Below are 144,179 nucleotides of genomic sequence, written 5' to 3'. Positions count from 1 at the left end.
ATTCATTATATGGCACGGATCAATGGAGGAGGCATTGAGCTTTGCGGATAAACTAAATAACAATGATTGGGGGTTAAAATTCACGGCCACAGCATCATCCACTTCTCTCCAATTCTTGGATCTATGGGGGCAGTTCGACCACCTGGGGAGAGTATTCACATCCACGTTTTTTAAACCAGTGGATGTGAATAGCTACCTCAAATTCAACAGTGGACACCTTCCTGGATGGATCAAAAATGTGCCTTATGGGCAGTATTGGAGAGTCAGGAAAAACTGTACTCTGGATTCTGACTTTAAGGTGGAATCCAAGATTCTCAAAAAGAGATTCTTGGAAAAAGGCTATCCAAAAAAACTTTTAAAAGATGCATATAAAAGAACGTGCACCCTATCACAGGACTCGTGCTTGGACAGAAGGGAGAATCCGGATAGGGCAAAGTGGAAAAGGCAAAGTGGAGTTTAATTACTACATTTTGCCAATCCAGGTCGGTAGTACGGGAGTTATTACAGAAACATTGGTTTATTTTAAAAGGTGACCCCATTCTCTCCAAAAGTATTCCAGAGAAACCGAATATTATCTTCAGGAAGAATAGAAGTGTAAAAACCTTGCTTGCTCCCAGCAACACGAATAGAAAGAAAAAAATAAGGGATGTGACGACTAATACCAACACAGGAGGCTGTTTCGCATGCAATACACCTAAATGTATGTGTTGCGGCGTTATAACCAATAATGCAAAAACCTTTAAATCTAATACCTCTAATAAGGTTTTTCAGATCTAACAGAGATTAACATGCCAATCCACCTATGTAGTGTACCTGCTGGAGTGCCCTTGTGGCTTGCAATACATCGGCCGGACAATTCAGACGGCCCATGCCCGATTAAATAAACCCAGATCTAATATAAGGGCAGGATATCAATTACATAGTATCTCTAGACACTATGCAAACCATCACCACAAAGACCCGAGTAAGATGAAAATAACCATTATTGACCACATTGTGGATAATGGACAAGAACGATTGAGTACACTTATAAAGAAAGAAAGTTTTTGGATATACAAAATGGGTACTTTGTACCCTGAGGGTTTGAACCTTATGATTGAAAACACATCAAACCATTAAATCTGAGAAGGTTTAATGTTGTCCCTCTCATATCTTTCCCGGGTTGTTATCAGCCGTTTAATGATGGCTTGCGGGGTTACCTGTGACGCGCACCTGGGCCTGTGTCGCGCAGCGTTGCGCACGCGGGAGCTTACCCGGAGCCGGATCTGTTGAGGGTTGTAGTCTCGTGGCGGTGATCCGGTCCGTGCCCAGGGAGTCAGACTAAGTGGCGCTTTATCAGCGGTAGATGTTGGACGACTACGCCACCCGTTGAGTACAGCTAAGGAGCTGCTGCTGCAGGGCAGACCGCTGAGGCCGGTGGTAGGATTGTGCAGCGTGATAGTATAACCCCCAACGGGAGGGGTATGGCCTCAGGGCAGCCGACGTGGATGATGGAGGTAGCAGGAACCACTCGGAGACGGTACGGTGTAGTTCAGGGTCTTTACTGGTGACAAAGATAGACCCTCCCGGAGTACTGGCTAGTGATTGGGGCCTGGTCAGTCCTTGAGCAGATGGGATCTCCCCTGGCCAGGCGGAGTTGTAGGCCTCCCAAACTAACGATACTCTTCTGGCTACCTTGCTAGAGGCGGGTATAAGTAGCCCACGTCCCTGAGTGTACCGTGTGGTGCTCACCCGTATGGCCGGTGACTCGGGGCCTTCTAGTAGCTTTCGCTCCACGATGGCGGTGCTGGTCCCACGCATGTGACCGTGCCTTCGGGTTTCTGGGCCAGAGGACCTGCAATCCCCTGCCGGTCGGTTTCTGCTGCTGGATAGGAGTTAGTCCCCACAGCCTCGGACTCCGGGTCCGGTGATAACTTCTTAGTCAGGGCGAGCTCTGCAGCTGCCAGCCCCTGACTCCTTGTAGCACTGCTCCCACAGAGCTCCTGTTGTTTCTTCCTATGCTGCTTCTCTTCTCTACTTCTTCTCTACTCACTAACCCTGCCTCAGCCCTAGGTTTATATAGGGGAAGTTCTTCCCCTCCCAGGACTGGGCAGGAGGTGTGGCATGCATAGGATCCCTGACCAAGAGACCTCCCACCTGCTCTCAGACGTAATATCTCTATCACTGTGGCAACCAGACCCCTGGGGTGTCACATTCCCCCCTAGTGAAATTTAGTACTCCGGGACTAAACATATTTTTAGAAAAACATAACAAGGTATAAACAATAATAATACAATAAGAAAAACACATAAAGATGGTTACGGCGTGTCCGCAACCGGGTGCAGTTTTGAAGAAAACAAAGGTGTCCATTTCACCAAAACAGGGAGACGTAACCAGGTAGGGGTCTGTCCTGCCCCGAGTCCTTATCAGTCTTTTAGTCCATCCTGGGTTACGCTCCAACTAATTGTACAAGGATTCCCGGTAAATCCACCAAGGACTCCTAAAAATAACTAGAAACACATAATTATTTACAAGCAACAAGAAAAACAGGTAACCACAAATAAAACAATTTATACATTTCAAATCCTCCAACGTGCGGGTAACTGGCCTCTAGTGGCCCTAGTGGACCTACGGAGCTGACTGTCTAGCCCTGAACTACAGGGTGTAGGAGCTGTCAAAGGTAAACTGGGCAGCTGTCTACCGGCTCTTTGGCTCACTAGGGGTACGGCAGGCTCACTATAAGCAGAGGGTTGATCCTCCTGTTCTGCTTGTGTGGAGTCTTCTGCCTCCTGGACCGGCTGTTCTTCCAGCTCTACCTGTTGCTCCGTAGGTGCTTGGGATGCTGGTTGGAGGAAGGTGAGTACGGGTACCACAACTGCGCCATTGATTTGAGTCCAAGACCGAGGGAAGTCTCCGAGCACAGTACTAACCATGTCTTCCCTTTCCTCTACGGGTCGAGGGTCTTCTTGTTCCTCTTCAGGGTTCCGTAGCTGTTCGGGACACTTCTTCAGGTGATCCCGGGATACAATGGTTGTGGTTTCCCCTCCGTCTTTACTGATGGTACAGACCTTTGGGTTGTCGTGGCTTGAGGGCAGTACGATGTACGGGTCCTTCTCCCACTGGTCGTCCAACTTGTGGAGCCGCCTTTTCCTCTTCAAGACCTGCTCTCCGGGTACCAGGGGAACAGCGGGAGCATACTGGTTGTAAGTTTTCTCTTGTCTTTCCCTAGCTTGACAGAGACTTCGCTCCACGCTCTCCTGTACTTTCCGGTACTGCTGCTGCCTCTCTGTGTCCCAGTCTGCTTCTGGTGAAGTGTCCTCGGGTGTCAGGACTCCCATCTCCAGGTCAACAGGTAGCTTACCAGGCCTTGCCCTCATCAGGTAAGCCGGGGTACAGTTGGTGGAACCTACCGGGATGTGGTTGTATAGGTCCACCAGATCGGGCAGCTTCTCAGGCCACAGACTGCGTTCTTCCAGGGGCAACGTTTTCAGAAGATCCATTACCACCTGGTTCATTTTCTCACAAAGTCCATTAGTTTGCGGATGATAGGGTGTCGTCCTTATCTTCCGGCAGCCATACAGATTGCAGAATTCCTGGAAGGCCTCCGCTTCAAAGGCAGGTCCCTGGTCCGTCAGCACTTGGTCCGGGTACCCGTGTGGACGGCAGAAGTGCTGCTGGAAGGCTCTAGCTGCTGTTCGAGCTGTTAAGTCCTTGACGGGGACGACAACCAAGAACCGGGAGTAGTGATCCACGATGGTTAGTGCGTAAACGTAGCCACTTCTGCTTGGGGTCAGTTTTACATGATCCAAGGCTACCAGTTCCAACGGCTGCCGGGTGACGATGGACTGCAGGGGAGTCTTCTGGCTGGCACGGTCCTTCCTTCTTAGGTTGCACGGGCCACAGTCTCTGCACCACCTCTCGATGGTTCCCCTCATGCCTACCCAGTGGAACCGCCCGCGCAGCAGGAACTCCAGCTTCTTCCATCCGAAGTGTCCAGCCCCGTCGTGGTATGCCTCCATCACCATGGCTGTGTCTCTCCGTGGCACCACTACTTGCCAGATTAGTTCATGGGTCCGGGAGTTAACCATTCTGCGGCACAACTTCCCCTTGTAAAGGAACAGTCGACTCTTCTCAGCCCACAGTTGCTTGGCTTCCTCCGGAGCGTCTGGGTCAAGGCGAGCCTCTGGCCGAGTCAGCATCTCCTTCACCAGTCGGACGGCAGGGTCACTGTCTTGCGTTTCCTCCCAGTTGTAGTGAGGCAAGGGGTTAAACGTAGCGGCTTGCTTACTCCTTACCCGATGGGAATACTGGATAGTCCCATGACGGTGGAACGCGGGGAGTTCAACTTCTTCCAGTCCCTCTGGATCTTCTCCTACGTCCGGTAGGTTTGGCATCCTGGACAGGGCGTCCGCGTTGGTATTGGAGCGTCCTGCCCGGTATTTGATTGTGAACTCGTAGTTGGACAGACGGGCCATCCATCTCTGCTCTAGGGCACCGAGTCTTGCCGTGTCCAGGTGTGTCAACGGGTTGTTATCCGTGTACACGGTGAACCGGGAAGAAGCGAGGTAGTGCTTAAAGCGTTCGGTGACTGCCCACACCACTGCCAGGAACTCTAGCTTAAATGAGCTGTAATTCTCAGGGTTTCTCTCAGTGGGTCGCAGTTTTCGGCTGGCGTAAGCGATTACTCGTTCTTTCCCCTGCTGGATCTGGGACAGCACGGCTCCTAGCCCGATGTTACTTGCGTCGGTGTAGAGGATAAAGGGCTGGCTGTAATCAGGGTACGCCAGGATTTCATCCCCCGTGAGGGCCATCTTCAGCTGGCGGAAGGACTCTTCTTCTAACTTCTCCCATCTGAAGGGTGGCTTCTGGTTCCTGGCCTTCCGGGACTGGCCTATCAGGAGACAACAAAGAAAATGACGGCACTTCCACTACAAAAACTAGGTGTGAACAGGTGCTTACTAAGAGCAGCTACCTCCATATATAATGAACAAATAAAGTAGCACACTGTAACACTGAGTATATAGATATGAAATATGAAATATGAATAGCTTAACTGCTGTAGAAAATAGAAATAAATGAAAAAAATTTTTTTGAAAAATTTTTTTGCGCATGTAAATATGAAGTATGGAAAATGAATAGCATTACTGCTGTAAATAAATGAGAAATCTTAGCGCATAAATTGGCCAATTCATGTGTACCTGACAGCCGCGGTAAGGCGTTTCTCGATGTCAGGACCTATAATGTGAATACCTCTCTAAGAGACCTCCGTCTGCTTATGTGTGGGAAAGACAGATCCTGATGCATTTAAAACCACCTGCGGCATGAGGGTGGGGGTGGAGTGCTCAGTCAACGCTAAATCTAGTAACAAAGAAAATGACGGCACTTCCACTACAAAAACTAGGTGTGAACAGGTGCTTACTAAGAGCAGCTACCTCCATATATAATGAACAAATAAAGTAGCACACTGTAACACTGAGTATATAGATATGAAATATGAAATATGAATAGCTTAACTGCTGTAGAAAATAGAAATAAATGAAAAAAATTTTTTTGAAAAATTTTTTTGCGCATGTAAATATGAAGTATGGAAAATGAATAGCATTACTGCTGTAAATAAATGAGAAATCTTAGCGCATAAATTGGCCAATTCATGTGTACCTGACAGCCGCGGTAAGGCGTTTCTCGATGTCAGGACCTATAATGTGAATACCTCTCTAAGAGACCTCCGTCTGCTTATGTGTGGGAAAGACAGATCCTGATGCATTTAAAACCACCTGCGGCATGAGGGTGGGGGTGGAGTGCTCAGTCAACGCTAAATCTAGTAACAAAGAAAATGACGGCACTTCCACTACAAAAACTAGGTGTGAACAGGTGCTTACTAAGAGCAGCTACCTCCATATATAATGAACAAATAAAGTAGCACACTGTAACACTGAGTATATAGATATGAAATATGAAATATGAATAGCTTAACTGCTGTAGAAAATAGAAATAAATGAAAAAAATTTTTTTGAAAAATTTTTTTGCGCATGTAAATATGAAGTATGGAAAATGAATAGCATTACTGCTGTAAATAAATGAGAAATCTTAGCGCATAAATTGGCCAATTCATGTGTACCTGACAGCCGCGGTAAGGCGTTTCTCGATGTCAGGACCTATAATGTGAATACCTCTCTAAGAGACCTCCGTCTGCTTATGTGTGGGAAAGACAGATCCTGATGCATTTAAAACCACCTGCGGCATGAGGGTGGGGGTGGAGTGCTCAGTCAACGCTAAATCTAGTAACAAAGAAAATGACGGCACTTCCACTACAAAAACTAGGTGTGAACAGGTGCTTACTAAGAGCAGCTACCTCCATATATAATGAACAAATAAAGTAGCACACTGTAACACTGAGTATATAGATATGAAATATGAAATATGAATAGCTTAACTGCTGTAGAAAATAGAAATAAATGAAAAAAATTTTTTTGAAAAATTTTTTTGCGCATGTAAATATGAAGTATGGAAAATGAATAGCATTACTGCTGTAAATAAATGAGAAATCTTAGCGCATAAATTGGCCAATTCATGTGTACCTGACAGCCGCGGTAAGGCGTTTCTCGATGTCAGGACCTATAATGTGAATACCTCTCTAAGAGACCTCCGTCTGCTTATGTGTGGGAAAGACAGATCCTGATGCATTTAAAACCACCTGCGGCATGAGGGTGGGGGTGGAGTGCTCAGTCAACGCTAAATCTAGTAACAAAGAAAATGACGGCACTTCCACTACAAAAACTAGGTGTGAACAGGTGCTTACTAAGAGCAGCTACCTCCATATATAATGAACAAATAAAGTAGCACACTGTAACACTGAGTATATAGATATGAAATATGAAATATGAATAGCTTAACTGCTGTAGAAAATAGAAATAAATGAAAAAAATTTTTTTGAAAAATTTTTTTGCGCATGTAAATATGAAGTATGGAAAATGAATAGCATTACTGCTGTAAATAAATGAGAAATCTTAGCGCATAAATTGGCCAATTCATGTGTACCTGACAGCCGCGGTAAGGCGTTTCTCGATGTCAGGACCTATAATGTGAATACCTCTCTAAGAGACCTCCGTCTGCTTATGTGTGGGAAAGACAGATCCTGATGCATTTAAAACCACCTGCGGCATGAGGGTGGGGGTGGAGTGCTCAGTCAACGCTAAATCTAGTAACAAAGAAAATGACGGCACTTCCACTACAAAAACTAGGTGTGAACAGGTGCTTACTAAGAGCAGCTACCTCCATATATAATGAACAAATAAAGTAGCACACTGTAACACTGAGTATATAGATATGAAATATGAAATATGAATAGCTTAACTGCTGTAGAAAATAGAAATAAATGAAAAAAATTTTTTTGAAAAATTTTTTTGCGCATGTAAATATGAAGTATGGAAAATGAATAGCATTACTGCTGTAAATAAATGAGAAATCTTAGCGCACTGTCTTTCCCACACATAAGCAGACGGAGGTCTCTTAGAGAGGTATTCACATTATAGGTCCTGACATCGAGAAACGCCTTACCGCGGCTGTCAGGTACACATGAATTGGCCAATTTATGCGCTAAGATTTCTCATTTATTTACAGCAGTAATGCTATTCATTTTCCATACTTCATATTTACATGCGCAAAAAAATTTTTCAAAAAAATTTTTTTCATTTATTTCTATTTTCTACAGCAGTTAAGCTATTCATATTTCATATTTCATATCTATATACTCAGTGTTACAGTGTGCTACTTTATTTGTTCATTATATATGGAGGTAGCTGCTCTTAGTAAGCACCTGTTCACACCTAGTTTTTGTAGTGGAAGTGCCGTCATTTTCTTTGTTACTAGATTTAGCGTTGACTGAGCACTCCACCCCCACCCTCATGCCGCAGGTGGTTTTAAATGCATCAGGATCTGTCTTTCCCACACATAAGCAGACGGAGGTCTCTTAGAGAGGTATTCACATTATAGGTCCTGACATCGAGAAACGCCTTACCGCGGCTGTCAGGTACACATGAATTGGCCAATTTATGCGCTAAGATTTCTCATTTATTTACAGCAGTAATGCTATTCATTTTCCATACTTCATATTTACATGCGCAAAAAAATTTTTCAAAAAAATTTTTTTCATTTATTTCTATTTTCTACAGCAGTTAAGCTATTCATATTTCATATTTCATATCTATATACTCAGTGTTACAGTGTGCTACTTTATTTGTTCATTATATATGGAGGTAGCTGCTCTTAGTAAGCACCTGTTCACACCTAGTTTTTGTAGTGGAAGTGCCGTCATTTTCTTTGTTACTAGATTTAGCGTTGACTGAGCACTCCACCCCCACCCTCATGCCGCAGGTGGTTTTAAATGCATCAGGATCTGTCTTTCCCACACATAAGCAGACGGAGGTCTCTTAGAGAGGTATTCACATTATAGGTCCTGACATCGAGAAACGCCTTACCGCGGCTGTCAGGTACACATGAATTGGCCAATTTATGCGCTAAGATTTCTCATTTATTTACAGCAGTAATGCTATTCATTTTCCATACTTCATATTTACATGCGCAAAAAAATTTTTCAAAAAAATTTTTTTCATTTATTTCTATTTTCTACAGCAGTTAAGCTATTCATATTTCATATTTCATATCTATATACTCAGTGTTACAGTGTGCTACTTTATTTGTTCATTATATATGGAGGTAGCTGCTCTTAGTAAGCACCTGTTCACACCTAGTTTTTGTAGTGGAAGTGCCGTCATTTTCTTTGTTACTAGATTTAGCGTTGACTGAGCACTCCACCCCCACCCTCATGCCGCAGGTGGTTTTAAATGCATCAGGATCTGTCTTTCCCACACATAAGCAGACGGAGGTCTCTTAGAGAGGTATTCACATTATAGGTCCTGACATCGAGAAACGCCTTACCGCGGCTGTCAGGTACACATGAATTGGCCAATTTATGCGCTAAGATTTCTCATTTATTTACAGCAGTAATGCTATTCATTTTCCATACTTCATATTTACATGCGCAAAAAAATTTTTCAAAAAAATTTTTTTCATTTATTTCTATTTTCTACAGCAGTTAAGCTATTCATATTTCATATTTCATATCTATATACTCAGTGTTACAGTGTGCTACTTTATTTGTTCATTATATATGGAGGTAGCTGCTCTTAGTAAGCACCTGTTCACACCTAGTTTTTGTAGTGGAAGTGCCGTCATTTTCTTTGTTACTAGATTTAGCGTTGACTGAGCACTCCACCCCCACCCTCATGCCGCAGGTGGTTTTAAATGCATCAGGATCTGTCTTTCCCACACATAAGCAGACGGAGGTCTCTTAGAGAGGTATTCACATTATAGGTCCTGACATCGAGAAACGCCTTACCGCGGCTGTCAGGTACACATGAATTGGCCAATTTATGCGCTAAGATTTCTCATTTATTTACAGCAGTAATGCTATTCATTTTCCATACTTCATATTTACATGCGCAAAAAAATTTTTCAAAAAAATTTTTTTCATTTATTTCTATTTTCTACAGCAGTTAAGCTATTCATATTTCATATTTCATATCTATATACTCAGTGTTACAGTGTGCTACTTTATTTGTTCATTATATATGGAGGTAGCTGCTCTTAGTAAGCACCTGTTCACACCTAGTTTTTGTAGTGGAAGTGCCGTCATTTTCTTTGTTACTAGATTTAGCGTTGACTGAGCACTCCACCCCCACCCTCATGCCGCAGGTGGTTTTAAATGCATCAGGATCTGTCTTTCCCACACATAAGCAGACGGAGGTCTCTTAGAGAGGTATTCACATTATAGGTCCTGACATCGAGAAACGCCTTACCGCGGCTGTCAGGTACACATGAATTGGCCAATTTATGCGCTAAGATTTCTCATTTATTTACAGCAGTAATGCTATTCATTTTCCATACTTCATATTTACATGCGCAAAAAAATTTTTCAAAAAAATTTTTTTCATTTATTTCTATTTTCTACAGCAGTTAAGCTATTCATATTTCATATTTCATATCTATATACTCAGTGTTACAGTGTGCTACTTTATTTGTTCATTATATATGGAGGTAGCTGCTCTTAGTAAGCACCTGTTCACACCTAGTTTTTGTAGTGGAAGTGCCGTCATTTTCTTTGTTACTAGATTTAGCGTTGACTGAGCACTCCACCCCCACCCTCATGCCGCAGGTGGTTTTAAATGCATCAGGATCTGTCTTTCCCACACATAAGCAGACGGAGGTCTCTTAGAGAGGTATTCACATTATAGGTCCTGACATCGAGAAACGCCTTACCGCGGCTGTCAGGTACACATGAATTGGCCAATTTATGCGCTAAGATTTCTCATTTATTTACAGCAGTAATGCTATTCATTTTCCATACTTCATATTTACATGCGCAAAAAAATTTTTCAAAAAAATTTTTTTCATTTATTTCTATTTTCTACAGCAGTTAAGCTATTCATATTTCATATTTCATATCTATATACTCAGTGTTACAGTGTGCTACTTTATTTGTTCATTATATATGGAGGTAGCTGCTCTTAGTAAGCACCTGTTCACACCTAGTTTTTGTAGTGGAAGTGCCGTCATTTTCTTTGTTACTAGATTTAGCGTTGACTGAGCACTCCACCCCCACCCTCATGCCGCAGGTGGTTTTAAATGCATCAGGATCTGTCTTTCCCACACATAAGCAGACGGAGGTCTCTTAGAGAGGTATTCACATTATAGGTCCTGACATCGAGAAACGCCTTACCGCGGCTGTCAGGTACACATGAATTGGCCAATTTATGCGCTAAGATTTCTCATTTATTTACAGCAGTAATGCTATTCATTTTCCATACTTCATATTTACATGCGCAAAAAAATTTTTCAAAAAAATTTTTTTCATTTATTTCTATTTTCTACAGCAGTTAAGCTATTCATATTTCATATTTCATATCTATATACTCAGTGTTACAGTGTGCTACTTTATTTGTTCATTGGCCTATCAGGAGGTCCTGCATAGGAGCAGCCTTTTTGGTGAAACCGGGGATGAATCTGCGGTAATAGCCTACCAACCCGAGGAACTGCCGCACTTCCTTTACACTGGAGGGACTTGGCCATTCCTTAATTGCGGTGATCTTATCAGGGTTGGGAGCCACTCCATCAGCGCTCACCACGTGTCCCAGGTACTGCACCTTAGGTTTCAGGAGGTGACACTTGGAGGGTTTCACCTTTAGGCCGTAGCTTGCCAGAGCTTCGAACACTTCCGCCAGGTGTTTCAGGTGGTCCTCATACGTCTTGGAATATACGATGACATCGTCCAAGTACAACAAGACCGTCTCGAAGTTTCTGTGGCCCAGACAGCACTCCATTAATCGTTGGAAGGTTCCTGGTGCGTTGCAGAGTCCGAACGGCATGCAGGTAAACTCGCTAAGTCCCATCGGGGTGGTGAATGCGGTCTTCTCCCGGTCCGCCTCTGCTACAGGAACCTGCCAGTACCCACTAGTGAGATCCAAGGTAGAGAAGAAGTTAGCAGATCTTAAAGCAGCCAAAGACTCCTCTATCCTTGGTAAGGGGTACGCATCCTTGTGTGTGATACGGTTGATTTTCCGGTAATCTACACACATCCTCATGGTGTTGTCTTTCTTTTTGACTAAGACTAGTGGAGCTGCCCAGGGGCTACAGCTATCCCTGATCACCCCAGCCTCCTTCATGTCTCTAAGCATCCCCTTGGCGTGTTGGTAGTGTGCAGGGGGTACGGGTCGATACCTCTCTTTTATGGGAGGATGGTCTCCCATGGGGATGTGGTGTTCTACCCCCTTGACTCGCCCGAAGTCTAACGGGTGTTTACTAAACACTCTCTCGTACTCTTGAACCACCCGATAGACTCCCTGTTTCTGGTGTGAGGGAGTGGAGTCAGTACCCAAATGTAGTTGCTGACACCAGTCCTCCATTGTTTTCTTAGAGCCGTTACCTTCCTCCGGGGAAGATGGAGGCAAGGGTTCTACGGACTGTATGGAATCTTGATTGATGGTATACAATTTGGCTAGCGTGGCATACCGGGGCAGGTACACTTCCCTCTTCCCGATATTTATTATGCGAACGGGCACCCTCCCATGGCGTACATTGACCACCCCCCGTGCTGTCAAAATGGTGGGCCTACTGTCTGAGTAAACTGGTTCTACCATTGCCTGGTAATCTCTACCTCTCAGACCAATAGCTGCCCGGCACCAAATCATCATTTCACTTTTCGGGGGCATGGCAATAGGGAAAGGGTCACACATTCGCACGCTACCAATCTCACCACCGGAGAGTTCTAGCTGTTGCCGTCGCATCAGTGCCCGGATCTCTTTCTGGAGCACTCGCTGCTGGCCGGAGCTGGCGTTCTTGGCAACCTGCTGTAAAAGGAAAATCACCTCTGCAAGACAATTTTCAATTACATTAGTTCCTAGAGTTATCTTTGGGTGACTCTCGTGTTTGTCAATGTCTACAATGATCAGTCCCTGTGCTGCCAATTCGACTCTACCGATTTTAATGGTCAGCTCTTTAAATCCAATCTGTGGCACGGGCTGACCATTGCTGGCGATGATACTCAAGTCGTCGTCAGGGTAGCGGGTGATATCCGAGTCATTCCAGTACTGCTTGAAGAGCACGTACGGGATGGTGGTGACCTGTGACCCGGTGTCCAGTAGGGCACTCATAGGAATGCCATCCAGTACCACGGGTAAGACTGGACGTCCTCCCACATATTTGTCGCGCCAGTTCGATGGGCCTGGTGATCTTTTTCCTGGGGGTTGGCCCTCTACCCCAGGTTGTGCCAGTTTAAAGGACAGTACCTTGCCATATGTCCGGGTTGATTGCAGCGGCGGCAGATGGGTCGTCCGTCCTCGTTGTATCGGTCGCTGGGTCTTCCTCTGGCCGGTGGGGTCCTCCTTGGTCGACGCCACGGGATGTCCTCCGGTCCGGATGCCAGCTGGATCTTCCCTGGAGTGGAAACCTGTAAAGACTGCACAGTTCAGGTTAGCGCAGCAACGCTTTTAGCTAGCTCTTGGACCTGATGGTGCAGGTCTGGAGCCGGGTCATTGTTCAAAGCCTGCGCATCAGCTCCCACAGGCCCTGCCGACAAGGGCGCCGCCTCCTGTTGGTAAGTGGTAGTGGGGCGTCTGTGGGTCACAACGCCACCTGGTGCCGGTTCTCGAAGCACCCGGATGGCTCTGTCCTTGAACTGTGCAAATCCCAGATGAGGGTCCTGTAAGGCCATTGCCCGCAACTGGGTTTTGTGGGCATTGCAATATAAACCCTCTATAAATTGTTCAGTCAACAGCCTGTCCTCGTCTCCCACGCCGTCAGGGTCGGTCTGCTTAATGGCTCTCAGGGCCTCTTGTAGGTTCAGGGCATAGTCCCTTATACTCTCATGTGCCCGCTGTTTGCACCCGTAGAATCTAAGCTTGATCTCGGCTGAGGTGCGGGTATCAAAGGTGTCCCTCAGCCGGGTTAGTATCCCTGCGACAGTCCTCCCCCCAGGTGGCCAGGACTTTACCTCCCTTTGGGCTGCCCCGGTTAATTGGGCCACCAGGATGCTCACTTTTTGCTCCTCTGTGAGGGGGTACACCTGGAAGAGGCTATCCAGCTTTTCTCTAAAGTCATGCAGGGTATGTGACTCCCCTGAGTACTGGGGTAGCCAGGCTGCCCCCGGGATATAGGGCATGGTGAAAGGCATGACCGCAACAGCGGTGGCGCTGGCGGGGGTTGAAGCGGTGAAGCTCTCCTCCGTATCCGACATCCTTCTCCCCCCTAGTGGACCGTGGCCTACCTTGCGATGATCCTCTTCCGTAGGCCGCGGCTCCGCAGTGGATCGTCAGGGTTGAGGACCTTCCGTCGCGCTCCTGTGACGTCGGCGTCTGCTGGGCTCCTTCCAGGACCTTACGCAACGTCCGGACGTGAGGCGGGGCTTCAGTTCTCGCGCGCTTTCGGAGTCCACACCCCTCTTCTTCCCGCGCGGCGTCCTCAAGATGGCGTCCAATGGCGGGAAAACTCCACGTGTGGCGGGAAGAAGGCTGAAGATGGCGCCGGATGGCGGGAAAACTCCACCGATGGCGGGAAGGAAGCGGAAGATGGCGCCGGATGGCGGGAATCTTCACCACAGGTAAGTTTGAACAGTCTTTTTCAGGCACGCAGTACCCGGTGGTTGCGGGCACGAGATCCTGCCGACTACGCCAAAAGTTGACGCGCCCCTGGGCCTGTGTCGCGCAGCGTTGCGCACGCGGTAGCTTACCCGGAGCCGGATCTGTTGAGGGTTGTAGTCTCGTGGCGGTGATCCAGTCCGTGCCCAGGGAGTCAGACTAAGTGGCGCTTTATCAGCGGTAGATGTTGGACGACTACGCCACCCGTTGAGTACAGCTAAGGAGCTGCTGCTGCAGGGCAGACCGCTGAGGCCGGTGGTAGGATTGTGCAGCGTGATAGTATAACCCCCAACGGGAGGGGTATGGCCTCAGGGCAGCCGACGTGGATGATGGAGGTAGCAGGAACCACTCGGAGACGGTGACAAAGATAGACCCTCCCGGAGTACTGGCTAGTGATTGGGGCCTGGTCAGTCCTTGAGCAGATGGGATCTCCCCTGGCCAGGCGGAGTTGTAGGCCTCCCAAACTAACGATACTCTTCTGGCTACCTTGCTAGAGGCGGGTATAAGTAGCCCACGTCCCTGAGTGTACCGTGTGGTGCTCACCCGTATGGCCGGTGACTCGGGGCCTTCTAGTAGCTTTCGCTCCACGACGGCGGTGCTGGTCCCACGCGTGTGACCGTGCCTTCGGGTTTCTGGGCCAGAGGACCTGCAATCCCCTGCCGGTCGGTTTCTGCTGCTGGATAGGAGTTAGTCCCCACAGCCTCGGACTCCGGGTCCGGTGATAACTTCTTAGTCAGGGCGAGCTCTGCAGCTGCCAGCCCCTGACTCCTTGTAGCACTGCTCCCACAGAGCTCCTGTTGTTTCTTCCTATGCTGCTTCTCTTCTCTACTTCTTCTCTACTCACTAACCCTGCCTCAGCCCTAGGTTTATATAGGGGAAGTTCTTCCCCTCCCAGGACTGGGCAGGAGGTGTGGCATGCATAGGATCCCTGACCAAGAGACCTCCCACCTGCTCTCAGACGTAATATCTCTATCACTGTGGCAACCAGACCCCTGGGGTGTCACACCTGCACAGGATTAAAGGTATGGTATGAGGCAGCATAGCAGGAGGTTTGCTTGCCCTTTCGGGTTGGTATTTAGTTCATTTTTCTTATTGTCGTCAGTTACTTAGTTTACTGGAAGCATAGGTTCCGATCATGTTAATGGATAGCATTGGGTTTTATGAGCTTTATAATAGTAGTGGGCAATTGTACAAGGTTATTTTCGGCCATTTTATATGAAAGTGTACTGTCTCTTTAAGAAACTCAACTTTTGAATTGGGGGCTGGAAACTGCAGTATAGCACTGTCAAGACACCCTAAGAAGGTCCCAGGGTGATTTTAATAATTTTTAATAGTTGGTAATAAAAAAAAAATAAAAAAAATGTTATTTATTTTTTTAAACACAAATAGGAAGTTTTTACCAAAAATTGTGATTTTATGAATCCATGTAGGGATTTTTTAGTGCACAATGCTGTTTCAAGGGGAAATAAGAGGTTAATTGGTCAAGAATGCATTATATGGAGTTTTTCAATGAAAGGGTTAATTGATTACAACACGTGGTCTAAATTATGTAAAATACCACCCCTTTATAAAGCTGTCATTGTAACATTCTCCTTTACCCCATCTGATAAAGACGGCTTAGACCGTTGAAACGCGTTGTGGCAGTGGTATTGGAGGAAGAATAAAAGTCAGTTGCCATCTATTAAATTGTCCAGTATTCCTTTGGCGCTCCCTGAGACTGCTGCACCATTGTTTACATGCTACAAAACATGACCTTGACTGTAAGTGAAACCGTGTGTTCAACATTTTATTATACGAAGGCAACCAAGTCTTTTTTTTAGGGCAAAAAAAAAGTTGTTATGGGAGACCGTTCAGAAAGTTCTTGCAACTCTAAAAAGGACTTTCACAGACACTTACAGTTACATGTAAAAGTTTGGGCACCCCTGGTCAAAATTAATGTTATTGTGAACAGTTAAGCAAATTGAAGATGAAATGATCTCTAAAAGCCCTACAGTTAAATATTATACATTTCCTTTGTATTTTACACAAAAAATATATATGTTTTTTCATCTTTTACATTTTAAAATTTACAAAAAGGAAAATGGGCCAATTCAAAAGTTTGGTCACCCTTGAAGATTTGTGTGCTCAGATAACTTCAATCAAGGTTTCAGACCTTAATTAGCCTTTTAGGGTCATGGCTTGTTCACTATCATCATTAGGAAAGGCCAGGTGATGCAAATTTCCCAGCTTTATAAAAACCCAGCATCCACTAACCTTGTGCCAAAAACAGCAGCCAAGGGTTCTTCTAAGCAGCTCCCTAGCACTCTGAAAATGAAAATGGCGGAGGCCCACAAAGCAGGAGAAGGCTATAAGAAGATAGCAAAGCGTTTTCTAGTTGCCCTTTCCTCAGTTCGAAATGTAATTAAGAAATGGCAGTTAACAGGAACAGTGGAGCTCAAGATAAGTTCTGGAAGACCAAGCAAAATTTCAGTGAGAGCTGCTCGTAGGATTGCTAGAGAGGAAAATCAGAACCCCCGCTTGACTGCAAAAGAACTTCAGAAAGATTTTGTAGACTCTGGAGTTGTGTGTACATTGTTCTACTGTTCAGAGACACCTGCACAAATACAGTCTTCATGGAAGAGTCATTAGAAGAAAACCTCTCCTGCGTCCTCAGCATAAAATTTGGAGTCGGAAGTGTGCAAAAGAACATCTAAACAAGCCTGATGCATTTTGGAAACAAGTCCTGTGAGACCAATGAGGTTCAAATATAACTCTTTGGCCTCAATGATCAAAGGTATTTGTGGAGAAAAAAGGGCACAGAATTTCAGGAAAAGAACATCTCTCAAACATTAAACATGGGGGTGGGTCAATCAAGTTTTGGGGTTGTGTTGCAGCCAATGGCAAGGGGAACATTTCACGGGTAGAGGGAAGAATGGATTCAATGAAATTTCAACAAATTCTTGAGGCAAAATATTCCCGTTTCTAAGAAAGCTGAAGTTGAAAAGAGGATGGCTTCTACAAATGAATAATGATCCTAAACACACAGAAAAATCCACAATAGACTACCTCCAAAAGGCGCAAGCTGAAGATTTTACAATGGCCTTCACACTCCCCTGATCTGAACATCATTGAAAATCTGTGGCTAGACCCCAAAATAGCAGTGCATGCAAGAAAACCCAGGAATCTCACAGAACTGGAAGAATTTTCCAAGGAAGAATGGATGTGAATGTAAAACATGAAAAAAATAAAAAAATAAAAAATATATATACTGTATATATTATTTTTTTTGCCTAAAATACAAAGGAAATGTGTAATCTTTAAAGGGAATCTGTCACCCCCTGGCACTTATCTGACCTCTAATATGGGCATACAAGTGATAGAAATGTGCCACTATTCTTCACAGTGTTCCATCCCCGCCTTACACCAGCACGTGTCTCATAACAACACCCATGCCCTGACTAACACAGTTACTGTGAATATCCACCTAACGACCAAAATGTGGACAAGTGCTTGTGGATAGGGAAGCTATTTTTCTTTTAAGACTGCATCCTTATACACACAAGGATGGACAAAGCAGGGGAGATATAACCAAAGGACCTTAAACAGGCTAAGAGATGCCTAAATCTGACCCTGATTTGTCCCAGCCAGACCGCGGAGGTTGGCACCCTAAAATTACGCAATGGCGTCCCCTCAACCAGAAGTTTTGGAGGGCCATCAGGCAGCCCTCCTTCATACATTTGTAAAGGCCTTCATGCACCCTCTAATAGAATTTGGGAGAATCCTATCATTTTCTGGCAGACAAGGGGTTCACAGTGTCGCAATCACTATACAGTGCTGGTCACCATTATTGGTACCCCTTCATTTTTTTCATAGACTGTACAATATCTTCAAGAATAAATGGAAATGTACCAAAGTTATATCCTCAGGATTTTTTAATTAGTGCTCGAAAGTAATTCAACAATTAAACATTCCATGTTGAAATTTCAAAGAAGAAACAGAATAAACAGCATGTGCAGAAATAAATGCACCCCTAATTAATACTTGGTTGCACACCCTTTGGCATTGATGACAGCCTCCAAATGTTTCTTGTAGCCATCTATAAGCTTCTTTTACTTCTCAGCTGTAATTTTCTCTCACTCTTCCTTTGCAGTTTGTTCAAGCTCATGAATATTTGCAGGGTTCTTTTTCCCAATGGCAGATTTCAGCTCACCCCAAAGATTTTCAATGGGATTGAGGTCAGGACTCATTGCAGGCCATTTTAAAACAGTCCATTTTTTCTTTTTCAACCATTCCTGTGTACTTTTGAATGTGTGCTTTGGGCCATTGTCTTGCTGGAGGACCCATGATCTTTGACTCAAACCAAGTTTTCTTACACTGGGTAGGAAATTTCGCTCTAAAATCTGTTGATAATTCTTTGATTTCATGATTCCTGTGATACGGCCAAGGCCTCCAGTACCAAATACAGCAAAGCTACCCCACAGCATTATGGATCCACCACCATGCTTAACTGTTGGTAAGGTGTTCTTTTCCTTATAAGCTTCATTTTGCCATCTGTAAACAAACTGTTGCTATGCATCGCCAAAAAGCTCTATTTTTGCTTCATCTTTCCACAGAACATTTTCCCAGGATTGTGGTTTGTCAAGGTACTCTTTGGCAAAGATCAGTCGTTCCTTTTTATGGCTTTTCTTTAGTAATGGTTTCTTCCTTGGCCTTCGTCCATTAAGCTCTGCTTGGTTTAGTCTGCGGCATAGGGTACTTGTTAAAACTATGACCCCAGACTATTCCAGGTTGGCCTTCAGGTCTTTGGATGTTTGACGTGGTGTTTTTTCCACCATTCATACCAACCTTCGAAGATATTTATTGTCAATTTTCCTCTTTCCCCCACGTCCAGGGAGGTTCTTGACGGTTCCATGCTTGGCAAACTTCTTTATAACATTGAGCACTGTTTTAACTGGGATATCAACTTCTTTGTAGATGGCCTTATGTCCTTTGGAAGTCTTGTGTTTGCTAATAATAGAAGTTCTGATGTCCTCAGACAGCTCCTTTGTCTTCACCATTGTAACAAAGGAACAGGGCCCGCCATGTGACTTTTTACAACACTGAAGTCATCATTCATTGGCTAATTCATGTCACATGGGCACTGACAATTAATCAAAGGTGAATATCTTTTGTGATTTACCACAGGTGAGTCAAAATGTGTCACCCTAAATTAATGTAAAGGGTGCCAATACCAGTGTCACAGCAAGCTTTAGGTTTTTCTAATTTTCCCTCGCATTGTTTTAATTATTATTTATCATTTTCTCTTTTGTATTTAACACGAGTTCTCTAAACAAAAAAAACTGTTTCACTTGATTCTTTTTTCTCAGGAGATATTCCACATTATGTACTTAAACTGCATGGGTGCCAATAAAGATGAGCAGGACTGTAAATGATCTCCCTCACAGGCATTTTGCAAAATTTTTATAAAATTTTGGCCAGCAATAACACTGAAATGTCAGGAGGAGGAGAGGGAGGAGGAGGAGATGGAGAGTCCTCCTCCTTGTGGGGACAGTGACGTCTTGACTGTTGGGACTCTGGCAGACCTGGCTAACTTTGTGTTCCACTGTGGTTCCTGTGATCCACATGTCATATGTAGTCTGGACAACACTCATTACTGGTTATTCACCCTTCTCGACCCACGCTTCAAAGAGAACTCATAAATACACTCATAAATTTTGGACGGCCAGCAGTTTGCCCTCAATTATGAAATTTGGAGGGCCGAAACATCAGACTGCACTCGCATGTCAGCTCATATACGGCAAGTCAGGCCACGAAGGAGATGGAGAAATCACTTTCTCCGGCTCCCCCGCAGCTGCGCTGCGATCCTCTCATGCGAGAGGATCGCAGCACAGTAGCATGACACTCAGCTCACGCTCGCAGCAGAGCAGGAGCCGAGGGTCATTAGCATATCGCATCCAATGCTCTCGCATCAGATGCCATATGCTGGTGTGACGCTGGCCTTAAGAAGGAGGTTTGCCGATACACCGATCAGAGGAGGGACTCTGATTCAATTTCGGTACTATTTTAAAAATATTCTGACTCCAAAACTGGCAAAGGCTATGCAGTCACTGCGAGGCATAGCAAAAATTACAAGGAGGCATTGCAACAGCCAGCAAGACACGTAGAGGAGGGACGTTGATCCATTTCTGGTACAGTTTTACAAAGATTTTGAGTCCAAAAATAGTAAAGCTTTAGCAGTCAGTGCGCGGCCTAGCTAAACTTACAAGGAGGCATTGAAAAATAGCCAACAAGACATGTAGAGGTGGTACCCTGAATACATTTTTGGACGTCCAAGGTCACCTCCGCCTGTTTGATGCGGGCTCCGGCGATGAACCCACATCTTTTCTGGCACATAACAGTTGACCTGATCAGCTGTCATGTGCCACTGCGAGCCGCAAGTAGAATAGCAATCCACCCATGCAGGGCCGGCTTCAGGTTTTCGTGGGCCCCGGGTGAAAGAGTCTCAGTGGGCCCCTTTAACACATACCACGATTCATGATGCACAGATACAGCAGAGAAATATATATATAGTACAATGCCAAAGATTTCACTTCTATAATAGCACAAAAAACGGTGAATCTTTGCAGCACACAGTGTGTGCCCTGGGAGGATTCAAAAGTTTTCCTTTTAGACCGGACAGTATAGTCATCCATACAGTATTATGGGCACTACATAGTCCTTCATACAGTATTATGGGCACTACATAATCCTCCATACAGTATTATGGGCACCACATAGTCCTCCATACAGTATTATGGGCACCACATTAGTTCTCCATACAGTATAATGAGCCCTGTATATTGCTCCATGCAGAATAATGAGCACGATATAATGCTCCATACAGAATAATGGACCCCATATAGTGCTCCATACAGTGTAATGAGCCCCATATATTTCTCCATACAGAATAATCAACCCCATATATTGATCCATACAGAATAATGATCCCCATATATTGCTTCTTACAGAATAATGAACCCTATATAATGCTCCATATAGTATAATGAGCCTCATATAATGTTCCATACAGAATAATGGACCCCATATATTGCTCCATACAGAATGGGCCCCATATAATGCTCGGTATAGAATGGGCCCATATATTGCTCCATGCCGTATGGGCCCCATATAATGCTCTATACATAATAGGCCCCATATATTGCTCCATACATAATGGGCCCCATATATAATGGGCCCCATATGATGCTCCATACATAATGGGCCACATATAATACTAAATACATAATGGGCCCCATATATTGCTCCTACATAATGGCCCCATATAATACTCCATATATAATGGGCCCCATATATTGCTCCATACATAATGGCCCCATATAATACTCCATACATAATGGGCCCCATATATTGCTCCATACATAATGGGCCCAATAAAAAATCAAATACCTCTCCTCTCTGGCCCCATGTCCTGTCTCTTCAGACCTGCTGGCATCAAATAGTTACCGCTGAACCTCCTTCATCAGATCACAACCAAGAGGCAGCAGACCTAGGAAATCACAATTTTGACAATTTGAAAGTATAAACTGTTAAACACATCTTCTAGACAACCTTGAACACATGGTCCCAGGAGAATACTGGTCTTCACCCTGTAACCCCTTTACAGGAGTTTTAATGTAACCAGGGCGGCAGCCGTGGGTGAGCTACTGCTCCAAAGCGCCCTGGCATCCCACAAACAAACAGTGTCTCAGTCCATATGTACTGTGCTCTGAAGTTTGCTCCGCACTCACTTGTAGCCCGGATTCCTCTGCTGCATCCATGTCCTTAGTTCCAGGATCAGCCGCACACACATCAGGGGACATCCGGTTCATTTTAACAAGTTCAACTTTCCTGGACAGTTCATGTACCTCAGTCTTTAACACACAGTATTGAGCAGAGCACCCTCCTGTTCTTGTTCTCCCAATCCCGTAACGTTATGGATTCTCCTCCCCTCTGCACTGCATCTAGCTTACTTTCTGCCTTTGAACCAGTCATGAAAGAAGAATTGACCAGGCTCCTTGCATCTTCTCACCACACTCCCTGCACCAGTGACCCTATTCCCTCACATCTCCTCCAGTCCTTTTCCCCAGCTGTCACCACTCATCTAACTAAAATATTTAATCTTTCCCTCTCATCTGGTATTTTTCCCTCCTAATTTAAACACGCCAGCATACATCCATTACTTAAAAAAACATCCCTCGACCAGTACTGCGCTGCTAACTACAGACCTGTCTCCAATCTTCTCTTCATCTCTAAGCTCCTGGAATGATTGGTCCACTCCCGTCTAATCTGCTATCTCTCATATAGCTCTCTTCTTGGCCCTCTACAATCTGGTTTCTGCTTTTTACACTGTTTACACTCTACTGAAACTGCTCTTACTAAAGTCTCTAATGATCTACTAACAGCTAAATCTAATGGTCACTACTCCCTGCTGATTCTCCTGGATCTTTCTGCAGCATTCAACACTGTGGATCACCAGCTCCTCAAGGACACTGTTCTCTCCTGGTTCTCCTCCTACCTCTCTGCCCACTCCTTCACTGTATCTTTTGCTGGCTCCTCTTCCTATCCTCTTCCCTTTACTGTTGGGGTTCCTCAAGGCTCAGTCCTGGGCCCCCTCCTTTTCTCCTTATACATTGCCCCTATTGGACAAATAATCAGTAGATTCGGTTTTCAGTACCATCTCTATGCTGATGACATGCAATTATACACATCATCTCTTGACATCACCCCGCGTTACTACAAAAAAAGTGATTGTCTTTCAGCTGTCTCTAACATTATGTCCTCTATCTAAAACTGAATCTATCAAAAACTGAACTCCTTGTGTTTCCTCCCTCCACTAACCTATATATGCTCAATATTGCCATTTCCATGTGTGGTTTCACCATTGGGGCAGCATGGTGGCTCAGTGGTTAGCACTGCAGCCTTGCAGTGCTGGGGTCCTGGGTTCAAATCCTACCAAGGACAACAGCTGCAAGGAGTTTGTATGTTCTAACCTTGTTTGTGTGGGTTTTCTTCCCCATTCCAAAGACATACTGATAGGGAATGTAGATTGTGAGCCCCAATGGGGACAGTGCTGATAATGTCTGTAAATTGTCTGAATTGTAAAGTGCTGTGGAATATGTTGGCGCTATATAAATAAAAAGATTGTTATTATTATTCTCCAGCAACATGCCCGCTGTCTTGGTGTCATATTTGATTCAGATCTTTCCTTCACTCCCTACATCCGATCACTTGCTCGCTCATGTCACCTACACATCAAAAACATCTCTAGAATTCAACCTTTTCTTTCCTTTGACTCGGCAAAAACTCTTACTGTCGCTCTTATTCATTCTCGTCTGTACTACTGCAACTCTCTACTAGTCGGTCTTCCCCTTACCAAGCTCTCTCCTGTCCAATCCTTCCTGAATGCAGCAGCCAGGATTATACTCCTTTCCAACAGCTACACTGATGCCTCTACCCTGTGCCAGTTGTTGTACTGGTTGCCCATCCGATACAGAGTTCAATATAAACTTATCAGTCTCACCTACAAAGATCTCCACAGCTCAGCACCCTACATCTCCACCCTCGTCTCAGTCTACCACCCTACTCGGACCCTTCGTTAAGCTAATGCCTTAAAACTATAATCCGAACCTCCCATTCCCGTCTCCATGACTTCTTGTGCTGCGCCAATTCCTTGAAATGCACTACCCAGCACAATTTGATTAATTCTCAATACCCAGAGTTTTAAGCGTGGCCTAAAAATGCATTTCTTTAGACTGACCTATCACCCCACCTCACTTATCTAACTATAGCTGTTTTGCCCATTCAAAATTTTCTTCAAAATCATGACCCTCATAGCATCAGTTCACACACCCTCCATGCAGTTAATAGCCCTCTGTGTCCGTACTTGTACACATACTGGCTGGTGACTGATTCATGCAGCATTATTGTATGTGAATACCCTATTTATTATATTGACGGCTGGACCATACAATACAAGCACTTTTTATCATTTACCTTTCATGTGTCCCCTATTTTCTCATAGATTGTAAGCTTGCGAGACGGGCCCTCATTCCTTTTGGGATCTGAGTTATGTGTTATTCTGTAATGTCTTTATTGTCCCCTTTAAAATTGTAAAGTGCTGCGGAATATGTTGGCGCTATAGAAATAAAAAAAGTATTATTATTAGCTGTCAGCTGGACACTATAGTTGTCAACTTGCTGCATTAGTCACAATCAGTGTTGGCACTGACCATGGCCATTTAACCCATTAGATGCTGCTGTCAATAGTGACAACAGCATCTAAATGGTTAACAGAGTGCGGGGCTCCCTCTTTAACCCCATCGTCACCCTGAGATTATGATTGTGTGGTCCTGATATCTGCCATGTCAGTTCACAGCAGCTGCATTTTTTTTTTATACAGTGAATCCAATTTCATGCCAACAATTATGTACCAATTGTTAAAATATTGATGGACACGCTGGCAATTAAAAAGTCATGGCTCAAAACCAGAACAAAGCCAAAAAATAAAGAGCCAAAAGGACAATTGAATAAAGTTTATTAATGAGTATAAAATAACAAAAAGTAACAAAAAAGTACAAAAGGGAAAATAGAGAGAAAACACTAAAGCGTCGGGAACAATCAGGAGGAGATGGAGTACATATATGTGGCAATATTAAACCATGGACTCATATGCATATCCAGGATAAGACTATGTCAATGCGTAGTATCAATTGAATTAAGCACAACAGTCCAAACAATATCAAAGTTGTAAAGAGCCATGGTGAAAGGATCCTATAAATGTATTTATTTATTTACCTGTGGCCATATCCTCCTGCTGAGCCAACGCCAGGTCCCTACACGTGTTTTGGCTGCAAGGCCTTCGAAAGCCTTGCAGCTGAAACACATGTAGGGACCCGGCGTTGGCTCAGCAGGAGGAGATGACCACAGGTAAATACATTTATATGATCCTCGGTATTATAATGGGGACCGACACCTCTTCCACTACAGCCAACCCAGCAGATGGAGACACAATCAGGAGTGCTCACATTTTAAAAAATTAGGGCCTAAAACCGCCAAAGTGGCATCAATTTCACCAGAGTAGAAGTAGTTTAATGGAGACCAAAACCTCTTCAACTACAGCCAACACAATAGATGGAGACCCAATCAGGATTCTCCATATTTCAAAAAAATTGTGGTAGACACCAGCAAAGTGGCATCAACTTCACTACAGTAGAAATAGTGTAATTAGGACTGATGCCTCTTCCACTACAGCCAACCTAGGAAATGGAGACTCAATCAGGAGTGTTCACATTTTAAAAAATTAGGGCCTAAAACCACCAAAGTGGCATAAATTTCACTAGAGTATAAGTAGGATAATGAGAACTGACACCTCTTTCACTACAGCCAACCCAGCAGATGGATACCCAGTCAGGAGTGTTCACATTTAAAAAAAATTAGGGCATAAAACCTGCAGCGGCAGCAGCAAGAGCAGGCATAGAAGCCATATCACAGACTGCAATTCCGTGAAATTAATGCAGCACACTAAAAACTACAACATCGCCTAGTCTGTACAGTCTGCGATTGGGGTGCAAAAGTCCTTGGAGATCCAGGACTTGTTCATCTTGATGAAAGTTAGGCGGTCTACACTTTCATGGGACAGCCAACTGCGCTTATCCATCAGGACACCACCAGCAGGGCTAAAGACACATTCTGAGAAAACCTCCAAGGCGTGAAAGGTGAGCTCAGGCCATTCATCCATTTTTGAAGACCAAAATGTAAAAGGGTCCAAATCCTCCCTGATGGTATTCATATTGAGCTCTAGATACTCCTGCACCATCCTCTCCAGTCGTTCACCACGTGTCAGACTTGTACTCTGTTGTGCTGGTGCACGAAAAAAAAATGTGTGAAAGGACTCACAGAAATTGCTTCAGCCACTTACTCTGCTGCTGCTAATGTTTTAGCGTTGACGAACTGACGTGCTGGAGGTTGAAAGACTACAGCTGCGATGCACACTGTGTGCCTCACTGCTATTTTGGGGAAAACCTCTCTTAAGGTTGCTTAAAAACTTTTTTTGATACTCCAGCATTAGCGGGTCCCTTTCCAGGGTGGGAAGCATCTGGCAAAATTTACTCTTATAACATGAATCTAACAGGGTGGCAACCCAGTAGTCATCATTATTTCAAATCCTAACTATACGGGGATCATGTTGCAGATAGTTCAGGAAGAAGGCACTCATATGTCGGGCTCTTCCATGAGGTCCAAAGCCAGGCTGTATTGATGGCTGCGTAACACTGAGACTTGTTTCCTCCATCCCCTCCTGCCAACCACGTTCAACAGAGATGGGATGATTATCCTCTTCATCTTCTGACTGTTGCTCGCCCATCACCTCTTCCTCCTCCATTTGTTCCTTGGCTCTTACAACTTCATTAACAGTTTGTCTGGTATCACCAACCCCCCTCGATTGCAGTAATCCACCGTCACTTGGCATCCGCCTGTGTGACGATAGTCTGGAACTTTGAGGCATTCTTATCCCTTCCGCATCCTCCTCTTCTTCTGGGACAACCATCTCCTGCCGCAGGCTATTCAAAGTCTGCTCCAGCATGTAGATGACCGGAATAGTGATGCTGATGATGGCATCGTCAGCGCTAAGCATTTTAGTAACCATTTCAAAACTGTGCAGAAGGGTGCAGAGGTCCTTAATCTGTTCCCACTCTATAAACGTGATATGCCCCAAGTCCGTACTGTGTTGGCCCAGGCTATATGACATGACATACTGCGTCAGGGCTCGTTGCTGCTGCCACAGGCACTGCAACATGTGCAGAGTGGAATTCCACCGTGTCGGCACATCGCATAGCAACCTGTTAACTGGCATGGACAAAGACCTCTGTATCGATGCAAGTCGATGACATGAGGGGTGCAAATGGCGGAAGAGAGCACACAGCTTCCGTGCTTTCTGAAGCAGCTCATCCAGGCCGGGATAGTGGCGGACAAATCGCACGATGGTGACCGCACGATACATTGAGCGTGCATGCGCCAGGAGCCACAGGTGACAGCACGTGCGCACTGAAGCTGGTAATCACACAGCCTCAGTGCGCACGCACGAGACCAGCGGCCCGACGTGTGCAAATGCGCATGCGCCCCTCAAACATCGCGCTTGCTGGGAGCAGTATTCAAATGTCATGGGCGGTGCCAGCACTAACTGAACGCGGCGACCGCCCATGACTGAATGTGAGAATCACACCCCTATGACTGAATACGAGCAGGTAAGATAAAGTATATAAAACGATATAACAAAATTATACTACCACTGATTTTCATAAAAACAGCTTGTTAGTGATGCACATTGCATCCACTAACAAGCCAATGGGGGCAGTTTACATAGTTACTAGGAAGTGACAGGTTCCCTTTAAGCAGCCAATGGCAGAAGCACTTGTGTCTGGACAGTGTGGATGCTTCCTGCGCTATGATTGGCTAGCCGCGCTTTCCTTAAGTAAAGATACAGGAAAAAAAAAAAATTACAAGTACGCCGCTGCTCTGACCTCTTCTGAGCTCTCCCCAGCCCCTTCACTCATCTAACACATCCCCCTGCTCATCATATACAAGCACTATGCTAGCCAAACTTTAAAAAAATGCTGTAGCTGCCCCGCAATCACATTCCCGCACTTATTCGCCGAACATTGCAGATTTTTCCTGAATTTAAGTAAAAATGCTCGACTTTTCGATAACGAATCTGAATGTGCCACATTCGTGCCGAACTTAATTTTTGAGATTGGATTTCGAACATATTAGCTCATAACTAGTCAGAATAACTTTATGATCCTTTATGAAAGTTGAATTTAATCTTGGCACACCTAACATGATTGACAGTTTCTCAGTGTCCTTTCTCCCTTCTGCTGCAGAGGGGGCATTTATCAAGCTTTTTGTGTCAATTTTCTGCAATCCAAAAGACACAAATTATGGTACAAATCATTTTTTGTGCAAAACTGTGGGACTTTTTGAAATTTTATGACATTTTCAACACTTAAAAAATGGGTGTGGTTAGATATGCAAATGAGGAAGTAGCCTGATTTATAAATTGTGAATTATTAAAACGTTACAAACTCACTCCAGTACATTTCTAGACAAAAGTGTAATATTAATTAATATTATTATATTAATATACAGTGTCTTGAAAAAGTATTCACACCCCTTGAACTTTTCCACATTTTTTTCACATTACACCCACAAACTTATATGTATTTTATCTGGATTTTATGTGATATATCAACACAAAGTAGCAAGTGTTTGTGACCTGTTAAGCAAATGATATATGGCTTTCTAATTACTTTAAAATATAAATCTGAAAATTGTGACATGCATTTGCATTCAGCCCCCCTGAGTCAATACTTTGTAGGACCACCTTTCACTGCAATTACTGCTGCAAGTCTTTTGGGATATGTCTCTACCAGCTCTGCACATCTCGAGGCTGAAATTTTTGCCCATTTTTCTTTGCAAACCTGCTCTAACTTACTGAGATTGGGTAGAGAACAGCAATTTTCATGGGGTTTAGGTCTGGACTGTGACTGGACCATTCACATACATGAATATGCTTTGATCTAAACATCCATTGTAGCTCTGGCAGTATGTTTGGGGTCATTGTCCTACTTTAAGGTGAACCAACATCCCAGTCTCAAGGTCTTTTGCAGCTTCTAGAAGGTTTTCTCCAGGATTGTCCTGTATTTAGTTCCATCCATCTTCCTTCCACCATGTTTGACGGTGGTGACATTGTTTTCAGAGTGATGTGCAGTATTCATTTTCTGCCAAATGTAGTGTTTTGCATTTAACCCAAAAAGTTCTACTTTGGCTTTATCTGAACCAGTTTACCTTCTTCCACATGCTAGCTGTGTTCCCTACATGACTTTTTGCAAACTGCAAATGGGACTTCTTATGGCTTACTTTCATAAATGGCTTTCTTATTGCCAGTCTTCCATAAAGGCCAGATACAGTTGTGCTCAAAAGTTTACATACTCCGGCAGAATTTTTCCTTTCTTGGCCTTGTTTCAGAGAATATGAATGATAACAAAAAAACTGTCATTGATGTTAGAGGGGGCAATACACGGTATTAAAAACTGGGGTATGTGAACTTTTGATCAGGGTCATTTGGATGTTTTTGGTTGTCATTAAGATTTAAAAAGAGAAAACACAGTAGTTTGACAGTAAATGGCTTCACCCAACCAATAACCATGAGTGGAGAAAAAGTTTTTTTGTTATCATTCATATTCTCTGAAACAAGGCCAAGAAAGGAAAAATTCTGCCGGGGCATGTAAAATTTTGAGCACAACTGTATGTGGAGCATACGACTGATAGATGTCCTGTGGACACAGCATCGGACTAGACTGGCGGAACACTGAACGATCCCCCCGTGGGCCCCCGTGCTGGATATAGAGACCTGCCAGTAACCACAGTCTTTAGAATGACCACGGGCCTATTAGAGGCCGCGCACTTTGCACGGTGCATAGTAGTGACGTTAAAATGGCCTATCAAAGGCCGCGTGCGTCAGTGTGCGGCCTCTGATAAATCGGTGACCAGTAAACGTCATTGCTATGCGTCGGGTGCTGACGTCAGTGTGCGGCACATAGCAGTGACGTTAAATGGCCGCTTGGATGCCTTTTAATATCACTGCTATGTGCCATCAGCACATGGCTTCTGATGGGTCAGCGGCTATTTTAACGACCACGCCGGATATGAAGCCGCAAGAGGACGCCAGGGGAGATCAGGAAGGTGAGAAGAATCTTTTGTTCCCCCCACTCTCTGTGATTGGGCAGGGTAGTGGACATAGGGGCTGACATAGGGGCTCAGGATGGGTCAGCATAGGAGCCCAGCACGAGGTGACATAGGGCCCAGGATGGAGCAACAAAGGGGCCCAGGATGGTGGAACATAGGGGCCTAGAATGGGGACATTATTAAATAAAGGGGCCCAGGATAGAGACATTATTAAATAAAGGGGCCCAGGATGGGGATATTATCAAATAAAGGGGCCCAGGATCTGGGACATTATTAAATAAAGGGGTGTCAGGATGTGATCTGGTCATGGTGTGGCAGTATTTGTCCCTTATATGTGGTATTATTCAGTCACCATTTGGTGGTAATATATGGTCGAGTCATAGAGTGGCGGTATTTTTCCCTTGGAAGTGGTATTATTCGATCACAATGTGGTGGCAATATGTGAAAGTGGGGGGTGTGTCTTATAGTCCGAATGTATATGGACTATATATGGTGGCTGTGCGTGGTGTGGGGGAGTGGCAGTGGCAGTGGAGCGGGCACAGGAGGCAGGAGCCGCCTGCTGCAGCCTACACTGTGCCCGCTACTAAAGAATATGAATATTTACTGCTCCCCACGCCCATGGGCGTGTGGAGCACTGAATATTCATTTTCCTTAATAGCGAACACACTGTACCCATGGGAGTGGGTTGTAGTGAATATTCATGGACTTTAATAGCGGGCACGCTGACTGCCGGCTGCTGCAGCGGTGAGCGCTATTGGAGAGAATCAATGGTCACTGCTCCCCACGCACACAGTCCGGGTGTGGGGAGCAGTGACTCTTCCAGCACAGCATCTCACAGTGTGAGGGCGCATGGCGTCATCGCCATGTGCGGCTCACACTGAGATCAGTGCTGGCTGCAGAGGTGGACACAGCACTGGAACACAGGGAAGAAAGGTGAGTAATATTTTTTTGTGTGCAGCATGGGAAGGGGGGTGCCAAGCATACCAGGAAGAAGGATGAGGGGAACTTACATACCAGGAAGAAGGGTGAGGGGGACCATACATACCAGGAAGAAAGATGAGGGGGACCATACATACCAGGAAGAAGGATGAGGGGGACGATACATACCAGGAAGAAGGATGAGGGGGACCATACATACTAGTAAGAAAGATGAGGGGGACCATACATACCAGGAAGAGGGATGATGGGTACAATACATACCAGGAAGAAGTATGAAGGGGACCATATATACCACGAAGAAGGATGAGGGGGACCTTACATACCAGGAAGAAGGGTGAGGAGGACAATACATACCAGGAAGAAGGATGAGGGGGACCATACATACTAGTAAGAAAGATGAGGGGGACCATACATACCAGGAAGAGGGATGATGGGTACAATACATACCAGGAAGAAGTATGAGGGGGACCATATATACCACGAAGAAGGATGAGGGGGACCTTGCATACCAGGAAGAAGGGTGAGGGGGACCATACATACCAGGAAGAAAGATGAGGGAGACCATACATACCAGGAAGAAGGATGAGGAGGACGATACATACCAGGAAGAAGGATGAGGGGGACCATACATACTAGTAAGAAAGATGAGGGGGACCATACATACCAGGAAGAGGGATGATGGGTACAATACATACCAGGAAGAGGGATAAGGGGTGCCATACATACCAGGAAGAGGGATGAGAGATGAAGGGTGCCATGCATACCAGGATGAGGGATGCCATGCATACTTGGATGACGGATGCCATGCATACCAGGATGAGGGGTGCCATGCATACCAGAAAGAGGGATGAGGGGTGCCATGCATACCAGGAAGAGGGACGAATGGTGCCATGTATACCAGGATGAGGGGTGCCATGCAACCTGGATGAGGGGGCCATGCATACTTGGATGAGGGAGGCCATGCACACCAGGATGAGGGGTGCCATGCATACCAGGATGGGGATGGGGGCCACATATAACAGGAAGGAAGGGCCATATGTACTAGGATGGAGGATATTAAGAGAATTGGGGGACATTACCCCTATACCAGTGTTAGCAATAGACCCCCTCCCCCATAACAGGGTATCATGACCACATTTTTTGCTTACATTTTTTTTCTATTTTCCTGCTCTAAAACCTAGGTGTGTCTTATGGCCTGGTGTGTCTTACAGCCCGAAAAATACAGTAATCACCTATTCTAAGGCCATGTTCACAAGTTCAGTATTTGGTCAGGATATTACATCAGTTTTTGTAAGCCAAAATCAGGAGTGGATGAAAAATCCAGAAGTGGTGAACATGTTTCTATTATACTTTCCTCTGATTGTTCCACTCCTGATTTTGGCTTTCAAATACTGAGGTAAAATACTGACAAAATACTGAACGTGTGACCGTGGCCAAAGGAGAAGTGATAAGTTATTGATTGGTGGGGGTCTGACTGCTGGGACCTGTACTGATCTTACAGAATATGCAACTTTTATCCCCATTAGTATGGAGCGGCATGTACAACTTGACCACTAATCCATTCATTCCCTAAGTGTCTGCACGTTGCACTTGGCTTTTTCTGGAAGCCCCAAAGAGGATGAATGGAGGTGCGGTCAGACATCCCACCTGCCACTGCATTTTAAAATGGGGATAAAACTTCCCAATTCTTCCAATTGCTGTGGTTTCCAAAGGTCAAATTTCATCGATCAATATGTTATCACCTACCTAACCTGTGGATTGATGTTAACTTGTTTCATGAAAGAACCCCTTTAATGTAAAGTACCGTAATGGTAAATCCCAGTTATAGTATGTGCACAGTAGATGTGCAGGAGCCTTCTATGTTTTACAGTTGATTCTCCACTAAAATGGGATAATGGCTAACAAATATTTCCATATAGCTGTAGAGTGGGCCCCTAGAGTCAATTCCTCCTGTGAACCCCAGACACCCTGTTTGGACAGATTCTCCCACCTGAGCTGTGGATCTCTCCAGCTCCTCCAGAGTGACCGTGGGCCTCTTGGCTGCTTCTCTAATTAATGCTCTCCTTGATTGAGATGTCATTTTAGGTGGACATCCATGTCTTGGTAGGTTTGCAGTTGTGCCATACTCCTTCCATTTTTGGATGATGGATTTAACAGGGCTCCGAGAGATATTCAAAGCTTGGGCTACTTTTTTATAACTTAACCCTGCTTTACTTTTCTCTACAACTTTGCTAATTTATGAAACCATTCCCCTTACAATTTTATGCAACTGTATTTCAAGTTTCTTATTAGTCATTTTAATGTTTCTCCACTAGGTGGCACAAAAGTACTGATGCATTCAACTTTTTTTGTAATCCTAGAGATACTAGGTAGGTTAGACTTTCTATTATCATATACAGTGGCATGTAAAAGCTTGTTTACCCCTGGTCAAAATTACTGGTATTGTGAACAGTTAAGCAAGTTGAAGATGAAGTGATCTCTAAAAGACCTACAGCTAAAGATGACACATTTTCTTTGTATTTTATGCAATATATATATATATATATATATATATATATATATATATATATATATATATATTCAGCTTTTACATTTTAAAAATTACAGAAAGGAAAATAGGCTGATGCAAAAGTTTGGAAGTTTGGGCACCCTTGGAGATTTGTGTGCTCAGACAACTTTGACCAAGGTTTCAGACCTTAATTAGCCTGTTATGGTTATGGCTTCTTCACTATCATTGTTAGGAGAGGCCAGGTGATGCAAATTTCTCAGCTTTATAAAATCCCAGCCTCCTCCAACTTTTCCATGCCACTGTATCTGTTATAGTTCATGTATCATTTTATGTATTGCCTGGGTCACAATCATTGTTCTTCATACATTCCTCAACATTTTAATTGCAAAACCAAGAATAAAACGTTGTGGAATTATGAAAATCGCAGGATTGATAGACATGTTAATGATATGTAAATGATGAAAAAATTGAAACTAATTTTTCATTGATTAAATCAGTATTAAATAGGAGCACGACACACAAAAATACACGCGCTTACACATCTTATAATATTCATAGGACACATATAGAGTAACCTGGTTGGGAACATGTTGTCAGAACATGGATAAAGTAAGAAGTAAACTCTCAATCAGTTAATATTCTATACGAGTCACAAAGACTGGAGTACCAACTTCACAATATAATAACAAGGTATCAAATTTTATTACTGAAACAAAGATAACAAATATGACAAAAAATACAAAAATTGTAAAAGAAGGTGAGCAAACGAAGATCTGAAAAAGTACCCAAGGATTAACAGGTATAAATCAAAAATGGCATGGTTGTATTGAGGTATAGAACATATCAAATACTGGTGGCCTAAGCAAATTGAAGTGGAGACAAAAAGTAAGAAAAAGTATTCATTAAATAGTAACCAACTTACTAATTGCCCAGCATTCAGTATACGGCCGCATAGTGACGTTTATGTAAGCAATGTACAATGCTGACAACCATTTATGATGTAAGGTGCTTACCTATAATAAATTGCCTGTGCAAGATCCAAGGGAGAGCCCCAATGCGCGTTTCGCTTTCACTTTCTCAAGGGGTGTGGCAATGTGTGTATCATGCCTGGTATATATTGGGAAATGTGCATGGCATCCGGTGTATCAGCACATGGGAAGTGCACTGGAAGTATCTGTCACATGTTTGGTGTCTCTGGGAGGACGCACGTCAGGGGGGAAACTCCCGATGATGTCACAGACATGCGCACTACCAATTGGGAGGCCATAAGAGACAGAACAGTGCCGGGACAGCAGAGTGCTTGCCAGCAGCCATTTTTATGTGGTCCAACAAGCAATGGCATATTGGATGGGGATATTATATATATATTACACAGTAGTATCATATACATGAAATGATTATTATGTAACAATGTATAATGTAATAACATCAGTATAAAACTGGAAAAAATATTATAAACTGTCAAGAAAAAGAAGTGAAGTGAAATTAAAAAAGGAGAAGGGGGATAGGAGAAGCAAATATATGAAAAAAGTGAAAATATATAATTGAGCAATGACAGTAATATCAGACTAAACAATGCAAAAATTACATAATTTATAAATAGCATAGATACATAAGAAGTGATATAGTGAAACATTATCACCCATACAGGTAGGTGCAAATAAATATTCCATGTACCAAAATAAAAAAAATGTGGAGAATGTTGTTGATCACGTTGCTTTCTGGATTCCAGGGGCCAAAAAGAGAGACATCATATCACATTATAGAAATGGAGCAAAGCTCAACTTAGTCCATTAGGAGTCATGGTACCAAGACTGACAATCCAACGGCACTTTAATTCTGCCAAAGCTTGTATCATGTCTCCTCCCCTCATGCCACCACGAACGCAGTCAATACCTCAAACTTGTAAACTTTTGGGGTTAGAATCAAGAAAAATCCGAAAATGTTTGGGTAACATTTTTAAAACTGAAAGGTTGTTAACTTTCTGTGCATTTATTATATCATGTATATGTTCACTTACTTGGATATGCAATTGACGTGAAATAAGTCCTATATAAATCTTGGAGCATGAGCATGTAGCGTATTATATGAAGTTGGTACTGCATGAAATATAGTTTGTGATAGTAAATTGTGTCTTTCCATCTGCTGTTACAAAATTTGTGCTTCTAATGATATTCCCACATACTAAACAGTCACCGCACGGATAACAGCCCCATTTGGGTTTATTGTTTACCGGATTTAAAGGATTGACTACCTTTGCCACATAGTGGCTCCTTACCAAAATATATATTAGATTAATTCCCTTCCTAGCAGTGACTAAAGGGGTTTCAGGGAGATTAGTGGCCAGAATAGTGTCCATTTTTTAAATCGACCAGTGTTTTTGGATGATTTTTTGAATCCTAGTCCACTGGCAATTATGCGTGGATATGAACCTGATGTTCTGATTCCCACATTCTTGTTTATTTTGCTGAAATAGCTGATGTTGCCTGGAGGTATTCTTTGCACGCACATATCCCTTTTTAATGCTTCAATGGCTAAAGCTCCTTGATGTAAATCACTCCTTTATGTCAGTTGCCTGAAGTTCAAACCTATCATTGGTAGAACAGATCTGCAGAGTGGAATTAGAGAATGTTCGAGTTGGAAGGGACCTCCAGGGTCATCATGTCCAACCCTCTGGTCAATGCAGGATTCACTAAACCATCTCAGACAGATATCTGTCCAGCCTCTGTTTTCAGACTTCCTGTTATGATCTGCAACAAGTACTAAGGAAAGACGGGGAAAGCTATCCCTACATTAAGACTAAGCTGAATCCCTACGATGTAGCGGGCTGCCTGTTCCTTGCAAACAGACCCGCCTTAGTCCTCGGCTAGTCTGAACGAAGACCTAATGCAAAACGGGAAGGGGTCCCTAAAAGAACTAAGGACTGGAACAAAAATGGGACACCTCCTAAACAGAGGAAGTTGTCGCAGAACACGAAAAGATAAACTGACAAAAAGGTACTAGAGGTCCCAGAAGGACCAAGCGAACTGACAGAGAAAGGCACTGAAGCACCTGGCTAGAGAAACAGTCAAACAACACTGAAGTCCAGCACAGCCAAAAGGGCGGAGCTGGAATAAAAAGGCAGATGGTCACGTGACCGCAAAACACAAGATGGAAAAAACAAACAGGAGGGTTCTAACACTTCCATTGAAGGGGAACTCACCACCTTTCGGGCAGCCTGTTCCACTCAATCACCCTCACTGCCATTTTTTTTCTAATATCTAATCTGTATCTTCTCCATTTCAGTTTCATTCCATTGCTTCTCGTGTTTCCATGTGCAAATGAGAATAAGGATGATCCCTCTATACTGTGACTGCCCTTCAGATATTTGTAGACAGCTATTAAGTCTCCTAGTAGCCTTTTTTTTGCAAGCTAAACATTCCCAGATCCTTTAACCGTTCCTCATAGGACATGGTTTGCAGTCCACTCACCATCTTGGTATCTCTTCTCTAGGATGTCCAGTAAAAGGATTTCTCATGGTGTTCTCAATATGCGTTTTCCTTTAACACGTCCTCATTCAGACTCGTCACCAGAGGCATAAGAGGAGCTAGACTCCGACCGAGCTCTGGATAAAGAGCACGAGGAATGCCCTCTTGTTCTCCATCTATAAACATGATTGTTTTGAAGATCGAGACCACCCCTTTGAAATGTTTTTCTTATGTCCACTTGTATATCATGCTCCCATTTTGAAAAGTTCTGCTCAGGCTCCGTGTTAGTTTTACTATATCTTTCTCTAGGTCAGTTAGTGTTTGATCATTATTTTTAATTAGAAGCTCCATAAAACCCCTAGAGCATTTATTGGCCAATTTTTCCCACCATGTTTGAAACCAATCATCTTCTATAGCAAAGGATGGGAATACTTAAACCAGTACACCTCTCGGTATTAGGCCTTTCACAATGTATTTCTCCAGCAAGGCTTTATTCCATCAGATTCTTGTTCTCCTGTGGCATAATTCTTTCACTCTATGGATTTGCTCCTGATTGTCTCTGTAATTCAGTTTTTTTGCGGTTTTCTACTAATGTTGTTACATCATACATTGTTTATGGGACTAATAATAATAAGCATCTCATGTATATGATAATACTGTGTGATATATATGAAATATCCCCATCCAATATGGCATCCCTTGTTGGACCACATAAAAATGGCCGCTGGCATACGATCTGTGTCCCGGGCCTGTTCGGTCTCTTACGGCCTCCTTTTTGGTAGTGCGCATGTCTGTGATATCATCGGGAGTTTTCCAGAGACGTCAAACATGTGACAGATACTTCCGGCGCAGGCTGCATGTCACACACACTTGCTGCTATTTACATTTCCCTATATACACCAGGCAAAATAAAAACCCACATTTAGCCACACCCCTTGAAAACGCAAAGAGGTCATTGGGGCTCTCCCCTGGATCTTGCACAGGCACTTTATTTTGGGTAAACACCTTACATCATGAATGGTAAGTTAGTTACTATTTAATGCATACTTTTTGTCACCACTTCAATTTTCTCCGGCAACCAGTATTTGATATGCTCTATACCTCAATACAACAATGCCATTTTTAACTTATGTCTGCTAATCCTTGTTACTATATTGTGAAGCTGGTACTCCAGTCTGTGTGACTTGTATAGGGTATTACTTACACCTCTTGGCCGGTATCAATGAAGTTATTAATGGTTGTCTAAGGAATGTTCTGCTACGACGAATGCACTTGGGCAAATCATCGAGACTCCCTTTACAATTGCTGACCAATGAAGTCCCCAATGTGCTTGATGGGAGACAAGTCCAGAGACACTGCAGGCCATGGTAACATGTTTAAGCCACACAGGCTTGTCATAGTAGCACAAGCAACATGTGTCTGATGTTGTTGTGTTGAAAAACGGCTCCTGGCTCCTATGGCACATTTGAGAAATGGTCGTACCACAGGTTCCACCATTGAATCAATGTAAAACCAAGTCGGAATGAAGACCAAAGGGGTCCGGCTACCGTACATTATGCCACCCTACACCATAATCCCGGGAGTAGGACGAGTGACATTCCCTTGTAAGTGCTTCTCCATGGCGTTGCCCATGTGCTCTAAAGATAGAGACCGAAGACTGTAATGGAGGTTTATCATCTACAGCGATGAGCCCCACTTTTGTCTTGAATGCAATCGTAGATTAGTCTGGAGACCATGTGGGCACTTCATGAGGGAACGTTACATTGGTCCTATTCTCGGGATTACAGTGTGCAGTGGCATAATGCTAAACATGGCCTGAAGCGCCTCCAGAATTGTCACCCATTTGGGACATCAATGGTTGGCAATTGCAAAACGAGCCGCCAGGAGCAGATCTTGATGATTTTGCATGCCTAAAAGCATTCAGAATGGCAGAACATTCCTCAGACAGCCATTACTAACCTCAATGACAACATGTCATGTCATGTAAGTGCATGTATTTCTGCGCATGGTGCTCATAATATATACTGAATAAGTTGAGATGTTTTGAAATTTTTTTTTACAGTTTTTCATCATTTGTATATCATTAACATGTCTATAAATCTTTTGATTTCCACAATTCCATGACCTTTCCTTCTTGGTATTTCAATTGTTGAGGATCTCACTGCAGAGGGACCTAAATTACGTACACGAAGTAGCTGTTTACAGGTAGAATGAGTTGAGAGTAGTATATATAGTCAGCAAGTCGAGTAAAGATGAGAGAGATGAGGACATTGACCAGATCAATGAACAGTGACATAGTCGGGAGGATAGCTAAGGTCAAATTTAGGGGGATATAGCTGAGACAAAAGGCAACAGATATTTCATACAGTTCAGAGTCAATTCCAACAAGGCATCCAAGGGATTTATCAGCAGGGAAGTGGTTAAAAAAGCAAGGTCAGATTTCAGCATGTCAATCTGAATTACCTGTACAATGGGAAATACTACAATGCATTAACTGGCATCAGATAGGCGTCACAGGGGATTTAAATAAGCCGACTATGAGGACCTAATTAGAATAAATACATAAAACCACTAACGGCTGGGTGGCAATCACGATACCCAGCAGAAGCAGTATCGTACAGAGGTCAAGAAAGCTTTGTTGGGTGGCCAGTGACAATGTCATTGAGTGGCGCGGACAGAGGCTGAGGCTGCAATTAGAGTAGCTGCGCCTGGCAGTGAAGGCAGATGGTGCTGGAGTGAGGTGAAGTGATATTAAATTATAGCATTCAATGCAGTCTGCTGCCCCAAATGCCAACAATCTATGTCTATCGCTTCTACAAAAGAAAGTATTTTACCTCTTTATAAAGCACTAGTAAGAATGCATTCTGAGTAGGCAGGCTAGTTTGGGCAAAAAATATATCAAAGAGCTGGAGTACTAAAACGTTACTGCAGAGTAGAGCATCTGCACGACAGCATGCAGCTGTGGAAGCAGGAAACCCTCCACATTGAAGGCAGAGACAGTTTGTTACCGTCTCTGCCTTTCTGATCGCTATATACACAGCATTAAACAAGTGCTATGTATAAAGTAATAGGGCGCGCTGACCATTCTTCCTCCTCCGTACCCCTCTGATCATGTGATAGCTACGTGTAGGGAGGGAACAATAGCTGCTGGGTCCTAGGAGAACCAGATCAGCTCTGCTATGCATCCAGGAGGCTGAATGTCCCCTTTAACAGGGACTAATGTCAACCCCAGTTACAGGGGAAATCAGATTTAAAAAAAAAAAAAAAAAAAGACGTATGTAAATGTTGAAATCCCCCCAAAAGATCTTTTATGACCTTATCGGAGGCACAATATGTGAAATAAATGATAGCTAAATAAATGTATGCAACGGTACATCGACACCACGGCTTCAGTATTAATGTACTGTCATAGACATTGTTCCATAATTCTCTGTGGTTTCTTTGGTCTACCATCAAACTACATCATCATGCAGTTAAGCATTGTTTAAACAAATGACTCTACCTCAACGAATAATCGGTGAAATTTCATCTTAAGATTCAATTATATCTTTAAAATTGTACAAAATGTTTTTGAATGTTAATTATTCGAATGTTAATTATTCGGATTGCCACATGGGGTCAGGAACGAATTTGGAACACATATTCAATATGCCACATCAAAGACAGTCCACTGCTCCGGCGGTAAGTCACCGATTCAGGCACCCTATATAGTCTCCCAGTATTTCATTGGAAAGTCATATTCAGTTTTTTTGTCATGACTCATTGACAACGAGATACACCTTATGGGTGTGATGTTAAAATGTACCTGTCATTATAGGTGACTTTTTAGTATATGTTGTCCTGTATGTGCGTAGATGAGGAATAACACTATTTCTGAACATTATATGACTTGTATTTGCATTTTCACCAGTTTTCCCCTATGCAGGCTCTATTTCTAAAGTTCTGTTTTCTCTTAGCTAGTGGGTGAAGAATAGCTGCTTTGATGTCTTCCATACGCAGTCCACAGTCCAGATAGATAAGGGGGTCCAGCTCTCCCATCTCTATAGCACTCCCTCTGAAGCAGCATGAAAGACATTATACAGGAGGACTGAGCAGAGTAGCTGTGAATCCAACACTGGGATGAGATAAAACACTTACTAGAAAGCAGCTGACCTGCCACTCACTCACTTTATTCCTCCCACCCTTCTCAACTGACTTTAATAAGCAGCTGTAATCTATTCCCTCAGTGAACTTGCAGTTCATCTCTATTTTATCAGTTTCGAAAGGTGAAAGATAAGTTTAGGTGGTGGAGGGAAGGAAAAAAATGGCTCATAGGAAGAGACTGTAGCACCAGGGCTGTGGAGTTGGTAAGCCAAAGCTCCGACTCCTCAATTTCTATGACACCGACTCCACGACTCCCTCATACATGGCTCATGTTTAAGTGATAAATTTACTGTAGCACAGATTCATCTCCGCTAAAAGTCCAGACCCTTAGATCAGGAATAGGACAGACATTTATAGGACATTTTATAACTTTCCCAAATTCTTATGAAAAAATATTCCCCACAAACTGCATTGAACTACTGCACCCAATTTATTATATATTTTAGGAGTCAGAGAGTTGGTCCATTTTATCCCAACTCCACCAAAATGGGCTCCGACTCCACAGCCCTGTGTAGCACGTCTCTGGTAAGATATTACAACGTTTAGTACATATTTCTCTGCAGTGTTGATTTATGAAAAACTTGTTGAATCTATAGTGATAGTAGGACATGTTTATGTGGGTTTTGTTTCTTTATATTTAAATTACCTTTTGTGAAAAATAAAAAACACAACTTTATTTAAAAGTTACAAGATCAAGTTTTTAAGACAATTTTTCAGTATGGCACATTTCTGTATTTACAGTTATCAGGCTTTATGTCCTTGGCATTTTACAGAACACAGTTCTGTAGAAAGTCATTCATGTGTACACCAATCATTTCACCGCAGTCCGCGTTTGGTCTTTTTTTTCCAACATTTCTTCAATACTTCAGCTGAACGAGAAGGAAAGGAATTTCCATAACTAAGTGAATTTAGATTGGATTAAGACCCTGTACTGTGTACTCCACTTTCATCATGGTCGGGGAAACACTTGTTAGGACTTTCTCACCTCGGATGAAACTTTGGGAGTATTGTTGAGTAAGGGCTGTATGCTTCCATCGTCATATAGATCATTTGCTGTGAATATAAGACAAATAAACATGATCTGCCAAACTTGGTGTCATTAAAAGATGTAAGTTAAATTATTAACATGTGCACAGACAGGGGAGTGTCAAAAACATAATGACACAGAACAATCCATTTATTTATGCTTTGAAACGCAAGTCATATAAAGAAAAAAAAAAGGCAAAAAAAACCTCCCATAATTTCTCAGTTGACCAGGTTCTTCCTATAATGTCTTTTTTCCTATCCATTGAACATTGTATGTACTTTGCAAACATGAACTGGATCCTAGTAGATCGTTAACTAGAAGCAACACCTTGTGCCCAGCTTCTTACCTAAAAGCCCCGTCACACTTATCGTTGTCGGGATCGTTGCAGCGTCGCTATGTGGGCGCTGGTGAGCTGTCAAACAGGCAGGCTCACCAACGATCAGGGGAGCAGCGACATCGTGGAAAGAATCTTTCCACGATGTCCTGCTCCTGGTTACGAGCCTGCTGAAACCGGAGCAGGCTGGTAACCATGATAAACATCGGGTTACTAGGGGCACACGCGCACCTAGTAACCCGTTGTTTATCATGGTTACCACTCTGCTACGGTGAGCGGGAGGTTACCGCTCACTTTAGCAGGCTCGTAACCATGATAAACAGCGGGTTACTAGGTGCGCGTGTGCCCCTAGTAACCCGATGTTTATCATGGTTACCAGCCTGATCGCTGCTCCCGCTGGTCATACACAACGATGTGTGCTGACCAGCGGGAGAGCAGCGACCAAAAAATGGTCCAGGACACTTTGCAGCGATCAGCGACCTCACAGCAGGGGCCTGATTGTTGCAAAGTGTCACACATAGCGACATCGCTGGTGAGGTCGCTGTTGCGTCACTAAAACCGTGACACAGCAGCGATCTCGCTATGTGAGACGGGGGCTTAAAGCAACGTTAACAAGTATGTTAGACAAAATCTTGTTCAGATGTTTGTACTTTGAACTTTTAATGATAGAACACTTCTAAGGACTGAAGCTGTCACAATGTAGACAAAACCCTATGTGAATACTTACTACAGAAGAAGGGATACTGATTAGGTCATTTAAAGAGCAACTTAGGGGGAGTAATATGACCTTATTTTCCCTCCCATTTATTTTGCTGCAAACTCCTTTAGAAGCTCCTTTCAACTGCTGCTCAGCCAGAGCCATACATTGCATTCAAACAATCTGAGTTTGGGACTTTCTGACCTTTAACCCTGGCTTGTGGAGCAGAGTGGCTCAGGGAAGAGAAGTCCTGTTCACAGATTATTTGAATGTAATGTACGGGATCTTACTGAGCAAAGGATAACAGGAGCATGAGCTGGGCTTGTGAAACGTGCAGTATAGTGTTTAGAAGAGGAGGTGGCAAAATAAGGTTATGAATATTATTACAGAAATGCATAACTTTGCAAAGGCTGATCAATAATAAATTAAAAAAAAAAAAGTTTAGTTAATCTTCAATTTTAAGAAACACATTTATCTGCTGATACATGTAGTGGGTACATCTTACAGTATGTGAAGTAACATGGGTCTCTTGTACAAAGGTCACCAAATGCTCTTTTAGTGTCTACATGGACACATATTAAATCCACATATCACTGCTATGTAAGGGTAAAATGCCACGGCTTCTTAGGTTTACTTAGTCATTAGAGGTGAAAAGATCACATAAATATCCCTCAAGCAGATTGCAGGAGCTTTGACTAGTGTTGAGCGATACCTTCAGATATCGGGAAATATCGGATCGGATTGGATCGGACCGATACCCAAAAAATATCGGATATCGCCGATTCAGATAACGGAAACCAATGCAAGTCAATAGGACACAAATATCGAAATGAAAATAAACCCTTTCTTTCCTTGTAGGTTAATTCTACATGAAGGAAAACAACTAAGAATAATGTAGAATGTATTACATGAAAAGCCGGCAATTCAGCAGCGGCATACACCGGTACCCGACAATTTACAACAGAAAGAATAGAGCTTCACACATAGATTAGATACATAGAAACATGTCAGTCACATATATATGAAGTACAGTGATAGTGTTGATTACTGTACTTGTCATTTAGTGTTAAAATAAAGGATTTATTAAAAAAAAAAAATTGGCGTGCGGTTCCCCGTAATTTTAGTCTCTAGCGGAGGTTAAGCAGACGGCTGGGGCAGATGTTTGAAGCCAGGGAAGGGGGTAATACCCACGGAGCTTCCCAGGCTACTAATATCAACCCCCAGCTGAATACCTAGCCTTTACTAGCTATTAAAATGGGGGACCCCCAAAAAAATGACGTGGGGTCCCCCCTATTTTAATAGCTAGCAAAGGCCAGGCAGACAGCTGGGGGCTGATATTAATAGCCCAGGAAGTGTGCCATGAATATTGGCCCCCTCCCAGGCTAGAAACACCAGCCGGCAGCTGCCCCAGAAATGGCGCATCCATAGGATGCGCCAATTCTGGCACTTAGCCTCGCTCTTCCCACTGCCCTGTAGCGGTGGCAGTGGGGTAATAGGGTTGGGGTTGATGTCAGCTTATAATGCCAGCTGACATCAAGCCCAGATTAGTAATGGAGAGGCGTCTATAAGGCACCCCCATTACTAACCCCATAGTGAAAGTTAAAAGAAAACACAAACACCCAGAATAAAGTCCTTTAATTGAAATAAACACACAATTCTTTATTGTTCTAAATTAAACCATACTTACCATCACGCCCATTCCAGCTGAAGCCAATGTCTTCAGCAATAAAAGTAAAATAATAAACCAACCTCATCCTTACCTTTCCATGGTTCCCAGGACAGCTCCAGCTCTCCTACATTCACATGACAGGCTGGATCGCAGCCGAAAGCTGCCATCCAGCTTGCCATGCCGCAGACACCGAGAAGCGCAGGCATGCTTGCGCTCCTCAGTGTCTGGCTTGGATGGCATCAAGATGAGCCGAGTACATGCCCAATGAACACAGCTCACCTCATGCACGTCACTGACAGCGTGGGAGAATTCTCCTGCGCTTGCCGTGAGCGCAGGACAATTCTCTCATGCTCACGGCAAGCGCAAGCGCAGGAGAATTCTCCCACGCTGTCAGTGACGTGCATGAATTGAGCCGAGTTCATTGGACATGATCTCGGCTCATCTGGATGCCGTCACAGCCAGACACTGAGGAGCGCAAGCATGCCTGCGCTTCTCAGTATCTGCGGCATGGCAAGCTGGATGGAGGCTTTCGGCTGCGATCCAGCCTGTCATGTGAATGTAGCAGAGCTGGAGCCATCCTGGGAACCATGGAAAGGTAAGGATGAGGTTGCTTTATTATTTTACTTTTATTGCAGAAGACATTGGCTTCAGCTGGAATGGGCGTGATGGTAAGTATGGTTTAATTTAGAACATTAAAGAATTGTGTGTTTATTTCAATTAAAGGACTTTATTCTGGGTGTTGTGGTTTTTTTAAATACTTTACTAGAAATTCATAGCGGTCATGTCTAATATTGGCGTGACCCCATGAATTTCGGGCTTAGGGCCAGCTGATAATACCAAGCTGGCCCTAACCCCTTTATTACCCAGTGAGCCACCGCTCCAGGGCCCTGTATGAGTTGGGTACAGCGCCAGAAGATGGCGCTTCTGTAGCATCGGTGTCTCTGCCCCTTGCTAGGCAGAGACGCCGTCCCTCTAACCTTCCCGCTCCTGGCGCGGCGTCCTCTAGCGCTTCTGTCCCCGCTGCTTCCGGCACGCGCTCCTTCCCCGGCTGTGTGCTTAGGGAGCGCGCGCTCCCCCTCTCTTAAAGGGACCGTGCGCGAAGTCCTAAGGAGTCCCCGGCCAATTGCCGGAGGACCTCCCATATATGAGGCACCTCATCCAAAATGGAGGTGCCCGAGCAAAGTTGTTTGCACTGTGTCTGATCTGTGCTTCAGCCCTCAGGTCCCACTGCTAGCCTGACTTCTCGTCCTGCCTGCCCGCTACCTGCCAGTCTGCTCACCTGGAGAGCTCACCTGTTACCTGCCGGTTACCTGTCTTGGCTATCTGTCCGCTCACCTGGGAGCATCCGCCTGCCTTGTCTGTCAGACCGCTCACCTGGGAGCGCCCACCAGTTACCTGCCAGTTACCTGCCTCGTCTGTCTGCCCGCTCACCTGGGAGCGCCCACCAGTTACCTGCCTCGTCTGTCTGCCTGCTCACCTGGGAGCACCTGCCTGTTTCCTGCCAGCCTGCCTGGAGACCCTGCCGTCACTTGCTGTGACCACCTTCCTGGTAAACCAAAAGCCTGCTACTTGCCCTGCTTTCTCGAACTGTGACCACCTGTCTGCTACCAGAGACTTCCGCCTGCTTTTTTTTAAAATTATTTCCAAACACTGTCACTGTACTTCTTATATATGTGACTGACATGTTTCTATCTATCTAACCTATGTGTGATGCTCTATTCATTCTGTTCTAAATTGTCGGGTACCGATGCTGAATTGCCGGCCGGCTTTTTTAAAGAGAGTGTCTTCTGAGCAGTTTGTCAGCTTTTGGACACCTTTGAAGGTGTTTTCTATGTGTTTTTATTTGCCTGCCATTGGTTTTAACGGTGGTCGACGGTGTTCGACAGTGTTCTAAGGTGTTCGACGAACAGTTACACGAACATCCTGGTGTTCGACGAACCGAACCCGAACACTACGGGGGTGGCTCAACACTAGTCATGTCCAATGAACTCGGCTCACCTCATGCACGTCACTGACAGCCTGGGAAAATTCTCTCATGCTGGGATGGCATTCTGATGACAGGCTGGATCGCAGCTGAGCGCTGCCATCCAGCTTGTCATCCTTCAGAGACACTGCAGAGTGCAGGCATTATGGGAACTTCCGATTCCGGTATTCAATATTCTAAAAGTATCGGAACTCAGTATCGGAACTCCAATACTGAAATATCGGGTATCGACTGATATTCGCGGTATCGGAATCCTCAACACTAGCTTTGACAAATATATCCATTGGGACCAGTGTGAGGTTACTAAAGGTTTACTTAAGCCATAATGCACTGCTGCAAGGCCTGCTACCTACCGTCATGGAATAAGAAAGCACACCCTTCAGTTCTATGATATTTTTAAGTAAAGCCTAAACAACTGTGTGCTCCACATCCATTTCATCAGTCTCTCACTTTGTTTTGGAAAAATCCTGTAGGCTTGAGATCTGGATTTTGATGTGGTCATTCCAAAACTTGGATTTTCTTTTTTCAGCCATTCAGATATGAATCTGGTGCTATGTCTGGGATCATTATTCTGCTATATGACCCAATTTCAGCCCTGTATAAATTGCTGGAGAAATGCTCTTGTATTTTTCTCAAGAATATGCCAATTTAAAGTGGAGTTCATCATTTTTTCATTGCTTGCATAGGTCCTTTAGCAGCAAAACAAAATTTAAATAAGTCATCCACCTTCATCCTTCACTGTTGGCAAGAGGTGTCTATGGTGAGAAGCGGTGTGCAAAAATTTAACGTCTCCTTGGTCCAAAGGATATTGTTCCAGAACTTTTGTGCTTAGCTCAGGTGTAAATTTGCAAAGGTGTCACAGATGACACCGGGGAGATCATGCAGATCCCACCCCTTGCTATCAGTTTGTCAGAACAATAAAGCTATTGACTGACAAGTGATGGACACGGCCGCAGCTGTTCCACTACTGGGCCAGTTATTAGGGAGATTATGGTATATACATACACTTCCACTTCCAGCTCATGGAATATATATATCCCGATACAGTCACTGTTAACTCCAAAATAACAAAAGGGAACCACTTGCTGCCACCACCAATCGTTCATACAGGCCGATTGGACACCCGTTAATATTTAATCCAGAAAGGTAGGCAGTGTTTATAAAAAAAAAAAATAATACAAAATAGGAACAAAACAATATGGTGTATATACAATTACATGAAATAAAAGGGAAAGAAAATGATTAAACTTGTGTAACGGAAATGGCTCAGTGTTTAGCGGAGGGAAGTACTCCTTAGGAAAACAGACAGAACTATAGCAAGCTGTAACTTCCGGGACTGGCATAACTAAAGCCCAAACAAAGCTTTTATTAGATCAAGGTTCTGCCCACATACCTCCCCTTGGTGAGCTCATATGGGGACTGGTTGCAAAATGTGCTAGGTCTTTTAGAAGTTTATGAGATCCCCAACTTTCAGGAGATCTTCGCCCCCTGGAGGTCCCAGGTGGTAAATATTGTCATAATGTTTCCGACAGCGATTTTACCTTTCTATAGAGATGAAACATGGCATGGATAGCATCATCTATTGGACGATATTAAGTTGGAGCAGTTAAAATAGCCCTACAGTGATGTGAGTGAATGCATTATGTTTGTCCCTTTGCTACAAACACCAAAAATATATCTCCCATAAATATCAGATCGATGCAAACCTCTTTATTCATCACTGCCCACTGGCTCCAAAAAGTCTGCGATCAGTGCTTTGAACAGACATATCTCGTGCTTTGGAAGTATAATTCTCTGACCAAGTAAACAAATTAGCTTCTTGGTGGTTGGTTCTCAGAGCAGATCTCCTGTTGTAATTACCTTGTCACTTGAGGAGGTCTCCTCTTCAATGGAGGTTGAAGCGTTAGCTCTCTCAGTTCCCCAGTTATAATTAATCCCATATGTTCAATGTGAGGGTGATATGTCCCTTGTCTGGAGATGTCTTTATTGATTTTAATTTGTCTCTTTGTGTGTGCAAGTCTTAATGAATGTAGCCCTAGAATACGATGTGCCAAATTCGTTATAGAAATGTGCGCCTCTTTAATGAATCTGGTGCATCTTTTAACAGTCATGCATCACTAGGGCAAACGTGGTATAAATTAAGATGAATTTGAGAAGTGTGTGTGGCCAAGTGCATCCAACAAAACATTTGCCGGAGCTGGACAGAGGGGGCATGAAAACGTCAAAAATTACCAAAAACTTGAAACATTTCAAGCAGTTTTACTCCGGGATTCTGGTAAAAACTGCTTGAGGACTCAACCCCAGGGCACTTACAAAAACCTGTGAGTTTCAGAATGTAAACCTTAGGTTTTTATCATATTCCTGAGCATTATGTGGTCTCCATGTGGCCTGTACAACAAAGATTTGACAAAGACAACCTATTTTTAAGCCCAGTGATTAGCTGCTATCACCAGGGACATCCTTGTCTGACACGTGTCAACTGGGCTTTCAAATATATAACCGGTCATTTAATTAATTGAGGGGACTTGGCCAATGCATAAAAGGGAGGTGACAAGGGTAATTCCCTCTGTGATGTCTATATGCCCTTATATAATCCTGACAGGAAAACACCTTTATTTGTCTTCTAATCAAAGAGAACTATTCTGTAAAAAATCAGAAACAAGTATATCGGGTGCCCAGACCCACCCAAAGAAAAGGAAAATGACTGAACATCTCAAGTAGCTAATGAGGAGTGTGGGGTTCGGGTACATTCTTCACAGCAAACATTACCTGCCGTCATGCCCTGCGGATGCTGAAAGTCTTTCAAACTTGCGGCCAATAAGATCTGAAGGATATCAGGCTACAAGGTAGAAAAGGAAAATCTAAGAACTATAATCAAAGTTATAAGAAACAATTAATAAATGATACACCTCTTCAGTGCACTACAAATACCTGCAGTCCTGAAAATAGCAGAGATCTCCCCTGAGACTGGAACTCCTGTTGGAGTTCACGTAGACCCATCACAACAGTATAATCCAGTACATTTACATGGGTAAAATCCAGGACTACTGACTGCGGCAAGGAATCTGAGCAAAGGGAGAAAGATGTAAATGTATAAATGCATCTATCTAACAAAATGTGAACATCAATGTCAGGCTCTGATATCATAACACGTTCATAATGGAGCAAGATCATCTGTGACAGATCACTTTTATACTAATCCTTATGGATCACAATGACTTACAATAGCAGGCATTCCAGCACAAAAATAATAAGATCAAAAGGGGTATGTTTTCTCCTTGTGGAGAGTGACATACCAATGTGAGGAGGCTTATAAGCCATGCAATGCTCCTCTGGGAAATTAAATATGAAAATTGCCTCTTGAGAGAGGAAGAGGACTAGAACTCTAGTGCCACCTATTGGCACTAATCCTAAAAGTCAATAGTGATCCTTTAATGAGCCTTTCCATACGAGTTGGGATAAAAGCCAAACCAAAATCTCAATTTGCAGACAAGGTGTTTCGGGGTATATTACCCCTTCGATCCCACTAATAAGCCTCTCATTGCAGCCAATTCAGATCTCATACTTTGCACTGATGAGGTGCAATACCTTAAAACAGCGTGTAAATTGAGATTCTGGTTAGGCTTTTATCCCAACTCATATGGCAATGCTTGTTAAAGGGTCGATATTGACTTTTAGGATTGCTAGCTTATAATAGGCGGCACAAGAGTTCTAGTCCTCTTCCTCAATGAAGAGACTATTTGCATAGAATAAAAATAACGAAATGGGAAGCGGATCCCATCCGAAACAAAATAAGAGTTGTCCACACTTTGTACATTATGTGCTCTGTGTAATACACACTGACAATTATAGGGGTGTGTGTGAGTTAAACAATGAATGGCCAATGAAGCCACGGACTGAATGACAAATGAAGCCATGGTACTTGACTTTCCGACGACCTGATCTGATAGCTAATGTGATTATTAGACAATCTTACCCCCGAAACGAAAAAAAAAATGCTATAAAATGCAGACCACTAGGTTTCTCTCTTTATGTCTTACTTGCTGTCCACTGCCTGCTGTCAAAGCAATCTGTCTTTAGCAGCAGAGATACAGAGACAGATTATAAGGGGGGGGGGTCCTTTATTTTTTTTCTCTGCTCCTACTCTTCAATCAAATCATATACAGGCATAACTTACAGGTGGCTTTAAGTTCAGGACAGGTAAGACAAATGGCATTAGCAATGTACGCTGGAAAAGAGGAAAAGGAAGTTCCAGCACCTATATGGCTGCAGAATGCTAATGGAGACAAACTGCCCACTAAAAAGGAGTGCATAGAAAGTTCTATTAAGTGCTCAAAAAGCAGTTTTAGCTAGTTGATGATAATAGCAGTAAGACCGTGCTTTTCTGTGCGGTTTTGTGTGAAAGGACCGGTATATACTTTAAAGGAATGTTCTCATCTGGGACATTTGTTAGATCAATAGAATATACCATAAACTTCCAATAGATGCGAGTCCCACTTCTTGAAAATAGGGCCCCCAGCACAAGGAGGTGCCTTTACTAGTGTTAAGCCACCCCCGTAGTGTTCGAGTTCGGTTCGTCGAACACCCGTGTGTTCGCCGAACTGTTCGTCGAACACCGTTAAAACCAATGGCAGGCAAACAAAAACACATAGAAACACATAGAAAACACCTTCAAAAGGTGTCCAAAAGCTGACAAACTGCTCAGAAGACATAACTAACACATGGAAAAGTGACAAGTACATATAGTCATGCGAAAAGAAAAGAGGTGGAGGAGTAAAAGGAGGGGGAGACACAGATATAGGCATGTCATGCCCTTCTAAAATCCAAAAAGTGAGAAGCCGACACGGCCAGTTCGCTCCTGCCCGTGCCACCTCCGTGTCGCCGGGTTTGTGCCAGAGCCGCGGTGAACCCTGATGGCCTGCCCCCCTCTCCCAATACTGGTGCCTGTCCGCTGGTGGGTCGAGCGAGCCCCCCTGTGGTGGAGGCAGCTCTAAGCTTTTTAATTTAAATTGTCTCTCTAATTTGAATGAATACACTTTAAATCCATTTACAAGGATCTATTGGAGGGCAAGTCTCATGCCAGCAGCCGCGTAATTCCAGCTCCAGTAGCGTCCATTAAAGCTGCTGCAGTTAAAAAGCTTTTATAAGGATCGAGCTCGGCTGTCCACCGCAAGGCATCCTACTGCCAGTCCCAGCCCCTATGCCTTGGGGTGCCTCCTGATGCTCTTCACTACGTATCCCATGGTCCCGAAGCATTTCCTTTGAAAAAATTAAGTGTCTAAACTACAGGTGGTGTAGCTTGCTTAACAGCCGGGATAATCCGCTGACTAGCAGACACTGCTACTAGGCACAAAGTATTTCCTGGGCTAGATGCAGTTAAAAATTTGTAATTCGATACTCTCGTTGGATGCTGAGAAAGCATTCCATAGAGTCTCCTGGCACGCCATATATGATTCTCTTAAAAAGCTTGGGGTAGGGGTCTAGGGGACCCTTTTATAGCCAAAATCACGGCCCTGTATCACAATACGTCACCTAGGCTGAAGATAAATGGAACTGTAGCACCCTGAGGGCTCGGTTGCTACAGACGTATTGCACCTCACCCAGAGGTGTGATATCTCACTCTCAGATAAGGATGGAGTGTGGATCAGGACCCGACACCTGCATGCATTACACCACATTGCCGTGGGGCAGGGCGACCAATATGCCCCTGAGATGGGCACGACAGTCCCTGTCCCTGGCTGGAGTGGGGGGAGGGAACACTGAGGAAGGGGAACCCTGTAGTGCAGGAGCAGGGAGGAAGCAGTTCCTGGGTGCATTGAGAAGGGAGTATAAAAGGTGGGCACCATCTTAGTTCAGTGCAGAGAAGTCTGAGCAGAAGTGGCAGGGAGCAGGGGCTCTGCATGAGCTCTGCTCCGGAGGCGGGCCTAGTAACAGAGGCCCAGGCCTGGAAGAGGGAGAAGGAAGGAAGAGGAACGGAGAAGGCTCCAGGAACGAGGAATGAAGGGATCCCAGGGGTGCGGACGGGCGAGTCGCCACCGCACGCCCGAATCCACCTGCGTGGAGGGGTCAGGCCAAAGGGGGAGACCGGTCCCCGAACTAGCGGAGGCAGGAAACGACCCTCAGCTAGAAACCGGAAGCTCTGACATTTTATGTGGCGCAGCCCCTCGCTACACCCGCTAGGAAGGCACCACATAGGGTCAGGGAAACTGGCGCCAAGTTTACCAAGAGGAGGCCCGAGGCAGCCGGACAGAAGTGTTGGTAAGAAAGGCCAGACAAAGGACACACAAAGGGGGTCCTGTGAAGTGCTCCAAAGTTATCTGGGAGTTGTCTGAGCCCCTCACCTGGTGAGCACAGTACGACGTGGGCAGCCGTTACCTGCAGACGTGGTCTGGATAATAAGAACTGTGAGTAAAGGCCCTGAACTGCATCACTGACTCCGTGTCGTTACTGCTGCTGCCCTGCACCATCACCCCCATCCTCCGCATACACTGCCCTGAGGCTATACTCCTCCCGTGGGGAGTTATGCTACGCTCTGCTGCACCCACAACACCAGCCTCAGCGGTCTGCCCTGTAGCGGCGGTTCACTCTGACCGCAATCCACGGGTGGCGTAGTCGTACATTTAAACATCAAAACCACATAAATAGTTCCGCCACTGGTTTGACCGCCCTGAGCCACGGAACCGGGTCGCCGCCACGAAGACTACAACCACCAGCATCCACCAAGAAGGGTCCGGCTCCGGGTGTCCCAAGGCCCAGGGGGTGCGTCAGAACATTTTCATCACCTTTCACAATCACCAATGGGACAAGGCAGGGATGTCCTCTGTCCCCTCTCTTATACATCCTAGTGACGGAGCACCTGCTCTCATCAATTCGCCATAACCCCAATATTAGGTGGATTGAGGTGGGAGGCACCGAGTACAAGTGCTCTCTATTTGCTGATGATGTCCTAGTATATATCACTCAATCACATATATCCATCCATGCTGTTATGGCTGAAATAGATCACTTTGTTACATGGTCAAATTTTAAAATCAATGCAGCGAAGTCTGAGGCCCTCGATGTCTCCCTCCCCAAATCCATATAGGATTCCATCCAGTCCAACTTTCCCTTTGCCTGGCCCTCACAGGGTATCAAATACTTAGGAATTCCTATTCATAGAGACCTCTCCCATCTATGTTATCTTAATTTTGGGCCCTTTATTGAACAACTCCATACAGACCACGGTTGGCAAGTTAGAACTGTAAGATTCACTACGTGAACCGCTGGTGTTTTGTGGAAAAGCACATGTACACTGCGTTCCAAATTATTATGCAAAAAGTGTTTAGGAGTGATAAGGGAAGAATTTGTTTGTTTGTCAGTTAAACTCATTGATGGTGATGTGTGTCAGGGCTCTTTATATCACTGTAAGCAATTGCAGACACCTGTGCTAATTAGTTTGGCAGGTGTGTCCAATGAAAGGCAAGACTACTTAAGAAGGCTCTCTCACATTATTAAGCAGCCTACATTTTCTGCCAAAATGGGAAAGAAAAAGGATGTGTCGGCTGCTGAGAAGCAACAAATTGTGGAGTGTTTAGGTCAAGGCATGACTACAATCAACATTGTGCGATGATCAGGATGAAGTGTCTTGGCAATCAAGAAGTATGTAGCTGATTCACAGTACACACGTGTGCGTGCTGATAAGGGCAAATTGAGGACTCTTTCCTACAGGCAATTACGTCAGGTTGAAAGAGCAGCGGCAAAAAAGCCTTGTCATAGCAGCAGACAAGTTTTTGAAGCTGCTTGTGCCTCCAACGTCCCCCGAACAACAAGATGCAGGGTCCTTCAGAGGTTTGCAGCTGTGCATACGCCATCCTGTCGACCTCCTCTATCCACTTCACACAAGCAGAAACGGCTCCAGTGGGCCAAACATTACATGAAGACTGATTTCAAAACAGTTTTGTTCACGGATGAGTGCCGTGCAGCGCTCGATGGTCCAGATGGATGGAGTGGAGGATGGCTGGTTGATGGACACCCCACGCAAACACGGCTACAGCGCCAACAAGGAGGAGGTGGAGTAATGTTTTGGGCTGGAATCATGGGGAGAGAGATTGTCGGCCCCTTTAGGATCCCTGAAGGCGCTAAAGATGAACTCCATAATGTATGTGGATTTTCTCAAACAGCACTTCCTGCCATGGTTCAAGAAGAACCGTGTATTTCACAGCAAGATCATTTTTCTGCATGATAATGCACCATCTCATGCTGCACATAAAACATCTGCATCTCTGGCTGATATGGGCATAAAAGGGGACAAACTTATGGTGTGACCCCCATGCTCCCCTGACCTCTACCCCATTCAGAACCTTTGGAGCATCATTAAAAGGAGTGTCTATGATGGCGGGAGGCAGTTCACATCTAAGCAACAGCTCTGGGAGGGTATTCTGTCCTCATGCAAAACAATTGAAGCAGAAACCATCCAAAACCTGACAAATTCAATGGACGAGAGAGTTCAGAAGCTCCTTTCGAACAAGGGGTCCTATGTGAAAATGTAACATCACCTAGAATAAAGTTTTGAGTTGAAAACTGTTTGATTTCAGTTTCTAACAACCTGCTAATGCTTATAATTTCAAAAATGACCATTTTTTTGGTCTTTATTAAAATGAAAAGGTTGATCGAAAAGTTTGGGGGATCTAAGAGTGTGGCAACCCAGTAGTCATGATTACTTCGAATTCTGACAATATGAGGGTCATGCTGCAGGTAGTGCAGCAAGAAGGCACTTATGTGTCTTGCGCATCTCGGAGCCCCAAAATTATTTTCCGGGCTAGATGCAGCTAAAAATTATTTTTAATTTTAAATCTGGTGAAGCTTTAGTATAGATGGCCTAATAGGATCAGTGCTGCACACTGCTACAAAGCCCAAATTATTTTCCAGTCAAGATACAGATAAACATGATTAGTAATTTGAAAGCTTAAAACGGTTGGTAGGGTGATTTTAACCAATCATCAAGCTTTTACTCTCCCCAGGATGACACAGGGGTAGAAAAGTCGTTTCGGATCCAGGATTTGTTCATCTTTATGAACGTGAGTCTGTCTACATTATCAGTGGAGAGCCGCGTGCGCTTATCTGTCAGCACACCACCAGCAGCGCTGAACACACGTTCAGACAGAACGCTGGCTGCGGGGCATGACAAGATCTCCAAGGCGTAAGTGGCTAGCTCCGTCCTTTTATCCAGATTGGAAGCCCAAAAAGAGCAAGGGTCCAGTGACACAGTCGTGGCTTCAATGTTTACTTGGAGATACTCCTGTACCATCGTCTCTAGGCGTTGACTGTGTCAGACTTCTTGTCTCCTCTGGCCTTGCAAAGGATGGGCTAAAAAAGTGGTGAAATGATTCCGCAAAATTGATGTTACCAGCAGATACTGTGGTTCTGTTACGGTTTGAGTGCTGAACACTTGACGGTCCCACGGCAAGTTGGAACTGTGAGATTCACTACGTGCACCACTGGTATTTTGTGGAAAAGCACATGTAAGATTCTGCAACAGTCTCTGCTGATACTCCTGCATGCGTGCATCCCTTTCTATGGCAGGAATAATTTCTGCAAATTTACTTTTGTACCGGGGATCTAACAGTGTGGCAACCCAGTAGTCAGGATTATTTCTAATTCTCACAATTCGAGGGTCATGTTGCAGGTAGTGCAGCAAGAAGGCACTCATGTGTGTTGCGCATCCAGGAGCACCAAGTCCCTGTTGTGTTGGTGGCGAGGTAACAATCATGCTTCCTTCCTCTGTCCTCTCCCCCCAACCTCGCACAACAGAAATGTGATCAAGGTCTCCCTCATCTGATGAGTCTTCCATCAGTTCGTCCTCCACTTCTTCCTGGGCTCCTGCACCTTCCTCACTAGTTTGGCTGCTACCATGCGCCCTGGTAAAACCGTCTCCCCCACCCTCACATGCCTGCCGCCTTGGTGCTGCCGACCGTCTGGACCTTGCAGATGTTAGCCCTTCCGCATACAACTCCTCCTCCTCTACTTCCTCCACCTCCTCTTGTGCCACCACCTGACTCCGAATTCTGTTTAACATGTGCTCCAGCATGTAAATCACCGGAATAGTCATGCTGATAATGGCATCGTCAGCACTAAACATCTTCGTCGCCATTTCAAAACTGTGTAGAAGGGTGCATAGGTCCCTGATCTGAGACCACTCCTCCAGCGTGATTTGCCCCACCTCTGAATCTCGTTGGCCCAGGCTATACGTCAGAACGTATTGCACCAGGGCTTGTCGGTGCTGCCACAGTCGCTGAAACATGTGCAGAGTTGAATTCCACCGGGTAGGCACATCGCATTTTAGCCGGTGAAGTGGCAGGCCCAACGACTTCTGTAGAGATGTAAGTCGCTGAGCTGCGGGATGCGAACGGCGGAAGTGAGCACACAGCGACCGTGCCCTCTGCAGAAGGCCATCTAGTCTGGGATAGTGGGCTAAAAATTGCTGGACAACCAGGTTCAACACGTGAGCCATACAAGGCATGTGTGTGACATTGCCCCGGCGAAGGGCCGCACCCAGGTTTGCAGCATTGTCGCACACGGCCTTCCCTGGTTTCAGGTCCAGTGGAGACAACCATTCATGAAATTGGTTCTCCAGAGCTGACCACAACTCCTCAGCTGTGTGACTCACATTTCCCAGACATTTCAATGTAAAAACCGCCTGATGACGTTGAGCCCTACTGCCAGCATAGTAAGGAGGTGTGCAGGATCCCTTCTGCGCAGTTAGAAAGCTTGTGGCATGACCAGACAGGCTTTGGGTGCAGGTGGAAGACCGAGAGGAGGTTGAGGAGGCAGAAGCAGTGGAGGAAAAATGACATAAAGAGGATTGACGCACAACTCGTGGGGACGGCAAGACTTGGACAGCAGCCCCTTGTCCTGCTGTCACCATAGTTACCCAGTGCCCAGTCAGCGACATGTAACGCCCCTGTCCATGCCTACTCGTCCAAGTGTCTGTGGTGAAATGCACCCTGTCAACACAGAGTTTCTCAAAGAAGCGGTGATGTTGTGTGCGACATGCTGGTGGAGCGCAGGCACACCTTTCTTTGAGAAGTAGTGCCGACTGGGCATCTGGTACTGGGGCACTGCGACGGACATAAGGTCTCGAAAATCCTCTGTGTCCACCAGGTGGAAAGGCAGCATTTCTGTAGCCAAGAGCTTGCAGATGGTGAAATTCAACCTCTTAGCTTTCTCATGGCTAGGAGGAAATGGTCTTTTACTTGTCCACATCTGAGGGACCGAGGGCTGGCTATTGTGCTTAGACGGGGTTGATAAGGGTGTCCCCGGCAAACTGCCGGTCTGTGAGGAAGATGCAGGCGGACATGTTAGGTTGCCTTGATCCAAAGGTGGTGCTATCGATGTCGGACAGCGCTCAACACCAGCTGGTGTTACCACCTCCAAAGAAAATGATGACCTGCCAATCACGCTGGCTGTTGCGGGTAAAGAGGTGGCAGGTCTGCGCCCCAAAACAGGTGTGACTGCTGTCCCCCCAGTCACAGAGGATGAAGAGGCCGCGGATGCACAAGATATGGCAGACGGTGGTTGGCCCGGCCGGCTAGGCCGCATTGTAGCACACTGAGCTTCCCACTGCAACTTATGCTTCATGTCCATGTGCCGGTTCATGCATGAAGTACTCAAACTATGTATTTTTTGGCCTCTACTTAGCTTTTGCTGACAAATGTTACAGATAACACGAGTTGGGTCATCTTTATCGATCTGAAAAAATGCCCAGGCTATGCAAGGCTTAGCACCCATGCGACCTGAAGAGCCACCACGACTTGTGGTGAGAGGCAGAGTTGTGTTTGAGGATGCAGTTGTTGACGTGCTTCCAGTACTACGTCTCTGTCCAGGAAGGCGCAACCTGACCTCGTCGTCACTAGCATCTTCCTCCACCTCCTCTGCTGACCTCATCTCTTGGCTGACTGTGGGTTGACAGTAAGTGGGATCTCCAACCTCATCATCATCACCCTGTGCGTTATCACACCCGTCGTCCTCAGAGCCAACCTGTTCCTGCCCTGACAAAAAACTAAAGTTGTCGCTCCAATCAGGTATTTGAGTCTTATCATCGTCTTCCTCATTGTCTCCACCAACAGGAGTTACAGTTTGGGAATGAGGGTCTACATTATGGTCAGAACCTTCTGCGTCTGGTCCTGGATCCGACTCAAAGATTCTGGGCATCAGTGCAGATCATTTCCTCGTCTGGATTCACAGAAGCGCTGGAGTCGACCTCTGATTCCCAGGCTATAGTATGAGTAAACAGCTCTGCAGACTCAACCATCTGTTCTACCTCATACTCAGACAGGCAGCTGGAGATTTGGGAGCTGTGAGGAAGCAAGTGCGATTGGGGTGATACCTTTGAGGACTGGAGTATTTGTGATGTTGAAGTTGATGTGGAGGAGAGCCCACTTAAAGGAGCACTTGATATCCGTTGAAGCACCTGCTGTTTTTGAGCCTCATCTGGAATTTGTAGCGATTGGCGTGGCCGTAAGAAAGGGATCTTATCACATTGTCCGCTAAAAGAAGTAGACATTTTAGTTTGGCTGGAAGATGATCTTTCTTCTGCAGATGTTACTGTTGCTTTAACACCTACCCCACGGACACAACCTTTTTTCCCCTTCCCAACACGCCCATTCCCCTTTCCACCAGCAGCAGGCCTTTTTCCACTCATTTTGGTGGTTAACTAATTCACAACTCTGGAGTTGTTTGCACAAAAAAACAATGGATGGTAACCAAGCAGAGCTGAGTGGCCAAACTGTGGTATTAGGCCAAAACTATTGGCTGGGTTAGATGCAGAAAAAAATTATATTCAATTTGCAACCTGATGGAGGTCAGTATAGATGGACTAATACAACAAGTCCCACACACAGCTAGAAGCCCAATATTTTTTCAGAGGTAGATGCAGAAAAAAATTATATTCAGTTTGCAACCTGATGGAGGTCAGTATAGATGGATTAATAGAACAAGACCCACACACAGCTAGAAGCCCAATATTTTTTCAGAGGTAGATGCAGAAAAAATTATATTCAGTTTGCAACCTGATGGAGGTCTGTATAGATGGACTAATACAACAAGTCCCACACACAGCTAGAAGCCCAAATATTTTTTCAGAGGTACTGTAGATGCAGATAAAAATTATTTTTAATTTGCAACCTGATGGAGGTCAGTATAGATGGATTAATAGAACAAGACCCACACACAGCTAGAAGCCCAATATTTTTTCAGAGGTAGATGCAGAAAAAATTATATTCAATTTGCAACCTGATGGAGGTCAGTATAGATGGACTAATACAACAAGTCCCACACACAGCTAGAAGCCCAATATTTTTTCAGAGGTAGATGCAGAAAAAAATTATATTCAGTTTGCAACCTGATGGAGGTCAGTATAGATGGATTAATAGAACAAGACCCACACACAGCTAGAAGCCCAATATTTTTTCAGAGGTAGATGCAGAAAAAATTATATTCAGTTTGCAACCTGATGGAGGTCTGCATAGATGGACTAATACAACAAGTCCCACACACAGCTAGAAGCCCAAATATTTTTTCAGAGGTACTGTAGATGCATACAAAAAATTATTTTGAATTTGCAACCTGATGGAGGTCAGTATAGATGGACTAACAGAGAAAGTCCCACACACTGCTAGAAGGCCAAATATTTTTTCAGAGCTAGATGCAGAAAAAAATTATATTCAGTTTGCAACCTGATGGAAGTCAGTATAGATGGACTAATACAACAAGTCCCACACACAGCTAGAAGCCCAAATATTTTTTCAGAGGTAGATGCAGAAAAAAATTATATTCAGTTTGCAACCTGATGGAGGTCAGTATAGATGGACTAATAGAATGATGCTATGCCCAAAAGATTTTACTTCACTAGGTGCAGTAAAAAAATTGGTATTCTATACACAGGTGGTATATCTTGCAACACAGATAGGCTACTCCACTGACTAACACACTCTGCAATAGGCCAAAAAGGATTAGCTTTGCTAGATTCAGCCAAATGCTGTGAAAAAAACTTGCACAGCACTGGCACAGACCTGCCTGGCAAAAACTGATAGGAACTCATGTAACCTAGTCCTGAAAAGGACTCCAATTACAATTAGTCTTTACTCCCACAATCTATCTATTTAAGAGCATAGACCTGCCTGATAAAAGTCGTAGGAAATGCTGTAACCTAGTCCTTAAAAGGACTGCAATCACAACTATTCCCTACTCCCAAGCTATCTGTAGATTTGTGCGAAAATTGGCTTGAAATTAACAAGGTATAGCGCACACAGCAACAGCGGTGCCGTCTAACACGCAGCTGCAGCAGTGAGAAAATGGTGTCGACGGGGAAAATGGCTTGGTCTTATAGGGCAAGGACATGTGACATACACTGCCAATGACACATGCCCTTGCTTGTGTGAAAAAAAGCACTTCGCTCCGTGTGTGCTCTGCTGATAGGCTGACAGATTGCACCTCCCCACTGCAAATGCGGGAAAGATAAAAAAAAAAATGGAGATCTTCATTGTTCCTGCAGAGATCCATCCCCTGCCCCTCCCCCCACCCCGCTGTACACTCAAACTGCGTATTAACATTAATTTTCATCATTACTGAGAAAAAATCCAGTTATGATTTTGGTGCACGAACAGTTATCGAACATAACCTCGAACAGCCGAATTTTTCTCAAATTGTTCGTGTTCGCCGAACGGCTCGAACACCGCCCAAAACAGCTCGAATTTGAGATTGGCGAACAGTTCGAGTAGAACAACGCTCATCTCTAGCCTTTACATATGTGGCTCTCTTCAATCAATTCTATGGTAGCTCCGAAAACTGCAGAGCATGGCAATCTTCAGAGCGTCTATAGAAATTAAGAGAAAGTCATACATGGCCATTGTTGACAGTGACTACCAGGGACCTACTCGTAAAGGAGTTATCAACTAATATGATATTGATTTTTTGAGCTACAGCAGCACCTTGATGTAAAGAGTGAATAGAGTACTCTGTTAAGTAGCTGCTCCTGAGTACTGCAGATCAGTTTCTATTCATTAATATGCCAGAAACATCCCAGATAGGAACTTCCAATCCAGTATTAATTTTGCAGTGATGTCATGTAGTAATGATCATCCATAGCATTTGGCTGTGCAATAAATTAACTGAAACCTATGCCCAAAATTGGTCAAATATTTCCATAGAGTTGCCCCAATATGAAGAAAGCTACATGAACTAACTTCATTTACCTGTACATGCTTTATCGTGAATAGTGTCCCTCAAATATTCCACAGCTGGAAAACTAAGACCACTCATGATCATCAGGGTTAAGCCATTTGGATCAATTACCTAGGAAAGGAAAAAGAGTGAGAAACAATTCAAAAGGGATATTCCAGTTTCAGCAAACTATTCCAATAGACTTTGTATTCACGCTTGGGTTCTTCTAGAGCTCTACTTGAAGTCATAGAATAGAAACCTTCATTACTTCTAAGGAATAGACAATTGTGCTGGTTATGTGGTGGGCGTGCGGGGACAGGACCGATTCCAAAACAGCTGTCACAGCTGGGTCTTCTCAGAAAGTTATGTACAAAGTAAAAAATGAATGTTCCAGTTAAATGAATGCAAGCAGTGATTTTGAAACTGAAACCCCTTAAAAAAAAAAAAGTATTTCTCAAATTAGAAGACGCACTCCCCCCTCCAAATTAGGGAGGAAAAAGGGGGTGCGTCTTATAATGCAAAAGGTACAGTATTTTACCTGGGGGGCGGCGTCGGTAGAGCGGGTTCATCGATACAGGAGGTTGGTAGCTGCTGTGGCAGGAGTGGGGCGATGCTACAGGCCCAGTCCTTTCTAAAGAATTCGGCGGTGAGCGGAGGTTCCCTCTCCTGTACATAGCCCTGCGGTGGGCTTCGGGAAAATGGCCGCCGGAGCATGCGCAGATTGAGATCTTGGGAGACGAGATCTCGATCTGCGCACGCTCCGGCGGCCATTTAACCTAAGCCCATCGCTATGGGCTATGTATGGGAGAGGGAACCTCCGCTCACCGCCGAATTCTTTAGAAAGGACGGGGCCCGCAGCATCGCACCACTCCTGCCACGCAGTCACCGCCAATCTCTTGAAGCAGTGACCCTGGCTCCTGTGACCCGCCGCTCCACTGCCGCCACCCCCCAGGTAAAACGGATTATAAGGCGCATCATTTTATTTAAGAAAAAAAAAAAAAACATTTTCTCCTATTTTCCATCCAAAAATTTGTGGTGCATCTTATAATCCGCAAAATAAGGTATATCCCTTGTAATGCTATGTTTTACCTGAATCTTAGGCCTTGCAATGGAAAAGCATAGAATGATCAGTGAAACAAGGATACCAAGAAGGATCCCATACTGGATTTCCCAGAATGAAAGAAAGAAGGTGACCAGGAAAGGAAACAAGTCAATTTCTGAAAAGAAAGTAGAGAAGCAGCATGTTAAAATCCACCTCTGTACAACATCCGGGCAACAACACAGCGCCCAGTCACTCCTAAGGGCCCTACTGTCACTATAAGCCTCTAATTTCACACATGAGTACAAACATAAAATATGGGGTCTTACTCAATTCAGTCTACTGGATCCAGTTGGATGAACACGTAAGTGGGCTGCGCTGCTGAAGTAAATCAATTCTTCAGAGATGATGATAAAAAGGCTTTTTATTATGGCCCCTCCTCATCCCGGTATGTATGGCACCCTTCATCCCTCTTCCTGGTTATGCATGGCCCCCCTCATCCTGGTATATATGGAATCCCTCATTCTGGTATGTATGGCACCCCTCATCCCGCTTCCTGGTATGCATGGCACCCCTCATCCCTCTTCCTGGTATGCATGGCACCCCTCATCCCTCTTCCTGGTATGCATGGCACCCCTCATCCCTCTTCCTGGTATGCATGGCACCCTCTGATCTCAATCACGCTGCACACAAAAAAAAAATAAACAATACTCACCTCCTCTCTCCTCCAGCAATACGTCCCGCTCTGCTGCCGACACTCACTGTGTGAGCCGCGCATGGGATCCCTGCAATGCGCCCTCACACAGTGAGCTGTGCCAGAATAGTCACTGCACCCCACGCCGGGATTGTGTGCGTGGGGAGCAGTGACCATTCACTCTTAAATAGCAAGAACACTGTACTCGCAACGTGGCTCCTGCTGCGGCCGGCGGTCAGTGTACCTGCTATTAAAGACCATGAATATTCACTACAATCCATGGGAGTGGGTTGTAGTGACTATTAATGGTCTTTAATAGAAGGCACACAGACTGCAGAGCAGCAGCAGGAGCCGCGCTGCGGGTACAGGGTCAGCGCTATTAAGGAAAATGAATATTCATTGCACTCCATGCCAATGGGCATGGGGAGCAGTGAATATTCATTTTCTTTAGCAGCGGGCACAGCGTAGTCTGCAGTAGGCGGCTGCTGCCTCATGTGCCCCGCTCATCCCCCGCTGCCGCTCCCCTCACACTCTTCACCACTCACAGCCATAGGTATATAGTACGAACATATATTGTTCTAACTATAAAACACCCCCCCCACTTTCCTCCAAAATGTTTGAGGAAAAAAGTGCATCTTAGGCTGTGTGCCCACTATGCGTTTAAGCGTTTCCGCAGAGGCAATTCCACTTAAAAAACGCATGGTAGAAGGCCTGCCATGTTCCCCAATGATAAGCCGCATGTGCTGTGCACATGCTGCGGAAATTTCCGCTGCGGATTATCATTGCGGATTTTTTAAATTAGTTTACGTTGCAGATATTGCCTGTGAGCGGTGCCATCACGTGACCCCCGCTGATATCACGACAAGCCGGGGTCTCTGTCTTCTGCGTTCCACGGTGGATGCCAGGCTGTGGGCAGGGTTACTTACCCACCCCCCCCACCACCCGCATCACACCCGGTAATACAAAGTACTGGACAACTTCTTTAATATTTTGTTGAACAACCTTTTGAGGCAATCACACGATTCCTGTAGCTGTCAATGAGACTTCTACACCTCTCGACAGGTATTTTGGCCCACTCCTCATGAGCACACTGCTCCAGTTGTCTCGTGTTTGAAGGTTGCCTTTTCCAGAATGTTTCAGCTCTTTCCAAAGATGCTCAATAGGATTTAGGTCAGGGATCATACAAGGGCACTTCAGAATAGTCCAATGTTTTCCTCTTAGCCATTCTTTGGTGTTTTTAACGGTGTGTTTTGGGTCATTATCCTGTTGCAAGACCCATGACCTGGAGCTGAGACCAAGCTTTCAGACAATGGGCAACACATTTCTCTCTAGAATTCTTTGATAGTCTTGAGATTTCATTGTACCCTGCACAGATTCAAGACACCCTATGACAGATGCAGCAAAGCAGCTCCAGGACATAAGAGCCTCCTCCATGTTTCACAGCAGGAACAGTGTTCTTTTCTTGATATGCTTCATTTTTCCATCTGTGAACATAGAGCTGATGTGGCTTGCCAAAAACTTCAATTTTTTTTTGTCTCATTTGTCCATAGGACATTCTCCCAGAAGCTTTGTGGCTTGTCAACATGTAATTTGGCAAATTCCAGTCTGGCTTTTTTATGATTTTTTCTCAACAATGGTGTTCTCCTTGGTCGTCTCCCATGAAGTCCACTTTGGATCACACAACGACGGATGGTGCGATCTGACACTGATGTTCCTTGAGCTTAAATTTCACCTTTAATCTATTTAGAAGTTATCCTGGGCTCTGGTTACCATTCGTATTATCCGTCTCTTTGATTTGTCATCAATTTTCCTCCTGCGGCCATGTCCAGGGAGATTGTCTCATGGATCTTAAATTTCTGAATAATATGTGCAACTGTAGTCACAAGAACATCAAGCTGCTTGGAGATGGTCTTATAACCTTTACCTTTAACAAGCTTGTCTAAGATTTTCTTTCTAATCTCCGGAGACAACTCTTTCCTTTGCTTCCTCTGGTCCATGTTGAGTGTGGTACACACCATGTCACCAAACAGCACAGTGAGTATCTGTAGCCCTATATACAGGCCCCTTGACTGATTACAAGATTGTAGACACCTGTGATGCTAATTAGTGGACACAACTTGATTTAACATGTCCCTTTTGTCACATTATTTTCAGGGGTACCATCATTTCTGTCCAGGTCTATTTCAGGAGTTAATTTTTTTAAAAATTCTGTGGAAGCAGGGTTTAAAAGCAATGTCTGACTTTAATTTGTTCATTTTCATAGATTTTTAATTTATTATTACTTTTGTCAGATTCAAGTTATTTCTGTGACCATTGTACCCCAATGAGGGGTACCAACAATTTTGACCACTTGTGTAGATAAGTTCCCCCACTGTTTAGGCACATCAGGGGCTCTCCAAATGCAAAAAGGCGTCCACTAATTTTTTAAGCAAATTTTACATTCAAAAAGTCAAATGGCGCTCCTTCCCTTCCAAACCCTACCGTTAGCAAAAACAGTGGTTTTCCCCCAGATATGGTGCATTGGCGTGCTCAGGAGAAACTGCACAAAAATTTTTACGGTCCATTTTCTCCTGTTAGCCTTTCATTTTTTTCCCACAATCCAAAAATGTAAAGTAGACATGTGGGAAAATGTTATTAACTATTTTTGTGACATATCTCTGATTTAAGGGAATGAAAATTCAAAGTTTTAAAATTTTTTGCCAAATTTCCGATTTTTTCACAAAGTAACGCAAGTCATATCGAAGAAAAGTTACAACCATCATGCAGTACAATATGTCACGAAAAAGCAATCTCAGAATCAGGGGGATCTGTCGAAGCGTTCCAGAGTAATTACCTCATAAAGTGACAGTGGTCAGAATTGTAAAAATTGGCCTGGTCATTAAGCCTTCGGGGGTAAAGGGGTGAAGTATATTTTAGTGCTAGTTGAGTAACAATCCTGATTAAGATGGTTATGTAATTCAATAGAACATGCAGCATTATACACAAATAAGTCATATGTCCGCTGCAACTAATTCATTTAAGCTCTATTATGTTAGTATACAGAGATGACTTGGGATAGACCATTCATTTTTGGACTTTCATTATTCTATAATCATTCATAAAACCATACACGTTAAAGGGGTTTTCTGGTTTTAGGGTAATACAGCTTTTTACTGTATACATGAAAGGTTCTACAATTTTCTGCACCCTGTAGCTGTTATCTGCCTCTGCCCACAGTGGTATGACTAATCAACAGGAGGACAAGGAGGGGAGAGTTGTGTAACTGGAGCCAAGGTAAGTGTGAGAATATGATAGCACATGGGTACACATGTACGGCATGTGCTTTAGTATGGTTTGTTTTTAAAGGGAGTTTGTCAGCCTAAACTGACAGTATTAACAAAGCACATTGCCTTGAAGAAGATATAGCTTCTACATAAATTGCACATTTAGTGATCTAACCATTACCTCCATACTAAACAAACTGAAGTTTAGCATAGTTGATTAATTTGGGTGCTCAGTGCACCCTGTGCATGTCAAAAAGGCTCCGTGCTTCGCTCCACCCACTGGGTTTGTATGCTCCCACCTCTCTCACTGGTGACTGACAGCGTTGGCTTGCCAGAGCATTCTATGCAGGTAGTACTTGCTCCAGGCAAGCCACCGCTGTCAATCACCAGGAAGGGAGGTGGGAGCATGCAAACCCAGTGGGTGGAGCGGCTGGCTACACCAAGGGTGCACTGAGCAACCTAATTAGTAGTTGATTCAACTACAGTATCTTTAGAATGCAGGCATCGATTAAAACATTAAAAGGACCACATATACGTTCAACTAATGCCATGGGTGGGTTTGGCCGACAACGAGTTCACTCGTCAATCTAATGTGTATGGGAACCAAGGACGATTTATTGGTGGGCGAAATATCGATCTCAATTGATTTCGGACTGTTGATCGTAGTTTCTCCTGGGCTGAACAAATGCTCCTATGTACAGTATTAGAGAGCCAGCAGACAGCCATCCAATGGGGCATGTCAGGCTTAAGGGTGTGATTTCTATTGGTGCCTTTTTTTAACGTTTTGGCCATTTATTCTTTTTTTCTGCCTTTCTCTAAGTGCTGCCATATTGGAGATACATGCTCCTTCCAGTAGTTGACTGTATAGACAATCCAGCAGGCAGTGTGTGTCCCTTATTGCAGCTGTAATGAACAAAAGTAGGGTATGGCCACATGTACCAACCTCTTGATGTGAGGGCGTCACAAACTGTGCCAACATAAAATGGATTGCTAATGCCTAGATGATTTTGCAGATAAACAAGTTCTACGCACAAAACCTTGAAAGCACTAAAAATCAATGTGAAAACTGCACACATCTGTGGCATTACACCAGGGCTGCTTTCACCCACATCACAGTTCCTTCTCTTAAAATCAGGAAGGGCTGTAGAGAATATCTATACATCTATAGTCTAGATATCCTGCTTTATCTAAGCCTCTAGCTTAGTAAAATCTCCGAGCAGAGATACAGCCAGGGGAAAGTCTTTACGCCAATCCCAACTGAGCGAAGTGTCAATGCAAAACAGCTCTCCTCTAGGATGGAGAAATCTGTCTCTAGCGCCACTTTTAGGTTGCTCCCCTGTACGTTTTTCCTTTTATTACTTACTTTTAACTTTCCACAAGGTTTTGCAGATCCTCAGGTCAAACATAGGAGCAACAGCACAGATAATAACTGCAGCAAGAGCAGCTTTGGGAATGTAGAAGAACAGAGGAGTGAGGTATCCAAGTGAAAATAACACTAGCAGCCCTGTAAAGACAAGGGACAGGTCAGAACACGTTGGATGCAAGCTCTACAAGTTTAATCTTTTTTGCTTAGTATTTTTGCATGCATTGCTAGAATATAAAATTAATATGTATTAAAATTCAAAAATCGCTAATTACACCATTGAAGGACGGTAAAAATGCTTTAAACCCTTTTGCTCTGCTTTTTAAGTCTGCTTTCCCAATGACAGAGCCTGGACCGTAGGATCCTCATTGGACTCTGTCCCGTGGGTCAGAGTCGGGTGACTTACAGTGAAGGAAATAATTATTTGATCCCTTGCTGTTTTTGTACATTGGCCCACTGACAAAGACATGTACCGTCTATAATTTTAAGGGTAGGTCAATTTTAACATTGAGAGATAGAATATCCAAAAAAAAATAAAAATCAAGAAAATCACATTGTATAAATTAGATAAATTTATGTGCATTTTGCAGTGAGAAATAAGTATTTGATCCCCTACAAACCATTATGAGTTCTCACTCCTACAGACCAGTTAGACGCTCCTAATCAACTCTTTACCTGCATTAAAGACAGATGTCTTATATAGTCACCTGTATAAAAGACTCCTGTCCACAGACTCAATTAATCAGTCATACTCTAACCTCTACAACATGGGCAAGAACAAAGAACTCTCTAAGGATGTCAGGGACAAGATCATAGACCTGCACAAAGCTGGAATGGGCTACAAAACCATAAGTAATACGCTGGGTGAGAAGGAGACAACTGTTGGTGCAATAGTAATAAAATGGAAGAAATACAAAATGACTGTCAATCGACATCAATCTGGGGCACCATGAAAAATCTCACCTTGTGGGGTATCGTTCACCATGAGGAAGGTGAGAGATCAGCCTAAAACTACACGGGGGGAACTTATTAATGATCTCAAGGCAGCTGGGATCACAGTCACCAAGAAAACCATTGGCAACACATTACGCCTTAAAGGTTTAAAATCCTGCAGTGCCCACAAGGTCCCCCTGCTCCAGAAGGCACATGTGCAGGCCCATCTGAAGTTTGCCAATAAACACCTGGATGATTCTGTCAGTTATTGGGAGAAGGTGCTGTGGTCAGATGAGACAAAAATTGAGCTCTTTGGCATTAACTCAACGCGCCGTGTTTGGAGGAAAATAAATGCTGCCTATGACCCAAAGAACACAGTCCCCACTGACCAGCATAAAGGTGGAAACATTATGTTTTGGGGGTGTTCCTCTGCTAAGGGCACAGGACTACTTCACTGCATCAATGGGAGAATGGATGGAGCCCTGTACCATAAAATCCTGAGTGACAACCTCCTTCCCTCCGCCAGGACATTAAAAATGGGTCGTGGCTGGGTCTTCCAGCAAGACAATGACCCAAAATATACAGCCAAGGCAACAAAGGAGTGGCTCAACAAGAAACACATTAAGGTCATGGAGTGGCCTAGCCAGTCTCCAGATCTTAATCCTATAGAAAACTTATGGAGGGAGTTGAAGCTCCGAGCTGCTAAATCTTAATGATTTAGAGATGATCTGCAAAGAGGAGTGGACCAAAATTCCTCCTGACATGTGCGCAACCCTCATCATCAACTACAAAAAACGTCTGACTGCTGTGCTTCCCAACAAGGGTTTTTCCACCAAGTATTAAGTGTTGTTTGCCAGAGGAATCAAATACTTATTTCTCACTGCAAAATGCAAATAAATTTATCTAATTTATACAATGTGATTTTCTTGATTTTTTTTGGATATTCTATCTCTCAATGTTAAAATTAACCTACCCTTAAAATTATAGACTGTTCATGTCTTTGTCAGTGGGCAAACTTACAAAAACAGCAAGGGATCAAATAATTATTTCCTTCACTGTAAATCTCGCAAATGACAAAACTGGAATAAGAGAAGTGCACACACATTGTAAACACATCCAGGTGTAACATGGTCGAACATCTACACATTTGGGTGAATTCAACTTATAAAGGAACCTATCTGATTTGTAGGTTTATTGGAAGGGATTCAGAATAACTTGTAATTTATTCATTGACATCCCTGCTGTCTGTGTGCATACAAGTCCAGTGGGTGGTCCTACTCAGTGACTGAAAGCTATCTCTGCATTCAGTCATGCAAGGAAGACTGTCAATCATGGTGTAGGACCACCCACTGGACTCATATGTATACAAACACCAGCGATTTCAATAAAAATCAAGGTTTACTTTTGCCACAACAATGTATATGAATCTGATCAGCCCCTACAGCTTTATAACATCCTGCCTGCAGATCAGATAGTATGTTCAATATAACAAGTTCCCTTTAAGTCAGAAAAAAAAAACCCACAATCTCGCACAGACACCTTTTTAGAAACTCTTTTAACCTTAAAAAAAAACCCTCTATGAATTCAGAAAGTCCTAAAAGCATGTGTAGCTAGAAAGTAAGGTTCATGGGAAATGGGTTCTTGTGTTGCGTGCTCTCACCTGTGAGGATGCCACCTGTGGGGGTACATGCTCCAGTCTGTGAATTAAGTGCGGTTCTAAATACAAGAACAAAATCAGGATGAGGAATATTTGTGTAGGATGACGTTACAGCCAGTTACGATTTTCTCACCTTCCAAAGCTTCCTGTAACAGGATATGCGGAGAGGAAGGAGCCTAAAAAATTTGTCAGTCCTATAAGAAGAAAAAAGTAATCAAAATTTACTGATATGAATCCCAATGAAAGTAGTTATAAACCAAACATTATATTTATTTTGTGAACCTAACTAAGAGTAGCTAGTCTGATAAATTGTCATAATCCTATGGAACCTTTGTAAATATGCATGTCTTACTCTAGTAAAACAGAGCATCATTAGTACAAGTGATTACTATCTAGAATGGTGGATATCTGGCACACTCAGCCATTGATGTGACAAAGAGGGCTGGCTGTATGGCTCAATTCATTAGCAAAGCCAGTCATTTTCTCTGCATCCGGCAAGATGAAGAAGGAGGCTGGCTTGGCTAATCAAATGAGCCACAGCCAGCTCCTTCACACATTACCGATACAAAGTAATAAGTATGGATGAGGGAATCGGAACTGTAAAGTTCAGGGTTCATACTGGACACCTAGTGTCGAGTGTCAAACTCTGAACACAGACTTTTGCGGAAGTCCGTTTTACTGTTCGGGTTTGGTGCCAAATAAAGTTAGACAAGCTTTCAGACTGTGGGCACTTCCAAACCCATCACAGGCATGCCAAGTATTGGCATGGCTGAGATTGGCTGGCGCAACACATTGCCCAGAATGTAGAAACTAGGTATCAAAGGTGTTGTCGCCATTGTGCTCTGAATAGAGTAGAGTAGGGGCAGTGTAAAATAAATAAAAAAAAAAAAAAAAAGTTTTGGGTCATCCTCCCCCTTTATTTTTAATAACCAGCAGTGGCACAAAGCAGACAGCTGGGGGCTGATTTTAATAGGCTGGGAAGGTCCATGGATATTTGCCCTTTCCCAGTATAATAAAACAAGCTCACAGCTGTCTGCTTTCCCTTGGCTGGGGGACCTCACTTTTTTTTATGTATTTATTAACAAGTACAGTAAACTACACATGTAAGGCAATGCTCCAATATTCCAATTGGACGTCCACCTCCTAGTTCAAGATTATTTATTTTTTTTATTCTATGCTAATTTAAGTAATTTCCCTGTCCACATTTGTTTGTAGGGCAATTGTCCTGTTCACACCCCCATTTTGCAGCCTCCTATCCATTACTACAAACATTTTACAGCACCAAAGTTTGGGTCCCCATTGACTTATATGGGGGTTTGGTTTCGGGGGTCAAGTTTGGGTACCCGAACCGAACTTTGGATTAAAGTTCGTCCGAAACCGAACTTCCACGGGTCCGCTCATCCAGTGTAATAAGCTCTCTGCCTGTGTTGGAATACATATGGAAGTGGAGTTTCTGGGGCCATGACAGGAGTCCAATACATCAGAACAGATTTCCAAATTATAGTACATTAGTAAATTCCGTTATTTTACCGTTGCCAAACAACCTTCTTGATCCCATCAACCTTTTATTATAGAACTGGAATTTAGTATACATGAGCACAATGAATTATGAAGGTTACCTATTGCAAGTAACTCCTGGTTTGTGTTGATTCTGTAGCTATTCTGAGATGCTGCACAAACAGAAAAAATAACAAAAATGTATATATGCATAATGTGTAAAATGTCTTAGTTTTCATTTATTTCATTACAAAAAATAACCAAAACAAATTAACAGCAATAAATGGGAGATGCAGAAACAGAAGAGAGGAAGAAGGGAAGTCCAAGTTATCTAACAGAAGGGAAGTACTAAGAATTTTGCTAGCTGGGGATGGTGCACATCCAAAGACGACCTTGCACTGTAATTGTTTTTACATTTAAACTGAGTATCTCAAAAAGCCACTATTCCACTGATTCTGATACGGTTTTATTTTTTCCTTTGTGCCACTGCTTTCTAAAGTTATGCCATCCGGTAATAATGGTGCAAATTTTCCTTTCTACCAACTAGGCATATACCAACGAACCTCTGTGGGCAGCATGGTGGCTCAGTAGGTAGCACTGATGGGGTCCTGAGTTCAAATCCCACCAAGGACAACATCTGCAAGGAGTTTGTATCTTCTCCTCGTGTTTGTGTGGGTTTCCTCCCACACTCCAAAGTCATACTGATAGGGAATGTAGATTGTGAGCCTTAATGTGGACAGTGATGATGCCTCTGAAGCGCTGTGGGATATGATGGTGCTATATAAGCAAAGCATACATTAAAAAATAAATAAATACCAGGGGCATAACTATGGAGTAAAGGAGCACAGAAGAATAAGAAAACCTGTTCCAGAATCATTGGGGCAGCACCAATGGGAGGAGATGCTCAAATTCAAATAAAAAAAATCCAATGAAAAGTCCACTTTAAAAAACAAAACAACAAAAAAAAAAAAACACTTTCTGTTGCTGAAAGCTTTGCCCTTCTGAATGGTACAGTAGCACTGCCTTCTAATCAGCAATGCAAAGCAGCAGTAACCCATATATCGAGAAAAACATAAATAACAATAAATATATAAATAATATATTATATATTTTAGATAGAAATATAGATATTTCAGATATTTTAGTATATTTAGTATTAGATACTGTTTGCAAGATGTTATAGTATTGAACCAATTTCAATAAGATTTTTGATAGTTATGCGATTGGAAACCCTAACGATACTTACCAAATGCTCGTGCGATGGCCACACTTTCCAATAATCCCATCAGCGGAATGATAAAAATTCCAGGTCCAATATCCTGTTAGTATACATTTAAGATATAACTTGAGAATACATGATGTACTCATTCATATTATTGCACCATAATTAGTACATTCTGGACATATTGGCCCATTCTGTTTTCCCTTAGGTCTATGACATCACGTGATTAAAAACTGACTAGCTGAATCCTTCTAAGCTCTATGCTGAAACAGGAGGTCAATTTTCCCTGTATGAGTCATAAGTCACTGCAAAAGTCCCTGACAGTGGGAGGAGTGGAGCAGCTGGATCAGGAGATGAAGAGGGGAATGATAAATGCAAGGAATAGAAGTCATAGGCTGGAGTACATTTCTGTTGTAATTTTGTCTTAATTTATGCCAAAAAAGTGACAATTTGTTGACTGTGCTTGGCCACATCAGCTCCCAGCGTAGTTCTGCCCACTGTTCAAAAAGTTAACGGCACTAGCTGGGACTGGTATACAAACGTAACAAAACTTTTGCGCAATTATGAGTTTTACAAAAACTTTGAAATATTTCAAACAGTTTTACACAAGGACATTTCTACATGTAGAAATTACGCGTCACGGACCTGAACCATTTCACTGAATGAGATGGTGCGGTTGTCAGTCTTCTCTGAGAAAGGCGGCAGCTGGAACTGGGGGAGACCTTCTGCAGTCTTTCCAGTTAGGATGAAAGGATGTAAACCCATTACATGGAATGAATAGGCCACTAGACCGGCAGCCACAACCACAATTGCATTTCGAGCTGTAACATATGAAGACTCATTAGTGATGTACAGTGCGATTGTCAGACATCTGGTCAGAGTTCTCCACTGATATACCTGTTGTAGTCACCCACACAATGATGTAGCACAGCCGATAACATCTTGGCATTCCTCTATACACCCTTGGAAAATGTTCTTTCATGAATTTCAATGCCAGGAGAAAAGCAATGCAAAGAAAACCAAGAACAGCATCACCAAGTCTAAAAAGTTGAAACACAATGTTTGTATAACTACATAGAAAAACACAAAACATTACAGAAACTAGGATATAAAATGATGGTGCTAACCTGATGGTGGGAAGCTTGTGAAAGGTTTCATACACTTGGAAGATGAACTTACGAGGAATATCCTTTAAACCTAGAAGATTCTGAAAGAAATAAGAAAAATTCTAATCTCTTTAATACAGGCTAGATCAACCAGGTAGAAAGATGGCAATCACCTGAAATAGACTCAAATTGGTCCTTAAGCTTCATACGTCCCCTGGTCAGCTTGAATAGGCACCAAAAAGACCACATAAAAAAAAACTTAAATTTATCACTCTGATTTCTATGGCTAGTTGATAACAAGAATAGAGCAATATTAGATTTTCAAAAGGAATAATACCCAAATACTCAATAAAGCATCAGCAGCACAGGATATTTAGTTAAAACTTCACATTCAATAATTATGTTTAAAAAATCATGTAGGACACATACATCATATATAGAAAAAAACTGACAAACAGCAGGCCTGTCAAGTATCCTGCAATATGGTAATGTCTGCCACTGGAGTGCTTGTTGCATAAACATATTAGCACAGTCAGATCCACAGGCAGTCACAATGGGAGACCAAATCAATCAAGTGGCATTAAAAAGTGCTTAATATAGAAACAGCAATATAGTCAGACCATGCAGATACCTTGTATATCAAAATTGGTAAGCTTTCTTACAAGAAGGAAATATATTGGAACAAGCTGACCCCAATGTATAAAGATCCACAACTGTCCTCCACAAAACATCTGGAGTATCTGCACACACGGTGCCTATATTCACTCCTGCTAGATGAGGTGGATCAGGTGGTACTTCTGACCAATATACCACCTCCCGATGGTACCGACAGGAGGCGGCTGGTGCTGATTGTGGCACAGCAAGAGCCCGTGAACCTGGCTGCCATACCCCTGATGATCCCCTCACGGATGAAACGCGTCGGGAGGTGGTCAGAAGTACCACCTGATCCACCTCATCTAGTAGGAGTGAATATAGGCACCGTGTGTGCAGAGACTTCATATGTTTAATGGAGGACAGCTGTGGATCTTCTTTACACATTGGGTCAGCTTGTTCCAATATATTTCCTTCTTGTAAGAAAGCTTACCAATTTTGATATACAAGGTACAGTACAGACCAAAAGTTTGGACACACCTCATTTAAAGATTTTTCTGTATTTTCATGACTATGAAAATTGTACATTCACTCTGAAGGCATCAAAACTATGAATTAAAACATGTGGAATTATATACTTAACAAAAAAGTGTGAAACAACTGAAAATATGTCATATTCTAGGTTCTTCAAAGTAGCCACCTTTTGCTTTGATGACTGCTTTGCACACTCTTGGCATTCTCTTGATGAGCTTCAAGAGGTAGTCACCGGAAATGGTCTTCCAACAATCTTGAAGAAGTTCAGAGATGCTTAGCACTTGTTGGCCCTTTTGCCTTCACTCTGCGGTCCAGCTCACCCCAAACCATCTCGATTGGGTTCAGGTCTGGTGACTGCGGAGGCCAGGTCATCTGGCGTAGCACCCCATCACTATCCTTCTTGGTCAAATAGCCCTTACACAGCCTGGAGGTGTGTTTGGGGTCATTGTCCTGTTGAAAAATAAATTATGGTCCAACTAAATGCAAACCGGATGGAATAGCTTGCCGCTGCAAGATGCTGTGGTAGCCATGCTGGTTCAGTATGCCTTCAATTTTGAATAAATCCCCAACAGTGTCACCAGCAAAGCACCCCCACAACATCACACCTCCTCCTCCATGCTTCACGGTGGGAACCAGGCATGTCGAGTCCATCCGTTCCACCTTTTCTGCGTCGCACAAAAACACGGTGGTTGGAACCAAAGATCTCAAATTTGGACTCATCAGACCAAAGCACAGATTTCCACTGGTCTAATGTCCATTCCTTGTGTTCTTTAGCCCAAACAAGTCTCTTCTGCTTGTTGCCTGTCCTTAGCAGTGGTTTCCTAGCAGCTATTTTACCATGAAGGCCTGCTGCACAAAGTCTCTTCTTAACAGTTGTTGAAGAGATGTCTCTGCTGCTAGAACTCTGTGTGGCATTGACCTGGTCTCTAATCTGAGCTGCTGTTAACCTGCGATTTCTGAGGCTGGTGACTCAGATAAACTTATCCTCAGAAGCGGAGGTGACTCTTGGTCTTCCTTTCCTGGGGCGGTCCTCATGTGAGCCAGTTTCTTTATAGCACTTGATGTTTTTTGCAACTGCACTTGGGGACACATTCAAAGTTTTCCCAATTTTTCGGACTGACTGACCTTCATTTCTTAAAGTAATGATGGCCACTCGTTTTTCTTTACTTAGAATTTGTATTATGGCAAGAAAAAAGCAGCTAACAGTCTATTCAGTAGGACTATCAGCTGTGTATCCACCAGACTTCTGCACAAAACAACTGATGGTCCCAACCCCATTTATAAGGCAAGAAATCCCACTTATTAAACCTGACAGGGCACACCTGTGAAGTGAAAACCATTTCCGGTGACTACCTCTTGAAGCTCATCAAGAGAATGCCAAGAGTGTGCAAAGCAGTCATCAAAGCAAAAGGTGGCTACTTTGAAGAACCTAGAATATAAGACATATTTTCAGTTGTTTCACACTTTTTTGTTAAGTATATAATTCCACATGTGTTAATTCATAGTTTTGATGCCTTCAGTGTGAATGTACAATTTTCATAGTCATGAAAAATCTTTAAATGAAAAATGAGAGTCCAAAGTTTTGGTCTGTACTGTATCTGCATGGTCTGACTATATTGCTGTTTCTATATTAAGCACTTTTTAATGCCACTTGATTGATTTGGTCTCCCATTGTGACTGCCAGTGGATCTGGCTGTGCTAATATGTTTATGCAACAAGCACTCCAGTGACAGACATTACCATATTGCAGGATACTTGACAGGCCTGCTGTTTGTCAGGTTTTTTCTATTTGTGATGTATGTGTCCTACATGATTTGTTAGCATAATTATTGAATGTTAAGCTTTAACTAAATATCCTGTGCTGCTGATGCTCTAGTGATAACAAACCCATGGTCCAGTAACATATCAAGTGAGTATTCTAGAAATATTTTAAGTAATAAATGACATAAGAATTGATACTATCTACCCTGGGTGTGCTGCAATTTCACATTCATGCTTGTAAGTAAAAGGATGAAGAACAGTTACAGCATAAAAAAAAAGAATACTGGGATATAGTAAAATTAGTGGAGAGCTATCAAAGGGAGGTCTAAGAAAAAAAAAAATAAAAAAAATCTAACACTTGCGTTTTTAATTTACCTTAACTTGGCTAAAGCCGATCGTTACCGCTGCAGCTGAAGTAAAGGCTTTGATTACAGGGTATGAAATGAATTCCAAAAGGAAACCTAAAGCAAAACATGGCACAGTTACTGCTAACATATATGTTATAGCAAGACTGAACAAACAGTATATTAATCAATGCCAAAACTTTACCAAACTTCAACAATCCCATTGCCAATTGTATGCAACCAGACAGGAAAGCCAAGAGAATGGCCAGCGACACATCTCCGGAGGTGTAGATAGACACGAGGAGGGACATAATGGCAGTGGGGCCTAAGGTTACATCTTTGGATGTCCCAAACAGGCAATAAATAAAGCAGCCGACATAAGAAGAATACAGTCCAAACTGCCAAGAGTAAGAAAAGAAGAGATTAATTCATCGTTAAATCACACAGATCCCCGAAAATCATTCTGATAACACCTATTACTGTTATATTAATAAATGAGCACATGCCTCAAAAAAGCAGCTTCTATTGGCTCAGTGTTGGAAAATATAAGAATCCTAAAATAGCCCTTCATGAACTAACAGTCAATGGGGTCCTGTTCTACTTCTGATTGTCATCCAGTCAATCATGGACCGCCTCAGTGAGGCTAGTGTGGGGAAGGGGGCAGTCTTGTATCTGTGAATTACTTCAAATGTTAAAGGGATATACCAGTTGTAAAAAGTTATCACCTGTTTACAGGATAGACAGTAGCTTTTAGATCAGTGGGTGTGCGACCACTGTGACCTCCATTGATCGCCAGGACAGGACACTTTACCCCCATTAGAATGTAGCAGCAGTGCACATGCTCAACCACTGCTCCATTCATTCCTTATGTATTCCGCTTTCTCAGACAGTCCATAGAGAATGAAAAGAGCAGCGGTTGAGCATGTGCACTGGTGCTCCATTCTAATGGATATAGAAGTGCCCCATTGTGGCAACAGATAGGACCCCGACTGATCTTCAAGTTATCACATATTCTGTGGGAAGGTGAGAACTTCCATCTATCAAAATATTTACTTAAAAGTGGTTGTCTGGTCTTCTGACTAAAGTCTACTATAACTTTATGTGACTGAAGACTTCAAAGTCTTAACAGTGTGCACACTGTCAGGATTCACCAGTATAAACTGTAAGAGTGGGCAGTCACGTCACCACAAGTATACAGTACAGACCAAAAGTTTGGACACACCCCCTCATTTAAAGATTTTTCTGTATTTTCATGACTATGAAAATTGTACATTCACACTGAAAGCATCAAAACTATGAATTAACACATGTGGAATTATATACTTAACAAAAAAGTGTGAAACAACTGAAAATATGTCTTATATTCTAGGTTCTTCAAAGTAGCCACCTTTTACTTTGATGACTGCTTTGCACACTCTTGGCATTCTCTTGATGAGCTTCAAGAGGTGGTCACTGGAAATGGTTTTCACTTCACAGGTGTGCCCTGTCAGGTTTAATAAGTGGGATTTCTTGCCCTATAAATGGGGTTGGGACCATCAGTTGTGTTGTGCAGAAGTCTGGTGGATACACAGCTGATAGTCCTACTGAATAGACTGTTAGAATTTGTATTATGGCAAGAAAAAAGCAGCTAAGTAAAGGAAAACGAGTGGCCATCATTACTTTAAGAAATGAAGGTCAGTCAATCCGAAAAATAGGGCAAACTTTGAAAGTGTCCCCAAGTGCAGTTGCAAAAACCATCAAGCGCTACAAAGAAACTGGCTCACATGAGGACCGCCCCAGGAAAGGAAGACCAAGAGTCACCTCTGCTTCTGAGGATAAGTTTATCCAAGTCACTAGCCTCAGAAATTGCAGGTTAACAGCAGCTGAGATTAGAGACCAGGTCAATGCCACACAGAGTTCTAGCAGCAGACACCTCTCTACAACAACTAAGAGGAGACTTTGTGTAGCAGGCCTTCATGGTAAAATAGCTGCTAGGAAACCACTGCTAAGGACAGGCAACAAGCAGAAGAGACTTGTTTGGGCTAAAGAACACAATGAGTGGACATTAGACCAGTAGAAATCTGTGCTTTGGTCTGATGAGTCCAAATTTGAGATCTTTGGTTCCAACTACCTTGTCTTTGTGCGACGCAGAAAAGGTGAACGGATGGACTCTACATGCCTGGTTCCCACCGTGAAGCTTGGAGGAGGAGGTGTGATGGTGTGGGGGTGCTTTGCTGGTGACACTGTTGGGGATTTATTCAAAATTGAAGGCATACTGAACCAGCATGGCTACCACAGCATCTTGCAGAGGCATGCTATTCCTTCCGGTTTGCATTTAGTTGGACCATAATTTATTTTTCAACAGGACAATGACCCCAAACACACCTCCAGGCTGTGTAAGGGCTATTTGACCAAGAAGGATAGTGATGGGGTGCTACGCCAGATGACCTGGCCTCCGCAGTCACCAGACCTGAACCCAATCGAGATGGTTTGGGGTGAGCTGGACCGCAGAGTGAAGGCAAAAGGGCCAACAAGTGCTAAGCATCTCTGAACTTCTTCAAGATTGTTGGAAGACCATTTCCGGTGACTACCTCTTGAAGCTCATCAAGAGAATGCCAAGAGTGTGCAAAGCAGTCATCAAAGCAAAAGGTGGCTACTTTGAAGAAGCTAGAATATAAGACATATTTTCAGTTGTTTCACACTTTTTTGTTAAGTATATAATTCCACGTGTTAATTCATAGTTTTGATGCCTTCAGTGTGAATGTACAATTTTCATAGTCATGAAAATACAGAAAAATCTTTAAATGAGAAGGTGTGTCCAAACTTTTGGTCTGTACTGTATGATTTGCATAGGTGTACCCGGCTGATCTCAATTCTCTTGTACTGAGAGAGGCTGAGCACGTCTAGTTGGAATGTGACTTGAAGTATGAAAATCATATACTGTGGTTTACGTGACAGCCCAATCTCACCGGCAGTTCCAATGAATCCTGACAGTGTGACTGCAGACTTTTCAGAAGACTGGACAACCGCTTTAGCTCATTTTCGTGCCAGGTTGCCACCAAATCTCTACTTCTTCAGAAGATACAGATTAGATATTAGAAAAAACTTTTTGACAGTGAGGGTGATCAATGAACGGAACAGGCTGCCACGAGAGGTGACGAGTTCTCCTTCAATGGAAGTCTTCACAGACTGGACATACATCTGTCTGAGATGGTTTAGTGAATCCTGCATTGAGCAGGGGGTTGGACCAAATGACCCTGGAGGCCCCCGCCAACTCTAACATTCTACAATATATATCACCTACCTCTACAGGTAACCCAGCCACCTCTGCATAAGCAAGAGCCTGAGGAACCACCGTCAGTCCGACTGTAAATCCTGCAATCATGTCAAGCTGCATCCATTGCAGAGAATACTGTGGTAACCAGCACAGAAATGGGAATGTCCTCTTTAATGTTACCCAGGAGCAGCACCTAGATAATAATCTGGTGCCAGCACTCCTGTCCTGCCGGTTACCCGGCCACTCCATAACTGCGGATGTCAGTCACGTCATGTTCCTAGTGAGAAAGAAAGAACATAGAAACGTATGTGGTAAGTAATGGGCTGATCTGTACTGCAGATTGATTCTGTCATTTTCTTGTACTTTTAAAGCCCGAGGAGTACACCGCTTCAGAGCCACATGGTTCGACTGCACCATGGCCAAGGGATGCAATAAAACTAAAAGGGCATTTCATCTCAGCAATTATATTCAGTGCCTTCAAAAAGTATTCATACCCCATGAACCTTTTCAAGTTACACTCACAAACTTAAATATATTATATTGGGATTTTATGTGATATACAAACACTAAGCAGCAAGTATTTGTAGAGTAAAGAAAATGATACAAGTTTTTTTCAATATTTTAAAAATATAAATCTGAAAACTGAAGTACATTTGTATTCAGCACGGAGTCAATACTTTGTAGGACCACATTTCGCTGCAAGTCTTTTGGGGTACTGTATGTCTCTACCAACTTTGCACATCTAGAGGCTGAAAATTGTGCTCATTCTTCTTTACAAACTAGTTCTAGCTCAGTGAGATTATATGGAGATGGTCGGAATAGCAACTTTCAAGTCTTGTCACAGATTCTCAATAGGATTTAGGTCTGGGCTGTGACTGGGCCATACACACACACTTTGATCTAAATCATTCATTGTAGATCTGTCAGTATATTTAGACTCAGTGCAGGGCCGGCGTCAGCACCCGGCGCACCCGGGCAAATGCCGGGGCCCTGAGCAGGCAGAGGGGCCCACTGGCGGTCGCGCACCCCGCTGGGCTATGGGCGGAGGAGAGCGGTGTCAGCGCCCGCCCTTCTCCGCCGCTTGCTCAGGGCCCTGGCAGGCGGATACTTACCTCTCCCCTTGCCTCCGCAGATCCGCTGTCTTCCTGCTCTGCGCTCCCTGTGACGTCTCAGGTCAGAGGGCGCGGTGACGTATTTTCACCGCGCCCTCCCCTGAGCCGTCACAGGGAGCGCTGAGCGGGAAGACACCGACAACGCTGGAGTTCGGACCCGAGCAGCGAGCGGCGGGCAGCGGGTAGCAGGTGAGGAGAAGGGAGGTGAGTATTTGATTTTTTTTTTTTTAATGTATGGAGGCATGGGGCATTATAAAGAGAAGGGGGGGGGGCATCCTGCATGGGGCATTATAAAGAGGGGGGGGGGGGGACATCCTGCATGGGGCATTATAAAGAAGGGGGGGGGTGACATCCTGCATGGGGCATTATAAAGAGGAGGGGTGACAGCCTGCATGGGGCATTATAAAGAGAGGGGGGGGGGCATCCTGCATGGGGCATTATAAAGAGGGGGGGGGGGGGGACAGCCTGCATGGGGCATTATAAAGAGAGGGGGGGGCATCCTGCATGGGGCATTATATAGAGGGGGGGGGGACGGACGACAGCCTGCATGGTGCATTATAAAGAGAAGGGGGGGGCATCCTGCATAGTGCATTATGTGGGGGGGGGGGGGGGAACAGCCTGCATGGAGCATTATAAGGGGGGACAGCCTGTATGGGGCATTATGTGGGGGGGGGGGGGGGGGGACAGCCTGCATGGAGCATTAAAAGGGGGGGGGGCTGTATGGGGCATTATGTGGGGGGTAACAGCCTGCATGGAGCATTAAAAGGGGGGGGGCCTGTATGGGGCATTATGTGGGGGGTAACAGCCTGCATGGAGCATTAAAAGGGGGGGGGCCTGTATGGGGCATTATGTGGGGGGGTAACAGCCTGCATGCAGCATTATATGGGGGCCAGTATCCTGTATGGAGAGTTATAAGGGGACCGGTATCCTGTATGGAGCGTTATATGGGGACCAGTATCCTGTATGGAGCGTTATATGGGGGCCAGTATCCTGTAAGGAGCTTTATAAGGGGACCAGTATCCTGTATGGAGCGTTATATGGGGGCCAGTATTCTGTATGGAGCCTTATATGGGGGCCAGTATTCCATATGGAGCCTTATATGGAGGCCAGTATTCCGTATGGAGCCTTATATGGGGGCCAGTATTCCGTATGAAGCCTTATATGGGGGCCAGTATTCCGTGTGGAGCGTTATATGGGGGCCAGTATCCTGTATGGAGCGTTATATGGGGGCCAGTATTCTGTGTGGAGCGTTATATGGGGGCCAGTATCCTGTATGAAGCGTTATATGGGGGCCAGTATTCCGTATGGAGCCTTATATGGGGGCCAGTATTCTATGTTGAGCGATTCACCGGTTTCTGAGCCATTGTGGAATTTACAATAGATATCACTCATGTAATGTAAGAAGTGAAATCTTTGCATTGTACTAATATATATATATATATATATATAATATATATTATATTCCTCCGCTGTATCTCTGCATCATGAATCGTGGTATGTGTTAAAGGGGCCCACTGAGACTCTTTCACCCGGGGCCCAGAAAAACCTGGAGCCGGCCCTGGCTCAGTGTCCTGCCAGAAGGTGAACCTACACCCCAGTCGCAAGTTTTTTGCAGCCTCTTAGGCAGCGTGTCAACGATCCAGAGTAGCAGCGGTTTGGATACAGCTCACCTGCGCTGCGTCCAAAACGCTACATTTCACATTAGAAGCACAGAGAATGGGGGATTTATAAAAATCCCATGCCCACTGTGCTTCTATTTGATGCTGCATAAACTCACCGGCAGTGCGGCTTGACGAGCCGCAGCATGTCAATTTCTGCTGCGGATTTACCTGCGTGATCAGACCAAGTGAAAATAAGCTGCGTTCAAAGCACTGCTATAGCCTGATCGTGGGCACATAGCCCGGCAGGTTTTCCTCCAGGATTGTTCTGTATTTAGCTCCATCTTCCCATGAACTCTGACCAGATTCCCTGTCACTGTTGAAGAAAAGCATCCCCACAGCATGATGCTGCCACCGGTGAGGATGGCGTTTTCAGGGTGATGTGCAGTGTTAGTTTTCGGCCATACAAAAAGTTCTACTTTGGTCTCATCTGACCAGAGCACCTTCTTCCACATGCTAGCTGTGTCCCCTAAATGGCATCCTTCTTCATAATGGAGAGCAGCAGTGTAGGGAGATCATATCTACCTGCTCTACGGCAGGTCTTAACTACAGCGTGCTGCGCCGGCCAATATAGTTAAGGGTAGCGGTAGTTCCGGGTGGGACCCTCTAAGTGCAGGGCCCGGAGCAACTGCCACTGGTAGCTACGCTACTGGTCTCAAATAAACCTCTGAGGCCTTCACAGAACAGCTGTAGTTATACAGAGAATAAATAACACATAGGTGGACTCAATTTACTAATTATGTGACTTCTGGAGGCAATTGGTCACTCAGGATGTTATTTAGGGTTATCAGACTACAGGAGACTTAAAAGGGTATTCCCACCTCCAAGATCCTATCCCAATATGTAGTAGGTGTAATAATAGTAATATTAGCAAATATCTCCAATTAGAAATGTAGTATATTTTTTCTGATTCGCTATGTCTCTTTCCTCATGTGCAGGCATCACAGGACCTTGGGTATCCATGGTTACGTCCACTGATAAAGTCACAGTTAGCTAGTTGCTAGTGGACATAACCATGGATACCTAAGGTCCTACGATACCTGCCCATGAGGCAAGAGAGATAGTGAATCAAAAATACTACACTACATTTCTAATTGGAGATATTGGCTAATATTATTATTATTATACCTACTACATATTGGGATAGGATCTTGGAGATGGGAATACCCCTTTAATACAATTGCAAGTCACAATTTTCAGATTTAGATTTTTAAAATAATTAGAAAACCAAAGTACCATTTCCTGTACACTTCACAAATACTCCCTAATTTTTGTTGGTGTATCACATAAAAGACCAAAATACATTTAAGTTTGTGAGTGTGGCATGAAAAAAAATGTGGAAAAGTTCATGGGGTGTGAATGGTTTTTCAAGGTACTGTAGTACAGTATATGCAATTAATGTTTAGTGTGCCGCAACATTAGACTAGCTCTTGAAAAGAGTGTCAATGGTGACAGTTCGTTTCAGGGTGGGGGCAGAGGCTGTGACACTTACCACAACCTCTGCCCCCTGCTCTGATGATGCTTCCTTTGAGTATCCCAGCATGCACTGGGGGCTCTCAAAAGAATCGTCATCTGACATAAAGTAACAAAAAATAAAAACAGATAGGGAATGGTAGGGAATTTTTAAAGCAACTATATTATAAAATAGCTTAGATTATGGTATCAAATAGATGGGGCGTTAGAAGGAAAATGACTTTGCCTTCGGACCATCCCTTTAAAAAGGGGCATTCCCATCTCCAAGATCTTATCCCAATATATAGTAGGTGTAATAATAATATCAAATACCTCCAATTAGAAATGTAGTGCAGTTCTTGATTCGCTATGTTGCTTACCCCATGTGCAAAGCATTGCAGTAGCTTAGGTATCCATGGGTACGACCACTAAGAGTTGTCTGTCACTATATGAGTGGTCATAACCATGGATACCTAAGCTACTGCAATGCCCTGCACATGGGGTAAGACAGTCAATCTGAAGAACTATACTACATTTCTAATTAGAGGTATTTGAGAATATTATACCAACTACATATTGGGATAAGATCTTGGAGATGGAAATACACCTTTAAGCTAGAACTCACCTAGCTCACATAGTGCTCCTTTTGTCAGTGACACTCACATAGCTCTCCCCAGCAGCTTTTAAGAGAAACACACACACAAGAAAATAAGTACTTAATACACTGCCGATCTGCAAGTTTTCCCACCTACAAAGAATGGAGATTTTTATCATAGGTACACTTCACGTGTGAGAGACAGAATCTTAAATTTTGTTTTTTTAAATAAAAATCCAGAAAAATCACATTGTATGATTTTTACATATTTCCTGCAATAAAATGCAAATTAGTAGAGCATCGTGTATATGCGAGTATAAGCCGACCTGAATATAAGCCGAGGCACCTAATGTTTCCACACAAAACTGGGAAGACGTATTGACTCGAGTATAAGCAGAGGGTGGGAAATGCAGCAGCAGGAGTCGAAATAAAATGGACCAACTCCTAAAATATATACAGCTCTGGCAAAAATTAAGAGACCACTGCAAAATTTTCATTTTCTCAGATTTCTCTCTTTATAGGCATATTTGAGTAAAATGTACATTGTTGTTTTATTCTATAAACTACTGACATGTCTCCGAAATTCAAAGCTAAAAATGTAGTATTTATTTGCAGTAAATGAGAAATCGTCAAAATAAAAAAAGAAACAGTGCTTTCAGACCTCAAATAATGGAAAGAAAAGTTCTTATTCATATAGAAACAACAATACTCATGTTTTAACTCAGGAAGAGGTCAGAAATCAATATTTGGTGGAATAACCATGATTTTTAATCCCAGCTTTCATGCGTCTTGGCATGCTTTCCACCAGTCTTTCACACTGTTTTTGGGCGACCTTATGCCACTCCTGGCTCAAATGTAAGCAGTTCTTCTTTGCTTGATGGCTTGTGACTATCCCATCTTCTTCTTGATTACGTTCCAGATGTTTTCAATGGGGTTCAGGTCTGGAGATTGGGCTGACCATGACAGGGTCTTGATGTGGTGCTCCTTCATCCACACATTGATTGACCTAGCTGTGTGGCATGGGGCATTGTCCTGCTGGAAAAACCAGTCCTCAGAGTTGGGGAACATTGCCTGAGCAGAAGGATGCAAGTGTTTTTTCAAGGATAACCTTGTATGCGGCTTGATTCATACGTCCTTCGCAAAGATTAACCTGCCTAATTCCAGCCTTGCTGAAGCATCCCCAGATCATCACCGATCCTCCACCAAATTTCACAGTGGGTGCAAGACACTGTGGCTTGTATGCCTCTCCAGGTCTCCGTTTAACCATTAGACAACCAGGTGTTGGGCAAAGCTGAAAATTAGACTCAGAAGATTACCTTACTCCAGTCCTCTTTGGTTCAGCCTGGCTCTCCTTTGTTTCTCATTGATGAAAGGCTTTTTTTCTAGCTGTACATGACTTGATGCCTGCCTCTAGGAGCCTGTTATGAACTGTTCTTGCCGTACACTTCACCTCAGCTGCCATTTGCCATTCCTTTTGTAGATCACTTGATGTCATCCTGCGGTTGCTGAGTGACATTCGAATAAGATGACGGTCATCCCGGTCAGTGGAGAGTCGCTTTCGCCCTCTGCCGGTCTGTAGCTTTGTTGTCCCCAATGTCTGCTGCTTGACCTTGTTGTAATGGACTGCCGTCTTCGAAATTTTAAGGATGGAGGCAATATGATGCTCACTGTATCCCCCTGCTAGTAAATCCAGAATTGAGCCCTTTTCCTCACTCAAGACTTTTCTTTTCAACTCCTTTGGCATGGTTAAAAGTTATTTTTTCATTCAAATTACTTTTGGGCTATTCCTAGCACTTGTTTTGCCATTCAGCTTGTCCTATTGTAAGAGGATTGTGAAGACCACAGCAGTGTTTTTTATACTTTCCCTCGTTACATAAGATTTGGTTCAGGTGATCACCTAATCAAAAGCACATTAAGTAGAATGAGGTATACTTTGGTTGGAATTCAACGGACACTGGAATGGAATGTGGAATGGCTGTCAGACATGTAGAGATGGGGATTTTTAGAAAACTATGCAGTGGTCTCTTAATTTTTGCCAGAGCTGTAATAAATTGGGTACAGTAGTTCAATGCAGTTTGTGGGGAATATTTTTTCATAAGAATTTGGGAAAGTTATGAAATGTCCTATAAATGTCTGTCCTATTCCTGATCTAAGGGTCTAGACTTTTAGCTGAGATGAATCTGTGCTACAGTAAATTTATCACTTAAACATGAGCCATGTATGAGGGAGTCAGTGTCATGGAAATTGAGAAGTCAGAGGTTTGGCTTACCGACTCCACAGCCCTGCTGGGTAGGACATTTCCCTCTAAAATCTCTTGATAATTCTCTGATTTCATGACTCCTGTGATACGGCCAAGGCCTTCAGTACCAGACGATGCAAAGCAACCCCACAGCATTATGGATCCTCCACCATGCTTAACTGTTGGTAAGGTGTTCTTTTCTTTATAAGCTTCATTGCGCAGTCAGCAAACAAAACTGTTCTTTGCATTGCCAAAAAGCTCTATTTTTGTTTCGTCTGTCCACAGAACATTTTTCCCAGAAGGATTGTGGTTTGACAAGGTACTCTTTGGCAAAGATCAGTGGTTCCTTTTTACATCTTTTCTTCAGCAATTGTTTCTTTCTTGGCCTTTGCCCATAAAGCTCTGTTTGGTTTAATGTGTGGTGTATGTTACTTGTTGAAACCATGACCCCAGACTGTTCCAGGTTGTCCTTCGGGTCTTTGGATGTTTGACGTGGTGTTCGCCCCCCCCCAACCTTCAAAAGACATCTCTTGTCAATTTTCCTCTTTCCCCCCTACGCCCTGGGAGGTTCTTGATGGTTCAATGCGTGGCAAACTTCTTAATAAGATTGCGCACTGTTGAAACTGGGATACCAAGGTCTTTGGAGATGGCCTTATACCCTTTGGAAGTCTTGTGTTTGCTAATAGCAGTTCTGATGTCCTCAGACAGCTCCTTTGTCTTCGTTATTGTGACAAAGGAACAGGGCCTACCATGTGGCTTTTTAAAACACTGAAGTCATCATTCATTGGCTAATTCATGTCACATGGGCACCAACAATTAATCACAGGTGAATCTCTTTTGTGATTTACCACAGGCGAGTTAAAATGTGTTTCCTTACTAAATTAATGTAAAGGGTGCCAATACCAGTGACACAGCAATCTTTAGGTTTTTCTATTTTCCCTCCCATTGTTTTTTTGTTTTAAAATTATTTTTATCATTTGCTCTTTTGTTTTTAACACGAGTGCTCAATACAAAAAAAACTTTCACTTGATTTATTTTTTCAGGAGATATTCCAACTTCATGGGTGCCAATAATGATGAGCAGGGCTGTATATGCCAGGAAGGAGCCCAAGGTGGGGGACGTTACAACTAGTATGTTCTTATAGGATTAGAACGCTACAAGGGTATATGCATCTGACCAAGGACATAGCATAGCAGAACAATTAGGGTTAGACTATAGTTTTTATCAGTCATCATCAATGCACAAATATCTCACAGTAGTAAAGAGATAAGATCTGTGGTTTTCCTATTGTAGCACACAGCGGTAATATTAGTACTCATTGCTTTATAGATAGAACAGTACTGGAGATGGTGTAACAGCTATCGCTGATAACATCTGACCACTGGATTGTGTAGGATACAAGCGGGCAGCGCACAGAAAGCAAAACAGATTTTAGAAAAGACAAAAAAAAAAAAATATATATATATATACATATACACACACACATACATCAGCTCGCCACCAATACTATAGATGTAAAAAACTAAATGTTTGTGTGATGCACGGAATCTCCAGACCAATGTCCTCAAGTAGCAGCTAGAGGTGCTAGATTACAATTATTCCAGATTTTAGAAAACCTCATTTCCTAAATAATGAACTAAAGGGGAGAATTTATAAAGAGGGTTTTTTTCGTGGCAGTTTTTTAGATCAATACGCGTGCTCGTCATGCTGACTTTGGCAAACAATTATAAATTTTGTACAACAGACAATGTCGGTGTGTACAAGATAATAAAATAATATATTTTATGTCACCGTAACCCAGGAGAACAGCTGCAAAACCATTTAGAAACTTTCTGAAGTTAAGATCATATGTGGCAGGTCTGTGGTCATCAGGCACATTGTGTCCACAGTTCCCGATAAAAGAAAATGGACATGCTGGGGGGCAAAAAAAAAAAATATTTGCTCATGTGATCTGGCCCATTTACATTTGCATTGGTCTGGGTGAATATGGGCAGAAGTTAAGTTCCTCTGAGCAGGCCCCTTCTATTGAGCCCCATAATGAAAGGGGTTTTCTGCTTTCAGAAAAGTGGTCCCCAAACACTCTAAAAAGATCAAAAACGACAAGTACTCACCACCTCCCCTGCATCCATCCAACGACGATGTGGTTGCAGCAGTAATGTCATATTGACAGCTGCAGCCAATCACAGAGCTCAGCGGCTATACCAAGGTAGACGGCACAAGAGACTGAGCTCAATGATTGGCTACAGAGGTGATGCACTCTGTCAACATTATGCCAACGCAGCAGTGAACACCTGTCGCTGGACCCAGGTAGAGTTGCCAACTTGACCTTTTATTATTTTATGGACAGCTCATCAAAAAATCACGGACAGACAATATTTTTTAAGGAGACATTGGAAAACCATAATAAATCACTATGATTAAAAGTGATCCATGTCTACAGCCCATAATTCTGATATGAAGACATCAGCTGCACTCACAGTAACAACAATCTGTATAAGTTTCTTCAACTTCAAAAAAAAAAAAAAAAAAATCACGGATGCCTTAAATTTATTTTACGACCAGGGCAAATATTTTTACGGACAGTCCTAGTCATTCATTGCTACAAGCCTAACTGGTTTGTGCTACCAGGAAGGAGACGTCACCAGCCTGCTTGCATCCTGGAGACACCGTGCCAGAAATACCAAGCAGAGACTTCATAACATCTGGGACAGTCAGAACAGCCGACACCAGCGGGCAGTGCAGCTATCCAGCCTGTATACCAGGCTGCGGTGCGTCTGAGAACAGAAATATCATGCCTCTAGTCTGAATGCCCCAATCCCTCATTTTATTATTCCAAGTCAGCTAAAATTAAAAGTAAAGACTAATTTGCAAATAGTCTTGTAGGGTTTATCCCATCACTTCTGCACTGGGAGATGTCAGGTGCTGCTGGCACTGCGTACAATGCTCGTGGCCTGCGGGTATTGAGCTCCTGCCTGGTAATTAGAATAGGACATCCGCACATCAGCCCCGACTCACACCTTCCAATGCTGAATAATGAAATGAATAATAATAGGGGTTTACACTTTGTTAAAAAGTGGACGATAGGGTGGGGGAAGACAGATAAAATAAATTACTAATAAGATGAAGCCTTCTCAGTTCCAGAGATGTTGCTCCTGTGCATCCCTCTGGTCTTTGTGTTCTTGGCTATAGCAAATTGTCTTATAGCACAAATAAAAGCTGCAGCCAATCATTGGTCTTGTACTTCTGATTGGCTGCAGCGGTCACGTGTGGTACATAGCATATTGTCACTGTATCCAAGAGGGAAGTTTCATTAAATATCCTTGCCCCCAACTTGGAAAATCCTTCAATTCAAAATACTTCAGTTTTAAGACCATCTCCTATTCCACCCGTCCCCTACTTCTTTATAACCTACCAAATGTAAGCTGCTAAGAATTAGTGGGCAGATGGAAGAAAGTATGTTTGCAGCGCAAAATAGCGTTTAAGTCTGTAACCATGGAAACACATAGCTATACCTAGGAACTGTAGACACAAAAAAATTAAAGAGATTGTCCAGGTATCTAATATTGGGGACTTATTCTTCGGATAGGTTATCAATATCAGATTCATGGGGGTCAGCAACTTGGCAGCCACACTGAACAGCTGTCATCAGGTCCAACAGTGGCCGGATGGAAACGTTCAATGGAGCCAAAAAGAGAATAGAAGCTGATCTGCATTATCTGGTAGTGACTGCTACACATGGAACGGGCCTGTCCTCTACAGCTCAGTTCAATGTGTAGCAGCCGCTGCCAGGTGCTGCAGATCAGATCCTATTGTCTGTTCTGTCCACCTCTGTTCGGTGTTTACATCCAGTGGCGTTGACAACAGCTGATTGGTGGGATTGCCGGGTGTCAGACCCCCTCTGACATGATATTAATGACCCATTAGAAGGATAAGTGGTTATTAGATGCCCGGACAATCCCTTCAGGGGGCTGTTTGCAATTCCCTTTAGAAACACTGGAAAAGTCAAAATTTGGTTGTGAAGACGGACTCGTTTTAAAGGGGAAAATACTGTAGGCGTGCAATATGGTCCTAGCGGTATATTATTACTCACTATGGGGTACACACTATATATACACAATCAGTAGTGGGATGAACTTGGCCGAACATCACATTGCCTAACTACACCTTCCATTACAAGCAATAACCCGGTGTCCCTATAAAATAAAGGTAGTTGTAGTGGTGACACAGTACATGACAGGACCTGGCAGCATAAATACACTGATAGGTAGTGGAGGGTTTACATTGTGAGCCTCAGAGGAGACAGCGACTAAGCACAACCTCTGTAGAGCGCCACAGAGCATGTTGGCGCTATAGGTGTAATGAGGAAACGTCTAATAATCCAGGCAGACAGGAGGGCGCAGTGCACACCACACAGGACTAACGCCATGGAATCACTGACTCAGCTCTGCTCCATACACACACAGAGCCCTGCGGCAGTCACACAGCACTAGCAGGATTAGACAGGGGGTATAGGATACAACGCCATACTACAGGTAGAACAGACAGGCTGACGTACCGGCACCGCACTCACCGGGCACCGCACCGACCCCGCACATCTGCTCCCTCTCAGAGGGGGCGTGTCCTGGCTGCAGTCACATGACCGCTCTCCGGGAGTGTTTCAGGACGAAGCGGAACATGATGGGGTCCCCGGAGCTCCCCGTGTGTCTGTGGCTGATCTGCTCCGTCCTAGTGGCTGACAGTAAGAACGTGCTGCTGATCATCGGTGAGCACCGGCTGCCCCCGGTACTAGGGTTCTCCGCACTCTGCACAATATGTACACGGGCTGCCATAATATAGGAGAGCGGAGGACCTGTGATGACGTCATGACCACGTGATCAGATTGCAGGCTGTGCTGGGGGGGGGGGGGGGGTTACATGTAGCCCTTTCCTGGGTGTATGAAAGTGGCCCTGTGAGCAGGTGATAGATGTGGGCTGCCCTGCATTACATTACACACACAGCTCTGCCCTACATTACACACACAGCTCTGCCCTGCATTACATTACATTACACACACAGCTCTGCCCTGCATTACATTACATTACACACACAGCTCTGCCCTGCATTACATTACATTACACACACAGCTCTGCCCTGCATTACATTACACACACAGCTCTGCCCTGCATTACATTACATTACACACACAGCTCTGCCCTGCATTACACACACAGCTCTGCCCTGCATTACATTACATTACACACACAGCTCTGCCCTGCATTACATTACATTACACACACAGCTCTGCCCTGCATTACATTACATTACACACACAGCTCTGCCCTGCATTACATTACACACACAGCTCTGCCCTGCATTACATTACATTACACACACAGCTCTGCCCTGCATTACATTACACACACAGCTCTGCCCTACATTACACACACAGCTCTGCCCTGCATTACATTACATTACACACACAGCTCTGCCCTGCATTACATTACACACACAGCTCTGCCCTACATTACACACACAGCTCTGCCCTGCATTACATTCCACACACAGTTCTGCCCTGCATTACATTCCACACACAGCTCTGCCCTGCATTACATTCCACACACAGCTCTGCACTACATTACATTCCACACACTGCTCTGCCCTGCATTACATTCCACACACAGCTCTGCCCTGCATTACATTCCACACACAGCTCTGCCCTGCATTACGTTCCACACACAGCTCTGCCCTGCATTACGTTCCACACACAGCTCTGCCCTACATTACGTTCCACACACAGCTCTGCACTACATTACGTTCCACACACAGCTCTGCACTACATTACGTTCCACACACAGCTCTGCCCTACATTACGTTCCACACACAGCTCTGCCCTACATTCCACACACAGCTCTGCCCTGCATTACATTCCACACACAGCTCTGCCCTGCATTACGTTCCACACACAGCTCTGCACTACATTACGTTCCACACACAGCTCTGCCCTACATTACACACACAGCTCTGCCCTGCATTACATTACATTACACACACAGCTCTGCCCTACATTACACACACAGCTCTGCCCTGCATTACATTACATACACAGCTCTGCCCTGCATTACGTTCCACACACAGCTCTGCCCTGCATTACGTTCCACACACAGCTCTGCCCTACATTACGTTCCACACACAGCTCTGCACTACATTACGTTCCACACACAGCTCTGCCCTACATTACGTTCCACACACAGCTCTGCCCTACATTCCACACACAGCTCTGCCCTGCATTACATTCCACACACAGCTCTGCCCTGCATTACGTTCCACACACAGCTCTGCACTACATTACGTTCCACACACAGCTCTGCCCTACATTACGTTCCACACACAGCTCTGCCCTACATTCCACACACAGCTCTGCCCTGCATTACATTCCACACACAGCTCTGCCCTGCATTACATTCCACACACAGCTCTGCCCTGCATTACGTTCCACACACAGCTCTGCCCTGCATTACGTTCCACACACAGCTCTGCCCTGCATTACGTTCCACACACAGCTCTGCCCTACATTACGTTCCACACACAGCTCTGCCCTACATTCCACACACAGCTCTGCCCTGCATTACATTCCACACACAGCTCTGCCCTGCATTACGTTCCACACACAGCTCTGCACTACATTACGTTCCACACACAGCTCTGCCCTACATTACACACACAGCTCTGCCCTGCATTACATTACATTACACACACAGCTCTGCCCTACATTACACACACACAGCTCTGCCCTGCATTACATTACACACATAGCTCTGCCCTACATTACACACACAGCTCTGCCCTGCATTACATTACACACACAGCTCTGCCCTACATTCCACACACAGCTCTGCTCTGCATTACATTCCACACACAGCTCTGCCCTGCATTACATTCCACACACAGCTCTGCACTACATTACATTCCACACACAGCTCTGCCCTGCATTACATTCCACACACAGCTCTGCCCTGCATTACATTCCACACACAGCTCTGCCCTGCATTACATTCCACACACAGCTCTGCCCTGCATTACATTCCACACACAACTCTGCCCTGCATTACACGCACAGCTCTGCCCTACATTACACACACAGCTCTGCCCTGCATTACATTACACACACAGCTCTGCCCTACATTACACACACAGCTCCTCCCTGCATTACATTACACACACAGCTCTGCCCTACATTCCACACACAGCTCTGCCCTGCATTACATTCCACACACAGCTCTGCCCTGCATTACATTCCACACACAGCTCTGCACTACATTACATTCCACACACAGCTCTGCACTACATTACATTCCACACACAGCTCTGCCCTGCATTACATTCCACACACAGCTCTGCCCTGCATTACATTCCACACACAGCTCTGCCCTGCATTACATTCCACACACAGCTCTGCACTACATTACATTCCACACACAGCTCTGCCCTGCATTACACGCACAGCTCTGCCCTACATTACACACACAGCTCTGCCCTGCATTACATTACACACACAGCTCTGCCCTGCATTACATTCCACACACAGCTCTGCACTACATTACATTCCACACACAGCTCTGCACTACATTACATTCCACACACAGCTCTGCCCTGCATTACATTCCACACACAGCTCTGCCCTGCATTACATTCCACACACAGCTCTGCCCTGCATTACATTCCACACACAGCTCTGCACTACATTACATTCCACACACAGCTCTGCCCTGCATTACGTTCCACACACAGCTCTGCCCTGCATTACATTACACACACAGCTCTGCCCTACATTACACACACAGCTCTGCCCTGCACTACATTACATTACACACACAGCTCTGCACTACATTACATTCCACACACAGCTCTGCACTACATTACATTACACACACAGCTCTGCCCTGCATTACATTACACACACAGCTCTGCACTACATTGTATACATTACACACAGCTTAGGTTTTTATTTTAATCACTAGATGGTGCCATATAATGAATGCCGCTTATTCTGGGGACAGAGGACTGTGTGGTGCTGCCACTATGCACACTGATCAAATCCATCATCTCTACTAACCACTGATTCTATTCAGTCTGGATTTCATACAAAATCCTACAGGGATGTCTAAACTTCTGAACTTGGAATCCCGCTGCCCCATTATTACCCCATCATAATATTTATCAAAATTGCAGCCAGTGTTCCCATCACAGGGACTGTCTGTCCTAATCTGTGATTTGTTACTTAAAGGGGTTGTCCAGTGAAAACATATGACCACCCATCTTGTTATCACCTGCACTAATTGGCAAGACGGGAAATTTTTATCCCTGAAGGGGCAATTTTATCCTCATTACAAAATGGAGCAGCAGGAGGGATGCTGCTCTATTCATTATGTGGCTGCAGGAAATAGTCGAGTGCAGCACTTAGCCGCCCCATGGGGAATGAATGAAGCCGCGGTTCAGCATGTGCAATGTCTCTTCATTCTAATGGCAATAAAAAATTCCCCGTTCAACTGATTGGGGTAGGTCCGGCAGTCAGGCCCCGCGAGTCGGCAAGTTATCACCTAAACCGCAGATAGGTGATAACATTTCACTGGAGAACCCCTTTAAGGCTTCATTTCCTAGCCAGTATCTAGAGCGTAAAGCCTCCTGAGTGCTTAATTGAAGGTTTGACTATATATGGCAGATGGTCCATATTGCCTTCTGATCTCACTTTTTCATCTTTAGAAATTGGCTGCTGCAATCAGGCACTTCCACAAGGAAAGTGTTCTTAAAAGTTACACGCATGCCCCCTCGAATGCCCTCTAGGTGGACCAGCTCCAATTGAATTGCTTTGATTATCCATGACTTCTAAGAACACTCTCCACCTTGTGAGGTATTTTCTGAAGATGAAAAAGGGCCAGAATGCATAATCGGCAGCTTCAACATTTTTCAGGTGTATATATTGACTACATGTTTACCATGTAGAGTAAAGGAGGACCTGTCCCCAGTAGGGATGAGCGAATCCAAACTGCAAAGTTCGGGGGTCGTACTAGACACCTAGTGTCTGGTGCTGAACTCCAAACACGAACTTCTCCAGGAAGTATTTTTTGTCTCCCCCCCCCCCCCCCTTTAATAACCAGCAAAGGCAAAGCAGAAAGCTGTGCGCTGATATTAATAGGCTGGGACGCTCCATGGATATTGGCTCTTTCCGAGCATAATAAGTGTATGTGCACACTGTCGGCCAATTTTTTTTTTTTCACCTGCGGACTTTCCTCATAGAGGTTAGGTCTATGGGGAAAAGCCCACATGCGGACCCACAGGAGAAATTGACGTGCTGCGGTTTGGAAAGACGCGTCACATGTCAGTTTCCGCGGGTGAGCCGCAGACGCATAGTGGACATGGGATTTCTACAAATCCCATCCACTATGCTGGAACAGCTGGCCGCTGCGGGTTTGACACGGCATAACACGCAGCTTCTAACCCGCAGCGGCTCCTGACCATGGGAACATACCCTAAGACTGTAGCATGTCATTTTCTCCGGCGGGTCCCCATGCAAGCTTTCCCCATAGACCTAACCTCTATGAGGAAAGTCCGCAGGTGAAAAAAAAAAAATGGCGCCGCTCATTTGCATAAAATGAGTGGAAGCCGCCGGCAGCTATTCCGCTGTGTCGGGGCCGCAGACGACTCCGGTCAGTGTGCACATACCGTGAAACCAGCTCACAGCTGTCTGCTTTTCCTTGGCTGGTTATTAAAAATAGTGGGGGACACCACGCCATTTTTTCCATTTCTTTGTTAACAAGTACGGTAAACTACACACACAAGGCACTGCTCCACTTGGAGCCCTGCCTCCTGGTTCATGGTTACTATGACCATTTTACAGCACCAAAGCTTGGGTCCCCATTGACTTATATGGGTTTCGGGGTCAAGTTCTGGTACCCAAATTAAACTTTTGACTAAAGTTCGGACGAACCCGAATTTGCACGGGTCCGCTCATCCCCAGCCACCAGGTTAAAAGTGGCCAGTTTATGCTTTTAGTTTATTTTTATTGCTCCCGTGATATCCCCGTGATATTTATTTTTTTAAATCTGCCATACAGTTGTAGAGATATTGGCCTTTTTACTAAGTGCAATTTATTTTTCTTTTTACCAACGGACGTGCTCACTGGTTAATAATGCAGATCAGCCTAAAAACACGCCCACCCCCGAGAATTCTGAGAGCCACGCCCCCTTGTAAAGTCCAAAAAATTTGCACTTACTAAAAAGGCCCATATCTGTGGAACTATATATGGTGGATTTACAAAAAAATGATTAATTAGGAATAAACTAATTGCAGAAGCTGGCATTTTTGAAGTGTGACAGGTCTTTTTTTAATTTTCATCTTACATTGCTTTAAAGGGAATCTGTCAGCAGGTTTTTGCTATTTAATTTGAGAGCATCATAATATGCGATGCAAGAGCCTGACTCCGAATATGTGTATCTTATTAGGCGGTGTGTTGTAGTTTCAATACAATCAGTATTTTATCAGCAGCAGATTAACACTGCCAGGACTACATCTCAAGACCACCGGGGCATAAATGTATACAAGTGCCGCCCGCGAACTTTAAAAAAGGAGGTTCGAATACACACAGAGGGGCCGCGGCAGAGCCAAAAATCCTGCTCACAGTCTCGCTCCAATGTACAAAAAGGATATTACACCAAAACTTCTAGTTTGAATTAAACAAGAACCAGAATGTGGATTTCTTCCCTATAGATATCTATTAAATCAGTATATTAGCACCATTATGGCCATATCTTGATTTCAACACACTAAATCGAGATGACAGTTTCCCTTTAAAGCGTACCAGAATAACAGCATGGTCTTACTGCCCCTATCAACAAGACAAAACTGTTTTTATTGCACATACTAGTATTATATGTCCAGGAACTGTCAAAGTTCTTACGCTCTGTGACTTGCCATGCAATCATTTCCTCTTTATCAGAATTCTGCTGGACTCATAGGTACTGGAACATCCATTAACTCGCTTCCCTAAATGCATTGTGCTTGCTATTTTTTTTTTTAGAGGTGGGTAGGACAACAAAATTATCTGAGTTAAAGTTGTCTGGTATAGTAAGTTCTTTAAATTCTTCTTCTTTTTATCCATATCAGGGGATGACGCGGGCTTTGAGAGTGATGTTTATAACAACACAGCCATACAGACACCACACCTCAGAGAGCTAGCAAGGAAAAGTGTGATCTTCAAGAATGCATTCACTTCTGTCAGCAGCTGTTCCCCTAGTAGGGGAGCAATCCTGACAGGTCTGCCTCAGGTGACATCTTTATTAACTACCTAATATATAGTATAATGATATACTAATATACAGTCATGGCCGAAAGTGTTAGCACTCTTGAAATTGTTTCAAAAAATGAAGTATTTCTCCCAGAAAATTATTGCAATCACACATGTTTTGTTATACACGTTTATTTCCTTTGTGTGTATTGGAACAACACAAAAAAACAGAGGAAAAAAAGGCACGATGGACATCATTTCACACAAAACCCCAAAAATGGGCCGCACAAAATTATTGGCACCTTTTTCAAAATTGTGGGTAATCTCACCTGTGGCAAGTAACAGGTGTGGGCAGTATGAAAATCACACCTGAAACCAGATGGAAAGGGGAGAAGTTAACTCAATCTTTGCATTGTGTGTCTGTGTGTGCCACACTAAGCATGTAGAACAGAAAGAGGAGAAGAGAACTGTCTGAGGACTTGAGAACCAAATGTGTTGAACAATATCAGTAATCTCAAGGTTACAAGTCCATCTCCAGAGATCTTGATGCTCCTTTGTCCACCACGGTGCGCAACATAATCAAGAAGTTTACAACCCATGGCACTATAGCTAATCTCCCTGGATTTGGACAGCAGAGAAATATTGATGAATGGTTGCAATGCAGGATAATCCGGATGGTGGATAAGCATCCCCAATCAAGTTCCAAAGAAATTCAAGATGTCCTGCTGGCTTAGGGTGCATCAGTGTCAGTGCAAACTATGGCTGGAGACCCAGGAGGACCCCACTGCTGACACTGAGACGTAAAAAAGCTAGACTGCAGTTTTGCCAAAATGTATGTGAGTAAGCCAAAATCCTCGTGGGAAAGCGTCTTGTGGACAGATGAGACCAAGATAGAGCTTTTTGGTAAAGCACATCATCCTACTGTTTACTGAAAACGGAATGAGGCCTAAAAAGAAAGAAAACAGTACCTGCAGCCAAGGCTGTGGAGTTGGTGTTCATTTTGATGGAGTCGAAATTGGAGTCAGTATAAAATGGACCGACTCCTAAAATATATAATAAATTGGGTACAGTAGTACAATGCAGTATGTGCTGTAAATGTTTTGGGAAAGTTATGAAATGTCCTATTGTTAAATATACTTATTTTTGTATATTTATTTATACAGGACTGTTTACCAGATGCGATTCTTCAAAGAACATGTCACAATAAATCTTCTAAAAAAAAAAAATAAAAAATGTAACGGTTTATTCGATTGTCCATCAAAAAGAATCATTGTAGCAAAATAAAATAATTGAAGTAGTAATTACAAAGAAATTGTCCATTTGTCCATAATTAGAATGGTAGGTTGCGTCTGTCTGTGTCGAGCACGTGTCCGGGCCTTCATGTCAGCTGCTCAGTGTGCAGATCCTCCGAGCTGTGTCAGTGTGAAGTGCAAAGGCAAACCCCCTCTGTGTCTCACGTGGGTTACATATGTCCCACATAGCACCTGTTTTTCATATATGGCCTTAACCATCTACCCTGAGCTAAATGAACAAGAATAGCCTGAATGTCATGCCAGCTAAAAACCTACCACGAGGCTGATGCAATCTAGCTAGTACAGAATTGAGATTAGAAATCAATATTTGATTATTTAACGCATATAAATGTCAGTTCTAGTCCTGATCTAAGGATTTAGGCTTTTAGTTGAGATGAATCTGTGCTGCACTTTATGTACACGCTCAGTAGTGAGGCAGTGGTGTGGAGTAGGAGTCAGGGAAATTGAGGAGTCAGTGGTTTGGCTTACCGACTCCACCGCCCTGCCTGCAGCCAAATATGGTGGAGGTTCAAAGATGTCTTGGGGTTGTTTTGCTGCCTCTGGCACTGGGAGCCTTTACTGTGTCCAAGGAAGCATGAAATTTGAAGATTACCAAAGGATTTTGGCTCGCAATGTAGTGCCAATGAGAGACATGGAGCAGTTTGCAAAAGAAGAGTGGTCAAATATTCCAGTTGAGAGGTGTAAGAAGCTTGTTGATGGTTATAGGAAGTGATTGATTGCAGTTATCTATTCCAAAGGGTATGCAACCGAATATTAAGTTGAGGGTGCCAATACTTTTGTCTGGCCCTTTTTTGGGGTGTGTGTGTAAAATCATGTCCAATTTGCTTTGTTTCTCTGTTATTTTGTGTTGTTCCAATACACACAAAGGAAATAAACATGTATAACAAAACATGTAATTGCAATAATTTTCTGGTAGAAATACTTAATTTTCTGGAATAATTTCAAGTTTGCCAACACTTTCGGCCATAACTGTATATAGTATGAAATGATCCCTTGTTTTTTTTATATAAATCTATAATATTGAAGTTATCCTCAGAGCTGTTGTGACACTTTTAGGCTGGGTGTTCACACTGCATTTTGTCATGTGGCTGACTCCACACCCGCATGCAGTGGCCAACGGCCCCACTATTTTTAGGATGGATTTTACTTTTTTGCTGTTTTGCTCAACTTTGTTCTCCTTTTTTGCCGACCTTTGTTGGATGACATCTGGCCATGACTCTCGGGAACTAAAGGACAGATGACCACAACTTCTAAACATTTTTTTAGACATGAAACTAGAAGAAATGGCCATGTGATTGAATGTTGTAAGTAGGGATGAGCGAGTATGCTCGTTACTATTCGGTACTCGCCGAATAGTACGGTACTCGGGCTCCTCGTTACTCCCCGAGTTTCCTTGTGATTACTCGCTAGGAGTAACAAGTACAATGTAAGTCAATGGGAAATGCGAGTAAGCCGAGTAATTGTCTGCTGGAGTCTATAAAGCGGTCTGGGGGTTGAGGAAAAGGCTGAAATGGGTGCATGATTGTTTAAAAGCCGGCGGTAAAAAAACGCCGGCTTTTTAACAATCACTCAGCCCCATACTCGCTTCCCCGCATCCTCCCATCCCGGGAGCGGGGAGCATACATCGGGGAGCGCAGCACCGAATGGGAAAGCCGGCGGTGAAGTCTTTTCACTGCCGGCTTTCCCGCCAGTTATTTCAAATGAACAGCTGAAGTATCATCTGATGGTGATCAGCTGTTCATTTGAAGTAGCTGCGGTGCCCTCAGAGGGTTCATGTGAGTTCATGCTTGACTGCATGAACTCACATCAACTTTCCCACGGCCGCAGAGCTCAGCTACCTCTCTGGTAGAGAATCTCTACCAGAGATGTAGCTGAGCTAAAGAAGAAGACTCCATTGGACTACGTCAGGCGGAAGATAATTTTTTTAATAAAGATGGAGTCTCTAATTTTTTTTTTTGTTTTATTTCTAATAAAAAATTTATTTCTCTGTGTTGTGTTTTTTTTTTATATTTCACTTAGAAATTCATGACGGTCATGTCTAATATTGGCGTGACCCCATGAATTTCGGTCTTAGGGCCAGCTGATGATACAAAACTGGCCCTAACCCCTCGATTACCCAGTGAGCCACCGCACCAGGGCCCTGGATAAGTTGGGTACAGCGCCAGAAGATGGCGCTTCTATGAACGCGCCATTTTCTGGGGTGGCTGCGGACTGCAATTCGCAGCGGGGGGAGGTGGAGCAGAAAGCTTAGGCCTCCCTGCGCTGTGGATTCCAGCCCCCAGCTGCTTAGTTGTACCTGGCTGGACACAAAATAGGGTGAAGCCCCACGTCAATTTTTTTTTAAATTATTTCATGAAATTCATGAAATAATTAAAAAAAGGGCTTCCCGGTATTTTTGTTTCTAGCCAGGTACAAATAGGCAGCTGGGGGTTGGGGGCAGCCCGTTCCTGCCTGCTGTACCTGGCTGGCATACAAAAATATGGCAACTCCCACGTCAAAATTTTTTTGAAAAATTCATAAAAAAAAAAAAAAACTAATTTAGGGACTGCATCTTTATTAACCCCTCAAGTGGAGGGGTTAATAAAGATGCAGTCCCTAAATGTGTTTTTATTTTATTTTTTAATGCATTTTTCACCAAAAATTTGACGTGCGCTTCACCATATTTTTGTATGCCAGCTAGGTACAGCAGGCAGGAACGGGCTGCCCCCAACCCCCAGCTGCCTATTTGTACCTGGCTAGAAACAAAAATACAGGGAAGCCCTTTTTTTAATTATTTCATGAATTTCATTAAACAAAAAAAATTTGACGTGGGGCTTCGCCCTATTTTGTGTCCAGCCAGGTACAACTAGGCAGCTGGGGGCTGGAATCCGCAGCGCAGGGAGGCCCAAGCTTTCTGCCCCCCCTGTGAATTGCAGTCCGCAGCCACCCCAGAAAATGGCGCGTTCATAGAAGCGCCATTTTCTGGCGCTGTATCCAACTCATCCAGGGCCCTGGTGCGGTGGCTCACTGGGTAATAAAGGGGTTAGGGCCAGCTTTGTATTATCCGCTGGCCCTAAGCCCAAAATTCATGAGGTCACGCCAATATTAGACATGACCACCATGAATTTCTAGTAAAGTATTTAAAAAAAACACAACACATAGAAAAAAATATTTTATTAGAAATAAAACAAAAAAACACTTAGAGACTGCATCTTTATTAAAAAAAATTATCTTCCGTCCGATGTAGTCCAATGGAGTCTTCTTCTTTAGCTCAGCTACATCTCTGGTAGAGATTCTCTACCAGAGATGTAGCTGACCTGTGCGGCCATGGGAAAGTTGATGTGAGTTCATGCAGTCAAGCATGAACTCACATGAACCCTCTGAGGGCACCGCAGCTACTTCAAATGAACAGCTGATCAGCATCAGCTGATACCTCAGCTGTTCATTTGAAATAACCGGCAGGAAAGCCGGCAGTGAAAAGACTTCACCCCTGGCTTTCCCGTTTGGTGCTGCGCTCCCTGATGTACTCTCCCTTCTCCCCTGCTGCCTCCCATCCTGATCCTAAGTTAGGAGCGGGCGGGGAGCAAAGCACTAGGGAGTGTACATCAGGGAGCGGGGAGCGCAGCACCGAACGGGAAAGCCGGCGGTGAAGTCTTTTCACTGCCGGCTTCCCCGCCCTGGTCCTTCGCTCCCCTCCCGGTCCTAACTTAGGATCGGGATGGGAGGCGACGGGGGAGCGGAGGATCGGGAAGGGAGGCTGCGGGGAAGCGAGTATAGGGCTGAGTGATTGTTTAAAAGCCGGCGGCTTTTTACCGCCGGCTTTTAAACAATCATGCACCCATTTCAGCTCTTTCCTCAACCCCCAGACCTCTTTATAGGCTCCAGCAGACAATTACTCGGCTTACTCGCTTTTCCCATTGACTTACATTGGACTCGCTACTCGTAACGAGTACCCGAGTATTGGGACCTACTCTTTACGAGTATAGCGAGTCCGATTATCGATTATTTCACTACTCACTCATCCCTAGTCGTAAGCTGATCGTCTTTAACGGATACTTATTTAATTTTGGTTAATCAAGGTTTCCAAAGTGTTTGCTTCTGTTGTGATCGGTTACATACATATTTCTATGTTATTAATTATTAATTATGATATAAAATCTGTTGTACTTTCTGAATAAATTTAGATCAGAAGGTCATGACCTCCTTGTGGAAGTTAAAGGGGTATTCCCATCTCCAAGATCCTATCCCAACTTGTAGTAGGTGTAGTAATAATAATATTAGCAAATACCTCCAATTAGAAATTTAGTATAGTTCTTCTGGTTCCTATGTTGCTTACCCCATGTGCAGGGTATTGGAGTAGCTTATATCCTGCACATAGGGTAAGTGACATAGCGAATAAGAAGAACTATACTAAATTTCTAATTGGAGGTATTTGCTAAAATTATTAGTATTACACCTGCTACATATTGGGATAGGTTCTTGGAGATGGGAATACCCCTTAAAGAAACATATACCTTAATAATCTCAATAATTTGGCATCAGATAAATTCTATGACATTAAGCAATACCAGGGCAACTGAAAAAATGTCCCTTCATACTTTATGTATCTGATAGTAGAGTTCTTCTACCTACTTCAAATGGCAAACTTGCATGTTGCCTTTCAGCATGCCCGTGCCTGTGTTCTGCCAACAAATAAGTAGAGGTGCAAGTAAAAGTTGTGGATCTGTGTCTCACTAATAGGACAAGCCAGGGAAATCCCAAACAGAAACAAAATGGACAAGTTTCTTTATTGAACGTTTTTCCAAATACTTTATTCTGTGTGTGCTCAAGCTTGACACATAAATGGATAGTATTAAATCTCAGAAGTATGAAGCTGTAGGACTTACTTTACTGATAAAATTTTAAAAGGACCTGTCTCTAGGTCAAAAGTGAACAGTTTTTCACTTATTTTATTTCTGCTCCTTCCCCGGAGTATTTCTTATTTATGTATTGTTTTTTTTTTTTAATCTGCCATACAGTTCAAGAGATGTGAACCTTTTTATTCAGTACTATTTTTCATGTTATTTAACAAGGGGCCAATGCCTACAGGATTCTCTGCGGATGTCTTTTGCATCATTACCTTCTGAACAACGCCTATTTGTAAACACCATAAAAATTAGCACTAAATTAAAAAAAGCCCATAACTCTGAAACCATATACCTGATTAAAAATACAAACATCGAATACTCAGGGGAGCAGCGGGAATATGGTTGAGGAAGTAAAAGGTGGCTGGGAATTTAGGAGGCAGCAATCATGCTATCATAGAATTTTGGATAAGTAGAGGAGGAAGACCTGTGAAGAGTCAGACTTCAAAGTTGGATTTCAGAAAGGCAGATTTTAAAGGACTCCGAAAGAGGATAGAAGGGATCCAATGGCTGGATGTCTTTAAGGACAGAAATGTCCAGGAAGGATGGGAAATTGTGAAAAATGAGATTCTCAAAGCACAATCATTAAATAACAATCCCTAAAAGGAGAAAAGCAAGCATTTAAGGAAACCAGGATGGATGAACACATGACTTAAACACATGCTAAAAAGAAAGAAAGAAATGTTTATCATATGGAAAGAGGGAGGCATATCTAAAGAAGAATATAATGCAGTCTGCAGAACCTGCAGGGCACGCATCAGATTAGCTAAAGCTGACAATGAATTAAGGCTTGCAAGAGAAAGAGATGTCAAAATCAATAAGAGGATTTTGGGGGTATGTCAAAAGTAAAAGAAAAGATGCTATAGGATTTTTACAGGATGAAAATGGTAAAGTGGTAAAAAATGATGTTGAGAAGACTTTAAATTCCTATTTTACATCTGTTTTCTCTCAGAAAGTAAATGTAACATCAACTGATCTTCACTGCACTATTGAAGGAATAGAAGAATCCACAGTGATTCAGAGAGATAGTGAGGGAATACTTAGCTAACATAAATGAATTCAAGTCTTTAGGTCCAGATGAATTACATCCTAGGGTGCTGAAGGAGATAGCGAAGGAAATTATTGAACCACTCTCCATAATCTTTGAAAATTCTTGGAGAACAGGAGAAGTCCCAGAAGACTGGAGAACAGCTAATGTTGTCCCTATCTTCAAAAAGGGGAAGAAGGTGGACCAAGGGAACTATAGGCCTGTGAGCCTTATTTCTATACCGGGAAAGATCTTTGAAAAAAGTATTAAACAACATGTATGCAAGTATCTTCATGAGAATACAGTAATTAACCACAGCCAGCATGGGTTTGGAGCTAATAAGTCATGTCAGACTAACTTAATTTCCTTCTATGACAGAATCGCTGTCTGGGTGGATAAGGAAAATGCAATACATATAGTATATCTTGACTTCAGCAAAGCATGTGACAAAGTATCTCATACCATTTTTATTGAAAAGTGACCAACTATGGAATGGACAAGGCAACTGTGAGGTGGATTCATAACTGGCTTAGTGATCAGAGCTAAAGAGTGGTTATAAATGGTTTCACATCCAGTTGGAAGAGTATCTCAAGTGGGGTACCACAAGGCTCTGTCCTCGCCCTGTGTTGTTCAACATCTTTATCTATGATTTAGGTAAAGGAATTGAGGGTAAACTGATTAAATTTGCTGATGACACAAAGCTAGGAGTGATAGCTAATACTAGAGAAGAGAGAGGATTCAAAAAGATTTAGACAAACTAAAACTGTGTGCAGCAACTAACAGAATGGTTTTTGACAGGAAGAAATGCAAAGTCCTACATCTGGGTAAGAAAAATGGAAAAAGCATATATAGAAGGAAGAATAGGACTAAGTAACAGCACATGTGAAAAAGACATGGGTATATTAATAGATCACAGACTGAACATGAGTCAACAGTGTGATGCAGCAGCAAAAAAGCAAACACAATTCTGGGTTGCATTAACAGAAGCATACAGTCTAGATCACATGAAGTCATTATCCCCCTTTACTCCTCTTTAGTCAGACCTCATCTGGAATATTGTGTCCAGTTCTGGGCACCACATCTTAAAAAAGACATGAAGAAACTGGAGCAAGTTCAGAGAAGAGTAACCAGAATGGTGACCGGTCTGCAAACAATGTCCTATGAGGAACGGTTAGAGGATTTGGGAATTTTTAGCTTGCAAAAGAGAAGACTGAGAGGAGGCTCAACAGCTGTGTACAAATATCTGAAGGGATGTCACAGTGTACAGGGATCATCTTTATTCTCATTTGCAAAAAGAAAGACTAGAAGCAATGGGAATGGGATTAAACTAAATGTGAGAAGATACAGATTAGATATTAGAAAAAACTTTTTGACAGTGAGGGTGATAAATGAGTGGAACAGGCTGCCACGCGAGGTGGTGAGTTCTCCTTCAATGGAAGTCTTCAGAGGCTGGACAGATATCTGTCTGAGATGGTTTAATGAATCCTGCATTGAGGGGTTGGACACGATGACCCTGGAGGTCCCCTCCAACTCTAACATTCTATGATTCTATGAATAAAATGAGAGCAAAAACTGGACACTTTTTGGCCTGATGACAGGTCCTTTTTTGGTCAGACGGCAGTATAAATCGGACCACAGTGCTCAGACTGGCCTCTGCTCTGCAGACCCGAGCATGACAGCTGTATAGAAATATATGAAGCTTTCATTCTCGGGAAGGTAGGGCCACCGACCAAAACCCAAGACAGAAACAGAATAAAGTAAATACCCTGCTGTACGTAAAATGAAAAAGTGCATATAAATAACATAGGGTAAACACCGATCAAAAAAGGCATAAAAGCCATTCTACCAGTGTCAAGGTGTAGTCAAGCTCAGGATGGACCTAACCTCTAAGATTAAAACCTTACCCTGTGTCATAGTGACGTCCTGTGTGTATAAGGGCTGAACAAGAACGGTTCCAAAATATGGACACACAGCTGGTGAGGAGCTTTTCAAATGAAGGGAGGCCACACTCTTACCTGTACTGTACTGTATCGATGCAGGTTTAGAGCCACCTGCCAGTCCGCGCATTGCTGTCTGATCTCAGACCGATTTATACGGTCGTCTGACTGTGCCCTCAGTTGTTCAATAAAACGATTTCTATTTCTGTTATGGTCAACTTTATAAACTGAATTATTAGATGATTTTATGGAAGTGAAGCCACCTGCAGTAAAAGAAAGCAGTCACACGTAGCAGACTACTTTTTATAAAAAGGGTTTCATGACCTCTGCATGGAGACAAAGTGTGCTTGATTTACATCATCCCACGGAATGTTAATTATGTTTTTTTGTATCATTATTTTTTGTTTGATTTTTGCATGAAAAATATATAAAAGCCATGCTGTGAAGCTTTTGAGGTTCTCAGAATTTTGCTGCCATAAAAATTAGGATTAGGCAAACAAGTGATTGCACAAATCACACTCGTGATGGTTTCATATCCTGTTTTTCATGTAAACTTCTCGTGTGTTACATTGGCCAGCTAAGGGAAAATAGCTGAACAGCATAGCTTTCTATAGGTATTATGAAAGGACATGACTCACAAAAATGATACTATAGCGACTGCTTAAAATAACTCACCGTGACTCTGATTCTCCATAATACTAAATAACCCTTCCCATTACACATTACAGCAAATGATAACAGTAAGAGTTAATAGGGAGCAGAAGGAGAAAGAGTTGTATCAAGAGAAGTACGAGGATATTTCCATGGTGTTCTGTCCCATTTTGACCTGACCGCTGTGCCGTGGACCTACTGCAGATACTGTGGTCTTCACTCTCATTATTTACAACTTCTCCTAATGCACTATAGAGGGTAGCTACGTTCATCTAACATGGAGATCCTGCATTGTCTTCTGTGCGAAGAAACATCTATTGATATGAAACAGAAACATACATTATATGGATAAAACTATTAGGACACCTGCACATTACACCTACAGGAGCTTTCATAACCTCCCATTCTATATCCATAGGCATTTATATAAAGATGGTCCCCTCTTTGCATCTATAACAGCCTCCACTCTTCTGGGAAGGCTTTATACAAGATTTTGGAGTGTGTCTGTAGGAATTTTTGCTCATTCCTCCAGAGGAACATTTGTGAGGTCAGATACTGATCTTTGACGAGAGAGCCTGGCTCACAATCTCCATTCTAGATCATGCTAAAGGTATTTCATGGGCTGTGGTCAGGGTTCTGGGCAGTCAAGTATCCACTCCAAACTCACCCAACCATGCTTTTATGGACCTTGCTTTGTGCAATGGGACACAGTTTTGCTGGAACGGGAAAAAGGCCTTCCCCAAACTGTTCCCACAAAGGTGTAACTGTGCAATTGTCTAAAATGTCTTGTATGCTGAAATATTAAGATTTTCTTTCACTGGAACTAAATTGCTTAGGTAAACTCCTGAAAAACAAAGCATAGCATTATCCCTCTTCCAGCAGACTTTATAATTGGCAAAATGTAGTCAGATAGGTAAGGTTCACTTAGTATTCACCAAACCCAGACTCGTCCATGAGACTGTCAGAGATGTGGTGACTCCATCCGACACTTGGCATTGTGCTTGGTGATGAACTGCAACTGCTCGGCCATGGAACCCCATGTCATGAACACACAGAATTATTCTGATGGTAGTGTCACAGGTGGTTGGGAACTCTGCAGTTATTGAATCAACAGAGCATTGGCAACTTTTATGGCATTGTGACACTCCGCTAAGCAGCTTTATATGGTCTGCCACTTCTTGAGTGAGTTGCTGTGGATCATAAATGCTTCCACTTTGCAATAATACCACTCACGGTATTTGAACATTTAGGAAAGAAAAAATGTGCCAAACTGACTTGTTGAAGCCGTGGCATCATAGTACAGAACCACATGAGCTCTTTAGAACAGTCCATTCATTGTTTTATAAAGCCAGACTACACGGAGAGGGGCTAATTTTTATACAACTGTGGTAATGTTACTTAATGATAAAGAAAAGACATAAAAAGGTAAAAGTAAAGCGACACACAACTATGCAAAAACAGTTGTAAAACAAAAAAGGGAGAAATAACCGAAAATACCTAGTTGTTCTTCTGTTTCCTTGAGGGGAGGAGAAAAGGAATTGTGGATGACAACCAGAATTGGCAGACCCTCACATGTGAACACCTTTCCGTTCTGTAGCCCAGCTTTTATGCCTGGCCCTGGGCTCGGGTTTCCAGGATGACCTGGATTGGACTATTTAAAAAAAAAAAAAGCCCATTTGGTTTAGGAGAAGTTTGCTGATGGTAGACTCAACTCCATTCTAATAAATTTCACTTATAGGTTGTATTAAAGAAATAGGGTGAGTGAGGTCATTAAATATATATTGGACACTACTGTTTTTTTTTTCTCCTTATCCCATTTTATGTTTGCAATGTTGTTTGCATTATATTTGCAGCATCAGAATGGTATTTATGGGCTCCATCAAGACGTGCATCACTTCAACTCTTTTGATGAAGTCAGGAGTTTGCCATTGCTGCTCCACCAGGCTGGTATACGGACAGGTAAAAACAAATGCAGTGAATTATCGGGCTTTCTTAATGAAAATCCTAAGTCCTCTGCTAATACTTTTTCTTATTTGTTAAAGGTATTATTGGAAAAAAACACGTGGGGCCAGAAACTGTTTATCCATTTGACTTTGCATACACGGAAGAGAACAGCTCGGTGCTACAAGTTGGGCGCAACATAACCCGGATTAAATTGTTGGTCAGAAAGTTTTTGAAAAGCAAAGACCAGAGGTGAAAATGAACAGTGTACACTGGTAATGTTATCTGTGTAAACTTCACCCACAAGTAGAGGTAATACCCTGGGAAATGCAGCCGTAGTGCCCCATAAACAGACCCGCAGTGCCCCAATGTAAAGCCAGCCTCACTGCCCATGTGCCAGAACTAGAAAACAATGGCACATGTGCTGATACCAGGTATGTTACACTGGTTGACTCTTCATCAGGCTTCTCCATCTCCTTGACTTTTATCAAAGTAATAAACACAGGACAAGGATTAAATAATAACTTAATATTTGTTTTTAATAATTTTGTCCAGCATGGAAAGTTATGAAACTTTGCAAATCACACTTTATATGGGGATTTCCCTTCATTCCTTTGGCTTTCAAACCCTTGCTATTCCCCAGTCTGTTTGACTGCCTTTAGCTGTATTGCTATCAGAATGTATTCATTTGGAGTACAGATGATGGCAGTGAAAGAGTCAGCTCAGCACCTGTCCCACTAAGGGCTCATTCACACATCAGTTTTTCACGTACGAGTGCAATCCGTATTTTTCACAGATAGTACTCGTACCTATGACAGTCTATAGGACTGTTCACATGTCCAATTTTTTTTTTTTTCCTCAAAATTGCAGAGACATGTTCCATATTGATACGAGTGTCAGATCAAAATCGTCAATGCAAGTCTATGGGTCCATGGAATAATCTGACAGCATTCGGATCACATCCGAGTGCTCTCTATTTTTCACTGATAGGAAGGTGGAAAAACTTTTTTTCCTCATAAGTGAAAAAAAACTTCTGCCACTCTGATGAAAATCTGACGGTATTTCTCATACATAAAAAAAAAACCTGATGTCTGAATGAGGCTTAAGTCTGCGGACAAGCAGCTTCATGGGACTGTTCTGATAAGCACAATACTCAGAGGAGGACACGTGCTGACCCTCTCACTGCCATCATCTGTACTCCACATGAATGTGTTCTTATATAGATAGATAGATATGTGTATATGTATGTGTGTATATATATTATATAAAGAAATGAAAGTTTAATTACTCTATGTAATTAAAGGAACATTAAATACTACTACTTCTTTGGCTAATATTGACCCCTTTAGAAAAAAAATTCTATTTGAAATTTTTTTGTAGTTTCAAAAATAACACGTAAATTACTTTTCAGCAAATTCCCAGATGGGAAGAAGAATGTATGATAGCATTACTATGTGCAGCTGAAGGTTTGGGAGCTGTACTGACTTTAATATATGTTGCTCTCCACTTCCTCGCACAGACCGTTCTTTCTTTATGTCGCCTTCCATGACCCTCACCGCTGTGGACACTCCCAGCCTCAATACGGCCCTTTCTGTGAGAAGTTTGGAAATGGTGACCCTGGTATGGGAAGAATTCCAGACTGGACACCTCAGTATTATATACCTGAACAAGTCCAGGTCAGCACTATGCATTTATTTTCCTTCTGCTAAATAGCTTTTACATATGTCTAGTACATGTGTTATTTCAATGTATAGATTTTATCAGAATATGAGCAAACTACATAGATGGTAAAGTACAATTCTGCCTTAAAAGAATTGCAGGAGACCAAAATAAAGGGTCAGTTATTTCAGAAATGGCTCCATCCTTTCTATGGAATTAAAGGATCTCATTGGCAGGATGATCTACTCCTTGGTTTCAGTCTACTGTAAAACAAATACTTTAAAAGTGTCTGGAACATAAGTAAATGTAACAGTTTTATAAAACACAAATTTAAGATGCCTATGGTATTGTGCGCCAGCTGTTCTAGGCATGTGGCATTGGCTTATTGTGATGCTTCCAGAGAGTCATGGCATATGTACAGAAATGAATGGCAGCCATAACCACATAGTCCCTCTTAGGGAATTGGGTCAGGCGAAGCCATATTTAGTACATGGTTCATGCTTTTAAAGAGAACCTGACAGCAGTAGTTTGAATGCATTTGTCATTTAACCCTGATTTCTAGCAACCCCCAATGCTTCGGCAAAGTTCCCCGCATATTAGTAAAATCCGCTTTTTAATATTTTGCCAACACAAATAATTAGCTGGACTAGTCCGGGAGGTGTGCGCTTAGTGCAGACCAGTCTTGTCCATCCAACGGCTATCACACTGGCTGTGGGCCGGAAGTCTGACAGATTGATCTCTTCCCTCTGTGAGCACACAGTAGACATGGTATGCCTTAGTGTTATAGTTTTTTTTGGCAGGGTAAGAGCATGTAGTATAAGCAAAAATTCACTGTACCTGCCAGAAGTCATGCCCATTTGTGGGATTTAGGGTGCAGGGAGGAGGTGGAGAGAGAACTGCGCCCTCCATGGGCGTGATATTGATTGGCTGCACTGGACTGATCCACCTTAAGCACACACATTTTGGACTAGATTAGCGAATTATAACATGTGGCATCACAATATTTAAAATCTGATTTTACACTTATGCTGGGAACTTTGGCCCCAATTCACCAAAGTGTTTACACCAGAAAACCGCTCTAAAACACTTCAAAAAGTCACAATTATTTTGCGTAATGCCAGTTTCTGACAGCTCTGCCAAAATGGGCGGACATGTTTATGGTGCGGGATGTGGCTACCCCAGCCCATCAAATTCTTTAAACTTGGTGGCATTTCTTACTAAGGTAGTCACCACCATTTGTATATTTTTGGCAGTTTTTTGCATCTGTTTTTATAAGTCATGACCAGTGTTGGAACCCAAGTAGAGATAAAGTATGGATGGAAATATTTGTTAAAGAGGTTTTCCGCTTTTAAAAAAGTGGTCCCAAATGATAGAACTTGCGTACAATGACATAATCAGATAGTACTCACCCTCTCCGTTTTCAACACTGGCTGTTTGCCTTCTGTATCTGGGTATTGGCATCAGCGGTGACATCATGGCTGCAGCTCACATCACCGTTGCTGCCAATCATTGCCGATGTAGATGGCATGAGCCACTTAGCTCAGTGAATGGCTGCAGTGGTGATATGCGCTTTTGACTCAAGTTTGAGTCTGCGCTGGACCCAGTAAGGGTGAATACTCCTTGATTTTGTTATTTTACAGGTCTTTCATCTGGGAAATACTTTTTTTTTTTTTTTTTTAAAGTGGGGACCCACTCATTTATTTATTTATTTTACTCACTTAGACAGCGCCATTAATTCCACAGCGCCCCATTGGGGCTCACAATCTACATTCCCTATCAGTATGTCTTTGGAGTGTGGGAGGAAACCGGAGAACCCGGAGGAAATCCACGCAAACACGGGGAGAACATACAAACTCTTTGCAGATGTTGTAATTGGTGGGATTTGAGCCCAGGACCCCAGCGCTGCAAGGATGCAGTGCTAACCACTGAGCCACCGTGCTGCCCCCTCATGGTTCTGACTTGCAAATACTGGTGTAGCATACTTATCTAAGTACTTGATAAACCAAAAACATGATTCTGGGTCCACAGCATCATGAATGGACGCTGTGACCCATGAAAAAATACCACTCCGATGTCTATATGAGAAAAAGGAGTGTGTGGTATAATAATAATTAAAAATAAATAATAATACTAAATTATAATAATAATAATTTTAATACTTAATAATTTTTATTAAGTACGAAAGACATACATCTAGTAAATCATTTAAGAACCGGACAGATGAAAAGAGAATAATAGCCCAGCAAGGTTTGCCAGTTTAAGCATATGTATAGGCAATGTTCCTTAATCCAGTACACACAAAATTAGAATACATGTCACGTTATAATTTAAGTGTATCATGAATGAGAAGACTGCAAGCAAACTAGCCACCGAGTAGTGCTCAAAACATACTCCTGATAAATGTACTATATTATGCCAAGTGGCAATTAAAGAAAAAGAAAATGTCAGAGCAGGAGGCTGGACTAGACTGAAAAAACGGGGGGGAGAGAAGCTCCCACAGGACCTACGACGCGCGTTTCGCGTAGATAAAACGTTGCTTCTTCAAGGGGAGGTGTTTCTCTAAATACTTGTGTAAGTTATGCTATAAAGGCCTATTAGATAATTTGAAACATCAATATGTAGTTCCTTGTTAAAAAAAACCTGGAAGAGCAAAATCAAATTAAATTAAATGCATCAAAAGGGTAACATTAGGATTAGAAGTATTGTTATATACACATGAGCTAAACCAGTAAAAGGCCTAATCTAAACTCAATGCAGAAAAAGTTTTATAGAAATGAAGTGTCAAGTTAAATATAGCTCTTAGTAGTAGTCACTTCCATGAAAGGTAGACACGGAAGAAGGCATTATACTCATCTAGAAATGAGACATTTCTTTCCTTTTACATAGAAACTCTAGAAGGATAATCTAAAGAAATATATAACTCATAACTCATTTAACTTTATTCTAGGTTCCCTATTTTATTCCAGACACCCCGAGTGCAAGGGCTGATCTGGCTGCACAGTATACAACAATTGGCCGGATGGATCAAGGTTAGTTATGTGCAATGTTTTCTACAAGAATGCAATGATTTTGAAATTTCCTATAGTCATATTTATTCACAATAGAACATAGAACACAGAGTAGGTGAAGGTTAGACATTTTTCTGTTCGTACTGATTGTGTACTGCATGTGACAATAATCTCCCCTATTTTTCATGTCTGGCCTTTGGGGTAGAGTAGCAAGACAGAACCCTTTTCTATTTAAGGAAAACATCAAAGCCCGGCTATGTTTTGCCCAAATCTACATCAAGTCTGTCAAAAGCATGTGGGAAAATGTTATGGTTTGATGAGAACTTATTGGCCATAATTTCAAAAGATATGTTTCGCACAAAGCCAACATTGTGCATCACCAAAAGTATACCATACCCACAATGAAGCATGGGGGAGGCAGCATAATGCTTTTGGGCTGTTTTCAGCAGCTGGAACTGGGGCTTTAGCCAAGGTGGAAGGAATTATGAGCAGTTCTAAATATCAGTCAATTTTGCATCTAAATCTTCAAGCCTCTGCTAAAAGGTTGAAGATGAAGAGAAATTTCACTTTTCAGCACGACAATGACCACGGCATATCTCCAAATGTACAAAAGAATGAACGATGAAGAAGATCAAAGTTTTGAAATGGCCCAGCCAGAGCCCAGATCTGAATCCAATTGAATATTTGTGGGTTGACCTAAAGAGGGCTGTACACAGGAGATGCCTTCGCAATCTTACAGATTTGGAGCTACTACAAGGAAGAGTATGCAAATATTGGCAATTCTAGATGTGCCATCCTGATAGAATCCTAACCAAAAAAGACTGAATGCTGTCATAAATTCATAGAGTACTTCAACAAAGTATTAGTTCAACCTCTTCACGACATCCGTCGTATATGTACAGCGCAAGTTGGAAGCAGGTGTATGGAGTGGGCTCACGCAGCGAGCTTGCCTCATAACCAGCAGGTGATAGCTGTGTATTACAGCCAGGACCTGCCACTAACAATCGCGGGTGGACTTGTGCTGCTCCTGCGATTTTTAACCTTTTAAATGCTGCTCTCAATCTCTGACAGCTGTATTTAACGCGCCAGCATGTGTGCGTATGTCATTCTCGTGATCGCGGGTCTCCGATGGGTTGTCTTGACAGCCGGGGGTCAGCTTGTGGCAGGGCTTCAAAGGAGACAGTGATTTCTGCTGTATGCAGTGATGCTGTAGGTAGGCATCGCTGTATATGGCACAAGCGATCGGATGATCACATCTTCAAGTCCCCTGAGGGGGCTAATAATAACAGTGCAAAGTAAAAAATAAATGGTTTAAAATAAATAAATAAATGAAAGTTCAAATCACCCCCTTTTTACCCCATTGAAAATAAAGATATTAACCCCTTTCTGACGTGAGACGTATCCATACGTCCCTGTGGCCTGGTACTTACTGACCAGGGACATATGGATACGTCTTGGTGATCGCGCGCGCACAGCCTCTGACAGCTGACACCCGGAATTCAGTGCCAGGAGCAGTGCCCGCACCACTCCCGGCACTTTAACCTCCTAAATGCTGCGATCGCAGCATTTAGCGAGTGAGCAGAGGGACACAAGCCCCTCTGCTCTTGGATCGGAGACCCAGCGACGTCATCGCGTGGTTCCGATCGTTGCCATGGTGATCCGATGTCGTCATGACAACATCCGAGTCACCAGGCACTAGCAAGGTCAATATCTTGTGTCTGCAGAGCCGACAGCTATAAGGCATAGCAGTGATCTTGCACTGCTATGCCTTATAACTGCGATCAGACTGCAGAATGTGAAAGTTCCATAGTGGGACAAAGTAAAAAAGTTAAAAATAGAAAAAAAAATGTAAGCAAAAAATGTGGTCATGATGCAACGTTATGGGGGAAGGGATCTGCTGCTGACACTGTTATAGGGGTAATGTCCCCCAGTTCTGTTAATATCCCCCATCCTGGTTTATATTGCCCCTTCCTTCCTGTTATACATGGCACCACAATCCCCCATCCTGGTATGCATGGCATCCCTCATCCCCATCCTGGTATGCATGGCACCTCAATCCCCCATCCTGGTATGCATGGCACCCCACATCCCCATCCTGGTATGCATGGTACCCCTCCATCCTGGGGTATGCATGGCATCCCTTGATCCCCATCCTGGTATGCATGGCATCTCACCTTCCTTCCCTCTGCTCCAGCACTGTGTCCCATTCTGCTGCCAGCACTCATCTCACAGTGTGAGCCGCACATGACATCACTGCCATGCGTCCTCACACTGTGAGATGGTCTGCCGGAATAGTCATTGCTCCCCATGCCAAGACTACGGGCGTGGGGAATAGTGACTATTCACTCTCCTTAATAGCTCGCACACTGTAGCCGCGTGGGGAGCAGTGAATATTCATTTACTTTAGCAGCGGGCGCAGTGTAGTAGGCTGCAGCAGGCGGCTCCTGACTCCTGTGCCCCCTCCTCCGCTGCTGCCGCTTCCCCCACACCCACCACCATCCACAGTGTGTGTGTGTATGTATGTATATATATATATATATATATATATATATATATATATATATATATATATATATATATATATATATATATATATATTCGGACTATAAGACGCACCTCCCACTTTCCCACAAAATTTTGGAGGATAAAAAAATGTGTCTCATAGTCTGAAAAACACAGTATGTAAATGTGGTACCGTTGTAAACGTACTGACCCGAAGATTGAAGCTGCCTTATCAATTTTACCACACACGGAATGGCATAAAAAAAAACTAAAAAAAAAACAGTTCCTGAATTGTTGGTTTTTGTTCATTCTGCCTCCCAAAAATCGGAATAGAAAGCAATCAAAAAATGTCACGCGCCCGAAAATAGTACCAATAAAAACGTCAACTTGGCCCGCAAAAAACAAGCCTTTACATGACTGTCGGCCAAAATATGGAAAAATTATATCTCTCAAAATATGATGATGCGAAATAAAAGCTTTTTTTAGTGTGTGACCGCATCCAAACATAAAAACCCGATATAAATCTGGTATTGCTGTAACCGCGCCACCCCGAAGAATAAAGTCGCCTATTCACTTATGCCGCACGAGGAATGGTATAATCAATAAATAAACCAATTCTTCACCTGCTGGTGATTTGTTCATTCTTCGTCCCAAAGATCACAGTATGGCTCGGCTCATATTTATCCTGTTCTCTGTGCTGAGCGCTTACCCCGGGGTTTCCATGTAATTCTCTGAAATACGTGATTCAGACAGAACCCCCAGCGGAAGATTTCCTATAATGAGGCAGATGGAGACGCTGTGGACACAGTCTGGCCTGTGATCCCATGGTGTCCGTCTTTTTATTAGGTATGCATAAAAGTGCCGTCGACTACAGTTTTGTGAACCTCTGAAAAAAAGGACACCGCTAAACAGACGCCAGACGGAGTCCAGAGTAACCATGCTGCCTCATTATAGAATGGATCCTTCGAGGGTTTCATCTGAATTACGTCACTCGGAGATTTAAATGAAAACCCTGATATCAGTGCTCAGCATAGAGCACAGGATAAATGGGAACATTTTACATAACATTTTGGATCACAATAAAAGCTGTGACTTTATCCACAAAAAAAAATGCAAGTCCCCACTCAGGTCCGTCATCTGTTAACGGAAATATAGGGGGCTTCCACATTACTAGTAGCACAAAGGCTCTGGAAAAGCGAAATGGCTCTTGACCCCCAAAACAAATTCAGCAAATTCTGTGCTTCCAAATTCAAATCACCGTCTCCCTTTTGAGCCCCACAGTGTGCCTAAACCGCATTTAGCGTCCACATGTTTGGCATTTCTGTAGCGATGAGAGCCCGCCTAATTTACGGGTGCATGTCTCCAGAAGCATGAGCTGGGCACAATGTGCTGGGCACAATGTGCTGGGCACTACAAAGTATTGGTCACTTCAATGGCAGTTTGCAATTTTCACTCAGCAACATCCGCTGCTGCTTGTTTCTGGAAAAGACCCATGGGGTCAAAATCGTCATTACACCTGTAGATAAATTCCCAAAGGGGTATAATTTCCAAAATAGGGTCATTTGAGGGGAGAGTCCACATACAATTCTAGAAAAATCTGCGCACCAGGAGGCAAATAGCGCTCCGTCCCTCCCGAGTCTTAACGTATGGCTAAGCAGTACTGTACATCCACATATGGGGTATTTCTACATTCAGCAGAAATTGTGGGACACATTTTGGTGCCATTTTTCACCCATTAACCAGTGTGAAAATTCAAAATCTGGAGCTAAAACAAAATTTTGGTGGTAAAAATGTAATTTATTTTTTTCTTCATTGCCCAATGGTATAAAATTCTGTGATCCACTTGTAGTGTCAATATGCTCACTTCACTCCTAGATTAATTCATTGAGAGGTGTGGTTTGTAAAATGGGGTCTCTTATGGGGGTCTGCTGTTCTGGCACCTCAGGGGCTCTGCCAATGTGATATGGCACCGTCAAACCAGTCCAGCAAAACCTGAACACAAATATGGTGCTTCTTCCTTCTGAGCACTGTGCATCAAAAGTAGTTTTTGACCACATATGGGGTATCAGCGTACATAGGAAAAAAATCACAACAAATTTTGGGTTCCATTTTCTCTGGCTATCCTTGTGAAAACTAAAAAATATTGGGGCTAAAACAACATTTTTGTGGGAAGAATACTGTATATTTCTTTCATTTTTACCAATCCACATTGTAAAATTATGTGAAGCACCTGTGGGTTCAAGGTGCTCACCACACATCTAATTAAATTCCTCGGGGAACTTATCTAGATGTGTGGTGAGCACCTTGAACCCCAAGTGCTTCACAGAAATATATAATGTGGAGCCGTGAAAATAAAAAAATCCAATTTTTCCCAGCAAAAATTTTTTTTAGCCCCAAATATTTTATTTTAAAACGGGTAACAGGAGAAAATGGAACCCAAACTTTGTTGTGCAATTTCTACTGAGCACGCAGATACCCCATATGTGGAGGAAAGTATTGTTTGGGCGCACGACAGGGCTCATAAAGGAAAGAGTGACATTTTGGAACGCAGACTTTGATGGAATGGTCTGCGGGTGTCATGTCGCGTTTGGAGAGCCCCTGATGTGCCTAAACAGTGGAAACCCCCCACAAGTGACCCCATTTTGGAAACTAGACCCCAAGGGTCTAGTTAAATGTTCATTGTTTTCTTCCACATTCCAAAAATTCCTGTGAAGCACCTGAATGGTTCATAAACTTCTTGAATGTGGTTTTGAGCACCTTGAGGGGTGCAGTTTTTAGAATGGTGTCACGTTTGGGTATTTTCTATCATAAAGACCTCTCAAAGTCACTTCAAATGTGATGTGGTCCCTAAAAAACGGTTTTGTAAATTTTGTTGGAAAAATGAGAAATCATTGGTCAACTTTTAACCCTTATAACTTCCTAACTAAAAAAAAATTGGTTCCAAAATTATGCTGATGTAACATAGACATGTAGGAAATGTTATTAACTATTTTGTGTGACATATCTCTCTGATTTAAGGGCATGAAAATTAAAAGTTTGAAAATTGCTAAATTTTCAACATTTTTGACAAATTTCTGATTTTTTTCAGAAATAAACACCAGCCATATCCAATAAATTTTACCACTATCGTGACGTACAATAATGTCACGAAAAAACCCAGTCTCAGAATCAGGGGGATCCGTTGAAGCGTTCCAGAGTTATCTCATAAAGTGACACTGGCCAGAATTGTAAAAAGTGGCCTGGTCATTAAAGTGCAAACAGCCTTCAGGGGAAGGCTTAATTTAAAAAAAAAAAAAAAAATGCACATATATGATATCGCCACGTTCAGAAAAGCCTAATGTATCAAAATATAAAAATTATTAACCCGTTCAGTAAACACTGTAAACGGAAAAAAATCAAGAACACCAAAATTATGTTTTTTTGGTTGCTACAATTCCACAAAAAATGCTGTAGCAAGTGATCAAAAAGTCACATCTGTCCCAAAATGGTATCAATAAAAATGACGTGTCGCCCTCCAAAAAATAAGCCATCACACAGCTCCATTGTTATTGGTCTCATAAAATGGCGATGCAACCCCAAAAATTTTTTTTGCAAACTTCAGATTTTTTTTTCACCGCTAAAATAATTAAAAAAACAGACATGTTTGATGTCTTCATAATCTTATTGATGAGTAGACTCATATTGCAAGGTCATTTTTTTCCACAAAATGTAAACTGTAAAAACAAGAAACAATGTAAGATTTGCTTTTTTGTCACAATTTCACTGCACTTAGATTTTTTTTTGCCAATTTCCAGTACACTATGTGGTAAAAGGAATGGGGTCATTTAAAAGTTCAACTCGTCCCTCAAAAAACAAACCCTCATATGTCTAAGTGGACAGAAAAATAAGTTATGGCTCTGCGAAGAAGGAAAGGAAAAAACGGAAATTTGCCTTGTCGTGAAGGGGTACATATTTATACAACAACATTATTTTAGTTCTTTATTTTTTTCCACCTAAAACGATTTAAATTTTTCTATTGATTTTGGGCGCATTATAGTTGACATTAAGGGTTGGAAAAAGCTCTGAAATTATTCTTCTTGGTATGATTTTTTTTATATGACAAAAACCTGGCATAACGTGTGTGTAGACATTATGTACTCACTGTGTACATATATATATTTATATGATTATACTGTATAATCACTAGAGATGGGAACATTGATTGGCAGGACTTTGGTCCATGAGCGAGGTCAGTTATCTATGAGTCCTGCGAATCTCCTTACCTCTCGGCTCTACTTTTGATTAGCCGGAGATCGCGCGTGTGTCACACCGTAATGATGACATCATGCCAGCCCAACTTATCGAAAGAAGAGCCAGGAATGCCGGGAGGTAAGGAGATTCTCATGCCTCCCATCCTGCAAATGGATTCTCTCATCTCTAGTAATCCCTGATGTTATTTTCTCTAGTTATTTTCTGCAGTTTAGGATTTCTTTCCCACGGGTCAGGAGAACCCACTACATTCACATGAGTCATGAGACTTCTTAATATCAAAGATTATATTTATAATTCAGACTTTAGTTTTCTGTTTCTTTTTATTTTCTGATGTGGGAACATGCAATTTTCAAGACTAAATCTATATAGATGAAATGGTGGAAAATAAGACTGGTACGCAAATCTTATTTTTTTTCTTTTTTAGAAATTTTCAATACAAAACCAATACCTAACATCTTCCCACCCTGATAAATTTTCATTTTCCTTGCTGTCTTTCAAGAGCCATAACTTTTTTTTCTTCTTCTTCTGACAACATAGCCATATGAGGGCTTGTTTTTTTGCGGAAAAAGGTGCATTTCTGATTGATATTACACACTTATATATTAATACACTCGGAGGAGACAGGGTTATACTGGTGTAAATTACACATTTTTCTTTTTATAATGATAAATTAAAAAAGAAAACAAAAGAGGGTAACAGGACCCTCTTTTGTTTTGCTAATTTATCATTGTAAAAATAAAAAATAAAAAATGTGTAATTTCTACCAGTATAACTCTGTCTCCTCCGAGTGTATTAATGATTAGGAGTTGGTATTGTTCGGTGTTTCACGACACCGATGGGTGCCTGTCCCGCCGAATTATGAATATATTGTACTAAAAAACAACAACAACAAAAAATCTATGTAAAGTGAAACACCGTTTCACCATCATTGCTCTGGTTTTGTTTTTATGGTGTTTACTGTGTTGTAAAAGAAAAAAAAGACCCGATAACGTTATCCTGTAGGCTAAGAAAAACTTTAAGAAGCATTTTTTCTCATAGTATTTTCTGAGACCTGTGTAGTACCATTTTGGGGTATATATGCCTTTTTCTTTTTATTACTTTTTTTGGCGATTAAAAATGCCAATTCTGACTTTTTTTCTTTTACGTCTTCACTATTCGGGATAAATAATTTTAACAACAGACTTTTATGGACATTGCGGTACCAAATACCATCAGGGGACTTGAAATTATGATTGGCTTAAAGACTTGTACCATAGACTGCAATATTTTAGTATTGCAGTCTATTGAAAAATATAGCAATCTCTTACGAAGACAGGCCACAGACTAGGCTTCGTAGGAGCACCTTCATGACAACATCATTGGCATCCTGCAGCCTAGTTGTGGGGGAACCAATGGGTGACAGAAAGAACCTCCTCCAACCCCGTCTCTCACCACTTAGATGCTGCGGTGTCAGATGTGTAACACAACCAACACCCACCATGTCTGGTGTGGGCTCAGCTTCATACAATGGTACCCAACATGTGACAAACATTTATGGCACATATCAGAGAGGGATAAAATCTAAAATGATCCAAATTAGAACACATTGAAATTTACAAGGTTCTTAACCAAAGTTTTGGTGATGCTGCTAATAGAATATTGCATTTTCATACAAACATGGCATAATTGATGGGTTTATTGTAATGTATAGTATATGTGAACAGGTTTTTCAGAACTCCATACACACAGTGGAAAATTAGTGTGCTGTTGATATTAATATAGCCAAGTCCATAGCTCAATCCGGGAGGAGGATTGAAATGCAATGAATGTCTTAACCCAAAGCAGAAATGTCTTGGGAACCCCAAGGGTATGTGCCCACGTTGTCTTTTTAGAAATCAGCGTATCCACGTAGTGTTTGAGCAGAAGAGACTTCAGGGAAGCGCCGGTAGTTTTCTTTCGGAAGTGTCGTCTTTGTCATCTTTATTGTTGTTTTTGCCGCAGTCGTCTTTTTTTTTTTTTTTTTTTTTCTTAATTTCACATATAAAATAGTTTTGGCATAAGGTCACATATTTTAGCCGCTTCTCAGATTTATAACCCTACAGCAGTTAAAAACAAAAGTTACAAAAGACGGTCAGTGTCAAAACGACTTGCTGTGCAAATGTACATTGTTTTTAACGTTTATTGAGCCCTTATTCAGGCACGTTCCCGTGCAATCTACCTGAATAGGACATCTTGTGTACATTCCTTAAAGGTGCCCATACAGATCAGTCATCCAAATGTTTGGCTGATGGCAATCTCTCCCTATTCCCCATACATTCGCATGCTCAACTCAAGTGTGTGTGTTCTCTATGGAGAGTAGAGAGACACTTCTACCAGTTGTTTGTTTTTCAGGGGTAAAAAGAGAATGGGCAAAGAGATTCAACCTGTCCAAGCATTGGGAGTAAGGCAAATCTGCCGAAATCAATGCGGCCATACTTTATTGCATGCACAGAACGTCATACATTCCCAGCACTAGCTCTATGTAATTTTCTATAGCCTGGCTATGGCAGAATGACAAGTGGCTGTTTCGGTTCCATCCACATGTTAGCTGCAGATTACCTAATAACTCCAGTCATGGTGTTTTAACTCTTCAGATGCTGTAGGCAAGTGATTTCTCTTGTGTGAATAAATTGGTCAGAGATATTGCATTGTAAAACTATAACCATGGATTTACTGTGTTATATTAAAATGCTCATTCCAAAAACTATATTGATATCTGTTCTTGCTTATATTACACAGGTATTGGCCTTATTCTTAGTGAACTGCGCAGTGCGGGACATGAAAATGACACTCTTGTGATATTTTCCTCTGACAATGGCATTCCATTCCCCAATGGACGCACAAACCTGTACTGGTCAGGAAGAGCTGAGCCCATGCTTATTTCTTCTCCTGGTCATCCAAGATGCACTGGACAAGTCAGTCAGTCCTTCGCAAGTCTGCTTGGTGAGAAACTACACATGGAACTGTTCATTATATCTAATTATTTATCTACTTAGATATATGGACACAGATTTATACTGTCCTCAACATTGCAACACTAAAAAGTAAAAGTCATGGAATTATTTAAATCACAGGAGAGAAAGATATTTTAACAAAATTTTCAAAACCTCTCAATTTATACAGTATCAAGTATGAGCGCAACACGCAGAAAAACACGCACTTGCACGCCTTGGCATGCTTTCGGTGAGGTTATTAATGGTTGTCTGAGGAATGTTCTCCCACACTGAATGCACCTGGGTAAACAGGTCATCAAGATCTGCTGCTGGCAGCTCCCTTTGCAATTGCCGACCAATGGTGTCCTGGATGGGAGACAAGTCCAGAGACATTACAGGCCTTGGTAGGACATTAAGGCCACTCTGTCTTCTCACAGTTGCACAAGGAACATACGGCCTGGCGTTGTCACATTGAGAAACAGCTCCTAGGGCACTTTCTAGAGATAGCTATACTACTGACTCCACGACCAAATCGATGTAACGCCAAGCTGTTAGCATACTTGAAATGAAGACTAAAGGGGTCTGACTCCAAGACATTATGCAAAGCAACACCATAATCCTGGAAGTATGCCTGGTGAGACATTCCCTCCTGAAGGCCTCATCGTAGCATTGCCCGCACAGTCTGCAGATCAATCTCTGTCTTTCATTGCATCCTTGACAAAACCTAGACTCATCACTGAAGAGGACAGACCTCCATTCCAGTCTCCATTGCCGTCTTGCTCTGCACGATGATGTCTTTTGAGAACAGTGGCGAGAGATCAATGGAACACCTGTAGTTGGTTGTCTGTCTCAGCCCAAAGTCATGCAAACACCTCAAGGTTTGTGTAGCTGTTTGATTCCTTAGGCTTGTTTTTTGGCTTCCAATTTCACTTGCAGTACAGAAAAAAGTAAAAGGAGCTGCCAGCAGAAAATCTTGAAGATTTTCATGCCAAATTTTATTCAGCATGGCAAAACATTCCTCGGACGACCATTAATAACTTCATTGATAGTGTGCCAAGATATTGTGCTCACATACGATACTGAATATATCGAGAAAATGTTGTTTTCATTTTTTCAACATTTGAATTATCGTTAACATGTCCATCAATCCTGTGATTTCTATAACGCCCTGACTTTTCCTTTTTGGTGTTGCAGTTTTAACGTTGAGGAATGTATGTTACCAATATTTCGAGCGTTTGTTAATCCTGGGGGAACTTTTGGGCTTTGTGGACAGCTGTTATACACTAGCACTTAGGAAATCATACTATTTCTTATTATTCTTTTGCTCAGATATTACACCAACGGTCCTAGACTGGTTCTCCATTCCATATCCTGATTACAAGCTATTTGGTAAGGGTGTAAAACTTACCGGAAAGTCACTTCTTCCTGTTCTGGAGGCTGAACAGCCGTGGGCCACCGTGTTTGGCAGCCAGTCTCATCATGAAATCACTATGTACTATCCTATGAGATCAGTACAGCATATGCAGTATTTACTCATACACAATCTGAATTTTAAGATGCCCTTCCCCATCGATCAAGATTTTTATGTGTCTCCTACATTTCAAGATTTAATGAATAGAACAACTTCTGGCCAACCCACCAACTGGTTTAAGACACTTCATAACTATTATTACAGAGATCGATGGGAGCTATATGACCGGTCAAAAGATCTTAGTGAGGTAAGGAACATTGCTGGAGATCCAGACTACTATAATGTTTTGCAATCTATGCAAGAAATGCTGCAGAAATGGCAGTGGGAGACATCAGATCCTTGGGTGTGTGCACCTGATGGCGTTCTGGAAGAGAAATTGGACCCACAGTGTAGACCACTTCATAATGAACTGTAATGTACCAATTCTGGAACTTGACTGATGCTTTCTGAGGAACATATAAACTGATGTTTAACAATCCTGTCTATGAAAATCAGGGAATAGAAAGTTTCTTCTTTTATATATTATGTGCTGACTTACTGCACTGCTCATATGTGTGTATTTTAGGTGGGTTAACCAGCACTGAGCCTATATACTGTGTGTGTATATGTGTGTGTGTGTGTGTGTGTGTGTATGTGTGTGTGTGTATATATATATATATATATATATATATATATATATATATATATATATATATATATATATATATATATATATATATATATATATATATATATATAATATATATAATGTGTATATATACAGTTGTGCTCAAAAGTTTACATACCCAGGCAGAATTTTTCTTTCTTGGCCTTGTTTCAGAGAATATGAATGATAACAAAAAAACGTTTTCTCCACTCATAGTTATTGGTTGGGTGAAGCCATTTATTGTCAAACTACTGTGTTTTCTCTTTTTAAATCTTAATAACAACCAAAAACATCCAAATTACCCTGATCAAAAGCTCACATACCCTGGTGATTTTGGCCTGATAACATGCACAGAATTTGACACAAATGGGTTTGAATGGCTACTAAAGGTAACATCCTCACCTGTCTCACCTGTGACCTGTTTGCTTGTAATCAGTGTGTGTGCATAAAAGCTGAGTGAGTTTCTGGGATCCAGACAGACTCTTGCATCTTTCATCCAGCCACTGATGTTTCTGGATTGTGAGTTATGGGGAAAGCAAAAGAATTGTCAACGGAAAAGGTAGTTTAACTGTATAACACAGGAAAGGGATACAAAAAAATATATCCAAGGAATTGATAATGCCAGTCAGCAGCATTCAAGCTGTGTTTAACAAATGGAAAATCAGGGGCTCTGTAAAAACTAAACCACGGTCAGGTAGACCAACAAAAATTTCGGCCACAACTGCCAGGAAAATTGTTTGGGATGCTAAGAAAAACCCACAAATAACATCAGCTGAAATTCAGGACTCTCTGGAAACTAGTGGTGTGGCTGTTTCAAGATGCACAATAAGAAGGCACTTGAAGAAAAACGGGCTGCATGGTCCAGTCGCCATTTGCCATTACTGGGCAAATGCCACAAAGTATCTCTCCTACAAAACGCCAAACAGCACAGAGACAAGCCTCAAAACTTCTGCAACAAGGTAATTTGGAGTGATGAGACCAAAATTGAACTTTTTGGCCACAACCATAAACGTTACATTTGGAGAGAGGTCAACAAGGCCTATGATGAAAGGAACACCATTCCTACATTAAAGCATGGAGGTGGATTGTTGATGTTTTGGGGATGTGTGAGCTACAAAGGCACAGGAAACTTGGTGAAAGTTGAAGGAAAGATGAATGCAACACATTCTCAGCAAATACTGGAGGAAAATTTTCACTCATCAGCCCAGAAGCTGCACATGGGACGTACTTGGACGTTCCAACATGACAACGATCCAAAACACAAGGCCAAGTCGACCTGTCATTGGCTACAGCAAAACAAAGTGAAGGTTCTGGAGTGGCCATCTCAGTCTCCTGACCTCAATATCATTGAGCTACTCTGGGGAGATCTCAAGCACGCAGTTCATGCCAGACAGCCCAGGAATTTACAGGAACTGGAGGCTTTTTGCCAAGAAGAATGGGCAGCTTTACCCTCTGAGAAATTAAAGAACCTCATCCACAACTACCACAAGACTTCAAGCTGTCATTGATGTTAGAGGGGGCAATACACGGTATTAAGAACTGGGGTATGTGAGCTTTGTTTTTGGTTGTCATTAAGATTTAAAAAGAGAAAACACAGTAGTTTGACAATAAATGGCTTCACCCAACCAATAACCATGAGTGGAGAAAAAGTTTTTTTGTTATCATTCATATTGTCTGAAACAAGACCAAGAAAGGAAAAATTCTGCCAGGGTATATAAACTTTTGAGCACAACTGTATATGTGATATGTATACAGTGGGTACAGAAAGTATTCAAACCACTTTAAATTTTTCACTCTTTGTTTCATTGCAGCCATTTGGTAATTTCTGACCATGTGATATTTCAGTTTTTCTTTTTTAATTTGCAAAAATTTCTACATTTCTGTTTTTTTCAGTCAAATGGGGTGCAGAGTGTACTTTAATGAGAAAAAAAATTAACTTTTTAGAATTTACCAAATGGCTGCGAGGAAACAGTGTGAAAAATTTAAAGGGGTCTGAATACTTTCCGTACCCACTGTGTATATATATATATGTATATATATACAGCTCTGGCAAAAATTAAGAGACCACTGAACAGTTTTCTGGTGGAAAGCATGCCAAGACGCATGAAAGCTGTGATTAAAAATCATGGTTAGTCCACCAAATATTGATTTCTGAACTCTTCCTGAGTTAAAACATGAGTAATTTGAGGTCTGAAAGTACTGTTTCTTATTTAGTATTTTGATGCTTTATCATTTGCTGCAAATAAATACAAAATTTTTAGCTTTGAATTTCGGAGACATCTTGTCAGTAGTTTATGGACTAAAACAACAATGTACATTTTACTCAAAAATATACCTATAAAGAGAAAAATCAGAGAAACTGAAAATTTGTCTATTGCTTAGTTTTTATGTGAACCTTTTTTTAATACCTACTGAGAAGTAAACTATGAGTAGAGGCGTTCTTGAGCCAGGCAACTGATTTACTTGTTCAGTTCAATTATATTCTAATTGTAAATACAAATATGCAAATATATTTTGTAATTTGTTTCCTTGATGCAATAAAAACTATTATGTTGCATCATTGTTGTTGCATGCCTGTTATTGTTATTATTATTTATTTTTAGAGCGTCACCAATTCCAAGGTATGTGAAAGGGGTTTACATGCTAAATACAAATATATATTACAATGAACAAAATAACAGTGACAGATTGGTACTGAGGGGAGAGGGCCCTGCCCTTGCGGTCTTACAGTCTACAGGATCATAGAGAAGGAGACAGAAGGTTGGGGGATTGCAGCAGCTCGGGTGGTGGTGAGGTGACAACAGAGTCATTGCAAGCTGCAAACTTTCTTGAAGAGATAAGTTTTCAAGTTCCGTCTGAAGATTCTGAATGTTGGAGTCAATCGGAGGTGTTGGGGTACAAAATTCCAGAGGTTTGGGGACGCTTGGGAGAGTCTTGAAGACGATTGAGTGAAGAGTGTACTTGAGTGGAGGAGAGTAGTAGGTCTTGTGAGGACAGGAGATTACATGGGGGAAGATATCTGGAGATTAGTTCGGAGATACAATATATGGAGTAGACGTCCTTGTAGGTCAGTGTTAGGAGTTTAAACTGTATCCTTTGGGAAATTGGGTGCCAATGAAGAGATTTGTAGAGGAGTAGCCAGGGGAGAGGTGGATTAATCGAGCAGCGGAGTGTCACGGGTGTATCAGAGGTGACAGACAGTCGCCTTGCATTTGGTTGCTGGAAATCTCTACTTTTGGCATTACAGACATCTTCTTAGATGAGAGGCTGTCTCTAGGACCTAGTGGCTCCCTCCCTCTGGTAATTAGCTCCCTGGCCTGGGCCTGTCCTGCCTGAACCCAAGGTTTTCCTCCCGGACAGGTATTCAGGAGGTAGGGACAAGTTTTTTGTATTTTAAGGAGGCATGCAAATTGTATTTCAAACTTCGTCCTTACTCCTCCGGTGATGAGGAGCAACGGGTTGGTATTGTGATCTCTCTATTGCAGGGAGATCCTCAGTCATGGGATTTTTGTTACCGCAGGACTCGGTTTGTCTTCAGTCTGTAGAGGTTTTTTTTTGAGTTCTGGCCCTCATCTATGATGACCCTGACCGTGTCGCCTTGGCTGAGTCTAGGCTACGTCGCCTTCAGCAGGGAAATCGGTCAGTGGAGACGTACAGTTCGGAATTCCGTAGATGGGCGACGGATTCCAAATGGAATGACTCAGCCCTTAGAAGTCAATTTTGTGAGGGGCTTACTGAAAGTTTGAAAGATGCCTTGGCTGTATATGAAACCCCTCAGTCCTTGGAGGTTGCCATGTCTTTGGCCATACGTCTTGATAGATGCCTTCGGGACAGACGGGTGAGACCACCTTCTCCGGGGCCTTTTTTGTTGGGGTTGTGTACCTCTGTAAGGGGAGCGGTCTGGGGGTGAACCAGTAGTAGGGGAGGTGGAGGAACCCATGCAGTTAGGGGGTGTCTCTACATTATACATCTCCCCAGAGATTCGCAAGAAAAAAGGCGTATGTTTTTTTTGTGGGAAAAAGGGACATTTTGTTGGCACCTGTCCTTTAATTCCTAAACAAAAGGAGATTCGATTAACTCTTGGTAGTCTGGAGTTAGATAAACAAGGGGTGCATTTGTGGCCAAACTGCTGTTCCTGCTTTGTCCTGACAGCTGAGGTGGTGCTAGAGAGCAAAACCGAGAAAATTTCTGTTTGTTGACAGTGGAGCCTGAGTCAGCATGGTTGATGCTGAGTTTGTGAAAACTCATGGTCTTGCTTGCTGTGCTTTAGCTGAACCTATTTCTATCTTTGCCATTGACTCGGCGCCACTTGCACAGAAAGCATTTACTCAGATTCTGCATAATGTAAAACTGAGGGTGGGGTCAGTTCATTGTGAAATAATTCCTTGCTATGTTCTGGACAATCTTCCCACTCCTGTTTTCTTGGGTATACCTTGGCTTGTTAAACATAATCCGCTGGTGGATTGGCAAACCGGGGAGATTATTGAATGGGGTGATTACTGCCATGAGAACTGTTTAGAAATTTCCCTTGCTACTGTCTCTACGAAAATTTTACCTGCTTTTCTGTCTGGTTTTGATGATGTTTTTTTCTGAGAGGGGCTGTTAGAATTTGCCTCCTCATCGTGCTTATGACTGTCCTATTAACCTGACCCCCGGAGCTAAACTACCGAAGTCCAGACTGTATAATCTTTCTGGCCCTGAGATACAAGCCATGAAGGATTTCATTGCGGAAAGTCTGGAGAAGGGACATATCAGACCCTCATCTTCGCCCGTGGCGTCAGGATTCTTCTTTGTGAAGAAAAAAGATGTCGGTCTACGTCCCTGTTTTTGATTTACAGGAATTAAATCAAATTACCATCCGTGATCCATACCCTCTTCCTCTGATTCCTGATTTGTTCAGCCAGGTTGTGGGAGCTAAGATATTCTCCAAGTTGGATGTAAGGGGAGCCTACAACCTGATTAGAATCATAGAAGGGGATGAATGGAAAACCGCGTTCAATACCTCGGAAGGACATTTCGAGAGTCTGGTTATGCCTTTTGGTTTGACTAATGCACCTGCGGTATTCCAGCATTTCATAAATTATAATTTCAATCATTTGGTAGGGAGGTTTGTGGTGGTCTATCTGGACGATATTTTGGTTTACTCACCTGATTTTGAGACTCATCGGGGGCATATTAAGCAGGTGCTCCAGATATTAAGGGATAACAAACTTTATGCCAAACTAGAAAAATGTGTTTTCGCTGTTCAGGAGGTGCAGTTTTTGGGGTACTTGTTGTCATCTTCGGGTTTTTTGATGGATCCGGAGAAGATCCGTGCAGTCCTTGACTGGAAACGTCCCAAGAACCTGAAGGCTCTACGTTTTCTGGGCTTTACTAATTTTTATCAGAAATTCATCCAAAATGACTCTGTTATTGTGAAACCCCTTACTGATATGACTAAGAAGGTGTGTGATTTTTCAAAATGGTCAGATGCTTCCCTCCAGGCTTTTTCTTCCTTAAAGAATCATTTTGCCACTGCACCTATACTATACCTATAGTCAACCCAATGTTTCTCGACCCTTTATTGTTGAGGATGATGCGTCGGATGTCGGGGTTGGGGCTGTGTTGTCTCAGGGTTCGTCCCCTGGTAAATGGTGTCCATGCGCCTTCTTTTCTAAAAAATTATCTTTGGCTGAGAAAAATTATGACATGGGTAATAGGGAACTTTTGACGATCAAATTGGCGTTCGAGGAATGGCGACATTGGATGGTGGAGGCTGTCCATACTATTACTGTTATTACTGACCATAAGAACCTGTCATATCTCCAGTCAGCTAAACATCTCAACCCTAGGCAAGCCAGATGGTCCCTGTTTTTTACTAGGTTCAATTTTGTTGTCACTTTTCGTCCAGGGGTTAAAAATGTCAAGACTGATGCTTTGTTCCGGAGCTTCGCTGGTCGTGGTGACCATGAGAACCCTGCCCCGATATTCCAGAAAGGGGTAGTCATTTTGGCACTTTATCCTAAACTGGAGGGTGAGTTGTTGGAGGCACAGGGGGACGCCCCTGCCTCCTGTCCATCAGGGGAGTTATTTGTACCATCTAATCTGCGCCGCAAAGTAATTAAGGAACATCATAACTCTTGCTTGCTGGGCATCCAGGTGGTAAGGCAACCGCGGACCTCCTTTCTCGTCGATTTTGGTGGCCGAGGTTGCATCAGGATGTGATTGAACACGTAGCTGCTTGTACTATTTGCGCGCGTTCTAAGGTTTTGCATACCCGGCCGTCTGGTACTCTTCTTCCGCTACCTATCCTTAGTAGACCATGGACACACATGTCAATGGATTTTATTACTGACGTACCGATTTCTGCAGGCAAAACAGTGGTTTTGGTGGTTGTAGATAGGTTCAGTAAAATGGTTCACTTCGTTGCATTGCCTGCACTTCCAAATGCCAAGACACTTGCTCAGTTGTTCATGAATGAGATTGTGAAGCTTCATGGGGTTCCCTCCGATGTGGTGTCAGATCGGGGGACCCAGTTTGCTTCCAAGTTCTGGAAGGCATTCTGTTCTCGACTGGGGGTGCAGCTGTCATTTCCTCTGCCTTCCACAATCAGTCGAATGGTCAGACCGAGTGTGTCAATCAGAACTTGGAGACCTACCTCTGGTGTTTCCTCTCCGAAAATCAGGAGGATTGTGCATCCTACTTACCGCTGGCAGAATTTGCCATTAATAATCATTGGCAAGAATCAACTGGCAGGTCACAGTTCCTCGGTGCATACCGTTATCACCCACAGTTTGGAACCTTTAGTGGGGGAGGAGCGGTTTGTTTCATCGCTCTCCTCGATATGGCAGGGTGTTCTGAGTAATTTAACCTCTTTACCCCCGAGGGTGGTTTGCAGGCCAATTGACGACTGTCAGTTTGAGGTAATTACTCTTGAACGCTTCAACAGATCCCCCTGATTCTGAGATTGTTTTTTCGTGACATATTGTACTTCATGATAGTGGTAAAATTTCTTCGATATCACTTGCGTTTATTTGTGAAAAAAATGGAAATTTGGCGAAAATTTTGAAAATTTCACAATTTTTAAACTTTGAATTTCCATGCCCTTAAATCAGAGAGAGATGTCACACAAAATAGTTAATAAATAACATTTCCCGCATGTCTACTATACATCAGCACAATTTTGGAGCCCAATTTTTTTTTTGTTAGAAAGTTTATAAGGGTTAAATGTTGACCAGCGATTTCTCATTTTTCCAACAAAATTTTCAAAACCATTTTTTTAGGGGCCACATCACATTTGAAGCGACTTTGACGGGCCTTTATGACAGAAAATACCCAAAAGTGACACCATTCTAAAAACTGCACCCCTCAAGGTGCTCAAAACCACATTCTAGAAGTTTATTAACCCTTCAGGTGCTTCACAGGAATTTTGGGAATGTGGAAGAAAAAAATGAACTTTTAAATTTTTTCACAAAAATGTTACTTTACACCCCAATTGTTTTATTTTTGCAAGGGTAACAGGAAAAAATGGACCCGAAAATTTGTTATTCAATTCCTCCTGAGCACACTGATACCCCATATGTGGGGGGAAACCACTGTTTGGGCACACAGCAGGGTTCGGAAGGGAAGGAGTACCATTTGACTTTTTGGATGTAAAATTAGCTTGAATAATTAGCGGACGCCATGTTGCATTTGGAGAGCCCCTGATGTGCCTAAGCAGTGGAAACCCCCCACAAGTGACACCATTTTGGAAACTAGACCCTTCAAAGATTTTATCAAGGGGTATAGTGAACATTTTGAACCCAGAGGTATGACACAGAAATTTATCACATTAGGTCATCATATTGAATAAGTTGTCATTAGTCTTGAGCGCAAGTGCTCACTGCTTGAGTTTGCATCGGGTACTCGGGTATGCACCATGTATCGCGGGTGCTCGAGTGACATGCTCGAGTCCCCGCCCTGCATGCTTCACGGTAGTTAGACACCCAAAACAAAACATGCGGGGATCACTCGTGCATGGCAAGCAATCCCGCAAGGTGTTTTTGGCCACAAATCAAATGGGGCGGAGACTCGAGCATGTCACTCCAGCACCCGCGATACTTGGTGCATACCTAAGCACCCAATGCAAACTCAAGTAGCGAGCACTTGCGCTCAACACCCCCCATATCGTCACCCTAACCCTAGCACAACCCTAACCCTAACCCTAGCACAACCCTAACACAACCCTAGCACAACCCTAACCCTAGCACAACCCTCACCCTAGCACAGCCCTCACCCGAGCCTAACCCTAGCACAACCCTAACCCTAGCACAACCCTAACCCTAGAGTTTATTTTTTACGCCTTTCCTCGTGCGGTATAAGTGATTAGACAACTTTATTCTTCGGGTCTTTGCGATTGACAGCTGTCACACAGTAAAAGACGCTTTTTTTTGCAAAGACTAGTTTTTGCATCGCCATATTTTGAGAGCTATAATTTTTCCATATTCCAGCTGACTGAGTCATGTGATGGCTTGTTTTTTGTGAGACAAGTTGACATTTTTATTGGTACCATTTTCAGGCACGTGACATTTTTTGATTGCTTTCTATTCCGATTTTTGGGAGGCAGACTAAGCACAAACCAACAATTCAGGAATTTTTTTTGTTGTTTTTTTTATGCTGTTCCGCGTGTGGTGAAATTGATAAGGCAGCTTTATTCTTCAGGTCAGTACGTTTACAGCGGTACCACATTTATATTGTTTTTTTATGTTTTGGCGCTTTTACACCCGGCGGCGATCTCGCCCACACAGCCTGTGTGTGGGCGAAATCTCCATGACGTACTAATACGTATCTGGCTCTTAAGTACCAGGGCGCAGATACGTATTAGTACGTCATGGGTTAGAAAGGAGTTAAAGATCATGGGAGACAGGTATAAATGCATGGCTGACAGAAAACGCTTGCCAGGTCCGGACCTGAGTGTGAATGACTTTATGTGGTTGTCTACCAGGAATACAAGATTGAAGGTTCATTCTTGGAAGCTGGGACCTAGGTTTATTGGTCCATATAAAATAAGCGCCGTCATTAACCCAGCAGCATTTCGTCTTGAACTTCCTCAGTCCCTTAAGGTCCACAATGTGTTCCACAGGTCCATACTCAAAAAGTATGTGGAACTTCTTGAGCCCTCTCCTCTACCACCGCCCTCAGTAATGGTTGATGGTAATCTGGAGGTCCAGATTTCGAGGATAGTAGATTCTCGTCTCCTATGTCGTTCTCTACAATACTTGGTGCACTGGAAAGGCTATGGAGGCCACTCGTAGAGGTGGGGGTACTGTCACGGGTGTATCAGAGGTGACAAACGGCCGCCCTGCAGTTCGTTGCAGGAGATCTCTATGTTTGGCATTACAGACATCTTCTTAGATGAGAGGATGTCTCGAGGACCTAGCGGCTACCTCCCTCTGGTAATTCGCTTCCTGGCCTGGGTGTATATGTTACCTGGTGTGTCTGAGAGGGAGGTGCCGGCTATATTGATTTCTACTTGTGAAGGCTTAGCAAGAGCAGTACTTCGTCCTCTCTGGAGCTTGAGGCCGAGTTTGAATTTGTCTTGAGTCATCTAAAGCTAAGCATTCTTCCCCTGTTTGTCTACCCTTGTTGTCTATAGAGTTCTGTGGAGATCGACTAGTGCTCTTCTCCTCCCATCCCTAGCCTTAGCCATATGCCAGGTAAAGATAGGGCGTGACACAAGTGCGGCGATTGCTGAAGATGCAATATAGGGATGGTATTTGAGACAGGGTGACACTAGATCAGACTAGGAGGTCCCCACTTCCCCCTTTCCATAGTGACTGGGCTCCCTTTCCCTCTTCCCTCTGTGTTGCACTAAGTCTTTCTGACACCTGGCGTGACACGGATTTAAAGATGGACTGGAAAGGTTCTAGAGTGTTATTTGGGAAGCCAGAGTAGAGGATTTTGCATGCACTAATATTTTAGTAGATTGAGCGTTGAGGAAGGGAAAAATTCTGGAAATATTTTTGAGTTGTCAGCGAGAGGAGGAGGTAAGAACTTAAATGTGTGTTTGGAAGGACAAGGCAGAGTCGAGGATTACTCAGTGGCAGCGGATTTGTTACATGGGAAAACGTGATTTTGTTATATATGGGTACGGAAAGTATTCAGACCCCTTTAAATTTTTCACTCTTTGTTTCATTGCAGCCATTTGGTAAATTCTAAAAAGTTAATTTTTTTTCTCATTAAAGTACACTCTGCGCCCCATCTTGACTGAAAAAAAAACAGAAATGTAGAAATTTTTGCAAATTTATTAAAAAAGAAAAACTGAAATATCACATGGTCATAAGTATTCAGACCCTTTGCTCAGACCCTCATATTTAAGTCACATGCTGTCCATTTCCTTGTGAACCTCCTTGAGATAGTTCTACTCCTTCATTGGAGTCCAGCTGTGTTTAATTAAACTGATAGGACTTGATTTGGAAAGGCACACACCTGTCTATAAGTCCTCAAAGCTCACAGTGCATGTCAGACCAAATGAGAATCATAAGCTCAAAGTAACTGCCCAAGGAGCTCAGAGACAGAATTGTGGCAAGGCACAGATCTGGCCAAGGTTACAAAAAAATTTCTGCATTACTTCAAGGTTCCGAAGAGCACAGTGGCCTACATAATCCTTAAATGGAATTCGTTTGGGACCACCAGAAGTCTTCCTAGACCTGGCCATCCTGCCAAACTGAACAATTGTGGGAGAAGAGCCTTGGTGAGAGAGGTAAAGAAGAACCCCAAGATCACTGTGACTGAACTCCAGAGATGCAGTAGGAAGATGGGAGAAAGTTCCACAAAGTCAACTATCCTGGATGAAAACCTCTTCCAGAGTGCTCTGGACCTCAGACTTGGCCGAAGGTTCACTTTCCAACAAGACAATGACCCTAAGCACACAGCTAAAATAACAACGGAGTGGCTTCAGAACAACTCTGTGACCATTCTTGACTGGCCCAGCCAGAGCCCTGACCTAAACCCAATTGAGCATCTCTGGAGATGCCTGAAAATGGCTGTTCACCATCCAACCTGACGGAACTGGAGAAGGAAGAATGGCAGAGGATTCCCAAATCCAGGTGTGAAAAACTTGTTGCATCATTCCCAAGAAGACTCATGGCTGTTCTAGCTCAAAAGGGTGCTTCTACTCAATACTGAGCAAAGGGTCTGTATACTTATGACCATATGATATTTCAGTATTTCTTTTTTAATAAATTTGCAAAAATTTCTACATTTCTGTTTTTTTTCAGTCAAGATGGGGTGCAGAGTGTACTTTAATGAGAAAAAAATGAACTTTTTAGAATTTACCAAATGGCTGCAATGAAACAAAAAGTGAAAAATTTAAAGGGGTCTGAATACTTTCCGTACCCACTGTATGTATAAAGGGCTGATACCATGGTGGGAGCTATTTATGAGGGGCTGATACCATGCTGGGAGCTAAGTATGCGGGGCTGATACCATGGTGAGAGCTATGTGTGAGGGGCTGATAGCTCTCACCATGGTATGTATGAGGGGCTGATACCATGGTGCATCCTCTGTATGTGGGTCTGATATCATGGCGGGCCTTTGTATGAGAGATGCTATGTATGAAGGGCTGAGTAGACAATAGTGGTTCCCCTTGTGAAAGTCTAATGTACACATGTAATTCTTCTCAAAGTTGAGGGATTGCTGCAGTGTATCCAGTCTACACAATTATTTTGCAGCTAAACTGACCTAGAGGTGTAAATCTTGTATTTTAATTATTTTAACCAATCAGGTAAGTGCCCTAATATAACTGAAATTGAAAGAGTCATTCCACAGGATAGATGATAAAATCATCATATCAAAAAATAGTGTACATCAGAACCAATCCAAATTTTAGATAAACTAGAAACACCCCGGAAAAAGGCTAAGTGAGCTGAAACGTACGTAGGTTCGGGTTTGTGGCGCCCTCCAATCCACAGCAGGTAACCTTGTTTCTAGTGATGAGCGAACGTGCTCGCCACTGCTTGGTACTTGCCCGAGCATCACTGTGCTTAACGAGCTTGGCGCTCGGCGAGTATTTCCGGGTTGCTCAGGCGGGAACTCGGGTCCCCTCCTTGCATGTTTGGCACTCTTTGGAGAGCCAATGAACATGCAATGATTTCCTGCCATGCACTGTAATGCCGTAGCCATGTTGGTTGTGGGCATTAAAGTGATTGGCTGGCCGCACAGCATCATCAGGTGTATATAAGACTGGACGCCGCCATGCTCATCACAGTCTACCCCGGAATCAGGCAGAGTAGGGAGAGCTGCTGCTGAGCTAGGGAGATATTTGCTTCTTCATAGTTATATAGGTATTCCACAGCATATATATATCCAACTGAACTAACAGTCCTTCTGATAACTAATCCAGCTGCATATATTCAGATAGCAGAAATTAGGCAGGCAGGCAGCGTATGTGGCAGACTGCAGTGCATATAGTGCGAGAGGGTCCATTGAACGTTCCTGCTGCTGCCGTTCTTACAGATATTTGTATACATAGCCCCAGATATTAGGGGCCAGGGAATTCTTTTTTTTATCTTAATCCTGGTTATTTGCTTAAAAAGCAATCCAGAGTACACCATTTTTCTGCTCCATTTGCTTGTTCTCACTGCAGAATAAAGCCAGATCTGTTCCATATTTCAGCGATAAAAATCCAGAAATTTAAACTGAGCGTGGAAAATATTGGCCTCCTTTTCCATCCTGTTGCAGTGTGTCGGTCAAGCTATTCACACTAGGTGTCTGTGAAGAATAGTATTAGTAAATTACAGGCCTGATATCTAAAACCGTGGTTCTGTCAGACATAACACCTATAAGAGTGTTCCAAAATCAGACATTTCTTCCATTTTTATTTCGTTGCAGTGTATCGGTCAAGCTATTCATTCTAGGTGTCTGTGAAGGATAGTATTGGCAAATTACAGGCCTACTATTTAAAATTGTGGTTCTATATCAGACGTATCACATATAACTGCGTTCCAAAATCAGCCATTTCTCGTGAACAAGGAAAATATTGTCCTCCATTAAAAATGGGCAAGGTGCATGGCAAGGAACGGGGAAGTGGACGTGATGGTGCATGCAGAGGCCAAGGACAAGCTGAAATTGTGCCACAACAAACACCCACATCTTGTCGCTCGACCTTCCTGTCCCAATTAATAGGGGACTGCAGTACACCACTATTGAACACAGAGCAGTGTCAAAAAGTTATTGGTTGGATAGCAGATAATGCTTCCAGTCACTTAGCCATCACAACCACCAACCTGTCTTCCACACGGTCAAGTCTCAGTAGCCGTGAGTCTGGACCGCATGTTCCTCACCCTGATCCTCCTTCCTCTCACCATGCCGAGTGCCCGGAGACAACTGATCCCACACTTGGACACTCAGAAGAGCTGTTCACTTTCCTATTTGTAGATTTGGGCTTCTCGCACAGCCAACTTCAAGCCAGTCAAGAGGAGAACGCGTGTAGCGATGCCCAAATATTGGAGCAGCCACGGTCACACGAAGGCGACGGTGGGAAAGTGCAATTACTGTCGCAAGAGGTGGATGATGATGATGATGATGAGACACAATTGCAAGAAAGTCAGGAGGAGGACCAGGGTGCGGAAGTGGTAGACGAGCTGGTGGATGATATAGTAGCTGACCCAACCTGACAGGGGGACATACAGAGCGAGGAAAGCAGCATACAGGTGGAGGGAGCAGTGTGGTGGCCACAGACACAAGGCGGGAAAGCGTTCCTCGTAACGCCAACACGACGGAAGTTGCTAGTACAACTGTTAGGTCTTCCGGAGTCTGGTTATTTTTTAAAGACTCTGCAGATAACCCCAAAAAGGCCATTTGCACCACCTGCCAGGCCAGCATCAGCAGGGGTAGCAAAACTACCAGCCTGACCACCACCTGCATGATCAGACACATGGCAGCAAAGCACCCGACTAAGTGGGCCGAACCCCAGGGTCCAGCAACAGTGTCTGCGGGTGACACCACTGCTTGTTCCGCTGTTGTGCATGCACGCCAATCCCCTGTCTATCAGGAAAAAAAGAAGATTTATCCCCTGGATAATCCAAGATTATCCAGTGATATTGTTAATAAAAATTTATTTCTCTTTATTGAGTAAAATTTAACAGATAATCCAGTGGATATAGTCAAAAGCAACTACCATGCACCCTCCATGGCGATCCAGATCGACGCGTTTCAATGCGTTAGGTCTTAGTTATGATCTGACTAACTGTTGGAACAGGTCTGATTTATAGTGCTGTGGGACCCTCCCATAGTCACAGGTGAATGATAAACCAAAATGAAGGAGTCATGCTACAATGAGATTACACTGTGTTCCAAATTATTATGCAAATAATATTTTCTCAGATTTTCCCAAATTACCTATATGAATTGCAGTCATTGTAATTTTCCAGTCAGATAACTATTAGAGTACAATTGAAAGGTTTTTGTAGAAACTGCCTATGATAACAGTATATTTTTTAAAAAATAAAACACTCAAACTGCACTCAAAATGCATGTTCCAAATTATTATGCACAGCAGAGTTTTTAACCTTTTCACTTTAATAAAGAACAAAAAAATGGTCATTTTTGAAATTATAAGCATTAGCAGGTTATTACAAACTGAAATCAAACCGTTTTCAACTCAAAACTTTATTCTAGGTGATATTACATTTGCACATAGGACCCCTTGTTCGAAAGGAGCTTCTGAACTCTCTCGTCCATTGAATTTGTCAGGTTTTGGATGGTTTCTGCTTCAATTGTTTTGCATGAGGACAGAATACCCTCCCAGAGCTGTTTCTTAGATGTGAACTGCCTCCCGCCATCATAGACACTCCTTTTGATGATGCTCCAGAAGTTCTCAATGGGGTTGAGGTCAGGGGAGCATGGGGGCCACACCATAAGTTTGTCCCCTTTTATGCCCATAGCAGCCAGAGATGCAGATGTGTTATGTGCAGCATGAGACGGTGCATTATCATGCATGAAAATGATCTTGCTGCGGAATGCACGGTTCTTCTTCTTGAACCATGGCAGGAAGTGCTGTTTGAGAAACTCCACATACATTATGGAGTTCATCTTTACCCTTTCAGGGATCCTAAAGGGGCCGACAATCTCTCTCCCCATGATCCCAGCCCAAAACATTACTCCACCTCCTCCTTGTTGGCGCTGTAGCCGTGTTTGCATGGGGTGTCCATCAACCAGCCATCCTCCACTCCATCCATCTGGACCATCGAGCGTTGCATGGCACTCATCGGTGAACAAAACACTTTTGAAGTCAGTCTTCATGTATTGTTTGGCCCACTGGAACCGTTTCTGCTTGTGTGCAGTGGATAGAGGAGGTCGACAGAATGGCTTACGCACAGCTGCAAACCTCTGAAGGACCCTGCATCTTGTTGTTTGGGGGACATTGGAGGCACCAGCAGCTTCAAAAACTTGTCTGCTGCTATGACAAGGCTTTTTTGCCGCTGCTCTTTTAACCTGACGTAATTGCCTGTGGGAAAGAGTCCTCAATTTTCCCTTATCAGTACGCACACGTGTGTACTGTGAATCAGCTACATATTTCTTGATTGTGCGATGATCACGATGAAGTGTCTTGGCAATGTTGATTGTAGTCATGCCTTGACCTAAACACTCCACAATTTGTTGCTTCTCAGCAGCCGACACATCCTTTTTCTTTCCCATTTTGGCAGAAAATGTAGGCTGCTTAATAATGTGGGACAGCCTTCTTAAGTAGTCTTGCCTTTCATTGGACACACCTGCCAAACTATCTAGCACAGGTGTCTGCAATTGCTTACAGTGATATAAAGAGCCCTGACACACATCACCATCAATGAGTTTAACTGACAAACAAAAAAATTCTTACCTTATCACTCCTAAACATTTTTTGCATAATAATTTGGAACACAGTGTATATTCTGGAAAGACTAGAAAGGAGTAAGTCCCACAAACATTATCTAAAAGACCTTCCTATAAAGATCCCATAGAAATTTCCCACATACTCAAAGACAAAAAAAACACAAAAAACAAATAAACCAAAAAAACCAGAGGAAAAAAAAAAAAAATGTACTCAATAAAGAGAAATTAATTTTTGTTAACAATATCATCGCTGGATAAATCTTCTTCTTTTCCTGCTGTGCTTGTGCTTGACCCGTATCAGGGTGGTTCCGTGCGGATGACCTTCTAAGGAACACTAACTTACCGGTGAGCTGACTCTCCTTAGCCCTATTTTCCTTTTTGTTTTCAATCCCCTGTCCATGGCGCATGCAAAGATGCCTCCCGCCGTTACCTGTCGTTGCACACTCTCAACTAGCGCCATCAGCAAGCACGTCCACGTCCTTGTCCCAGCGCAGCGTTCAGTTGTCCCTACCCCAGTCCTTGGAACGAAAGCGCAAATACGCAGCCAACGCCCCACAGGCCACTCTACTAAATTCACACATTTCGCGAATGCTTGCGCTCTAAATGTTGCCTTTTAGGCTCTTGGAGACTGAAGCTTTC

General features: G+C 43.1%; 2 protein-coding genes across 4 annotated transcripts; one reads left to right on the top strand and one right to left on the bottom strand.

Annotated features, from left to right (window-relative positions):
• Positions 1 to 40,744: 40,744 nt before the first annotated feature.
• SLC26A11 (solute carrier family 26 member 11) lies at positions 40,745 to 93,057 on the bottom strand. Of its 3 annotated transcripts, XM_073684122.1 has the most exons (18): positions 92,780 to 93,057; positions 81,181 to 81,430; positions 78,103 to 78,295; positions 77,929 to 78,014; positions 74,689 to 74,768; positions 74,459 to 74,601; positions 74,207 to 74,382; positions 73,586 to 73,658; positions 72,462 to 72,512; positions 70,976 to 71,036; positions 70,846 to 70,901; positions 68,253 to 68,393; positions 62,983 to 63,110; positions 61,926 to 62,025; positions 49,627 to 49,760; positions 49,465 to 49,534; positions 41,970 to 42,037; positions 40,746 to 41,853 (listed from the first exon to the last, which is right to left on the bottom strand). In XM_073684122.1, exons 2-18 carry the CDS (start codon positions 81,400 to 81,402, stop codon positions 41,842 to 41,844), a joined length of 1,794 nt encoding a protein of 597 aa, XP_073540223.1. In that variant the 5' UTR covers positions 81,403 to 81,430; positions 92,780 to 93,057; the 3' UTR covers positions 40,746 to 41,841. The 3 variants fall into 3 exon arrangements, with proteins under 3 accessions (XP_073540222.1, XP_073540223.1, XP_073540221.1); XM_073684121.1 differs by having other exon boundaries at positions 40,745 to 42,037; positions 92,765 to 93,057; XM_073684120.1 differs by having other exon boundaries at positions 40,746 to 42,037.
• Positions 92,801 to 127,746, top strand: SGSH (N-sulfoglucosamine sulfohydrolase). The gene is made up of 8 exons (XM_073684123.1): positions 92,801 to 92,971; positions 99,349 to 99,509; positions 111,134 to 111,239; positions 111,323 to 111,473; positions 112,741 to 112,897; positions 115,828 to 115,909; positions 125,399 to 125,602; positions 126,922 to 127,746. Exons 1-8 carry the CDS (start codon positions 92,845 to 92,847, stop codon positions 127,476 to 127,478), a joined length of 1,545 nt encoding a protein of 514 aa, XP_073540224.1. The 5' UTR covers positions 92,801 to 92,844; the 3' UTR covers positions 127,479 to 127,746.
• The last annotated feature ends 16,433 nt before the right edge of the window (positions 127,747 to 144,179 follow it).

The sequence above is a fragment of the Phyllobates terribilis genome, unplaced genomic scaffold (genome assembly GCF_046119375.1).
Source record: "Phyllobates terribilis strain yellow unplaced genomic scaffold, ASM4611937v1 Scaffold_5__5_contigs__length_657084704, whole genome shotgun sequence".
NCBI classification, from domain to species: domain Eukaryota; kingdom Metazoa; phylum Chordata; class Amphibia; order Anura; family Dendrobatidae; genus Phyllobates; species Phyllobates terribilis.
The sequence above is the reverse complement of the archived record's forward strand: the minus strand, read 5'-3'. Positions and strand labels throughout refer to the sequence as shown.

Bases quoted from the DNA above. Each gene is read 5' to 3' on its own strand.
- SLC26A11 (XM_073684121.1), bottom strand. From the start codon at position 81,402: ATGGAGTGGCCGGGTAACCGGCAGGACAGGAGTGCTGGCACCAGATTA. The intron at 74,602-74,688 runs GTTAGCACCATC...TCAACTTTTTAG, and splicing joins CACAAGCTTCCCACCATCAG to ACTTGGTGATGCTGTTCTTG. The intron at 49,761-61,925 runs GTAAATGAAGTT...CCCTTTGCTCAG, and splicing joins TCACGATAAAGCATGTACAG to ATTCCTTGCCGCAGTCAGTA.
- SGSH (XM_073684123.1), top strand. From the start codon at position 92,845: ATGACCGCTCTCCGGGAGTGTTTCAGGACGAAGCGGAACATGATGGGG. The intron at 111,240-111,322 runs GTAAAAACAAAT...TATTTGTTAAAG, and splicing joins CCAGGCTGGTATACGGACAG to GTATTATTGGAAAAAAACAC. The intron at 125,603-126,921 runs GTGAGAAACTAC...TCTTTTGCTCAG, and splicing joins GTCCTTCGCAAGTCTGCTTG to ATATTACACCAACGGTCCTA.